General features: G+C 44.6%; 2 long non-coding RNA genes across 2 annotated transcripts; one reads left to right on the top strand and one right to left on the bottom strand.

Moving 5' to 3' along the window:
* Nucleotides 1–23,201: 23,201 nt before the first annotated feature.
* Nucleotides 23,202–49,698, bottom strand: LOC144827807 (uncharacterized). Its single transcript, XR_013610388.1, has 2 exons — nucleotides 49,622–49,698; nucleotides 23,202–25,795 (listed from the first exon to the last, which is right to left on the bottom strand). It is a non-coding gene; the product is annotated as an uncharacterized LOC144827807 (long non-coding RNA).
* Nucleotides 49,699–49,763: 65 nt separating this feature from the next.
* Nucleotides 49,764–130,450, top strand: LOC144827806 (uncharacterized). Its single transcript, XR_013610387.1, has 2 exons — nucleotides 49,764–49,900; nucleotides 130,378–130,450. It is a non-coding gene; the product is annotated as an uncharacterized LOC144827806 (long non-coding RNA).
* Nucleotides 130,451–144,179: the final 13,729 nt, after the last annotated feature.

Raw genomic sequence — 144,179 nt, 5'->3', positions numbered from 1 at the left:
GAAAAAAATGCCACCAGATAGTTTTCTCATGGTTAAAATGAAGAAAGAATCCCGTGAAATGAAAAAAGTGAAGAGATAAATATCACAACCTACCACACATTATTAACTGGCTAGTAGCGATCGTGGAAAAAACAAGCAAAGTGTGTGTTGCGGTCATACACAGTAAAAAGAGAAAGGTTGTCATTCCTGCAGACTCACCTAATTCTAACAAAAGAATGTAGTTTTAGCCAGTAATCAATCGTTGTAATTGTTAAAAAAGGGAACTCCCAGTTATCACATATCTGTGGAACAAAGCCACATTTGTATCAAAAAGTAACAAAAACCAAAGAGTGTCCTCTTTTATAAAATTAAAATAATAATAAGAGTAAAACTCACTTGTGCTACGATGTACTATAAGGTAAGGTGTGTGGCCTCTCCTAGTGGATTTGTCCCAATCACTTTATCAACATAGGACATAGTAAAGGTAAAACCAAAATCTCAATATCTCTATCCACAGGGTTAATGCATAATTTCTTGTACCTGGTGCCCAATCCGCACTTCACAATAAAGCACATACAAATGAGTATTGAGCCAAGCATCAATCCTTACATCAATTAAAAGAGGAACAGGGAGATCATCGTAAAATAGAGACTATAGTCCTGTAAATGCGTAGCAGTCAATGTCAATACATTTCGTAACGTGACGTTAGAAATCAGTCAAAAACATTAGTGTCAACATTCTTTAGCGGTATCACCACTATAACATCCACTATCTATACATCACATTATTGCCCCTCATAATCGGGTTAGAGTCATAAGGAATCCCATTGTGTTTTACATAAATGGTGTCGCCACTATAACATCCACTAACTGTGCAAAACATTATTGCCCCGTGATATCGTATTGGAGTCATAAGAACTCCCGTCATATTCAAAAAGAGGATCTCCCATTTAACATAAAAACTATAAATAAAGTCACACGCTTACCAATATCAGCAATGTGCTCCGCATGTCCGTGTTAGTTGGTGTCTAGCAACTGCGCCATCTTACACGTGAACTATTTATACTAGTGAATCTTTACCACTTAGAAAGAGGACTCACGCTTTCATCAAAAACAGCCGCCATCTTGGAACGGGCTATCAACAACAATTACATTAAACCATCGTGGACTTGTGATAGTTATATATTTATCACAATTAGAGAGTGAGAAATGTGTTTATGAACTAAGGTTATATCTCTCATGTGCAGGAAATGAAAAGAAAATTTAAGAAAAATGCGAGGTGGAAGTATCAAAGGAAAAGGTAGCTGAAGTGCCGTCTGTTAGAATAATAAAGTTTCCATAATATTAGTAACCTATGCCATTTGGCTATCGATAATACTACCTGTCAAGAAATTACAACTGCACAATTATAACTCTAAACGTGTCATTAAGAACCGACAACATTAAAAGTACAATAATGTTCCAAAAGAGATCAGAGTAGATATAACAGCATCAGTCTGTTGCGTACATTCATAAACACAACAAATATGTTATAGGTCGTGATGCCTTCACGAATACCAATTTTCATCGGTCATCAAGAGTATAAGCGAATGCAATCTCATTTAAAACCAAGGGGCTGACTTTGCATGAGCTGTAAGCAGAAGGGACAAAAACAGTAACTGTGTGTCCTATTATAGATTGATAGCTAGTTGTGTCCGTACAGAAAAATTTGATCAATGACATAATTTCAATATATACTGAAACTCTATTGATATCTAAATTGTATATGGATATCACTCTGACCAATGACATCTGTCACTGATCATCATAAAACCCTTTTGAGCATCCAAAAAGCTGTTATATCATCTTTCAATGTATAAATAGTCAGTTCAATAACAAGGGTATATGAAGTAAAAAAGGGGGTCCATTTATCAGAAAATCAATTACCTAAAAAGTATTGAAGCTCTTTATCAATGTTGAGGCCCCTGTCAACCGCATGACCTTGCATGATCCATCGGGCTTCTTTCTGTCTTAATCTCAATTCCCAGTTTCTGCCTCTAGCATCCGGTAAGACAGTTTCGCTCCCATGGAAAGAGAAAGACAAATGTGTCCCCTGTGATTCGCATTCTGACGCATGTACAGCTATCGGATATCCCATGTCCCTGTTCTTCAGGGCCCTAAAGTGTTCAGCAATGCGCTCTTTTAATTTCCTATTTGTGCTCCCTATGTAGATTTTATTGCATTTACAGATCAATGCTTACACCACATAAGTTGTATTGCAATCTATTGTAACTCTATACTGCACTCAAATAGTGCTCACCCAAGATCACAAGTCAATGCTATACCATTTGGAGAATTTTACAGGGCACAACGCAACTGTAGTGAAGAGTTAGACTTTCAGCCACGCGTGAGAGACATAGAAAACAGATTTTTATCAAGAGGATATGGACCTGATATTGTCACTAGAGCCAGAGAAAGAGTATTGAAACTGGACAGAAAGGTCACTTTACAGTCAAATAAAAGAACCAGCAAAGAATGTAGAAAACCAGTTAGGATGGTTACCAACTATCATCCATGGTCAGCCAAGATATATTACATCTTGAAGAAATATTGGTTCATGCTTACATCAGATCCTGTGTTGCGAACGCATGTGGAAAATCACCCTTCGATTACATACCGAAGGGGTCAAACAATTAAAAACATGATTAGCCCTAGCTACCCGAGAGAGCAGAAACAAATGCCAACATGGTTACACACACTCAATAAGGGCTCTTTTAAGTGTGGTGACTGTAGCATGTGCAAGCTAATGCAACACGGTATACGGAATTTTAGCTATAATGGGTCCAGTAATTTTCAAATTAAGACACATAAATTGCAATACAACTTATGTGGTGTATGCATTGATCTGTAAATGCAATTAAAATCTACATAGGGAGCACAATTAGGAAATTAAAAGAGCGCATTGCTGAACACTTTAGGGCCCTGAAGAACAGGGACATGAGATATCCAATAGCGGTACATGCTTCAGAATGCGAATCACAGGGGACACATTGATCTTTCTCTTTCCATGGGATCGAAACTGTTTTACGGGATGACAGAGGCGGAAACCGGGAATTGAGATTAAGACAAAAAGAAGCCCGATGGATCATTCAAGTTCATGCGGTTGACAGGGGCCTCAACATTGATAATGAACTTCAATACTTTTTAGGTAATGGATTTTCTGATAAATGGACCCCCTTTTTGACTTCATATCACTTGTTGTTGAACTGACTATTGATACATTGATAAGATGATATAACAGCTTTTTGGATGCTCAAAATGGTTTTATGATGATCAGTGACAGATGTCATTGGTCAGAGTGATATCCATGTACACTTTAGATCAATAGGGTTTCAGTATATATTGAAATTATGTCATTGATCAAATTTTTTTGTACGGACACAACTAGGTATCAATCTATAATAGGACACACAGTTACTGTTTTTGTCCCTTCTGCTTACAGCTCATGCAAAGTCAGCCCCTTGGTTTTAAATGAGATTGCATTCGCTTATACTCTTGATAACCGATGAAAATTGGCATTCGTGAAGGCATCACGACTTATAACATATTTGTTGTGTTTATGAATGTACACAACAGACTGATGCTGTTATATGTACTCTGATTTCCTTTGAAACATTATTGTACTTTTAATGTTGTTGGTTCTTAATTACACGTTTAGAGTGATAATTGTGCAATTGTAATTTCTTGACACATAGTATTATCGATATTATGTAAACCAAATCTAAATGGCATAGGTTACTAATACTATGGAAACTTTATTATTCTAACAGAAGGCACTTCGCCGGCCTTTTCCTTTGATACTTCCACCTCGCGTTTTTCTTAAATTTTCTTTTCATTTCCTGTACATGAGGGATATAACCTTAGTTCATAAACACATTTCTCACTCTCTAATTGTGATAAATATATAACTATCACAAGTCTGCGATGTTTTAATGTAATTGTTGTTGATAGCCCGTTCCAAGATGGCGGCTGTTTTTGATGAAAGCGTGAGTCCTATTTCTAAGTGGTAAAGATTAACTAATATAAATAGTTCACGTGTAAGATGGCGCGGTTGCTAGACGCCAACTAACACGGACATGCGGCGCACATTGCTGATATTGGTAAGCGCGTGACTTTATTTATAGTTTTTATGTTAAATGGGAGATCTTCTTTTTGAATATGACGGGACTCCAATACGATATCACGGGGCAATAATGTTTTGCACAGTTAGTGGATGTTATAGTGGCAACACCATTTGTGTAAAACACAACGGGATTCCTTATGACTCTAACCTGATTACGAGGGGCAATAATGCGATGTATAGATAGTGGATGTTATAGTGGTGATACCGCTAAAGAATGTTGATACTAATGTTTTTGACTGATTTCTAACGTCACGTTACGAAATGTAATGACATTGACTGCTACGCATTTACAGGACTATAGTCTCTATTTTACGATGATCTCCCTGTTCCGCTTTTAATTGATGTAAGGATTGATGCTTAGCTTGATACTCATTTGTATGTACTTTATTGTGAAGTGCGGATTGGGCACCAGGTACAAGAAATTATGCATTAAACCTGTGGATAGAGATATTGAGATTTTGTTTTGACCTTTACTAGGTCCTATGTTGATAAAGAGATTGGGACAAGTCCACTAGGAGAGGCCACACACCTTACCTTATAGTACATTGTAGCACAAGTGAGTTTTACTCTTATTATTATTTTTATCTGTATAAAAGAGGACACGCTTTGGTTTTTGTTACTTTTTGATACAAATGTGGCTTTGTTCGACAGATACGTGATAACTGGGAGTACCCTCTTTTAACAATTACAACAATTAATTACTGGCTAAAACTACATTCTTTTGTTAGAATTAGGTGAGTCTGCAGGAATGACAGCCTTTCTCTTTTTACTGTGCATGCCCGCAACACACACTTTGCTTGTCTTTTCCACGATCGCTACTAGCCAGTTAATAATGTGTGGTAGGTTGTGATATTTATGTCTTCACTGTTTTCATTTCACGGGATTCTTTCTTCATTTTAACCATGAGAAAATTATCTGGTGGCGTTTTTTCTATTATGACACACAAAATAATAACTTGGTTTCGAATCTGCATGACCTTATTTGCTTCACCGTTGGTGTTTTAGAGATTATCGCTGGTGGCTTGCTGTGGTTTTTCTTAAGCGGTACAAAAGGGGGTGGTGATGGACAGAGCATCTGAACCAATCAAACACCGTTCTTTAGCCCACTCTGCCACCCCAGTTCAGACATGGCTTTATGCAAATCAGTCTGACCCTGTGCCTCATGGGAACAGTCCAGCCCGAACTGCCAAGCCATGCCTTCCCTGGACCGGAAACAAGCTTCCGAGGACCGGTTTCTGGCATTACAGCCTTCTTCAGCCTGGTTTTTCTTAAAGCACTTTGTTTTTTTGATTTGGACTTGGTAAATAGATTAATTTATGTTAAGACCCATTTGGATTCATGTTGTGGTATATTAATTATGTGTATTATAACATTCTAGCCCTGATGAAGTCTGTGGTTTACACCACGAAAGACGAAACACGTGTTGGCTAGGATCATGTGTGAAGAACAACAGTGAAAAATAAATGGAGAACAAAAGAAGATCGTCCCGACTTTGATTTACTAAGGACAATTACTCTTGTGAGATTTAGCTCAGGATATACTCAAGTACAGATCCTGCTTAAGAATATCAGCTGGGAGGACTAGATCCTCCTGTTACAGAGTGCTATAAAAGTCAGTAAATAGCCCAATTATACCCTCTGGACTATTGACTATCTGATCTTGGCAGCCCTTGATAGCATTAATACCACGCTGTACTACTTTATGCTTTGCTCTGAGGGCCAACCTCTTCCCTACACTGTCGCTATATTCATAGCACTCAGCCTTGTGTGATTGATACTTCCCAGCGGCCCCTCTAGCAAGTATGCTGTTCATCCTTGCTTTAACAGTTGTTATCTTTAGAAGACCCTCATGTTCCATTCGCCCCTCTACTAACCCCTTAATGCTCATCCTTTGAATGGGGCACCTCCAAGCTGATTAATTCCTAGTGTAATTCCTCAATCTTATTACTTTTGCCTCTGGATATTAAGGCTAATGCAAAGTGTTTTGTCCCTAATCCCAGCTTTCAAGGCATCCCATACCACCCTTGATGGAGCGCTGCCCCTATTTATATTTAAAAAATCATTCAACCACCTGTTTATGTGACTGACATAGACATAATTTCATACCAGCACTGTATCAAAGGGCCATGAGCATCAACGTCTGGCCCCTTGGGCATAACCTAGGTCCTAGACCAAGGGTTTTTGATCAGAGAATACTCTTGGGTATTTCAACACACCAGTCCCACATACAGGAGTGGATGAAACCAGAAAATTGTCCAAATTAACAGATTTTATATGGGGAAAGTAAAAATATGTGAACCCCATATTTGGAATCTTTAGTGCCAACCAAACATCTATAAGCCTGTGCAGTTCCATATGTTGTTTTATAGCTCAGTAGACTTTGGGCCTCCTCCCGCTGGAGGGGTGTACCTTGTCCATATGACAATTAGGATCTCCACATAGAGCCATAAGTGTCGGCCAAGATACTAATTCTATTGCCAGATTGTCCATGACAGTTACCGCATCTAAACTGGACCCATTGACTGAGCAGATGGTGAAATTAAATCCTTCTATTTGACATTCAACTAAAACCCATTTGTCTAGCTTGTCTGAAGCAAACCTGTTGATAATTTAAAAACCTGCTTTAGCTAGTAACTCTATCCCCCTCACAGTGCTCCCTGCATGGTATGAACTAAGATGAATCCCAGAGTGCATAACAGATATTTCTTATCTACTGATATATGTGTTTCCTGAAGACAGATGATATCTGCCCTCAATATCCTCAGCCACCCTAACCCGTTTACCCCTATCATTTCGGCCTTGCACATTCACTGACACAATATGCAACCCATCCATTTATGCTTGCCGTGATCCCACCCAACAAATGTTTTGTTTTACGTTTAGCCCCAAGTAGGGCCCCTCTGGGTCCCCTCACAAGTGCTAGGGCCTTGGTTTCCCTATTCTGCTCCCTAATATTGTTTTTTAAAAAACATTTTCAGAACAGGGGACTAAGGGCTAGATGTAGGTAACTGGGAAATACCGATTCCTAAATACCGAATTGTACCGATTTGGTATTTAGGAATCGGTATTTCAGATGTAGGTAAGAATTCGGTAAAAAATACCGAATTCCTAATATTCGTTATTACCGAATCGATAATTTAGATTCGGTAATAACGAATACCTACCCATTCATTCCTTTGGGCTTGGAAGCCCATAGGAATGAATGTGAAGACATTCTGTATTACCGATTCGGTATTACCGAATCAGTAATACCGGGAGCTATTTCAAGGGTAACAGGGTGTCCAACGGGCACCCTGTTGCACCCCTGAAATGTGCATGTGTGTACATGTGGCACACATGCATGCCCCAAGGGCATGGATGTGTGCCACATGGCACACTTCAAAAAGCAAAAAAGTGCTTTTTGAAAGGAAATCGCTATTTACCACCAACTTGAATTTGGTGGTAAATAGTGATTCCTTAAGGCTGAGGTGCACTGTTTTAAGTGCCACCTACATTGCATTTAAGGAATCGGTATTACCGTTTCCTTAAATGCAAGGCCATAAGGAATCGGTATTTACCGATTCCTTAATACCGAATCCTCCCTACATCTCAAATGCCTAAATACCGGTCGGTAACGGTGAAATTTAACGAATTTCACCGTTACCGACCGGTATTGGGCCACCTAAATATGGCCCTACGTCCTCAAGTCCTTTAATTTCCTAACTATTCTTTTGCATCTCTCGTGTAGTTACCCTAAGATTGTGGGTAACATAAAGAGGAACAGAGGCCTAAGTATTCAAAACATGTAGGTTGACAGCAGGCCCGGACTGGTGAGTCCGGGCACCGGGCAATCCCCCGGTCGGCTGGAGGGTTTTGGGGGCCGGTTTCAGAAAAGGGGGCCGGTTTTGTGTCCGGGGGCCGATTTTGCCCCGGGCCCGACAGCGTGCGTCACTCACTTTCAGGTCTCGCACAAGCACAACTGTCTGACTCTAATGCAGCAGGCCTGCACACGAACACTCCCCCCCAGCGCCGCCAAGCAAGCACTGCATCTGCATGCAAGCATGCAACCACTGCCGGGTGAGGGTCCGAGTCCGACCGTCACCGGAAGTAAACACATGACAATAGACAAATGGATTATGGAGGAGGAGGGGGGAGGTGCCTGTGCGCAGCGCGCAGAATTATGCCTGCCCCCTCCTCTGCGCGCCTCTCTAGGGTGCGGCACTAATTCTCCTCCTTCCGCATGCGCATTGGCAATTTACTGCGCGTGACGAGTCACGAGAGGAGACAGAGCAGTCCAGTCGGTGGGGTGCGCACGGAGTCGGAGTCCCGCCAGGCCCATAAATTAATTTTATTCGAGAGTGGGTGGCTGGCGACTGGCTACTACCGCCGGCGCCGCCTAGCCCGACCCCCCTGTGTCTCTGCCACAGTGCCTGCCTGTGTGCCACCGTCCGGGACCGTGACCGACACGGACCAACAGCAGTCAAAGACACTGGACGGCAGCCAGGCCTGAGTGAGGTGAGTGACTGAGTCAGTTTAATTTCATTTTCTGCCCGGCCCCCGAGAAAGTAAAGAAGCAAGCAGCATAGCTGCCAAGGTTTCAGATTGTTATAATGTGTGACATTTTAAAAATTTCAGTGTAAAGATGAGTGACACTTTTTGGCCGTGAACAACATCAAGCAATAAAGACAAGGGAAACGTATAAATAAAAGCAATTATACCCCTCTCAGCAATTAGAACATACAAGAGTCACATCATATGCCACATGCTGTATTATTCCAAAAGAAAATAAGTTCATCAAACAAATTAGCTGACCGAGCGATCCATCCAGCGTGCCGCCCACCTGCTGAGCCCCGCGGGCCGCAGTCACCATCAAACCAGCTGCAGCAGCCTGTTCCTATACAGGCTCTACTGACTTAGTTCGGCATGCTACGAAGTTAAGGTAGTTGACAGGCACCACAGTGCCTGACACATTCACCCGACCCCAAAAGAGTTAGTGGATGCGACTACTAACATAGCCTAAAACTGTCAGTGAGGTGCAGTTCCCCACTGTAAGGGCAAGCAGACGGCAGCTCAGAACAGGATCGAGACTGTCACCGTGCTTGCTGCTGAAGCACATTTTTGTAGCATGACCTCGTCACGATAAACAACTTAAATAACACTGCGCTTTAAAGTAGAACTGTAATAGAACTTTACATACAGGTCACCAGTGTGGTTCATCGGAATATACCGATGCCGGTGACCATGGCAGACATGTATGTAAGACAATACAAACATGAAGGTCACGTGGCAGAGTGCTGCCCCAACTGGGGATTATACATTATACAAGAACATCATACAAATATGCAAAACGATCGCCGCTGACTGGGTCTGCTCTAACGCTCTCTTTCACTCTCTTAAACCTTATTTATACATGCAGGATTCGAAATTGAGGCCTAGGAGATTACCTCACTGAGGCGAGCCTGAGCCTACAGCAATTGGTTGGCCGTGGCCACACCGACTTGTGGACTTCCTCAGTAACGCCCGGCCGCAGTCTGGCTCACCTTTATGTGCCTCCGGTCTGCTAAGGAACCATTAGGGGTGGGTGCGGTAGTGGAACCACTACTTTGGTGCGAGCACAGCAGCTCTGAATGGCCCTAATTGTTAGAAGACTGTACTCACTACAGTACTGCGTGATGTCAGGCTGCAGGCTGTCTGAGTCAGAGCAGCGCCACGGGAATTTCATGAGACGGAAATATAATATCATTGCAGGCATTAACCTACCAGCACCCCATAGCTCAGTGGGAGCATACCAAGGCTGCAAGCAAGAGCACAGGCGCACAGGCCACGGCTGAGATGCCATTGCCATCTGCCACATGCCAGTTAGGCAGTGCTTCATCTTAGACACTATGGAGAATGCATCATATGCGTGACAACACATTTCAGTGCAGTGATGCGGAGCACCACACTGAAATGCGTTTGCGTCACGCCTGATGCGTGATACTTGGCAGGACTGAAAAAACTTGCTTCTCCAGCGCAGCCAGCGCTACGTGACCAGGCCCTGGTGGCAGCAGTGGACGTGACTGACACTGACTGTTGTACCTGCACTGCCAAGGTTTCAGATTGCTTATGTGTGACATTTTCATAATTTTGGTGTAATTATGAGTGACATTCATTCAACATCTATGAGTGACACTTTCTCGCGAGCAAAAATAAAGCAATGAAGGCAAAGGAAACATATAAATATCAGAAATCAAACCCATTTGAGCAATGAGGAACTCTAGGAGATTTTAAAACATGCTGCAAAACACCAGAAACATAGCTGCCAGAAACATAGCTGCCAGGTTTGCAGACTACTTAAGTGTGACATTTTGGTGGCTGTCTGATCTTAACATAACGAGTGCCTGTCAGTGTCAGGCTGGCCTTAGCACAGTGACAGACACTCATCCCGTGTTAGAAAAGGGAGGGGGGGTGCCACTCTACACATTTTTATATAAACTATAAATCACAAATGACCTACATGTGAACATCTCTCTACAGACAGGCCAAAGCTTGGATAGCGTAAACACCTTAATTTGACCAATTGTGGGAAGCTCTCTGTGCCTTCAGCCTCCCAGCTCTCTATCATGTCCCATAATAGTCACTCACAAGCTTTAACTAGCTCAGACACCTATAACCAACCGAGTGCACTGTAGTAGATTCATATCGGTTTCATGAAAACACTGCAGAAACAACATCGTATGGAAAATGCAAATACTTTTAGGGAAAGTAAAATAAAGTCAAAATTGTTTTAACGGTTTGGATTTTCTTATAATGTGTCACCCTGGGTCACAGTACCCAGGTGAAACATAGGTAAAAAAATTACCAAGCCCAAATCTATGTATCTTTTCTTCTGTCACACCAACCCCAATGCCGGGGCTGTCTCAAACGTCACGTGGGAGTCTTGTTTTTGCCAATGATGGCAGGTTTGCACAGCAGCTTCGGGATAGCCGGTTCCGGCATAGGTGATCTGTCTGAGAATCTGTCATGGACGAGATAGCTCTGTGTACTCTGCCATACACATACACAAAGGCCTAGCCCTACGGGGTGCGTAGGTAATGTGAGCACGAGCAGGATAAACAAATATCACAGAATTTAAACAATAATCTAACAAATCTTACATGTTGGAGTGCAACAACATACAGTAAAATGTGTCGTTATTATTAAATCAGGTTACCTAGGGGCCGATTGCTGCTGGTGGAGTTTCGTTCGGGAGCTGAGCAGCTGGTTGCAAACATGACGGTCACAGCGTTTGACCAGCTCTCCAGAATCTAGAGGGCGGAGAATACCCATGACCCTCATTACTTTTCTAAATACGTGCCTCAAGTATGAAACAAGCTAAGCGTGAAAGAAGTGGGGCTTCGGATTATCTAGTCTCTGGATGCTTTCCTTCCTCATATGCCGGTTGTACCCCCAGGGCACGATGCATAATACTGCCCCCGGGACCCTATGTATAATACTGCCCCTGGTGTAAAGTACAACCAGTACTTGGGTCAGTGCTATTTAAAGTGTGGTCTGAAGTGACGCCAACATCGACGTATAAGCCACAGAACCAGCTGTCCCCAGATCTTTGTAACGACCCACAGGCGTTACTCTTCTGGACAAACTATTGGCTTTGCAGGGATTAAAACTCATGGCCTTTCAGAGGAGGTCCCGCAATAATATATAAGTAAATAGACAACCTACATAAGTTCAAGTCAAAATATGTTTGTATAAGGTAGAGACAATTGTGGATTTTCAAGTTTTTTCACGCAACTTTGAGCAAATGTTCAGGTCTTTTGTGGTATTTCATATGACTAAAAATTCAGTTGTGTTCAAATCTTGGAGGTAATCGTGTGATCACGCATTTGTTTGTACTTTGAGGAGCAAAGGAAAGTGAGGCTGACAAACGTAATGTCAAAAAAGCTGTCTCTTCCTTTGGATCTGCTGCAGTTTATAACAAATTTTGAAATGCTGACTCAGAGGTGTCCAAGTTTGGTCCAGGAAGGCTGGATCCTTGGCTGGTGTTGGAATGAGCACAGACTGTGTAATGTGTTCCATTTCACTTTCAGACTCTGTGGATGTGCATTTATCTCATGTCCATAACCTTAAAACGTCTGTTTGACTATGTACCTTTTGGGGGTTGGTCTCACTTTTACTTTGTTCTCTCTGATTCACTACTTGTGTCTATTTTTGGTGCTCTCTGAAAGAATGCCTATGAATACATATGACTGGGTGGGTAACCTGATGTTCTTTAAGGTCATCATCTACTGTTTACTGTGCTTTGAAAGTTGAAACAATTTAAATATGTAATGAAAAATATGCTGTAAAATTCACCATTTTGGTCTGTCGTTTTTCAAAACCCCCCTAGTGGCCGTCGGGCTCGCTCGCTGCGCTCGCTCGCTGCGCTCGCTCGCTACGCGCTGGACGGGGGCTGGTCTGCTACGTGCCGGACGGGGGCTGGTTTTGATAAATTTGCCAGGGCTGCTTTCAGTTCCCAGTCCGGCCCTGGTTGACAGAAGCCTTTATTGAGCAAGCAATAAAAAATACAGGAATAGAGATGGCCCCTAACAGAATGTGCCACAAGGTTCCATGATGTTGTGATACTGCAGCATGGCAGGGTAGCACCAAAACCATATGTCCTTTCCCTTCCCTTCCACCCCAACATTGTTTTTCAGATCCATTTGTAGCTATGTCCCTCCATTATGAGACAAAATCATTTTAAAGTCGAACGGTTCACTACTTGCTGCCTATGTTCCTGTCCTATCCTCTCTTGAATTGGTGCTCACTACACACCCACCCACCACTTCGCCCTTTTTTTTGTCCTAGCCAGCCCAAAAATTACAATCCCTTCTCGGCATGTGGCATATTTTACCCACAGTTTCTGCCTAAGTGACTTACTTTTCATGGGTTCCATTACTGTTGCATCTCATTCCTCCATTAACCATGCGACTTAGTCTTCTAGTACATCATATGTCTGACACCCAACAAGTCCATAGCCAAACCTTTACCTAGCCCAAGCCCTGCAATACTTATAACTTACCTTACGCAACATTTCCTTGCCATATTACCACCGAAAAATGTTTTTGTACAATAATATTTGGATTGGAGTATCTAGTCTGGGACAAAGCGTGGAATTCAGAAGGAAATATGATACGATCAGGGCCACTGGAACTTATGATGACATGTTATCAGTTATCCGAAAAAAACATGCTGCACCGCCACAATTAATCCATTAACGTTGTACATATACAGTCAAGTAAATTGTGCAGCATACATTCAATGTGCCATATCAATACTAATATTATTTATATTTCACAGCTGATTCATTTATTTTTATTGACAGTCACACCCATTAAGTTTCTGTTGCAAGTGTCACCTCTTGAAATCCCTTTAACTTTTCATCATTTTTAGAAAAATAATCTGTTTATAATTACGGTGATGCTCATGGATAAATTCATACCACGAACCGCTGTTATTGCATAAGGTGAAGTATTTATGAAATCTGGGTTCTGTGACCAAGAATCACACCCAAAAAAATTCCAGTGGCCCAAGGTGACCAACAAGGTTGTGTTACTGTGCAATTGGATATAAACAAGTGTTTGCATTAAGTGCTACAATTTATTTTATTTTATTTGGATCATCAAACTAATCCTGCTAGAGGACCTGCCTCGGAGGTTCACTCTCAGTGGGAGACAGCCCTTTGGCTGCGCCTCCAGAAAAGGAACGTAATTGCGGCAGGGTACCATCTGCTGGAGGTCCTCGAGGAGGAGGTGACAGTCAACATTGCCTTGGGCAGCCAGCAGGTGGGCAACAGAGCCACCCCATTGCAACACCATCACCATCTGGCCCATAACTCACTTCTGGGTTTTCCTGAGGGCCATCTTAATGCTGTTGGTGGTGGCTCAGTGCTAACTGGGAAGACATCACAGGAAAAAGAAGGTTCTTCTTACTGCGAATGATGCTGGTGAGCTGAACTAGCCAAAGCATTATTTATGATGTGTCACAGGCAACTAGAGTAAAAGGAAACCCAGAGTGAGTGAAAATCGAAGACGGAAACCACCATGACCAAACACAACAATATCTACCATCATAGTTTTGAGTTATTTACTAAAGTAAGCATAAAAAAGTCCTAAAATGTCAGGAGTCAGGACTCAGGCGAAGGTTACCTCAGTAGAATCCATAGGGCATCGGTTGTATAAAACTATTGTTGTAATTATGTCTATGCACTATGATGTGATTTTCATGCCTGAGTAGGAGGGGTGGATTGGGCAATGTGTACATTTTGGTAAACACCTCCTGTAACAGTTGGTGCCAGTTTAACTTCATCTGCCCCTCCAAGTAGATTAACACACACCTCAACCGATCACTCACATCCTGGAGGAAGAGGGTTAAGGGTTTCATGAATGGATGGGTAAGGGGAATTGAGTAAAGGTGAGAGATAAACAAACACAAGATTCATCAAGTTGAAGAGCACATCACATCTGCCTGGAAGGAAGATGACAGTTCAGTTACTAAATGCATACTAAATGCAAACAGTCTTTTACGCCCCAACACACCTCCATGGACACACCCTTGATCAGATCTGGTCTCTCAATTGCCCAGTCTCCTCACTGTCCATTTCCCCTTGCACTTGGTCCGATCACTTTCTCATTTCATTTTCCCTACTCCTTAGCCCAGCTCTCAAGCCTTCTCTCCCAAAAAACACCTGGGCGCGCTCCTGGAACCGCGTGGATATAGCCTCCTTGTCTGCCACACTCTCTGCCTCCAGCCCGGATCTCCATGGTCTGTCGTCCTCCGGTCAAGCCGATTCCATCAACTCATGGCTCCTCTCAGGCTGCAACTCAGTCGCCCCTTTAAAGCGGGTGCCATCCAGGCGCACCAACGATGCAAATCGCTGGTTTAATGAGGAACTGAAGGCTCTTAAACTCAAAGTCCGCCGTGCGGAACGCTCCTGGAGGCGACACTATTGCCCAAACCTTAGGAACCAGTATACTTCCCTACTGGCCTGCTACAAAAAATCTATTTTAGACACCAAAAAGGCCTACTTTTCCTCTAAAATCTTAACAGCTGAAAACCAGCCTAGAGAAATCTTTGCCATTGTGCCTGACCTCGCATACTCTGACCGGGCCACCCTCAAACCCTCTCCCTCCCAGCACCTATGTGATTCTCTCAATTCTTTTTTTCTAGATAAAATTTCCAACATAAAAGCAAATATTCCCCCCCCCCTTCCTTTGTTGACCCCCAGTTTCCCCCAGCTGTAGCACATCTCGATTCTTTCCCTCTTCTCACTGAAGAATCTTTTCTTTCCCTTTTACCTTTGGTTAAGTCGGGTTCGCCCTTAGACCCCTGTCCCGCTCACATCCTCAAACAGATCTTTTTCGCTTGTGCATCGCCCCCTCTCACCCTTCTCAACAGCTCACTAGCACAGGGCACCGTTATTCCACCTCTCAAATCAGCCATCATTTTGCCCATCCTCAATAAAAAAACGGCGCCGACCCCTCAGCACTGATCAGTTACCGCCCCATTTCTCTTCTGCCATTTTTGGCAAAGGTTCTGGAGCGCCATGTAACAAGCACGCTCAGTGCCTTCGTAGAGGAGAACAGGATATTAGCCCCCCGACAGGCTGGGTTCCGCCCCGCACACTCCACGGAGTCCGTAGTGCTATCGGTCCTTGACAACCTCAGAGAGGGTATGGACACAAACCACCCCCAGGCCCTGGTACTCCTAGATCTCTCCGCCGCCTTTGACACGGTTGATCATGCCATCTTACTCTCCCGTGTCAGAGCGGCGGGGATCGGAGGCTCTGCCTTGGTCTGGCTGTCCTCCTTTCTGAGAGACCGCTCCCAGGCAGTGCGCTTGGGTGATTTCTCGGCGGACTTCCGTGCGGTCCAATGCGGGGTCCCACAGGGCTCTTCTCTCTCTCCCCTGTTATTTAATTTGTATATTGCCCCCCTTATTTTTGCCCTTCAACAGCAGGAGGTCTCCGTCTACAATTATGCGGACGACCTCCAGCTCATTTTTTCTTTATCCACATCCCCGGAGTCCATGTCCAATTTTCAGTCTACCATGACGTTCATCCAGGACTGGATGAATTTCAACCACCTGAAATTAAACCCCGACAAAACGGAGTTGGTGTTGACAGGCGGTCTCTCCAGTCCTTGGTCTTCTCTCTTCTGGCCCCCCTCCCTAGGTCCTCCCCCCACCCCGTCTCCCTCTGTAAAAACACTCGGTTTCAAATTGAATGATCAACTCTCCCTTCACTCCCAAATCAGCTCGGTGGTGTCCTTGTCTTTCCTTTCTCTCCGCACCATCCGTAAAGTTTCCCATTTTTTTTCACTTTCTGCCCTAAAACTCATAGTACTGGCGATGGTCATCTCCCGCCTGGACTACGGCAATGCCCTTTACTGCAGCATGCCCGCCTACAGCGTGCGACATCTCCAACTAGTCCAGAACCAGGCGGCCCGCCTGGTATTCAACCTTTCTAAATCCCATCAGGTCACTCCCCTCCTCAAGTCCCTACACTGGCTCCCCATTCGTGAACGAGCCCTGTTCAAACTGGGATGCATTACCTTCAATGCCCGTTCCGGCTCAGCTCCTGCCTTCATCTCCTCAGAAATCCAACCTTATGCCCCGGCCAGGGAGCTATGCTCATCTGCCCAACTACTGCTCGTAGTTCCCCGATTCAAACGAAAAAAATGGGGCAGCTCCAAATTCTCTACACTTGAACCTGTATTTTGGAATTCTCTTCCGGCTCACCTCAGATCCTGTGCCCAGTACACCCTTTTCCGCAAGGCACTGAAGATTTTTCTTTTCACACAAGCCTTTTCCCCATAAATTCCTTCCCTGTCTTCCCGCCCTTCCTATCCCTCAGGATCCTAGTACCTTATAGCGCCAAGAAACCGCCAGGTGCACACTGCGCTTAAGAAATATTTTAAACTCAAACTCAAACTCTTTTAGCCCTCAGAATCCCAAGTTATCTCATCGATTTGTCACCTATGCTTATAAAACACAAAATAGGGAAGACCCACACAGCTAAAAAAAACAGTTACAGTTAAGAAAAAAGAGAAGAAAAATGGTACTGTGTACAAAAGGACGGTGCATTATCATTCTTCTAGCATTGTGTGGCTTGGGTGCAGGTCTCATAGGCTCGAGGTATGTTTAACACATACACTTACATTGGCCCATTGTTAATGCACGAGTGGCTGCCATGACTCCCCTTTACACCATTTCTTTCCATTCTAGGCTTCTACCTCGCACTCACAAACGGACATACCACGTTGAACATGATCTATGATTTAATTTACCCTTTCATGACATTAATTGATCAGCACTTGGTAAGCTGGCCTAATAGGAGAATTCGATTTTTTAAATATTTTTTTATCATGAAGCACTGACACCTGGGTGCTTTAATTCAACCTTGGGTCCTAACCGGTTTTGTCATCAAGCACTGACACCTGGGCGCTTTAACTCAACCTTGGGTCCTAACTGGTTTTGTCGGCCTTTTTGCTCTTTCTCTTCAATTTTCACTCTCAAACACCACTTCCCTTTTTCTCCCTTCATCGCACTTTCTCCACTCAGAAGTTTTTCGCATTTCTTCACGTCGGAGCTATTCACATATCCCCTTCCTTCCTTTCTTCCTGCCTTCCTTTTTCCCTGTCTGCTCTCACGTTTACTCTCTCTCTATAGTTACACATCAATGACTGTGATTTTCTGGTTTGCGTAATTCTAAAATGCATATATATTGTATGCCATTACAGCCCTGAAGAAGCCCATGTTTGGGCGAAACACATTGCCTGTTTCCAAGCGCATTGAAATAAAGACACACAAAGACCTCAACCAACAACTACCAATTGTCTTTCTACTGTGTGTATATTACATTGCTCTACTTGTTACTAATTGATATTGCCTCTCATCCACCTTCTGTGCTGAACTCCAAAGCTTGAGTTCTCAGGAGCATTCTTCCTTCTTACTGATGAAATGTCCTGTGAAATGCAAAAATAATAGACAACTATTGGAGAGTCAAATTAAACAATAAGCATCATGATACCTAGGGACCTAGGCATCCTTCTGGACAACAAACTAACCATGACCACACAGGTCAACTCCATCTCCTACTTCTTCATCCTCTGCATGCTTTGTAAGATATTCAAATGGCTACCCAGAAGTTCAAGATGCATCATCACCCAGGCTCTTATCTCCGGCCGACTGGACTATGGTAACGCTCTCTATGTAGAGATCATTCTCACCTCCTCTGACTACTTCAGACCATACAGAAGACCTCAGTCAGACTCGTCCTGGATCTCCCTAGATCAGAGGTCTTCAAACGTTTGGATGCCAAGAACCCCTGTTAAAATTTTCAGGAGTAAGGACCCCCTCCTGGCAAAAATGTCTAAACCTCTAAACAGGGCTACTGGCATTATGAGTACCTATTTATGCAGCAGGTTTGACTAAATTGTGTGGTAAGAAAATGTAAATAACACTTTGTGATGCCGCATATTTTGGTAAAGTATTGCTTCATTATTTTATCATTCTTACACACAGTAACACTGAGGAAAGATTTCACCTCGTCAATACCAGTTTATAACCAAAATACCGCAATAAACAACTGAACGATGTCTAGTCAACCTTTGTGAAGGGCCTTCACTTCTCATAAATACATGTTGCCACATTAAATGCTCACCTGGCCCTAGCCAGAAGCAGCAAGGATCCCTTTAAACCCTGGCAGTCTTGAGCAGAGTTGAGCTGTTTACCCACGCCTCTTTCCTTTCACCCCCTCCCTTCCATCCCTCTCTCCTCTCCCAACCCCAGATCCCTCTCTCACTTTGCCGGCCACTTTCTTTCACCCCTGTTTACAATTTCTGAGCTCTCCCTATTCAACCTCTCACTTCACGTTTAATCACCTCTTGCCATTCTGTCTATTTACTGCCCTCATCTCCAACAGTCTTTTGCATTTATCTCATGGCCTCTCACTCACCTGAAGTCTCTCCCTTCAATGTTTGTCTATTTGTATCTTACACCGCTCCAGTCTCCCCATTCATCTTTCACATCTCCCCTTTGTTCTTTCGTACCTTCTTGAAACAACGTCCCTCTCCCTTGTTATATCAGCACCCAACTCTCTTCCCCTATCGCTGCTGTCCCTCACCCATGTTGCATCAAATTCTCTTTTTATGTTACAGATCATCTCTCAGCCATCTTCTCTCACAGTTTGTAGTAACCCTCCTCTATGCCCTCACCTTTCACTCACAATCACCTCTACTCTTGCGTTTCTGCACATGTTTGGGCGAAACACATTGCCTGTTTCCAAGCGCATTGAAATAAAAGACACACAAAGACCTCAACCAACAACTACCAATTGTCTTTCTACTGTGTGTATATTACATTGCTCCACTTGTTACTAATTGATATTGCCTCTCATACACCTTCTGTGCTGAACTACCAAGCTTGAGTTCTCTGGAACATTCTTGCTTCTTACTGATGAAATGTCCTGTGAAATGCAAAAATAATAGACAACTATTGGAGAGTCAAATTAAACAATAAGCATCATGATACGTAGGGACCTAGGCATCATTCTGGACAACAAACTAACCATGACCACACAGGTCAACTCCATCTCCTCCTTCTTCATCCTCTGCATGCTTTGTAAGATATTCAAATGGCTACCCAGAAGTTCAAGATGCATCATCACCCAGGCTCTTATCTCCGGCTGACTGGACTATGGTAACGCTCTCTATGTAGAGATCATTCTCACCTCCTCTGACTACTTCAGACCATACAGAAGACCTCAGCCAGACTCGTCCTGGATCTCCCTAGATCAGAGGTCTTCAAACGTTTGGATGCCAAGAACCCCCTGTTAGAATTTTCAGGAGTAAGGACCCCCTCCTGGCAAAAATGTCTAAACCTATAAACAGGGCTACTGGCATTATGAGTACCTAATTATGCAGCAGGTTTGTCTAAATTGTGTAGTAAGAAAATGTAAATAACACTTTGTGAAGCCGCATATTTTGGTACAGTATTGCTTCATTATTTTATCATTCTTACACACAGTAACACTGAGGAAAGATTTCACCTCGTCAGTACCAGTTTATAACCAAAATACCGCAATAAACAACTGAACGATGTCTAGTCAACCTTTGTGAAGGGCCTTCACTCCGCATAAATACATGTTGCCACATTAAACGCTCACCTGGCCCTAGCCAGAAGCAGCAAGGATCCCTTAAAACCCTGGCAGTCTTGTGCAGAGTTGAGCTGTTTACCCACGCCTCTTTCCTTTCACCCCCTCCCTTCCATCCCTCTCTCCTCTCCCAACCCCAGATCCCTCTCTCACTTTGCCGTCCACTTTCTTTCACCCTGTTTACAATTTCTGAGCTCTCCCTATTCAACCTCTCACTTCACGTTTAATCACCTCTTGCCATTCTGTCTATTTACTGCCCTCATCTCCAACAGTCTTTTGCATTTATCTCATGGCCTCTCACTCACCTGAAGTCTCTCCCTTCAAAGTTTGTCTATTTGTATCTTACACCTCTCCAGTCTCCCCATTCATCTTTCACATCTCCCCTTTGTTCTTTTGTACCTTCTTGAAACAACGTCCCTCTTCCTTGTTATATCAGCACCCACCTCTCTTCCCCTATCGCTGCTGTCCCTCACCCATGTTGCATCAAATTCTCTTTTTATGTTACAGATCATCTCTCAGCCATCTTCTCTCACAGTTTGTAGTAACCCTCCTCTATGCCCTCACCTTTCACTCACAATCACCTCTACTCTTGCGTTTCTGCACATCCTTCGGAATTTCACATCTCTCCTCATCCCTGACCTCTTAAATGGAATTCTCTTGTTCCCTTGCTGTCCTCTACCATCCCGTCTCCTCTCACCCTCTCATCTCTCCTCACCGAGCATACGGGCCGGTTTATAGTATAAACCGACCTGTATGCTCCTCTCGGCCTGTGCCAATCTTCTTATTGTTCCTTAATTCAGGAAGGCACGCACTGTCAGTCTCGCTGTTTTGGTGGAGGCCGCACAGTTTTGGAACTTGCACCCTCCTTTGCTTCACTCCACCAACAATCTATTATCCTTTAGGGAGTTAAAAAACATAGCTCTATGCCCTGTAGCTTACCTGGATGTATGTCGTTAGCACGCATGCTTTTACAACACATGCCTTTACCCCGCAACTTTTACAACGCAAGTCGTTACAACGACTTACGTTGGGGGGCGCTGGATAGTGAATAGTTTAATTTACTATTCCAACTCCAGTCCCTTTGGATAGTAGGGAAGGTGTTGGATAGTAAATTAAACTATTCCCTATCCTAGAGCGCCCCCCAGCACAAGTCGTTGTAACAACTTGCGTTGTAAAAGTTGCGTGGTAATGGTAGTTAGTTGTAAAAGTTGCGTTGTAAACGCTGTTCCCCAGCTTACCCCATTTAGCTGGTTCTCCTTCTCCTTCTGTGTGTTTCTCATTTGCCAGTTTAGGCATCATATGTTTATTAGCCCTAGGGCACCTTTTGGTAACAGTAGCACACCACATATGGAAATAATAATAGGCAGAAGTGTGACCAGGAATGTGCTACCCCTTTCTATTACTCCATGACCCCCTTGGGGGTCATGGAGTAAGGGGTGTAAGGGGTGAACCCACATGTCCCCTTACCTCAAGGATCTAAACTGGCTCCCTGCACAGAAAATATGCAGGTTTAAGCCCCCACCTATGTATAAAAGGCCTTACACAACTGTGGACCTGCCTACTTGAACCATTGCCTGAACTGGCATCAGCCCACCAGACACCGTTTCTCCAACCCTCCCCCCACATCCAATGTAGGTGATGTAGACGTAGCAGCAAAGACATGGGACAAGCTATCCTTTCATCTACAGACCTCCCCATCTCTTTCAGAGTTCCGAAAGTTCCAGAAGTCCCAGAACACCTGGCTATTCAACTGGACACTGCCCGTGCTTGGATACCCTCTCAGGTGACAAGAAGCGCTGTACAAATTTACTGATTGATTTATGATGCATAAAGAGCAGGAGGGCGGCGGATAGGCTGGTGCAATAGTGTGCTAGTAACTAAGAAGTGAGAAGATTCAATCTTGTACCACCAATCCCAGTCATCTACCTTCATGTACCCAGCTGATCACACTAACAATAACAAAATTTTGCTGTGACCAGTCAAGCAGACCAGAAGTAAACCACTTGATTAGAGTTTTCCATTTGAGCCACTAGTCTTCATTTTCCTAATCAATGCCTTAGGGAAAGACCTCTTTGAGTCCCCTTGTTTCACATTGAAGCAAATAGGCAACGGTCCTTCTGGCTGTTGCCAACAGTACTTTAAGGTTTCACCCAAAAGAGATACTCCTGTGTACTGGTAAACAAGAAAATGAAAAGAATCTGAGATTAGTTTCATTTCTGTAAATAAACTGACTGGTCTCAGAAGAAACTAGAAATGACGATAATGTAATGAATGTGGAAGTATTTATCCCAGAACAAACGTGAAAGGCCAGCTTTGATGCAGAACGATCCCCCCAAATACTACTTTATCAAGTTTAGTGTAGCTGACACTCCCAGCCAACACAACATGAATCATTTATTTGGCAATACTCACTGGTGCAAGTAAGGTACCTGTCCCAAGTGTGGTGTCAATTACTGATGTGCCTGTCTGCAGTACCCTATGTAGGGCAGTCTTTTAAATCTTCACTGGCATCCCAGCAAGGGAATTAAACAAAGGATATGGATGGGAGACATCTTGTTATTTAATCTATCTATCTATCTATCTATCTATCTATCTATCTATCTATCTATCTATCTATCTATCTATCTATCTATCTATCTATCTATCTTTATCCAGTCCTCCAATGTAAAGTCTGTTGTATTAGTAGTCTTGAAACTCAGGGGGTGAGGGTGGGGAGGGTAATCACTAGCCAAAATTAAGATGAAAGACCAATTGCCCTCTTCCTCGGTTGTTTCAAGAGCACTATAATCCTTTGAAATGAACTGTTTGTTAATTTCACTCATCACCAATCTCTCCACGGTTTGAGGCTAGAGACTCATCATTCCTAATTTTGACAACTGTACAAGCTGCAATAAAAACACACTCAAAAGACACCTGGCCATTTGACACATAAGATACTTTATTGCCAGGCTGCTGAGCTCTGGCTACTGAGCCTCCCCCCCCTACCACCAGGGCAATGGGTCTTGATCCAGGCACCCCTCTGTTGGGTCATCCAGATAGTCTTGAACTATTTTGTGAATTGTCATTGGTGCTGTCACTTGCTGTGCCTGCATTGCCTATGCCTTAGCACTTCACTTAAGTCCTGCTGAATAAAACCAACCGATTCCAGAGGTTGGCAGTGAACTTGAAGCAGTTGTTGGTGTGGAATCTGGAATAGCTGGCAATGGTGCTAGCTGCAGAGACTGGAGACTGCGAGCCAACAGCACCGACTTGTGTGGAGGTTGAAGGTTATACTTCAATACTTCTGCCCCGGCCTCAAATTTGTTGTTGTTCTTCTGCTTGATAACTCACTTTACTTATGATTCAATTCTTGTAAACTATGACATCCATTTCAGTGAAAGTAATAAAAGTGGGCAGTATGTTTGTGTATCTTGGATCCAGTATCATGGCACAGATGTAGTCTCTGTAGGACACAATTCATTTTTGCACCCTTAGATCAGTGTTCAAGCGAATGATTAAGCTATCCACCAAAAAACGGCTTCTTCCTTGACATTGGTGAACATTTGTACAGGGCCTCTAAATGAATGACTGAAGTGAGTGCATATTCTTTTGCTGGCGAGCAGTACATTGCTGACTACCTCTTCTTTCTTAAGAACATCCTGTACAATTAGGCTGCTGTAGTACTCCAAAAACAGGACTCTGAAATATCTATCATCAGCAATGGCTGTGACTATATTACTGCCATTGGCAGAGACAAAAAATCCAATTGTGAAACCTCTGTATTTAAGCCATTCGTAGAACCTGGTATTAAAATCTTTGAAGATGTTGGTAGCTGTACACAATTTCTCCATGGTGAACCTCTCAACTGTTGCATGCTGCTGAATGCCCTGAAGAGCATCTTTAGTGGTGAGACCAGCAGCTAGCCTTTGCCTAACTTCCTAGATAGAGATCCAGTGTGCAGTGATGCACATGTAATTTGTTGCTTGACAACTAGCCCACACGTTTTCGTGAGGTGGATGGACGGAACAGCACCCTGCTTCATTGCATTGCCAATCAATTGCAGCACTTCATAATGCAGCTCTGACACAGCCACCGTGGCAAAATAGGTCTGTCTGGGAACCTTCCATTTTGAGGAGATGACCTTTACAAATTCAAGAAAGCCTGCTCCCTCTACAGTGGAAGACAGGAGGAGATCAAACACTGACATTTTAGCCAACTTCCCATTGTAGAAACGGGCTTTTCGATCGTTCCGGTGGTACAGCTAATATTTCTTAAACAAAGCCTTAATTCTAGGCTGTTTTTGTTGTGGTACTACTTGCAGAGGTGACCTACAGGCACCAGCAGGTAGGTTGTGTGAGCATTATGTGGTACAAGATTCTGTATCCTACTGTGCCTTGTGCCATGCATGGGTTACTGCCAGTGAGGATTGTACACTGCAAGGGAGGTTTATAGGTCTGCCTATGATGCTCTTGGCATCGTCTTCTTTTTCCTCTTAACCACTTTCTTCTATCACTTCAGCTAGTGGTTATCTCTCACTACCAGCAGCTATGTTTTTAATGTGTGCTTTTCCCACACGATTGAGTGGTGTTTTTCAAGTGTGACAGTTGGCCTCTGGTACCGCAGTGCCCACCTGGCTTACCACCACGAGCTTTCGTGTGGCAAATGGAGCATATTTTGATGTTTCCTCATGATGGCTATGTGTAAAGAAGTCCAAACTGGGTAGGAAAGCTTTCTTTTTTTGTGCCAAAGTTTGAAGAACTGGTGGTAAAGTTAGGTGGTCTGTTATTAGCCTTGTTGTAGGGTGTGCTGCAACTGTTTAGAGGTGGTGGTGGCGTCTGCAGGTTTCTAAGGTCTTTTCCAAATTTGACAGCCGACAGTGTTGGTGGAACCTCATGCCTCTGATCATGTTGAATAATGGTGAGCTGTACCTCCACTGTTCAACTCTCCTCACATATGATCATTGGCTAGTCATCATCATCACTACTTTCCTCACTTGCAAGGCTTTCAGGAACCTTCCTTTCCCTTGTCTCTCAAGCTTGACTGGGGTCCAATATATGTCAAGATCATCAGAATGGGGGCTTGGAGAAGATCTTTCTTGGAGATCTGGTGCTGACTGCAGCTCCTGTTGTTGACTTTCCTGCAATGGTTTGGTTCGCTGATGAGACAATTCTATTTCAGAATCACTGCAGCACTGAGAGGCATGGCCTTTGGTTTTTGTGGTGGTGGTACCATTGCTGCAGGAGTGATCCTATCAGCCTCTTTCTACCCAGAGGAGGGTTCAGCAGATACATCATCATTCCTGAAAAAGGATGAGGGCTTGATACCAGTGATGGCAACTGGCTTCCTCTCCTCTTCACTGACCACTTTTTTGGCAGGAACCTCCTTCTTTGTGGCTATCTTCCAAGCACTAACATTTGGCACTTAGGGCTAGGAGCCAAAGAACTTAGCAGAGGAGGACTCAGGTGTCTCTGTCAGCAAATTCCTTTTCCGACTTCTCTCAGTATCAGTACTGTGTGTGATGTCTTTTACACCTACAAGCAAAGAAACAAAAAATTCAGAAAAACGTGGCTGTCAAAATCTAGCCAAAGTCATCATCATTATCTCAAATGCTTAACAGTGGAGTACCCAAAACATCTATAAGCCACTTTAACTATGACAACATTACACAGAAAATATTACTCTGTGTCCACCCAGAGCTATTGGACTACCTATAGGAGCAAGGGGTGCAAGGGAAAAAAATGGTTAGCAAATAAATTAATTATTCGCTGGTGCCCCACAAAGGCCAATGGAAACTCTATGTGAGGCAGGCAAAAGTCAAAATAAATATATAATTGTTGTCACCCCACCAGGGAACATGGGGACGCTATGGGAGGCAGGCAAACAAAAGTGAAAAAAATACATCAAATAATTGCTGGTGTCACCACCATGGACGATGGAGACTCTGTGAGAGGTATTGGAGTAGGCAAAAATCATAATATGAGCTAAAAAGACAAAACTGTACTACAATCAGCCACAAGAATTAATAAATATAACAGGAAAAAAGAAAAAAGTAATACAAATATATTAGGCCTCTTCTATCAATGTTCCTAGAAAAGGGCTTTTAAAAGTGGCATAAACTGATTGAAACACATACTGACTGCACAAAATGGTGGAAGCTAGTTCATCCACCGCATGTGCACTGAAGAAGGAGGCATGGAAACCAGTGGCAAGATGGCTGCCAATCAAACACTAACTGGTTCCACAAAATGGTGGTCCCAAAGAAGGAGACATAGAAAACTTGGATAACATGGCCACCACACATGCACACACACACACACACACACACACACACACACAAACACAAACACACACACACACACACACACACACACACACACACACACACCCACACACACACACACACACACACACACACACACACACACTCACACACACACGCACACACTCACACACACACACACACACACATATAAACTAGCTACAGTAGCATGGACAGCAAAGGAGGATGCATGAAGAATAAAGACCACATGACAGCCTATAGCAAATACACACACTGGCTACACAAAATGGTCACCACCGCATAGCCTGCAAAGAAGGAGGCTTGGAGAACAAAGAAAGACAGTTGCCCTGTCCTGCCTGGAGTAACTCCCCCCGATAAAACATCTTATAGCACTGCAAAGCTATTATTTACTCAATGTGTCTGGGTCGACATATACAATGGCCCTTTACTCGCAAAGATTAAATCAGAAATGCAAAAAATGAAAATAAAATTCAATTTAAAAATCCTCCAACCACAATATGAACCATTGCCACGCATACACTCACAAAATATGGTGGGCAAGAAGAAGGTAGCTAAGAACAATAGATGTCTCTGGCTACTTGGGCCTGGACTCCAGGAGCTATCCCAACCTTAGCCACCAACAGGCACACGCAGACACAAATTAGGATCCATTTTACATTTAATCCAAGGCAATACACCACAACCCCCAAAGGTTTTTTAAAAACAAACACACAGCACATCATCAATGAGAATATGAAACATACATCACAAATACACCCAGGCCTAATGCAGGGTAGACTAGGCCCCAAACAATAAAACAACATCAAAGCAAAATGGTAAACAAATCAGTACAAAATTCACAAACCCCACAAATGAAAATGGAGAAAAGTATATTTAACCCTAGGTCTTCATCATCAAAAAAGTACAAACATTTCCCCTTGAAAAAGATATTCCACGTGCCCCCCTACTCCAGTCCAAACTGTTGGCTACCAACCAACAAAATAAAAATAAAATAAAAAAGAACACAAAATAATGGCGCATACCCATTCTCAAATAAGGAACGATTTCCGAAGTGTTGCATTGAATATACTCGACTTTAAAAAAAAACTTAAGATCCCAGTGGTATGGATGCCGTAGAAATTACAAATAGAAAGAGAGAGTGGTGCTTTACTTTCAGAATCCACATCCAACGTGATGAAGGGCTAGGCAAAGTTGAGGGAGCAGTCTTCAGGATAGGAAGAGTAATTTGCTACTGTATGTACACTAGCCACCAAGTTTCTATGAAACTCCCTGCACATTAAATTCCTTTTTTTAATGCACTTTGTGCTAAATAAATACCTAAAGGGTCCATTCTAGTAAAATATCAACTCAAAAATGCATTTCAAGTATCTATCTGGCCACTCGAGTAAAAAATCGATTGGAAATGATGACTACGTTTTCTGAGGAGTTTGCGCTCCCTCCTTGTTACAGTGCTTCTCGCTCACAGTCCGATTCTTCACAAATCAAGATAATTAGTTATGCTATGGCAGTAAAATTGGTAACTATGTGTCACAGGAGTAGTGCACATTTACTGAATTACTCTAATTATGACAGAAATTACACCCATGCCTAGTTATTACCTCTTCTAATCTTTGTCTTTTCTTCTCTCTGTCTTGTGACAAGTAGGCAACTCTCTCTTCTTTCCTTCTTAACTTGAAGCTCCTTTCTATTCACCTTCTCTGTCTCCATCTAAATTTAATTGGCAAAGCCACCATTCTGTAGTTCCGGCCTTTGTTCCTGATCCTTCTTGTTGAGGTTGAAATCTATCTGTCTGCTCTATAAAGTGCCTAAAGCCAACTGAATCAATAGAGTCTATAATATCCAGACTCTCTCTCGGTGTATGCTCTTTTATGCTCTTCTACCTGCTCATGTAATTACATTTCTCTCATCTGACTTCCATTTATCTAGCGTCTCTCTTGAAATTTCTTCTGTGAGGAGTTATGCTGCAGATTCTAAAACCACCATATATGTCCTACACCATCATTTTCTGGGAAGAGTCCTCTGCTTCTATGCTTTCAATGTTTTGGGGAAGTGTATTCAGAGGTTATTTTATTTCCCTAAGTTGTTTTTGCAACCGCTTTTGAACGTCTTTCACCATAATAAATGCCGAGATTACACCAGCAATCTGATTTTAGATTATTCTTTTTCACTTTGCTCCTTTTTATGGTCAAGAATGCACAGGGCCCTGCCCTTTCTGTTTTTTAGCCTCCAAGGCTTGTATCTTACTAGCCTGTCTACCCCATTGTTCTCGAAACACATGTACTTCTTTGTGCAGATCTGCATGGATCTCTTCAAGGTTGCAGAACAGATTGAACCTTTTGTGAGTTAGTACTTGCAAAATCCTTGTTTCTAAGGTGAGCTCCCACATCAGTGTTTAACTTCTGAGTGCCAATTGTAGGGCAGTTCAACCTGAGTTAACAGTAGCAAACTATGGGCCAGATGTAGGTGGCTAAATATCGTTGAATTTCTGCGTTACCGACCGGTATTTAGCCATGTGCGATGTAGGTGAATTTAAACCTACATGCAAAATAAGAAATCGCTAAATAGCGATTCCCTTATTTTGCTCTTGCATTTAAGGAATCGGAAATACCGATTCCTTAAATGCAATGTACATAGCACTGAAAACAGTGCACTTCAGCCTTAAAGAATCACTATTTATCACCAACTTCAAGATTGTGGTAAGTAGTGATTTCCTTACAAAAAGCACTTTTCTGCTTTTTATATTGTGCCATGTGGCACACATCCATGCCCTTAGGGCATGGATGTGCGCCACATGTGCACACATGCACATTTCAGGGGTGCAACAGGGTGTCCTTCCCTTGAAATAGCTCCCTCTATTAACGATTCGGTAATACCGAAACGCTAATAGTGAATCTCTTCCCATTCATTCCTATCGGCCTCCTAGCCCATACGAATGAATGGCTAGGCATTCCTTAATAATTATTAAGGAATGTTAAGGAATCTCCAATATTTTGGCGATTCCTACCTACATTCCATTTAGCGAGTCTTCAATAGCCATTTGCTATTAAGGACTCGCTAAATGGAAGTTACCTACATCTGGCCCTATGTTTATAAACTATCAGTAGAATCTTTCTTGAGATTTAATATAGTATCTAGATGACTATTAATACTTATATTTTCATTACCGAATCCTATCTTGAAGATCATTCAGTGCATCATTACTGTTCACATAAATATTATTTAATTTAATATGAGCATCAAATAAAGATGATTGAAAATGATTAACCCTGCTTTTGGTCAATTACTATGCTAATTTGAGTTGTCTTCACTAATATTAATAAGTTTTGGCTTTCATTTCTTATATATTCTCAATATTTGGATTCATAGTTTGTGTCTGTGTTTTAAAACTTGTATTCTCTCATTTTGACTCTGTACTTTCTTCATCCAAAGAGCAAACCTCCATGCTTTGTCAAGGAATGGATTATGACAAGCCCCGTAGAGTCCTCTTTGTGTTTGAGGCACGGATGACTCCTCCCAGTAGCCACTGTACCAACCTGCACAGAAAACTACGAGCCAGATGTACAAAGCCCCTGTTGTTTAGTCACAAACACTCAGAATCGGAGTTTACAAACTGAAAAGGTGCTCTTAGCAATTTACTAATCCCATTTTCAAAGTCAGTAACGTTTTACCACCTTCTACAACTGGTTTAGGAATATATAAGGAATTGATATTTAGAAGGGGTGTGTTTTAGGCATCCCGTTTACATTGCAATTCATATCCATATGTTTCTATAGTTTGGGACCAAAACAGGAATATAGCATGTTACTACGCATGCTATCACATTGCGTTCCTTTACAGTGCAGTTGTTACAACGACCGCGTTGTTAAAACACGATACCGTTACAACGCAAGTCATTAGATCGACTTGCTGTCGGGGGCATGCTGGACTTAGGAACTGTATAATTTACTATTCCAACTCCAGCTTGTGCAACAGCAGGGAAGGTGTTGGTATTGTAAATTATACTATTCCTGATGTTAGAGTGCCCCCTACAGCAAGTCGATCTTATGACATGCGTTGTAAAGGCATCGCATTCTAACAACGCGGTCCTTGTAACAACCGTGTTGTAAAGGAACTGCGATGTGCGATGTGATGACTGCGTTGTAAATGCTGTTGCCCCCAAAATAGTGTTCATAAATCATAGAAAAGTTACGACCTAAGCTGCACGGTAACCCCTTTGCAAAATGGAAGGGTTCCCTTGGGGGTCCCCTTTGTGAAAGTGACAACAGTTTGTTTGAGAGTAGTTAGTGGTCGGTCCACGGGACCACTGCAAACTCTCAAACAAACAATAAAAAAGTAACTTTTCTTTTTAATCACAGCTCATTTTCCTTTACAGAAAATAACCCGCATTTAAAAAAAAAGTTTACTTTCCTGATATATGATTGCAGACATGGTGGTCTGTTGACCCTAACAGGCAACTATCCAAGTAAAGACATCCGGTGGTAGTAGATCATAATTTGCGACCTATCACCATATTCATGAGGTTAGTCAGACTCCAACCCACCATGATTTGAATTTTTTAGGAACCAACCTATCTGACTCTTTAAAATCTTAACAGGTTGCAAAAGTACAAGTTGCAATCTGAGATCAGTATTTTGTGACAAGCTATTCGTACATTTTACCCTATATGTGAAAGATATGTGAGACCCTTTAAGAGGGTTCCCATTAAGAAGAAAACCCCAAAAGAATACAAACACTTTCATTGCAATCTTGTAGCTCTTGCTTGAAGATACCAGTTAATATTAAGGAAATCAGCATGGCACCAAAATCTGCTTGACACTAAAAGCAAAAAATAGCGAAACACGAATTCCAGGTAGAATTCCGAAGAAGATCAAACTCTTAGAAGGAAAATCTGGGGCAAAAATTGTTGCAAGAGAGTGAAAATTGCAATCAATTTAATGCAACTAATGAATTGCAAAGGATGATCCTTTGTGATTACCTCCCTTATATATAAATAATAATAATAATAAATAAATAAATAAACAAATAAATATATATATATGATTCAAACAGAAACTGACATCACAGGAAAATACTTCATCTTAGATTCGGAGCCTCAAACAACATCCTACGGACAAACCACAATCTTGGTACGGGCTGGTTATAAGACTTGCCCATGCCTCTTTTCAGAAAGTCATGATGTTTTTTGTAAATGAAGAAGCTCAAGCTTCTCTTCCTTTATTCTCATCTGTATTCCAGAGTGCCGCTATCGACTCGTGAGCCTTGGTGCTCCAGGCACTTGGCATGAACGCTCAGCTGTACACTGAGAGGGACATTGAGTAACATGCTGGCCAGCAGCTTGATGAGCTCTTCTTCCCTCTTTGAACGTTCACAGTCTTCTGTAGGTTGTCAACACTACTTTCAGCACAAATTTATTAGTATGCCCCCTCCTATGCTACTAATTTATGAGGGTGTCATTGAAAAAATCGTCAAAGTAACAAGACAGCATGAACTAAAGAAGTATTTTACCAGGAGAGGGATCAGAAATCGAAAGAGACCTTGAAACCTTTGAGAATAAAAAGTTTCTTGAACTTCATGTTCTTGCTGTCTTTGTACCATACCTGGAGGATGTTCCAATGGAAGCCACTGATAAGGATCAGAACATTTGGCTTCAGTTGGTACTAATGAAAATTAGAATTAATCTTCCAAGAACTAAGCAGAAAAATTGATTTGATGAGCTATCCTAAATATCCCCAAAAATTGTGGATGTAATTTTACTGTCAATGAGTAGACAGGATGAAAGCAAGAAGACCTTCAAACTGTTCTATTAGTAGCAAAAGAAGTAGAAAGTGATTTCAAAGTTTTACCACATTGTATCTGAAGGATCTTCCTCCCTGCCTAGCCTTCTTCACGGGCAGAACTGCTCCCCGTAGGGCAGATGTCTTCAAACGTTTAATGCTGAGACCCCTTGTCAAAATATTTTAGGCGTAAGGACCCCCTCCTCACAAAACTTTCTAGAACCTGGTACTCCTCATCATCGACAACTATTGACAACCATAAACACCCCCAATTTCCCAAAGCAAATCATTTTTACAGTGGGGAAATAAGATTAAACAGTGTTTAGCAAACCAAAGGTCAGTGAGCCTGGGGGTGTGGTCAGAGGTGTAGCTAAAAACAAAGGGCCTCATATATGAGGAATTGACATAGGGCAGCACAGTAAGTCTCTTGCTGTGCTGCCCTGTGCCAATGTGAAAGGGCAGGAAGGCACTGTGTTTATGAAACAGGGGGCATTCCTTTACTTTCCCCTTATGTTGGTGCGCAAATTGCTGCCTAGCGCCAACATTTTCTTTTTCTAAGAGAGCTGCAGAATGCATCACATATGGTAAGAGGATAAAACGAAGAAAAATCAAAACATTTCTCTTTGTTAAACGCCTCCACTGGGGAGACGTAAGGTTTTGGCACTGCCCCAGGTTTACGTGATTTTGCAAATCTGGGGCAGCATCAAAATCCATAGGTGTTGTATGGAAACTCCCATGCAATGCCTATAGAACGCCTCCTTGATGCAGAGTAAGGCAATGCACTGACTTGCGCTGGTTTGTCTTACTCCATATCTATGAGCAGTCGCGGCCAGTGCAGGTAAGCGCGGTGGGGAAGTGGAGCGGGGCAGGGCAGGGGGAAGTCAACAGAATAGGTTTTATTTATTTAATTTTACCTATTCTGTCGTCTGTCATCATCTCTCGCCTCCCACCCCGCCCCGCCCCACAGCGCTTACCTGCAGCGGGCTCCCCTGTCTATGAAGCCATGCAAAGCTATGCAAGTTGACTTTACGCTGTCTGATAGGTATGGTTAAGACGCTGGCGCCACTGAAGTGTCAAAAAAAGTGATGCTGTGGTGGCGCTAGCCTGTCATAAATAAGCCCTCATATATTCTGTACATTTTTTAAGTCTTTCACCATCTCGTAGCTACATATAAAATAGTGTTCAGCTTAAATGAAGAATTTATTTAAAAAGTTGTTACTCAGTGGGAAAGGCACTGTAGTACATTATAAAACCTCTATTAGTTAAAGCACTACGGAGGTCTGTGTGTAACCAGAGAGCCACATAATTAAATCTTGGTTGGTGCGGTGGAGAATAGTGACTTGTGTATTTTTAGTGTTACAAGGTCACAGCCTTTGACACAAAGCACTGTTAATATGTAAGTCATTAATTTATACTTGCATTACACACAGTATAACATAGACTGATACAAAATATGCAAATAGTTTTACAATAAAATGGCACTTCCAAAATACCAGAACATATGTAATGCAATTGTTTTTACATAACTATCCCTTCAATACCTCCATAGGGGGTACTAAGGGCTGTCTAAATAAAATTATGATTAAAAGCACGCACTTCACAGCCTAGTTGTTGACTGTGATAGGGCCAGGTTACTCTCTACAACGTTACCCTGGAACTTCTGGTAAATGAATATTTCTTACCTGCTGAGAAGTGTAGAAGAGAGAAACTACTCATCCAAACAAAACTAACAACTTTAAAGAACCATGACTCTGAAGAATCACACACTAAGAATTTCAATTTAGTGGGTTTATTACAAAGCCAAAAATAACTGGATGTGCAGACGCCTCAAGACGAGGTTGTAAAAGTACATTGGAACCAATACAAATCTGAATCTACGGGCAAGAATAAAACGCTCAGCATGAAAAGAATGACAAATTCCAGAACCAGAATGCAGTCAACGATTGACATCAAGATCAGTCTTCATTTGGCATTGGTGAGTAAAAAGCATTAGTATAACCCTACCCAACTACTACTGTGACATCCCTACTTAGCATTCCCCAGGCAAGATCAGGAAAAGGTTTCAGCATGTGAAGACTTCCTAAGACGTGCACTCACGTTGTATGGGTCAAGTAGCCAATGCTACAGAGCTCATTCTAAGATGCTCTTTCCTTCTCCATCGATCTCACCTCCTCTTCTGACTCAACCCCCGGGGCACTGTCCCTAATTCAAAGTACAAAACACGCCCACTGCCTGCATCTGGATCACCTCATCTTGCTGGGCACTTCTCAGAGGTGATTTTCCATTTAGGTTTGATACTCCCAGGTCCTGGCTCGATGACCTTGATTCCCAGGCTTCCTTCAGTGAGAAAGAACACAGACTCCCAATTATTAGCATTCTTTGCATAAAAGTATCTTCTCCTCCCTTAGCCTAACTCCTAGAACAAAAGGCGTTATTCTAACTAACAAAGACGACTTTCTCCACCTGCAACAGAAACTTGAGAACAGAACAAATCCAACGAGCACGTGAATTTTAGCTTTTCCCCTCATTATGAGAGCTGTCAGGGAGAATACATTTCAGGCCTTCAGAAATTGGACAACACAAGATTAAGCACATGGGCCCTACACATGTATATAAATGAACATTTTTATTAAGCAATTCTAAATCACCATCTTACATAAACACACCAAATGCACAAATCATGGTGAGCAGCCTATGATTTCTACACATTTAAACTCGAGTTGCCCCATCTGTGTACAACTTTAATCCAGTGTACGCTTAATCTATGCATTACATAGGGCCAGGTCACCCTCCCCCCCGCTGCCGAACAGCTCCACCAGCTGAGTGCCGCTCCTGCTCTGGTGCTCCTGTGCACGAGTTCGCGCTCACAGCCTCCTGCTGATCACCATCGTGCCTGGGCCAGACCTTGGTATTTGTCTCCTGCTGCGTAATTCTCCTGCCATTTATGTGTGTTTCCTTGGGCATTTTCTTAGCCATTCGGCTCTGATCGGCCCCCACGCCCTCTTGCCCTATTTTTCTCCTTCTTTTTCCGCCGTTCCCCTGAGGCCACGCCCCCTCGCCGCCCCGCTCCCTCCTCCCAGCTGCTCCTCCCTCCCTTCCTTCCCTCAAATGTTGACCACCGCCCGGACGTGCAGCAGACGCGTGCAGCGGGCGTGCCGAATGCGTGCCGAAGGCAAACCCGTCTGCGCCCGTCCTTGCCTGGCCCGTGCCCAGTGCCAGGACCCCTGGACCCCGCTCCCGCTGCGGCGCCAGACTCCAATATGACGCCAACACCCTCCACGCTCTCAACACCGCGCGAGACCACCACTGCTTCCAGGCCGCCCCGAAACGCACCCACGGACCCTTCTCCTGCCACACTTGCAACCTCACATGCGACAGAACCACCAAACCTCTTAGGACCGGACCCAGCCACCTACACTGCATCCTCCTGAACACCCGCTCCACGCGCAAACACACCGTCGAGCTCTGGGACCTGCTCGACACCGCCGCACCAGACGTTGCCTTCCTGACCTAGACTTGGTGGAACGATGCCTCAGCACCTGACATCGCCATTGCCATCCCGGATGGCTACAAAATCTCCCGCAGAGACCGCACCAACGGGACTAGAGGAGGAATAGCCATTGTTTACAAGCCCACCCTCCAGGTCCACACCCTCGCAGACGAATCCCTCAACTCCGCCGAACACCTCCACTTCCGGCTACACACCGACCCCAACACCACCCTCAGAGGTACACTCATCTACAGACCTCCTGGACCCCGAACCGTCTTCAGCAACTCCATCGTCGACCTCGCTAGCACCCACTCAATCGCCTCCACGGACTACATCCTCCTCGGGGACCTGAACTACCACCTCGAGAACAACAACGACGCCAACTCTGCCACCCTGGTCACCAACCTCGGTCTCCGACAACTCATCACCGAACCCACCCACGCTGCCGGCCACACGCTCGACCCTGTCTTCTCCACAATCTCCCACATCACCTTCAACCACACCACCGAACTCCAATGGACTGACCACCGCTGCATCCACTTCACCTTCAAGAAACCAACCACGCACCACCGCACCCAACTGCTGCTGCGCCGCTGCAGAAGCAAAATCACCGAAGACAAGCTGACCTCCACCCTCGCCCAGAAGCCACCCACCGACACAGACGCTGCCGCCCGAAGCTTCAGTCAGTGGATCAACGACTGCGCCAACACCCTCGCCCCGGTCAATAAGCCCCCCAGCAACCACCACTGCAAGAAAGCCGCCTTGTTCACCGAGGAATTCTAGACCTCCAAACGTAACTGCTGGAAGCTAGAGAAGAAATGGCTCCACGACCGCACACCAGACAGCCACGCAGCCCACAAGGATGCCATCCGCAGAGATCGTCCTTCAAAACCCGACTAGACAACAACGCACACGAACTCTCCAACCCCAGCGCCAACACCAATGACATCCCGCCCTCGCAAGATCTGTGTGACTCACTGGCCACCTTTTTCCATCGCAAGATCGCCGACATCCATGACAGCCTCAACGCCTCACCCGCCCCGACCGCAACAGACCCCACCCCGATCGTCACCCGCTGAAACCAGCTGACCACCTGGTCCCACGTCAATGACGAAGAAACACACAAGGTCATGAGCTCCATCCACTCTGGATCTCTGTCAGACCCCTGCCCACACCACGTGTTGAACAAAGCTCGCGCTACCATCGCGCCCCAACTACGGAAGGTCATCAACATCTCCTTCGACACAGCGACGTTCCCGGAAAGCTGGAAGCACGCAGAAATTAACGCCCTCCTCAAGACGCCCAAGGCGGACCCCAAAGACCTCAAGAACTTCCGCCCCATCACCCTGCTCCCCTTCCTGGCAAAAGTAATCGAGAAAATCATCAACATGCAGCTGACCTGTCACCTCGAGGACAACAACAACCTAGACCCATCCCAGTCCGGGTTCAGATGAAATCACAGCACCGAGACAGCCCTCATCGCCGCCACAGACGACATCAGGCGCCAACTAGACAACGGCGAAACCTCAGCCCTCATCCTCCTGGGCCTGTCAGCCGCCTTCGACACGGTCTGCCACCGCACACTAATGACAAGCCTCCAAGAAGCCGGAATCCAGAAGAAGGCCCTGGACTGGACCACATCCTTCCTCTCCGGCAGAACCCAGAGAGTCCGTCTCCCGCCCTTCTGATCCGAAGCCACTGACATCATCTGCGGCGTATCCCAGGGCTCATCCCTCAGCCCGACCCTGTTCAATGTCTACATGGCCCCTCTCGCTCAAGTGGCCCGCCAGCATTACCTGAACATCATCTCCTACGCCGACGACACCCAACTCATCCTCTCCCTCACCAAAGACCCGCACACCACCAAAACCAACCTCCACGAGGGAATGAAGACTGTCGCTGAGTGGATGAGGAACAGTCGCCTGAAACTGAACTCGGACAAGACGGAAGTCCTCATCCTCGGACCCACCCCCTCTGCCTGGGACGACTCCTGGTGGCCGACCACACTGGGAACAGCACCAACACCCACTGACCACGCATGCAATCTAGGATTCATCCTCGACTCCTCCCCCTCCATATCAAGACAGGTCAACGCCATCTCCTCCTCCTGCTACAACACCCTCCTCATGCTCCACAGAATCTACAAATGGATCCCGACCGAAACCAGAAGAACCGTGACCCAAGCCCTCGTCAGCAGCAGACTGGACTACGGCAACGCACTCTATGCAGGAATCCCGGCCAAACACCTACAACAACTGCAACGCATCCTGAACGCCTCCGCCCGCCGGATGCATGACATTACAACGCATGCTTTTACATCGCATGCTTTTACAACGCGACTTTTACGACGCATACCATTACAACGTATAGTGGTTTGGGGCGCTGGATAGTGAATAGTTTAATTTACTATTCCAACTCCAGTCACCGTGGATAGTAGGGAAGGTGTTGGACAGTAAATTAAAACTATTCCCTATCCTAGAGCGCCCCCCCAGCGCAATGCGTTGTAATGGGTTGCGTTGTAAAAGTTGTGTCGTAAAGGCACTGCGTGGTAAAAGTTGCGTTGTAAAGGTTGTTTACCCCGCCCGCCTGATCCTCAACATCTCTCGATGTAGCCACATCACCCCCCACCTTAGAGACCTGCATTGGCTCCCCGTCAACAAGAGGATCACTTTCAAGCTCCTCACCCACGCACAAAAAGCACTCCACAACACCGGACCAGCCTACCTGAACAGCAGACTCAGCTTCTACACCCCCGCCCGCCAGCTCCGCTCCGCCAGCCTCACCCTCGCTGCTGTCCCGCGCATCCAACAAACCACCTCCGGCGGCAGATCCTTCTCCTTCCTCATCGCCAAAACCTGGAACACTCTCCCCACCCAGCTGCGACAGACTGAGGATCTTCTCACCTTCAAGAAGCTCCTCAAGACTTGGCTCTTTGAGCAGTAGCAGCTCCCCATCCCCCCTCTGCGCCTTGAGGCCCTCACGGGTAAGTATTGCGCTTTACAAGTTACTGATTGATTGATTGATTGATTGATTATAAATCAGCAACTTCATAATCAATTACAAACACACGCTAAGGGTTACATTATTCAAAACATAACTGCCACGTTTCTTCCTTCACATGGCACGTAATAATTCTATTAATTTCACTTCCACATGTTATCGAGTACATTCTAATGAACAAATGTAGGTGCAGACTACTCACGATTATGATGCACCCCTACAAAATGAAAGAGCACCATTGCGCTCCATCAACTGTTTACAGTAAGACTAAAAAAAACAAATCTTTGTCATCACAAAGATTGGAGTGAATCTATCAATTAAAGCCAGAACCAGCTCCCAAGCACCTTTTACACTTGCAGAATAGCACAGATCTGCATTTCATTCAGGCAAGCAGGCACCTTGGCACCAAGGTTTTTCACAGCACAGAAGACTCAATTAATGAAACTTCAGCTGAAGCATTTGATTGAAATTAGGCCTCCTGGGACAGTTGTCTTTTTCCAAAACGAAAGCAAACATTTTGGATTGAAGGCATAAGTGGAGCTTGGGAAAGCATGCCCCTTTTTCAGGACCCCATGAACCCCCCTTGAGGTCGAGCCCCAAGATTGAAGACCTCTTCTATAGGGTGCTTGAAAATCTGATAACTCAGCCAGAATTGTAGGGAGAAATCAGCTATCAGATGGAGGGACCTTGATTTTGAAGGGCTCTGTGTGAGATGCACTATAGCTTGAAATTGATCCACTGCATGACTGGGAGCAAATGGAGGTTGGCGAGGGCCTGACTTGCAGACTGAATATGAATATTTAGCAGGGTCCTTGTGGCCGCGTTCTCCATCACCTGAAGTTTATCAATCACAGCTTTTAGGGCTCCCAAGTAGAAGGAATTTTCATAGTCCAGGCAGGGAATAATAAAAACTTGGACTACTTGTCTCCTGGAAAAAGGGGGATTAGGTGTAGAATTTTCCACAGCATTCTGAGGATCCCGTAGAAAAAGGCTGAGAGTTTAGTTGCTTGGGTCTCCATGGAAAAGGTTGTGTTGATCCATACCCCCAAACATTTAACAACCATTTTGGGGGCAGAGGGGGGGCATAGACAGTTGGGACACCCAAGGGCTTGTGAGTGTTTGCACTGTTCCCTAATATCATCAGCTCAGTTTTGTTTCCATTGAGCTTGAGCAGGACGTGTCCTTCCAGCTAGCTACCCTCTCGAGACTAGGCCCAAGGGAGGGAGCAGCATGTTTGTAATCTGGGGTAAGGAAGTACACCAACTGAGTGTTTTCCGCATAGAACACTAATGTGATCCCAAAAGGCCGTACAATGTTGGCCATAGGCCGCATTTATAGGTTGAACAATGTGGGACTCAGGGATGACCATTGTAAATCTAAATGTGGGATACTTGTAAAGCGCACTGTTACTCTATCCGAGTGTCCTGGCGCTGTAGACCGCTGGGGAACCCGTCCTGGTTTTCCCTGTGAGATGGTCCCTTTCTGGGTATCTCCAGGCTGAAACCAGGCATCCCCGGTGTCTGTGGGGGGCCGTTGTAGAGATGAGGCAAGCTTAATGCCCAGAGTTACCGAGTGTGTTCCCTGGTTAGAGTAGGCACTGAGGCGAGAATTATCGAGTCCGTTGACCCTGGTCCAAGACCCTGCCGCGTCGGGAATTGAACCCTGGTCCCGGGCCGTGCTCTGCTTACTGGTCTGCCGCCTCTAACCAGTGAGCCACACCTCTCCACTCTGAGAGACACCGCATCTCAAATGGAATATGTCTATGGTGCATGCTTTATCAAAGACCTGAAAAGATCTATCCCCAGAAACGAACTGAGCTATTTAAGGGCTAGGCCTGACACTCCTGCACTCGAATCCCTTTTATTTGATTATGATTCAATATGTCGAAGGTAGCACTTAGGTCCAGGAGGATGATGGCTACAGTACCTCCTAGATCCAATTTCATTTTTGCCTCCTTCAAGACCGCTAAAAGGGCAGTTTCAGTGCTATGATTGGGCCGTAACCTGTGTGGGTAGGATGCAGGATGTTGTTGGTTTCTATGAAGTCTGACAGGTGCGAGTTTACATATGTTTCCAGCACCTTACTCCATCCTAGGAGTAGAAAGTAGGTTGAACAGTCTCAGTGCTCCATGGGTCGAGGTTGGGTTTCTTTAATATAGCTTTCACTATAGCATGTGAGGAAAATGTCATCTATTTTTGTGGGGGAAAAAAGAGCAAGGTCATTGCATCTTGCGTTAGAGGGGTCGGGCATGGGTTCATTTGAAGAGGACTCTAATAGTAACTTGGTAATTCTGAACATTTTGTGGGAATAGTAAGCTACCCCCAGGATTTTGGTTTCATAATAGGAGGCCTGAGCAGAGTTGATTTCAGAGTGGTAGTGCCTCACCATCTCTCTGTATTTTACTTTATCAGGCTCTGCAAAAAAAAATACTCCATTGTCTTTCTGCTATTTTACATTTTTTAAGGTGAGGGGTATACAAGGGAGCACATTTATCTTTGTATTTCCTGGTTTGGGTGGATATAGGAATGATCAGGTCCAGAAAATGTTTGATCCATGGAGAAATCTTGGCGTGCGCATCTTGAGGGTCAGGCCCCAGCTCTGGTTAGACTGAACCGAGGACAGATGCCCATTCATCCTGATTCAGCTTAGACCAGCTGTGGTCTCTCCAGGTGAGAAGTTTGGGGGGTGGGGAGGAGAACGGTAAGGATATGTCAAGGTGAATGGGAACAAGAAATGGTCCGACCAGGTAATGAGTACTGAATCCTGCACTTTTAAATGAGGATGGTTTGCAAAACTGGGGAGAAGTACATGACCTTTTCCATTGGTGGGGCTGTGTACTATTAAGTATTAGTTAACTGACTAGCAGCAAGGTCATTGTAAGAATCCTACAGATTGGTGCATTGTGGGCTCTTCTAGATGCATATTGACATTGCCTAACACAGTAAACTGGGGTCTATTTACCACCAGGCTGGCAATCAAGTCCGGGACAGTCTGGATAGATTGCCCAGAGGATGCTGGAGGTCGGTAAATAAGTGCACAGGAAAAGGTAAGTGTGGGGGCTGAGGAAATAGTGAATGTGAAACTTTCACATACCGGCAGCTGTAGGGGTACATCTAAACACTTCAGAGATTCCTTAAGTAATATTATGATCCCCTGCCCTTTCTATCCTCCGTATCTCTGCAGCAGATATAGTAATCTGGGGGCAGGGCCTGCTGGATATCTGGCCCGGATTCATCGTGAAGCCAGGTTTCTGTCAGTAAAATCACATCTGGCTTTTTGTCCTCTAAGTGTGTAAGCATTTCCAGTTTATAACGCGGTAGGGACCTACAGTTGATAAGTTACATTTTCCACTCAGGGGTTTCCTTAATATGGTTACTGAGTATGGGGATAGAGGGAGGAATGTATGAGCAAAAGTAACATATCAGTTCCCCCATGGCAAGGTTTAATGAATGCGGGCAATTAACTGGGCTAACCGTCTGTGGGAGGGATGGGTGGAAACAGAATCGAGAAGGCTTGATATGTTTCTTAATTTTTGCATATTTTAATAGTTGGGCTTGGTGTACATGGGCAATTTAGTGTTCCGAGTCCTTGTTTTCTCCACTTGGGTATATCTTCATTTTTCTTCTTTCTTCCTGGGTGGTCTTCGTCAGGCAGTTGTCCAGAGGAGGCTGGTAAGTAATTTTTTTTTGGGGTGGGTTGGGATTGGGACAGTATCCTTCACCACAACTGGAGTGAATGAAAAATGGGAATGGCTCACACACTCTATTTTAAAGAATAGGGGTGAGGGGTGAAAGAATAATTTTATAAGGGTATATCCTTTCTCTCCCTTTTTTCACACACACACTCTTCCTCTTTCTCAAAGTAAATGGGAGGAAAAATCACTCCAATGAAATGAGGAAAGACCAAGGCATATACTAGACCGACAAGGAATAAACAACTAAAAGAGTGACCGCTTATATTCGGTTTCCTTAAAACTATAGCCTCAATGATTTTGTACTATGCGGTTTCACTCATGCTATTTTGTTTTATAACCCAATTTATTGATTTTATAAGAGCCAACAAGAAAACAGTACCAGCTGTTCGCACATATGGCCGCACAGGACAAATAAGAGAAGACATTACGCCTACATAGAGGAACTGATAGCCAATGCAGAAATAATGACTGTTGTGCACCCACCCCAAACTTTGAGCACACATTGAAGGAATTAGTCTTCCACCACCCCAACCCATTTGCACCACATTCTATGGAATTTCTTCGGGCAGCCTCTTGCCTCATACAGGGGGCACTCCTCGGCGGCGCACCAGTCCACCCCTCTATGCCAGAGTGCCATGGTAGGGGCAGTGGAGTTCATCCAATTGGCTGCTATGTCTCTTTTGGCCCGCATCAATGCTGTGTTGAGAAAGAGTTTTCCAGCTCTGGATCCATCCAGCCCCTCAGTGATACCCAGCAGGACATTTAATGGATTAAGAGGAACCTCCCAGCATAGAACCTCAGTGAGTTCCCCAGTTACTGACTCCCATTAGCATGCAATAATGGAACAACACCATACCATGTGATAAAAATCAGATTGTGTGTGGCTGCAGCATGGTGCATCAGGTCAGAGCCCAGCGCGATGGAGACGCAGCGGCGTAAGGTAGGCAGTGTGAAGACAGTATATTTGAACTGGGCGTAGCCTTGCTGAGGCAGCGACTGTTTTGGGAGCCATCGATGCGTCCTTCCAATCTGCGATATCCGGGGTACAAGCCAACCCTCTCATCTATCCCTGAGATGTGACAGTGTGGTAGGTGTGTTATTGATAAGGTAACGATAAATACAGGAGATTCCCCTCTTCCCTGGATTGCTGGTGGGCTGTATTAATGTAGGGAGGTGTCATCTGAGCAGAGGGCATGTCGTAGTTGCAAATATCTGTAGAACTGGGAGGTGTGGAGGGAGTAACGAGTTTGTAAGTCTTGAAAGGTGAGCACATGACTCCCACCCCAGACGTCACCAAATAAAGAGATACCAATGATGTCCCATGCTCCAAAGTCTGAGAGGTTGACAACCTCCCGGAGCCGAGCACTGCACCACAATGGGGTATGTTGGGTCAGTTTATCCGACCACTGGGTATGACGTAAGGAAGCTTGCCAGGCCAAATGCACCCCACGGGTGACCTTGGGTAAAGTTTGAGGGATGGGGCTCCCATAAAGCATTCCTTGGATTTTAGACAGGCCCAGGAGATGTAGTACCAAGCGGTATGCCGGGTCAGACCAGCCACCGTTAAACCAGTCATGGACATGAGGAGCTGAGTCGCTAAATAATAAAGATAGAGATTCGTCATCCCCAGACCACCGTCAAAGGTGGGATCCAGCACTGGGCAAGGGCAAGATGAGGCCTATGGCCCCGCCACAAGAACTTGGCGGCTATGCTGTCCAGTTCACGGAACCACGACCGCGTGAAGGAAAGGTGGGTATTCTGAAGCATGTAAAGGAACCTGTGCAAAACCATCATTTTTAATAGAGCTATACTGCCCACAGGGTTCAGTGGCAGAGTTTGCCATTTAAGGAGGTCCGCCCGGGCTTTCTTCACCAGTCGGGTGAAGTTGAGAGACCAAGCGAGCTCAGGGACGAGGGCCACCCAAATTCCCAGATACTTGAAGGACTGGCGACGAAGCGATATCGACGACTGCCCATCAAAGCACTCTCTTGACGAGTGAAAGGGAACCAAGACAAATTTAGCCGAGTTCAGCAGGATCCCAGAGGCCTGCTCGAAGAGACTCAGAGCTCGAAGGTATCGGGACCCTGACTGAGCAGGATCAGCTAGAAACAACAGAGCATCGTCAGTGTAGAGGGGGATCTTATCTTCTCCTAAGCCAGGCCATCTCCAACCCGTGAGGAGCCGATCAGACCGTATAAGACAAGCAAGGGGCTCCATCGCCAGCACGAGCAAGAGGGGTGAGAGGAGGCATTCTTGCCTCGTGCCTCTTTTATTGGGGAAGGGCCTCGAGAGGGCTCCGTCGACTAGTACTTGGGCCCTGGGTCTGCTATAAAGTGTCTTAACCAGGCCGCGGAAGGGGGGCCCAAAACCCATCTCTTTTATTACCTCCTCAAGATAGCGCCAGTCCACTGAGTCGAATGCTTTCTCGAAATCTACGAGAAGGGGGGACAATGCAAGGTGGAGGCATCTGAGGAAAAGCTGGGTTCCCCGCGAGGGCATAGATCCGCACTGGTCGGGGTGGACCAGTTTGGCCAAATATGGCCGTATGTGATTGGCTAGGACCGAGGGGAATATTTTGCGCTCCGAGTTGAGAAGGGAGATAGGGCGGTAATCAGGACAGTGCCTCGAGGGGGCCTGAGTTTTCTGAATCACCATGATAGTGGCCATATCCGTCCCGAGATGGAATGATCCCTGGTCAAACGCCTCCTGATACATCTGCAAGAGGTGGGGGATCAGTGTGTCACGATAGGTCACATAGAACTCTTGAGGGAGTCCGTCCAGCCCTGGTGTCTTGGCCGCAGCCATACGTGATATGGTATCATTGATCTCCTCTGGGGTGACTGGGAGGTCCAGCACCTCTGCCTCAGACTCATTAGGTCACGGAAAGGAGAGTCGTTCGTGCCGGTGGAGCTCCAGGAGCAAGAGAGTAGGAGGTTGTGCGGCATAGAGAGTCAGGTAATAAGTGGCAAAGCATTGGGCCACAGCGGCGGTGGCACGCTGGGTCACTCCGTCTGAGTCGATCACCTCTGGGATGATCCGGTTGGCCATTGGGTAAGTAGCCAGATGATGAAGGAGTTTCCAATTTTTGTCTCCCCAGCCATATACTTGTGCCACGGAGGACCTCCCCAACAGTTTGGCCGCCTCCATGGAGGATTGCTTGATCTCATCTCTCAGAAACATCGGTCTCCTGTCCTGGGCCTCCGATCTCTCCTCCGGGGGCTGAGCATCGATCAATCACTCATGCTATTATCCCCAATTTGATCAACTAATGGTCTTCAGTCACATCCTGGATTCGATTCCTGGCCCATGTCAGTACAAAAATGCACAAAAAAAGACAATACAACTTAAACAAACAATTTTTCAACCCTTCCAGCCGTGACCCTCACACAACCACACTTAGGGATATCAATGCAGCGTGAATAAACAACTTTTGGTGTCCCTTCCCCTTACTTTCCTCAGGATTCTGAACTTTTCCCATTTAAGGATCCCGACCCCACTTTTCCCCAGTCTACCTCTCCTCGTACCCGTCCAGGTCACTCACTGCTGGTGCCGCAACTCTCCTGATTTGCGGCAGTGAATAGGCCTCTCCTGTGGGTGTCCACCACTCCTCGTTCCAGTACACTGGAGTCTCTTCGCCGGCTTCGGTGTCTCCGGTTCAGGTGTCTCCCTTCGGTTTCTTGGATTCCTCCTGCGGTATTCCTCTTGGGCTCTCCTCCAAGGCATCTTCTGGCTTTCCCCAGCTCCACTCTTCATTTCCAGGGTCGCGCCGTCTTCCGTGGGTGACGTCCTTTTCTCCTGCGTACTGCGCCCCTGATTGGTCCATCGTTTGGGTGGGTCCACCTTCCTCCTGCACGGGAGAGTCTGTGGTGAGTTTAACCCTTTGCTCTCTTTCTTTCCAGCTACGAGATGACCACAGCTTATCACCGCAGGAGAACGGGTTCCGAGAGGTAAGTAAATGGGTTCTGGGGTACATGCATCTGACTCTTCCTCACACCCTCCTAAGGATGCAAAGCTGAGAGGCCGAATACCTGAGCACCTCGGGTTTAGCAGGAGTAGGGTTCCTGGTCCTGTTCAGGCACGGATGGGTGCAAATTGGTTTGCATGTGGTGCGCCTGCAGTGCACTTGCTGCGCGCATCTAATGCGCGACCATGCCCTAGGCTCCATTTTATGATGCAGGGTAAAAAGGAAAGCTAGAATGCCAACCTATATGGCTTCTCTCTGCATCCAAGTCCCCTCTACTGCTGTCAATACTGCCGTGCAGAAAGTTAGAACAGTGCTCCTCCCAGGACATAAAACAGACTAAAGTGCAAAGTGCAACCGAGAAGGTAGCAGCTGAGAAGTGATTTAAAATGGTAAGAGCAGCGTATTCCCCGATTCAACTTCAAGAGATATGGGGTAGATGGTGGGTATTGACGAATATGACGGTAGATATGCTTCAAATTGATGATGAGACATAGGAAGGTATATGCTAGAGAGGGTGTGAAATGGATGGAATGTTTTTATGTTTTGTTGGTGTTGGTGTACATGTGCACATTAAAATCAATAAAATGTGTTTATGAAAAAAGAATGAGTTCTCAACTTGCCACCTGCAACAAGATAGCATTAGTTTTAGGGAAGGCAATACTCGCCAATCACCTAAACTACCACGAGCAACAGGAACCAAAATAGGCTCTACAAGCCTTTACCATGAGCACTACGTAGCACCATTACCATGAGAGTGCCGAAAAATGCAACTTTCACTAGTAGGAAAAAACTCCTGCACTGGTCACTGAGTCACCTCGAATCTTCTTTAATTTAACCTTTTTAAAAGGCAAATACTTAGAATCCATGTTATTACTTGAATATGCATTTCGCCGTTCTGTGAGACATACTATAGATAGAAAGTTATCAGTGGCAGCCGACACAAATCAATAATGGTGAGCGGGTGAAGGTGGCGCGGGAGGAGAGATGCAAGGGAGGTGAATAAAAAAGAAATAAAACTTACCAGAGTATGCTTCACGCCTCGGTCTTCCTCTGCTTCCTGATCCTAGCAGTCACTGGGACAGCATCAGAAGCTCCCTGTGGAACCCCGCACTGCTGTCATGTCTCATGAGAGCAGCGTGTGGATTGTCCTGAGCGAGCTTGTTTAGTGCTCGCCATGCACAGGAAGTCTGTGCTGTTTCTCCAATCTGGCTGTGCAATACAGCTGGGTTGGAGAAACCTAACTGTGTATGTATGTTTGACCGGCCTAAGATGGCCGGCCAAACAGACATGCACAGGTAGAAGTGTACAATCAGGGCCGGACTGGCCATAGCGGGCACCGGGCAATCCCCCGGTGGGCCGCTAGGGTGGGGGCCGGTTTTGTGCCCCTGGTGGCCGTTTTTGTTACAGGGCAGTTTTTGCAGCATATCGGCCCTGTACCAAAATCGGCCGAAAACTGGCCGCGGCAAAGAGTTTGGCGCCCCCTCCAACAACCCCCCGTCCACCCCTACCCCCCTGAGTGGTGAGGGGGGCCGGCAGAGATTTTGCCAGGGCCGGTTGTGGTTCCCAGTCCGGCCCTTTGTACGTCACTCCGCCGCATCGGCCATGGCCCGGCCGGGCCCCTCCCCACACATGCTGGCTCAGCCAGCAGCTGAGAAATAAAATGATAATAAAATATTGTTTTATTTTTCAGCTGCTGGCTCTGAGCCAGTGGGGTGATGCTCCTCCACCATTGCAGAGGAGCCACCGCTGGAAGCTATAAAAGCTATAAAATTAGATGGTGGTCAAGGGCCAAGAAAAAGATTTGGCAATATGTTTGAAGTTAACAGAAAGTGGTTTTGTCTAGGAAGCCTTTGGAACTAACACTCCCATTGCAGGCATAATATTCATTTCTTTGAAGTGGTGTCTGGTGTGTGCGTCATATGGTTATAAATACATTACATTTCCTGCTTTGAAACCAAGATTTTGCTAAACTAGCAATGAAAGAATTAAAAACGTGACTAATCCAGATTTTACTATTTATTAATGTTATTTATGTAACTTCCTTCACATCCGCTTAAAACAGTGAAAGCTCTTTCAACAGTTTCATGTTAAGCGTGTAAGATGTTGGGTGAAACAAATGTGTCCCATAAATATGACATTTCATATTTACACTTTCTATATTTCAGAACAGGCGTCTCTTACACAGCCACCATAGAAAACGAATCATTTCTGATTCTGAACAGATCTTCGTAGGGATGGTGAGTTTGGCTAACATTTTCTGCCTGCTCCTTTGGTCGCTGTCATACTTGATGTTTAATTTAGCATTTTGCCAATTTCCAGACCACATTTTGAATTCTCAACTATGGTAGAATATGTTTCACCAACATAGAGGCTTTTCCACCATGAAAGAAACTACTATGGTGGTAAACATTCTGTGGCCTTTTCTGCCACTGCCAGTGGCAAATGGGGAATTTCCACTTATTTAGACTTGGAGTGTACCCTCGACGTGAGGGCACATTGTCAGTAACTACATGCTTAGTATCCCTAAAAGGCACTTTGTGAAAGTCTTCTGGCATTTACATGACAGACGTTCACAGAGCTAACGCTGCCATACTGATATGTTCCATTCACCTTTGATAGGGCGGGAGCATTGCCCACCTTTCCAGTGGAGCAGTGTAAGGTATAGTCTTTCTTCTATGTTTTTTATAATGCATTTGTATTCTGCTTCACGCTCCATTATTCCGTCAGCTGTCACACTCTATTGTTTCACCAGCTGATTCCCTGCAGGGGTGTGTATCTTCAAACATGTGTATGTTTGAAGGTGCATCCCTCGTGGGGGATCTGCCAGTTAGAGCCACAGTTGTAGTTAGTGTCAGTAAGCTGTTGGATTAGCTGCAAGCCGGTAGCACTCCCGTGTTGATGCTCTTATAATTCTGGAATTAAACTTCTTATGGATTACTTCCTGTTTCTGCCTGACATCATTTTGGATAACGTCATTTTCTTTACATTTGGCGACGGGATTTATTAAAAAAAGAAGAAATTGAGCATTTTCACCAAAATCTTGGAACGTTACTCTGGTCGAGAAGGATCTGAGTCCAAAGATTAATTTGTTCTACTGTGCACAACTTAAAGGAAAACGTGTGATTATTTCGTACCTTTTCAAATGAAGAAAAACAGAGGAGAATTCACCCGACAGTGCATTTTTGAGTGTTTCCGTGAGTTTAGACGGAGCTCAAGATTAGGGAAACAACGCGAGATTTGAACGTGATGACATCATCACGCAACAGTGTAATTCATTTCAGAAGCTGATTTTGAAAGGAAGAACACAATGCGCATATTTTAACTCGTTTACACTTGAAAGCTGTTGCGCAAGTTTTCAAATGAGAGGATTTTGTTTATAAAGCGTCTTTACAAGAATAAGAAACTACAGAATGGTATGTACAAATTTTAATTTACGAGTTAACAAGGAAGCATACATTAATTGGGAAGCGGTTTTGCTTTGAGGAGACTAGAGATACATTCAATTGATATCTTACGGTCTGTTTAACTTAATTACTCCGAGGAGAGTAAAAATACATTAAGAGGCACATTTTCTGCATAAAATTGAAAGAATATTTTTGTGAACGTACAATATATTAGTCAATTTGGAAGAGAAGAAGAGGGATTTGAAGGAGGAAGGTCTAAAGGAATATCGATTTAAGCCTCGTTACATTTTCACTTATTTTCACAAAGATGGCTAATAATCAACAAATGATTGTACTGAACAATTTCTTACCTGTCAATGGCAAACCAGTGGAAAACATGGTTTCGTAGCTTCGAGAATTATTTAATAGCAGTTGATGCAGAGGAATATGCTCCAAAGAGGAAGCTAGCTCTTCTTTACAGTCACGTAGGAAGGGCTGGTAGACAAATATATGATACTCACCCAATGCAATTCCACCTCCAGGGAGAGGTGAGGGCTGGAATGTGTACACAGACGCTGTGTAAAGACTAAACAGGAAATTCCTGGAACAGCCAAACGTCATTCTTCAGCGTTTTAATTTTAGGAAAAGAAAGCAAAACATTGAAGAAAGTGTAGAAGACTTTATTTCAGTTTTGAGGAACATGTCATCTGAGTGCAACTTTGGGGGTGATCTGGACATCTACATCAGAGATCAATTCGTTTATGGCTGTTGTCATAAAAAAATTCAAGAAAGAATTTTGAGTTGCAGGGATCCAACGTTAGCTGAAGTGATTGACATGGCTAAAAGTATCGAAAGGAGCATTGTTTCTTCAAAAAGTATTGTGGTTGAAAATGTTTCATCTGTTAATTTTGTACAGAATGATGTATCTGTTAAGGCTGTAGCCTTTAAAAACAGATTTAGTAGACCTCAACAAAAAAGAATTAACACATTCTGTTTTAGGTGCGGGTCAAGAACACACCTCAGTAACAGTCCCATATGTTTGGCATTAGGTAAGAGGTGTACAAACTGTCAAAGGATTGGCCATTTTAGTAGTGTGTGTAAGTCTAAGCGCATTGTTCACGTTAGGAATGTAGCAACACATGAGGCAGAAGCTCAGGATGATGTTGTGCCAGGGTTTGATGTGGTTCCCTTAGAGTCTAGTATGCAAAATATGAATATTAACACTATAGAATTACCTTCAGATTCAAATGAGGAAAAAGAAATTTTGGCAATTGACTCATGTGAAAGTTTGATTGATGGGGGCGTGGCTGAGCACGCAATGGCGGAGGTCGCAACAGGGTAGAGCTCCGCACTGAGCTCCCCTTCCCTGGGCCGATTCTCCGCCAAAATTGCTTGCAGCCGGCCGAAATTGTAAGCGGACCTTCCAGGCACAGTGTTCGGCATTCTCGCCAACTTTGACCACGAAGACCCGAAGCGGCGAGCACCGGCCTCCCCTAAGGCCCACCTGCGGACTCTAGCGCTTCCTGCACGGCAGGCGCATTCACGCGAGGCCGCGGATCGGGCCCAGCAGGCAGGCCGCATACAGATTGCGCGCCCGAACGGACACAGCCAACCGGCCGGCCGGCGCCAGCCTACGGAGAGCCTATAGCAGTCCTGTGCCCCTCTCCTCCACGATACCAACCACCAACGGAGAGCCCGACGCTAAAAGACAAGCTGCTGTTGCCCGGGCGGAGGACGCGGCTGTCTGGCCCTCTGACGCAGCGACCAAGGACGGAGCAGCTCCTGGACCGACGACACACCGGCGGAACGGTAGGGCCGGATGGTGGACCCCCCTCTGAACCTTGCCTGAGGGTAGGGCCTAACTGGTGGGACCCCCTTACTGAGAACTCGAGCTGCTGCGGCGAGTGCTCCTGGAGACATGTTGCTAGCACGGGCATATGGCGTGGAGTGCTCGCTCGTCACCCGCTGGCATTGCTGACCCATCTCTTGCTTCCCACCCAGCCTGCGGCGGCGCTGCTCGGTCAGAAGTACTGACTGGCCCCCGGGCGCAAGTGGCAAATTGGCCGCTCCTCGCGCTGAAGATCTGCGGAGTCCCTCTCTGCACCGGACCCTCCTGCGCGCCATCCACGGCCCTGACTGCCACCTACCCGACGACGCACGGCGGGCAGGACCGCGAGTCGGACCTGATGCCTGGGACTTCGGCTGAGACCCACTGACGATGTTGCCCTGCCTCCTAGCCTCCCTGCCTTTTCACACGCAGGCCCGGAGAGACTGCATACTGTTTTGGCCCGAGTGCCCTGCCACAGCCCAAGCAACGCGGAGGCCCTGCGCTGGAGAGAAACGGGGTCCTGCCTGGCGGCCCTCACTAGCCGCGCCGACGGTGGGTACTACTGCTCCGCCACACCTACAGACCGGGAACGCGCAGTGCAGATGGCGCGAGTTGGCAGTTGGCGTTGGACCTGGGGATACCGAGGGCGGACCTATTGATTGAAGCCGTAGCCTGCATAGCCAGTTGGTTGCTACGTTCCCCAACAACTGCGTGGATTGTACTGTCCATTGGGCGACCCCGCACATGTCCGGAGGGGTACGAACTCGTACTGGGACTGGCGGAGCCCCACCGAAGGGTAAATCAGAAAAATCAAAGGGCAAGATGGCGGCCGATCAAGTAGCCGCGAGATTGGACAGTGTACTGGCAGCCATGGAATGCATGGAGCAATCTCTCCAGCTAACAAGAACATCGTTGGAGTCCAAAATAGACAGCGTCGCCATCGATCTCACTCATCTACGAGACGACCACAAGAAGCTGGCTGATCGAACTAAATCGTTGGAGGGGACAGTCAGGGACCTTGAACCCGCAGTCACCCAGACGGATAAACAGGTACAAGACCTCCTGAGCAGAGTTGAATTCCTGGAGGACCGAGCTGAGGATGCGGAAGGGAGGGCGAGACGCAACAACATCAGACTCGTGGGAGTTCCGGAAAAATGGGAAGGGAATCATCCTGCCCAACATGTGGAGGAATGGCTCAGAAACCTACTGCCTGAAGGCACGCTTTCGCCGTACTTTGTGGTGGAGAGGGCACACCGAGTTCCCACGAGACCCCGCGCCACGGGCGCCAACCCACGGCCACTCCTTTTCCGGATATTGAACTACAGAGACAGGGACACGGTGTTGCGGGAAACTAGACGGCTTGGAGAAATCCGCATAGACAATGCTACCATAATGTTCTTTCCGGACTACACCGTTCAAGTGCAACGTCAAAGACACGACTTCTTGGAAGTGAAACGACGTCTCCGCACCGCTGGCCTGAAATATTCGCTTCTCTTTCCTGTGAAATTGAGAGTGGTGGCACGGGACAAAACCTATTTCTTCGACACCCCCGAGGAAGTCAGCGAGTGGCTTGACAGCGGCACGGACACGACGCCCAGGCAAGGGAGCGAGACGCAGCCGCGCACAAGAGGGCCGCGCCGCCGCCGTAGGCACAGAGGCCAACAAACTCGCCGCCCGGAGGACGTGTCAAGACACTCCCCACCAGCGGATCAAATACTCCAAGAACAGCGGGACGCACTCCGGAGGGTCACGCAGCTGAGCAATTCGCCCTCGTCCGACGCTATACTAGAAGACGGTCCACAGACGATCCCCAGCGATGATGATGCCATCTATGGCCTGCCAGACTCCCAGGCATCGGTGGAACTGCCTGACGTCACACCACAAACGGCGGACATGCTACATTAAAGACATTTCAACATCGAGACCGGACCCTGCCGAGCTGCAGGGGATGGAACTGAAGACGCGATGACTGTTGGGCACTATGGCTACTAACTGCCACACTAGAAGATACACCCTGCTCTGGTACTAGATGGAGAGACCTTCCTATAGTGAGTATGCCTCCTGGACTAGTAGACACAGAACAGGTAAGGAGGTGGTGCAGATGTGCTCTATCACACTTTCCCTCCCCGTCACACTTCCGTGATTCCTGCCCTTCCCGTCTCAGGACTGGTCCCTGCTGGCCGGGTGGGGACTGGGGAATGCTTGCACTCCTCCTACATTGTTGGCCCAGCGGGGGTCCGAGCGCTACGGAGACAACAATGGTTCTCCAGACACTGAATCTACGCACAAGACAACCTTGACATAGGGCCCAGGGAAGGGCCATCATCCCTCATTCTATACTTTTGTTCATTACACTGCAAATACTGTGATCAGCACATGACACCCCCTAGACTTGATTGTTGAACTTTTACCCTCTTGGTGTGTTTGGACGGCGACATGTTCCGTGGCCGACCTTATGGTATTTGTTGTAGTTTTACATTGTTTGAATATTCTGTATTTTTCCCCACCCTTGCCCTCGGAAGCTTACCCCCCCTGTTCCTTAATGAATGGGTACCAGAGGTTGGAGTGAGTGAGGGGGGAGGGCTGGGAGATCCAGGGGGTTGCGCACCTGAGGGGTGGAGGGCGGCTGGGGTGGACGCCTCCTGTCTACACTGCGATTATGGCTGAAATCAAGATCTGCACCTGGAACGTTAGGGGCATGCACACGCCGTCGAGGCGCTATCAAATTTATTCCTACTTGAGACGTCACAAGTTTCAGGTGGCGTTACTACAAGAAACCCACTTAAACACACCAGAAATACTTGCGCTGCGCCGCAGATGGCGTGGACAACTTTACGCTACTGGGTATTCATCCTTTGCTAGAGGGACCCTCATATGGGTTCGGCCAGGCACCCCGTGGGTGGTTATGGACACACAGATTGACACAGAGGGCAGATACGTGATAGTTAGGGGCAGACTAGACGGGCGCCCAATTGTAATCGCCTCTATATACTCCCCAAACATTGAACAGGGTAAATTCTTAGATAGCCTCTCCCTGAAGCTGGCGCCTTGGCATGGGGTCCCGTGGATACTTGGGGGTGACTACAACAACGTCCTAGATGTTAATCTGGATAGATCCACCGCGCCCACGGCCACAGCACTGACACATACCACCACGAAAGCACTCCTCACCTGGGCCATGCAATGGGACCTCCGCGACGTTTGGAGAGCTCGCAACCCCACTACGCGGACGTACTCCTACTGGTCTGGGGCCCACGCGCTACATGTCAGGTTAGACAGGTACATGATCTCTACTGAACTTCTCCCGCTGGTCACAGATACCCAGTATATGGGCCGAACACACTCGTACCACAACCCACATACACTAGCGATAGCCTGGGAGAACCCACACCCACCTGTCCCCACATGGCGCCTGCAACCAGACCTCTTACTAGACTCTCCCTTTCGCGAATCCCTACTCGCACAAACAGCCCAATACTTTGAATTTAATGCTAACACAGCGTCCTCCCCCCAGATTGAGTGGGACGCCTTCAAGGTAGTGACCCGGGGAATCTGCTTAGGCACACAGGGACACATTAAGAGACAACTGGAAGCCGAACTGACGCGTATCGAGACGGAATTGCTAGCCCTTGAGAAAGCAACAGGGGGGGACGCAGACGCCAGACTGACAGAGGCCAGGACGGACCATGATCGACACCTGGAACGATTGCGCACCATTAACTTTGCGGCACATTCTGCCCGAATGCATCGCCAGGGTGACAGGCCTGGTAAATTGCTGACCTGGCTGATCGCGCAGGAGGCCCGCTCGTCTCCCATCTCGGCAATACGGGCGGAAGGGGGTGACTTACTCTACACCCAACGCCACATACATGAGGCGTTCACCAGTCATTACTCGGGACTGTATCGTTCCCGACTGCGCGCCTCGATGACTGACATAATTGAATATCTCCTACCGATACCTCTGCCCGCGTTAACAGCAACACAGCGAGATGACCTAAGGGGGTCCTTAGACCCAGAGGAACTCCGAGACGCCATATACCACCTTTCGAATGGCAAGTCTCCGGGGCCAGATGGCTTACCGGCCGAATTTTACAAGGCTGCTTCGGACATCCTTATTCCCCAGCTGGCGAAGATGTACACGGCAGCGACGGACGATTTCCGCCTGCCCCCGACTCTTAACGAGGCCACTCTGGTGTCCCTGCTTAAGCCTGGCAAGGACAGTGAGCTGATGGGATCCTTCCGCCCCCTAGCCCTCCTGAACACGGACTATAAAATACTCACCTCCTCGCTCGCTCGCACGCAGACTGGCCCCTTTCGTGCCCACGCTGGTACATCGAGACCAGAACGGGTTTGTACCGACACAACATACCTCCCACAATATCCGTCGGTTTTTCCGACTTCAGGAATATGCTCCACGACAATGGCCACGCGCTGGTTGTCTAGTGCTAGATTTGGAAAAGGCGTTTGATTCTGTGGAATGGCCCTACCTCCGAGCGGTCATGGATAAATTCAAACTAGGCGACGACTTTCTGACCATGGTAGGCCTCTTGTACCGAGAGCCCACAGTTAGAGTCCGCACTGGTGCTCTCCTTTCTGACCCGATCCCTGTGCGGAGAGGCACCAGGCAGGGCTGCCCACTATCGCCCCTGCTATTTTCACTAGCGGTGGAACCCCTGGCCGAAATTCTTAGATCCCATGGGGAGAGATGGGGAATTCCGATGGCAGATGGCCTACATGTGGTGTCGCTATATGCCGACGACCTTCTCCTTTATGTAAAAGACCTTAGTGATGTTCCAGAGTCCCTTACTGGCATCTTTGACACTTTTGAGGCGATGTCGGGCTTGAGAGTTAACTGGGCTAAATCGGGAGCCTACTCCTTTGATCCAAACACACCGGAGAATGAGATAACTATCAGCGGTGTGACCCTACAGTGGTATCCCATGACGTTCCGGTACCTGGGGATACATATCTACCGGGAACCCGCAGATATCCTAGACGGGAATCTGCTGCGGGCGGTCGCATCCATCCGCTCGCAGATTGGATTCTGGAAAACGCTGCCGCTGAATGTCCCCAGTCGTGTAGCCCTGATGAAAATGATCGTGCTGCCGCGCCTTCTGTACTACTTTGCAAATATTCCCACATACGTCCCTAATCGGGTATTTCGGGACCTAGAGGCATTATCGCGGGACCTACTTTGGAACAAGGGCCGCCCACGCATCGCGCTGGCGAAACTATACATGCCAACTGAAGCAGGAGGCCTGGCTGTCCCCCATCTGGAGCTGTACTACCTGGCAGCGCAAATGCAGTGGGTGTCGGGATGGCTGGGAGGGAGGGACCTGGGAGACACGGCCACAGATGTTATGATCTGGACTCAGTTGCAGATCCAGGTACTCTTCCACCCCCTGACCAAAACACCACGTCTGTTGTAGCTGCATCTCGCGACGGCGCGCAGGTGATTCCTCCGCTGTTTGCGACTGACACGGGCGACCACACCATATGCTCCGGTGCTCCCCTTACTGGGCACCCCGACTGCGACGGGGGCACTCACAGCCGCACAGCTTGATAGCTGGACCGCAGCAGGAGTGGAAACACTGGGGGACCTTTACTCCGACGGCGCTCTCCTCCCCTTCGCCACCCTTGCCGACGACACATCTTTACCGGCCGGACAGTTCCTATTACACGCGACCCTCACATACACGCTGACCACGGCCTGTGGCGACGTCGCTGATGAATTACCCACCCATAACTTCCTACAATACCTACACGTCATGAGTAATGGCACACACATAATTCACTGGCTAGCACAGGCTCTCCTTCTCCACACGCATCCTGCCACGGCGCAATTGAGGGGAAAATGGGCAACTGACAGAGGACGGGACTGGACAGATAAGGAGTGGGCAATGATTTTAGCTGGTCCGATTAATGTCCCCCGCAACCCCCGCTTTTAAATTATACAACTATACATACTGCACCGTGCTTACCTCACCCCGGACAAGATTAACAGGTACTTCTCAGTCGGGGACGCGGCCTGCAACCGCTGTTCCCAAATTGGAGCGGACCTTTTGCACATGCTCTGGCATTGTCCTACCCTTCAACAGTATTGGGACGGGGTGACCACGATGCTGACGCATTGCACAGACGAACGAGTACCGAAAACGTGGGAGGCCTGCTTGCTGGGGTTGTACAAACGCACACGCCTTAATAAGGTTCAGGCCCGGTACTGGGACCTTGGACTCATCACGGCAAAACGGCTACTCACCAAGCGGTGGAAAGCCGATGCGCCTCCGCACATCCGGCACTGGAGCCTTTCACTGGCGAACTGGGCCCGGGCGGAGGGCACAGCGCTCCGACGCGAGGAAACAGCTGGCCTACGAAAATTCCCAATTGCACAACACTGGGACACTATCCTCCAGTCCTTCCAGCAGAAATGTATAGAACAAGGGATCACATGACAGACTATAGACCACCCCACCATCCCCGCGCAGCGTTGAACAACACGAGCTGTGCTCACTTCTAGGGAGGCTTTTCCGTGTACCTATTCCCTTCCTCCCAGGTCCTGCTGTGATACTGAGATATAACTACTGCTACAACGCTCACTGCTCCCCTAGGGATCCTAAGACACAATTGCTACACGCTATGTGCGCGTCTGCCCTGTATTGCCGAGCACGCAGTCTTCTCCACACCAGAGCCCCCACACACGCTACCACAGATGGGGGTCTTCCTGCCGCCTACGAGCGGAACGATAGTACCCGGAAGTGGCTGCCCTCACAGATCTGACGCGCAAACGAGCCCCCTCCTTCTGCCCACCCCACTACTTTGCTACTTACATACAGGAGATACCTCCCCCCTCACCACATGGCCGTCTCTATCACGCTCCCCCTCATCCTTACGCACGCGCTTCCCTTGTTACCGTTACCACTGTTTTCTTGACCTTTTGGAACCTCCAACCCCCAGATCACAATCTTCCAAGCTGCCTATCATACGCATCACGCCTAGGGGTCCTAAAGGCCGCATGTCAGGGCTACAGCTTGACTATTCAGCTTCGACGCTGAGTGCCTAGCACCACCGACAGGCTGACCGTATTATCTACCCTCCACTCACCGCCACGCTTGCGGCACTGTGCTACAACATCTCTCCCTCATGCAATCTCGCGCCCTTCTAGGGAGCGAGATGTCTTACTACCCTCCACGTGCCTCGCAAGTGTTTTGGTGATCCATGGCTTACATACGGTCGCTGATGTGTACTCCCAATACACTGAGTTCTTCCTTACATCGGATATGAACATAAACAAGAAAATGAAGGCTTGCAGAGTTTCAGTCGTTCTCTCTCGCACTGTATCCTTTCCTTGCTGAATGCATGCGGGGTTATGAATGACAAAATCACACATTACAACGCCGCCGGGCCTTCGGGTTGTCGGACATATGGCTGTGTTATTCCTTTTCTTAACATGCAAGCACTGCTACTTTGAAGATGTGTGGCTGGCCCGGATGGGTTGTCAGCGGAACGCTGTGTACTGTATGTTTCCAATAATAAAGGTCTTTTAAAAAAAAAAAAAAAGTGAAAGTTTGATTGATATTGAACATGCAACGGAGCCAACTTGTGAAGTGTTTGTTGGAAAACATTCACTTGACATGATGGCTGATTCAGGCGCCCCTGTCTAAGCGCATTGTTCACGTTAGGAATGTAGCAACACATGAGGCTGAAGCTCAGGATGATGTTGTGTCAGGGTTTGATGTGGTTCCCTTAGAGTCTAGTATGCAACATATGAATATTAACACTATAGAATTACCTTCAGATTCAAATGAGGAAAAATAAATTTTGGCAATTGACTCATGTGAAAGTTTGATTGATAATGAACATGCGAGGGAGCCAACTTGTGAAGTGTTTGTTGGAAAACATTCACTTGACATGATGGCTGATTCTTCTAACATAGAGGAACGGATTGTGGCGACTGAGACTGAAGCAGCTGCCGCCTCACTTAAGGTTGACCTACAGGCTGCCAGGTTGTTGATATCCAATGGAAGCTGGAAGATATGGAAAATAGAATGAGACGCAACAACCTACGGGTTCTGGGGGTTCCGGAGGGGGTCGAGGGGTCAGATATCAGGTCCTATATGATCACCCTATTTAAAAATGCATTTCCAGGGTTGACAGATTGGAACTGGTCATCTGAGATCCAGAGAGCCCATCGGACCCCGTTCAAAATTCGCCCGGGTGCAGCAAGCGACAAGCCAAGGGCAGTCCTAATTTTTCTTGGAAACTATGTCCTTAGACAAATTATCTCGGATAAGGCTAGACCTGACGCAAAAAGAACTAGCGAGGGCTTATCCTTCTTTGTTAGACCGGACTTTTGCCATGCAACGGTTGAGAGGCGATGGCGACTTCGGCAGCTGATTAAGCCCTTCCAGGATAAGCATATGCAGGTCTATCTAGTAAATCCAGCACAGCTTAAGGTAGTGAGGGAGGGAAAGACTCAATACTTTTCATCCGAGGTGAAAGCAAAGGAGTTTCTGGACTCAGTGTAAGCAATAAAAATCGAGGGGCGGGGGGGAAAGGAAAAGAAAAAATATACTTAAAAAAAAAGGGAAAAAGAAAAAATGAGGTGGGACATAAAGATGGAATAATATGATTTTTTTTTTTCTCTTCTCTCTGTTCAAAACGTTATTATCTATTGAGCTCGATGAAGGGGTTGGGGGTTCAGGGGGGAGGGCAAGTTATTCAAGTGGTCTTGTTGTTTAAAGTACAGTTGCACCTCGCTCCACGCTGCTGCACCATTCCATCAACGCACAGACCTAGGTCTGAGCGCTTCTAAAGGGAGAGGGAGAGGGAGGGGAGAGAGGGCGGGTCGGGTCACAAGGGTGGGAGAAGGAGTCACGGGTGGTGGGGGGTGGGGTGGGGTAAGCATCAAAAATAAAAAATTGAGAATGGGTGGCAAAAAAATTATGTGGTACAATCTTTACAAAATGACCAATGTTAGCAAACAATTCCAGGTACTAAGAACTGGCAGAGAATTGAAGAATAAAGATGTCAAGCCTTAACATATATTCAATCAACATAGGGGGGTTGAATGACTGGCGGAAAAGAGCGAGATTGGCAGAGTTTGTCAAATCCGAGCCTATCGATATCTTGTGTATGCAGGAAACCCATCTTCCTTGGGCAAAAAGAAAGCTGTTAAGGGCCGGTGGCCTTGAGATACTATCGTGTTCCTCTCAGTCTTCAACAATAAGGGGAGTGGTAATCCTGGGTAAAACAATTCTGGGGGGGGCTAAACGTGCTAAATCGGATCCCTTGGGAAGATGGGCAATAGCGGAACTAGCCTGTGGTCTAACAGTCTGTGGGATCTACGGATCAAACCAGGATGACCCGGCAGTATTCCAAATACTGGAGGGGGAACTGTCAACCTGGCCAGAGCCTATTTTGGTTTGTGGTGATTTTAACATCTCATTAGATTTGACAAAAAACGTACCGTATACTGGTAGAAAGCCAAAAGTCTTCAGGGCATTATTATCAATGATGCAATCACATGGCTTAATCGATATCTGGGGGACAAAATACCCGGACGATCCAGGCTTCACTTATTTCTCAAGCCCCCATCAAAAGTATTTTAAACTAGATTACTTTTTAATATCAGCGGGTGAAATTGGGAAGGTTAATATCATGAAGCTCCCTAAGGTCCTTTCGGACCATAGCCCATTGGTAATTAGATACAATGGTATAGGTGTGGCTAGAAAGAGAAGGGCCTGGACATTTAACCAAAAATTACTGGCCGATACTCTATTTGTGGAACACCTACGAATATGGGCTCGCGAGTTTTTTGACGCAAATCAATATAGTGCCTCAAGGAACTCGGTCTGGGATTGCTTCAAGGCAGCATTAAGAGGGGAAGTCATCAGCTATACCTCCCAGGCAAGGAATAAACAACAGGATGGTAGGACTAAACTCCTAGCCAACTTGGTTAGGGCAGAAGAGCAGCACTGCCTTGACCTGTCACATGGGAGAGAGGGAAGTGAGAGTCAAACCAAAATCTGCCTGATCAAAGCAGAATTACAGAAACAGATGGCAGAAAATGCTTCAGTAGAGTATTGGACTTTCAGGAAGAAAATGTATGAGACAGGGGAACAGGCTGGGAGGGCACTGGCTTTAAGAATCAGGCAAGACAGTGTCAAAAATACAATAACTAGCATACATCATGAGGGACAGGATTTTACTGAATCACAAGATATTGTGGCAGTATTCGCAAAATTTTATCAGGAACTATATAGGGAAGAAACAGGGGATGTAGGGCTCGATGGCTTGGATGGTTGCCACCCGGACCCAGGTTCGAAGCTGGGGCCAGATGATGCAGCTAACTTGGAGTGTAATATAACAACTGAAGAGGTACGGGAAGCATTATCTAATTTGGCCGCAGGTAAAGCTAACGGCCCTGATAGCATCCCCTTAGAGCTTTACAAATGCTTGTCGGCAGAAGTCACCCCATTACTGCTAGATCTGTTCAATCGAATCATCTGTACGGGTAAAATCCCTGAGACATGGAGGGACACTAATTTAGTCGTCTTTCATAAAAAGGGTAAGCCAAAAGAGAGCACTGGATCATATAGGCCGATCTCTCTCATAAACTCGGATAATAAGATATATGCAAAAATTTTGGCCACAAGGATGGGGAGGATCATCGGTGGACTGGTCTCCCCCTGGCAGCATGGGTTCATTCCAGGTCGTGGTACCACGGACCATATCAGAAGAGCTATATCGTTGTTTGAGGCCCATGCTGAGGGGGGGAGGGGAGTAGCCATGATCCTCCTCGATGCAGAAAAAGCATTTGACCGCGTCAGATGGCAATATCTCTGGGATGTACTCCGGGAGAGAGGGTTCGGTCCTAAGATTTTGATGGCTATTAAGGCCATGTATTGTGACCCGGTGGCCCGTATCCAGATGATGGGACAAAGTTCTGATAGAATAATGATAAGCAGGGGTACCCGGCAGGGGTGTCCCTGTTCACCTATTCTATTTGCTTTATACATCGACCCGTTGGTTAGGCAGATATTGGGGAATAACAGCATCAAGCCCGTAATAACCAACGGGTTCGAGAGCAAAATTTTAGCATACGCCGATGACTTGGCAATCTTCACTTCAGATCCTGCAGAGACCATGCGAATTTTAGTCGAGATCACTAAGCAATTTGGATATCACTCTGGGTATCGCTTAAATGAGGCTAAAACGCAGGTGATATGCTCCAAGAATATAGTAAAAATGGATCAGAGATATGTCAACTCTGCCACTTATCTCGGAGTAATTATTAATGCAGATATAGGGTCGATCGTACAAGATCATTTTAACCCACTCCTCAAAAAAATTTAGGTAGACCTAAAGCCTATGGATCTGCTGCATCTATCCCTTATAGGTAGGACAAATGTCTTAAAAATGACGATGCTACCCAAACTTCTGTATTTATATAGATCCATTCCCTATTTAATCGAGGAGGGAGTCTTAAAAAAGACAGAGACTATTTTCAATAGTTTCTTGTGGCAATATGGAAAGATAAGGAGGGCAGCTAAATATATGACTCTCCCTCAGGAACATGGAGGTCTGGGAGTCCCAAATATAAGATTTTATCATTGGGCTTGCTTATTGACACAGATGTCTGTTTTATTCGAACCTACACTCAGGGAGAGACACACGCTGGATTCGACTTCTGATTTATACATCCTCCCCTCAATATACGAGCTATTAATGGGGAAGGAAGCCGTTGGTGCTTTACTAAGAAAAACTGGGCGTAGATTTAAAAAAAAAAACTAGGCTCAAGGTTCCTCTTAGTGCATGGGATCTCTGGAAAAAACTACAAAAATCCCTACAGATCCCTACAGTCAACATATACACACCGCTGTGGAGGTCAGGGTTCTTTCCGAACTTGAGTGTTGATGGGGCTTGGAAAATGTGGGAACAACAGGGCATTCAGACAGTGGGGGATATATCATGCAATGGTAAGATCATGACTCTAGATGCCATCCAACAGAAATATGATCTGCCATGTGGTTACAGCTTTAAGTACCTTCAGATCTCGCGAGCGTTCAAGGCGGTTGTGCCGGCTTCTGCTTGGGGCGCTCGTAGCTCTATACGCGAATATCTATTGAGGGGCGGTGTTAGGATCAGGGTTATTTATCAAGAGTTAATTGAAAAGGTGCCGGATGATTTGGAGAAACACGAGGCAGCATGGGCAGCTAAGCTACAAGATCCAGATGTAGATTTAGATAAAGCGCTATCTCTGGATAAGCAGGTGCTCAGGTCCTCCAATCTGAAGGCACAACATTTTAAAACTCTTTTTAATCTATATTATACTCCCTCTAAATTACATGATTGGGGATTGAGGATGGATAGTAATTGCCCGAGATGCCAACAGGGTCCGGCGGACCTGCTACATATGTTCTACTCCTGTGACAAACTTACTCTAATCATAACGGAGATTGAGAAATTCTTAGAGGGGCTGCTAGGCTCTAAGATCAGTCTATCCCCAACAGTTATGATTCTCGGAATCGATAGTAGGTTGGGTCTTAGTAGCAGAGAAAATGAGGCTTTTATCTTTTTGGCTGTGGCGGTTTTTACGGATCCTGCTTTCGGCTGCATGGAAGGATCCTTCCGCACCAACTTTTTCAATGTGGCTGGCCAGGCTTTTCGCAATTCATAATATAGAATCTACGCTCTATTTACATAAGGGTAGGAAATTGCGAGAGTTTGGATACAAAATGTGGGCCCCGCTGAATGCTTGGAGGGAGGGCAGAGTATCTTAAACTCCTCGATTCAGATGGGCTAGTCGGCTATAACAATTCGGTCTTGATAGTGATCTTAAGGGGTCAGTAGGCTTAAGAGCAACGAGGTGTTAATCTTTTATCTTTTCTACATATTTATATATTTATGTACGATGCCGCTTATCTATACTGTTTGTAGTAACGATCCTGACCTATGAGTTTGAACAGATTTGATCTCCTTTATGAATTTTACTGTATCAATCATTGTATAACAATGTGTGCTTTTGTGTCTTTTTGTCTTTTTCTTTTATACCACTCAAATTCTCAATAAAAAAATTAAAAAAATTAAAAAATTAAAAAATGACATGATGGCTGATTCAGGCGCCCCTGTCACAATTATTTCTGACGTTACATTTGACAAATTGTGGGCATCTTCAATTAAACTTTCAAATGTTGATATTATCCCTAAGGCATAGGGAGATAAGAGAATTGATATGCTTGGCTATTTCATGTTAGACATAATTTGTTTAGGGAGAAAAACGTATACAAAAGTCTATGTCGCTATTAAAGGGAAAAATATTGTGGGTTGGCAAGATTTGGCCAAGATGAGCTTGAAACTGGTCCCAGGTTCTAAGAATCCAGTTCAATTGAATGATATTGAGATCTCACTAATAGATGAGGACAGTAACTCTATTGTTAATAGCATTATTGAACAGTTTCCAGAAGTTTTTAATTCAAAAGTTGGAAAAATTAAAAAATGTGAACATCTCATTAAATTGAAACCTGGCGCAATTCCAGTTTCACATAAACTGAGATCTACTCCACTTAGTGTTAGGGAAGATTTAAAGAAATTATTAGAAAATATGGTTGCAGATAAAATAATTGAGCCTACGGACTCATCGCAATGGGTCAGTCCGATCGTGATTGTACGAAGAAAGGACTCAAGTATTCGCCTTTGTGCGGACCTTAGGTCCCTGAATAAGAATATACTTGTTGATTGTCATCCCATTCCCAAAATCCAAGATCTCCTTGTTGGTATTGATGGCTCCAAATTATTTACACTGTTGGATTTGCGTAGCGCTTACCATCAGATTCCCTTATCTTCCCAGTCAACTGATTTGACAACATTTATAACACCCTTTGGGGCCTACAAATACTTGAGGTTACCGTTTGGGTTGGCGTCAGCCGCAAGCGTCTTCCAAAAATGTATGGATTCTTTGCTTGGCAAGATTAATAACGTTCAGGCTTATCAAGATGACGTTTTAATCTTTTCAAAGAATGTAGAGGAGCATGTTAAAACTTTGAAAGAAGTTCTGTCATGTTTCAAGAATATAGGTATCACTTTAGGTAAGGACAAATGTAAGTTTTTTAAAACAGAAGTGGATTACCTTGGTCACTGCCTTTCTTCGAGTGGCATAAAACCTAAATTTTCCCTTACAAAGGCTATATCTGATGTTCCAGTACCGGTTAATAAAGATTCATTAAAATCTTTCCTAGGCATGACAGAGTACTATTCTAGATTCATTTTAGGGGACTCGCAAATTGTGCAACCTTTAAGGGAATCTATTAAAAAAATATATTAAGTTTGAGTGGTCTGATATTGTAGATAAGGTTTTTAATACAGTTAAGAATGCAATTCCTAATTCTCCAGTTTTGTCATCTTTCACCCCAGGAGTTACGTGCACAATTTCAGTTGATGCAAGTCAGCTTGGTCTAGGTGCTGTATTGTGTCAACATATGGGTTCAAATGAGCGTACAATAGGTTTTGCATCTAGGTCCCTTTCCTCTGCAGAGAGGAATTATTTGACTATTGAAAGAGAATCATTGGCTTGTTCGTGGGCCGTGGAAAAATTTAAGAGCTATATTTGGGGTACATACTTCATCTTACTGACTGATCACAAACCTTTACTTAACTTATTGAATGGTATTGGAAATGGTAAAGCTTCTGCACGTCTTGTGCGCTTACTGTCAAGGTTACATGAATTCAATTTTACAATCCGGCATATTTCTGGGGGTCTCAATATTAGAGCGGATTGTCTTTCTAGGTTGCCTCTTCAAGAGAACTACGTAGAGACAAAATTTAGCGATGTTGAATGTGTAGTGGCATCAATTGATGATTCAAGAAAAGTTTTTTCATTTTTAACACAAGAAATTTGGTTGAAAGCGTATGAAAATGATGAGGTGTTATAAGCTGTGAGAAACATGATTATTAATGGGTGGCCTAAGGAACGTTCATTACCTGCTTCACTTAAGTCATATGCTCAGGTCTCTCAAGAACTTTCGATTGTAAAGGATGTGTTAATGCGTGGAGACCAATGCATTCCACCTTCTTCTACTCGTAGAAGGTTGGTAGAATGCGCACATGAAGGTCATTTAGGTATAGGTAGCACTTCTAGACAGCTTAAAGAATATTTCTGGTGGCCCACTTTAGACAAGGATGTTACTTTATTTATAGATACATGTGATTTTTGTTTATTGTCAGATAAACACTGGAGGATTGGTAAACTTCCTCTTCACACTGTAACTATTCCACAGGAAGCATGGGCAAAAATTGCTCTGGATTTTGCTGGTCCGTTTGATTTACTACCAAGTAATGAACGTTTTATAGTGGCTTTGATTGATTACCACTCCAAATGGGTAGATTTGGATTTCTGTGACTCACCAACTTCTTCTGCTGTTATTACATTTTTAGACAGAGTGTTTCTTGCTGAAGGCTTTCCAAGAGAAGTAGTCACAGATAATGGCTCACATTTTTGTTCTTTGGCCATGCAAGAGTACTTCAAAAAGTATGACATCAAGCATTTGAGGGTGGCCCTCTATTCTCCTGCTTCCAACGGCCTTATCAAAATAATGAATAGGTTTTTAAAAGAGGGCGTTCAGACAGATTTGGCAAGCAATTGTGCAGTTAAAGATTTTTTAAGAAAGAAAGTATGGTCATATTTAATCACTCCACATTCGATGACAGGGATTTCACCCTTTAGACTTTTAAAAAAGAGGAATCCTAATGGTGTAATTTGTCCCAACTGGTTAAAAGATTTGAGAAAAGACACTTCTTCTTGCATTTCATGTCAGGATAAAAACACTTTGAAGGAGAATGTTTTGAAAAAACAGAATATACAAAAGAAATATATTTTTTTTAAGTTCAAATCGTTTTTATTGGTCAGCAAATTTAAACAAAAAGAATACAAGCAATAGTACATATATACGTGGTTCTTTCAGGATGAGATACAATAAAGTAAGTAAGGAGACAAAGTAAATTAAATTAATACAAAGTTAATACAAAATATTAAATACGAAATACGAAATACAAAATAAGGAAAAATAAGGTAAGTGAAATCACAATAAGGTTCCACATAGCTCGTTAAAAATAGATGAACAATTATACTTATAATGCCGACATATGAGTTGAGATTGAATATCATCGTTCCAAGTAATAACAGTACTTGATTCCCGAGCAGTTTCATCAATGAGAGTGCCAGCACAGAGAACAACATATCGAGCCCATGCGGGTAAGGTAATGAATAAACAATGATTCGTTACGTGTTGTGTTTCATTAACTGTGGTCTTATGTGTATATTTGTGACACTACAAGGTAGCTCTAACCCCATCATCAACATCTTAGTAATGGGGCGTTGAACCTGGTCTACCGGTAGTAGGTTCCAGATTGGTTTATCTCTGGTACATATGAGATGGTAACTGTATGTAGGGTCAACGAGTATTGAATAACTATGGCGGATCAAAGGAGAAGGAGTTAGCGTCAAGAGCAGTCCAAAGTTTTTTGCTAGATGCGCGCCATGGGGAAGACTGCAGCGCAGAGTTATCTGTTCCTCTAATGCAAGACAGCCAATCTTTCCACATAGCAAAAGAGACCTCTGAAGCGCTCTTCCATTAGCACAAAACAACTTTGCACGCTAGTGTAAGCAGTAGATCGAGTAGCTGTCGATCATGATCTCTTGATAATGTCGGGTCAATGGCCCCCAGAAGTATGTAGATAAATTTTCTCTTTGGCTTAATCTTAAATATGTGCTCAATGTAGTCAAAGACGCTAGACCAATATTTTTGAAGTAAAGGGCAGTGGAAAAGCATGTGTGGTAGGTCTCCGTCGGCATGGGAGCAATTCCAGCAAGTGGGGGTGTCTCTTAGATTAAGTGTAAACAGTTTTTGGGGGGTCCAGAAGACTTTGTTGATTATCATGTATTTTGTTTGCGAAAGGATCGGGGACACCTTGTGTGTGAGGGCTGAGGCATGAATCTTATCCCAGTCAAGGTCTATGCCTGTAGTGTTGGGTACCTCTTCCCATTTGACCTCATTACGTCTTTGCGGTTTGCTTAGAGCCGGTGAGAGCATTTTGTATATCTTAGCAACGAAGTGGCCTGTACTCTGAAGTCGTGGGAGTAATGACTTTAACCCGGGGTCTGAGTGTGAGAACGAGCGTGTGGACAATGTTGATTTAAGTTTTAAAAATGCATAGAAGTCAACTGGCTGGAGGGAATGTGTGGCCTGAATTGCGGAGAACGGGAGTGGGAGGTGGCCATCATATAGATCCGAGATCAAATTAATGCCTTTAACTGACCAGTGTTCCCAAAAGGGAGAAGTTCCATTGATCTTGATGTGTGGATTGTGCCATAGGGATGAGGAAGTCGTTTTTTTCACCTGTGGACCAGCATTATGGGCCTGGTCTAGTGTAAGAAGTGCTCTTCCGGTGTTGAGCAAAATATATTTGGAGTGTGTAAGGTGATTCAGGTCCATGGTAAGTATCGCCGGTAGGGGAGCTTTGCCTATGATGGAGCTCTCTATAGCAATCCACAGAGGTGTATAACTAGCACCCTCACTGAACCAACATGCCCCTTGTTGGCACAGAAAAGCAGTTTGATATCTCCTAAAGTTGGGTAGGCCCAGACCACCTTTTAACTTGGGGAGTTGTAGTTTTTTCATCGATATTCTGGGTCTCTTCCCCTGCCATAGGAAGGTACTGATTAACTTCTCTATTTTTTGCAGGAACTCCTCAGAGAAAGTCATGGGGAGCATGCTTGCCATGTAGTTAATTAGGGGAGTAACCATCATTTTCAGTGTCTCCGCTCTTCCCCACCACGATAAGTACTTGGGAGACCATCACTCCAAAAGCTTATTTACTTTTTTTAGCAGTTGTTCCTCATGAATTTTTAATGTCATAATTAAATCCTTTTCAAAATCTAGGCCCAGATATTTGAAACTTTTCGATTGCCAAGTGAGGCCGGAGTCACCTAATATGTCTTTACCACTCGCACTGTTTAGGAGCTTGACCTCAGTCTTGTCCTTGTTTAAGGAGTAGCCAGACACGTCAGAGAACTCCTCAATCGTGGACAAAAGAGCAGGTATCGCTTTATCAGCCTGTTCACTTAGTACTAACACGTCGTCTGCGTAAGCTGTGAGCTTTATAGTGCAGTCGCCGAATGGGATTCCTGGGATATTATCATTATTCCTAATTTGATACAGGAAGGGCTCAATAGCTAAGAGGAATAAGGAGGGAGATAGCTGGCATCCTTGTCTAGTTCCCTGTTCTAGTTTAAACGGTGAAGAGAAAGCTCCACCCGCTCTTACTCGTGCAGTAGGGCAGGCATATAGTGACATTACCATTTTAGTGAAAAAAGGGCCCAGTTCAAATTTGTGAAGGACTGCTTCCAAATAAGTCCAGTCCACTTTATCAAACGCTTTCTCTGCGCCGAGTGATATCGCAGTAGTGGGAGTGGATAGAAATTTTGCCTTTTCAATGACGTGGGCTAGGATTCTAGTATTATCGCTTGACAGCCTGTTTTTTAGGAATCCCGCCTGTGATGGATGGATCAGGGACGGGAGGACTTTCTGGATGCGTTGTGCTAGTATCGAGGCCAAGAGCTTACAATCTAGGCTTATTAGTGATATGGGTCTATAGTTCTTTGGGAGCTTAGAGTCTTTCCCCTCTTTTTGCATCACCACAATTATTGCCTCAGCTAATGTCCCCTTTACCTCACCGGTTTCGCCAATCTCATGAAACATATTTAAAATTGGTGATGTAAGCGTTTCAGCAAAACATTTATAAAACCTTGCCGTGAATCCATCAGGGCCGGGGGCCTTCCCACATTTAAGCGATTTGATTGCACGTGTGACCTCCGTCTCTGATATTGGTTCATTTAGTGTCTCTCGTTCCATCAAAGTAAGTGTTGGTAGTTCACACTTAGATAGATAGTTCACCACTCCTTCCCTTCTCACAGTATTTTTTTTGGCATATAATTTCTCATAAAAGGCCTTGAACAATTCCGCAATTCTAGTGGGGTCTGAATTAGGAACACCTTTGTTGTCTATCAGGGAGTTGATTGTGTTTTTTTGTATTTTAAATTTAAGGTAGGCAGCTAAGCCTTTCCCTGCCTTATTTGATTCGCAAATTTTAAACCGTTTCTTCCTATCCAGCCAGATCCCCGCTCTTTCACTTATTCATTTGTTGTAGGCATATTTCTGTTTCGTCAAGCTATTTAGTGACACAGCAGATCTATTTTTCAGGTATTCACATTGGAGTCTTGAGACGTCTTTTTCTACTTTCAGGAGTGTGGCATTATGGTTCTTGTTTATTGCAGACGATATTTTTATGATGAGTCCCCTTATGTTACTTTTTAGAGCTTCCCATCTGATGGAGTCGGTGGTCTCGCCCTCCTTATTAATCACTAAATAATCTTTGATGGCAGTTTCTATGGTGTCCCTGTGTCTTTCATCATTTAAGATTGCGTCATTAAGGCGCCATATTGATTGTCGGAGTGTTGGTTTAACATTTGATATGGTTAATGAGATGCATGAGTGGTCTGACACGAGTCTAGGTTCGATGCTTGTGTCTTCGATTCTAGCTATAGCGTTTCCAGAAATGAACAGGTAGTCGATTCGTGAGAACGAGTCATGTGGTGGGGAGTAGAATGAGTAGTCTCTGCCATCGGGATGTTGTAGACGCCATGAGTCTATCATGTTAAATCTGCTGCACATTCTAGTGAAGTCTTTATGTGCCTTGCTGGGGCGGAAGCTACATTTAGAATCCCTATCTAAGGTAAGGTCAGACGGGAGGTTGAAGTCAACTGCCAGTATATGGACAGCTGAGTCTGGAATTGTTTCTATTTGTTTTGTGAGGTCTGACCAGAAAGATGGTTTGTGTGAGTTAGGTGCATATACCGCTGTAATGTAGATTTCAGTGTCATCCTTGATCAATTTCGCTGAAACCCATCTGCCTTTCGTGTCCGTTGAGGAGGAAACAATTTCTACATTGGCCTTTTTTGCTATCAACATTACCACCCCGTTCTTTTTAGCTATTGCCTCCGAGCCCACCAGTTCGTTGTAGAATTTGTTGCGGAGAGTATGAAAGTGTTTAGCCTCTAGTTTCGTTTCTTGCAGCAGAGCTATGTCACCTCTTTGTCTACGGAGGTAATCTAATATTTTCTGTCGTTTAACAGGATGGTTTAAGCCCTTCACGTTCAGTGAAAGTATTTTAAGGTTGCCTATTATCGTTGTCCCTACGGGAGTGTCAACAGTGGTAGCCATCATTGGTCATAGATGAACCATATACCAGGATTGATAAAAGCTATATTGTGATGAGTCATTCCCATGGTTGAAGCCCATAGTAGGCGTGTGGTGATGAGCATGTTTTTTGTTGCTGTAACCACATTACCATTAATTCCGGTAATACATCTGAGCATTAGTGATAGGTGTGCACCTTGTGGGTAAGACCTCTGCAAGAAATCGTAAGTGTTGGTGTAAGTGTAGGTAAGAGCAATAGTAGCGTCTAGAAACACAATAAGTTGCCAAACAGGAAATACAAGAAAAAACAGAACAAAATATGCTAATCCCCTCCCCAACCCTTGGATCCCCCCCTCCCTACCCCTCGCCCTCTCCCCCATTCCACCCCTCCCACCCCAATTGTAGAAACAGAACATGGCGACTCGGGAAAGACCGCGAGGCCGCCTCCAAGCTTTTATACATGTCTAGGTAATGTTAGAGCTGTAAATGCTTTCAGAGCAGCAGTGCAACATATCAGTAGTATGGCATACATAGAGGTAAGTAAACTCATAAAACTTTGTAAAAACAGCGTAAAACCTCATCGTCAAACTCTTCAGTAACCTCAACAGTGATTACATATTGAGAACAATAAGAGCATTAAGTCCATCGGTAGCAAGATCGAATGGAACGATCAGACTAAACCATGAACTGTCCGGTTGTAAGTAACAAATAGACAACCTAGATATCATAACTTGTGTCAAGGTGGTGAACATTCATAGTACGTAATCATTTGGGCTTAAAGTGGAGTAACAGTGTATGAAGGCCATATCAATACTTATTAAATGACAGCAGGTAATGACCGAAACCATAACATAACAATGCAGGGCAAATATAGCATGAGCTTGAAATCTGGGCGATACTCAACGTCAGGTTGGGCTTGTTAGAAACACTTGGAATTTGATCACCGTGGTCTCTTGTATCACTTGTATCCGGATGCCGTTGCACCCACTAGTTCAGGAGGGGATACTTCCATATGACCTTCTCCTTGGTTGTGTATCAAGCGTCTTAGTTTTTGTGGGTCAGAGAAAACATGGGTCACACCTTGTATCGTTACTTTAAATTTTGCTGGTCCGACAAACCCATATTGATGGCCAAGTGATTTTAGTTGCGGTCTCATTGCAAGAAATGCTTTCCTGATGTCCATAGTTTCCTTACTGAAGTCTTGCGAAATGTAAATTTTGTGACCCTTCCATAAGACATGGTTATGTTTGCGGACAAATGTGAGAATTTGTTCAACATGTTGAAATCTCAGTGGTTTACATACTATTGCTCTTGGGCCCTTCTGATCTTTCATTATTCTTCCCGGGACCCTATGCGCCCTGTCAAACTCCAATGGCTGAGCGAAGGTGAAGTTTGTGGCCCGTGTGAACCATTGTTCAAGGAAAGTTATACAAGATTCGTGGGAGTCTTCTGATTTTTCTGGTAAGCCAAAAATTCTCAGGTTCCCTCTCCTATTTCTATCCTCCAACTCCGCAACTTTCCTCGAGAGGTGGTCAGAACACAGGGTGAGGTTTTTGATAGCTCCACAGGTTTTGGTCTCCGAATCTTCCAGCTTGCTTATCCTAGTCTCGGATTCCGCCAGCCTTGAGTTAATGTCTCTAATGTCTTGTCTGACTGCAACCACCTCCTCTTTGGTGGATTTGGCCAGGTCTTTGACTTCCTCCAATCTATTCAAGATAGTCTCTATAGCATCACTAAATTCTTTTTTCCCTTTAAACGGTGAGACTGAAGCTGGCGGTTCAGACTTCAGCCGTTTGGAGTTTTCCCATTTTATTCGTCGCCCATTTTTAAAGCGGCTTACAGAGGGTGTCACTAATAGTGTACTTCCTAACGTATAGTCAGGTCACAGATCCCCTTACACTTGTCAAGCGCGTCACCGTTGAGTGTCGCACTAATAGACTTAAGTTCTGTAAGAATGTCGCAGGTCGCGTTTTAGGCGCTGTGTTTAAGGGACTATTAACTGATTCTTGTACACGGGGTAAGCAGATGAAGAGAAATGAAGCTCGAAGAAGTTAGCGCTACACGAGGGCAAAACTATGTTAGTGTATGAGGCTACGGCTCAGCTGCACATCTCGGTCTCACGAGGTGTACAATTCCCTGTGTTCCTAGCGTTTCATATCAGCACATTTGAAACCCTGCAGTACTCATTTTATGCTCGAGAAGGAAGATAAGTCGAGAGATGTGTCGCCAGAAGGTCAGTTCTTGTGTTCAATCTTGAGGCTGATGGCCGCCATTTTGTGAGAGCGTCTTGTAGATTCGTGCTTAGAATCAGATTTGCGCGCCATTCGTGAAGTACACAGAACCACTTTATCATACATTGGCCCTTCTGTTAGCGGAGTCTGGAAGGAATATTAAGTTCACTGAGTAGTTAACATGCAAACATGCCCTGTATGGTTATCTCCCCCATGACGATCCTCTGCATCGTCTGATCGCGCAACGTGACCTTAGGGCTGCGCTGAGCTGAGCTGATTTCTGCAGTATGACCGTGTCTCGTAGGCGAGTTTACAGGGTAAAATTCCGACAGTCTTTAGATCAATATTTAACCATTCGGGTCAGTGTGTGGTCAGTTTCAGCATACAGGTTCAGGCTCAACCGGTATTATGGTGCTCGGTAGGAGTTTGTGCACGAGCGCCTCTTGAGGCCCTTCTCCCAGCTGGGTGACAATGGCCTGGGTGTCAATAGCCTGCAACTGATGGTCGGCCACAAATTATCCCCAAGGTCAACAACTGAGCGAGGGCGCTGGCTAAGAGCGTAGCATTGGTGGGTTAAACGCTCAAGCCGCCATTTTATAAAACGCCGTTTTTGCGCCTTTCATTCAACAAACAAGATTCATTCCACAGTGCCCGTGGTCATATACTTGCTGTTTTCGTGGATATAGGGACTTTATCCTCCATGTGTATCAAGGGGGTCAGAAATGCCGGATGTTCGTGGTTTTCACCGCTCCGCCCCGGGAGTCACGCCGCAAGTCTAGCCGCCGCCGAGCTCCGTCCTCCCCGTGCTCGCCAGCGGTGAAGATGAAAAGTATGTTTTCTTCACTCACGAGTGTTGAAAACGGACCAAACTTTCTCCGTGCCCGGGCGAGACACTCCGCTTCTCGCTTCTTCCCTCAGAACCGGCAATTTCTCTAAATTTACAGCTCTGGCAACTATTAGGTGTTTTGTGCTCGGAGGAGTAACGGATCATGCCGCCATCTTCCCGGCGTCCAAGCCACGCCCCATCCAAAAGAAATATTTTGATGCTTCTTCTCGTTTTGTAATAAAAGACTTTCAGGTTGGGGATAGGGTTTTGTTTAAGAATCCAAATAAGCTTATGAAAGGTATGTCTAAGTTTTCGTCTCCCATTCAAGTTGTAAAAGTTTCTAAAGGGTCAGTTTTCCTTGAAGGGAGAGGATGGTGGAATAAGTGAGCTGTTGTGAAAATTTCTAATGACCAAGCTAAAAGAATTCTCTTATACAAACCTGATTCTACTCTTCATGAATGTTCACATTTCCCTTTAGGAACCCCTTCTGACAATGTTTTGTACAATGCTTCTTTTCCTATTTTTTCTTCTACTTTGTCTGCAGGTACGGATTTGCATTCTACACCTGTTACTGTTCAGAGTTGCTCTTCTACAAGTGAAATGTGTGAACCTACTAGGGCTCATCGCAATTGCTCTGTTCCTTTAAGGTTTAAAGATTTTTATATGTCATAGGTTAATCTTATGTTTTTCAATTTTGTTTATATTATAGGAAGGGAGATGATGTAAGGTATACTCTTTCTTCTACGTTTTGTAATGCATTTGTATTCTGCTTCACGCTCCATTATTCCGTCAGCTGTCACGCTCTATTGTTTCACCAGCTGATTCCCTGCAGGGGAGTGTATCTTCAAACATGTGTATGTTTGAAGGTGCATCCCTCGTGGGGGATCTGCCAGTTAGAGCCACAGTGTAGTTAGTGTCAGTAAGCTGTTGGATTAGCTGCGGTAGCACTCCCGTGTTGATGCTCTTATAAATCTGGAATTAAACTTCTTATGGATTACTTCCTGTTTCTGCCAGACATCATTTTGGATAACATCATCTTCTTTACAAGTAGCCACCAGCAGTGATTAATTTGGGCCAGTCTTTGCTTGTTCTTGATACCAGCACTTATTTCTAAATACTGTCACTTATTTATGACTGTCAACCACAAGGTATCTGTTTCTGAGGAGAGCTCATCAACAAAGTTATCAATATACATTGAAAAATCAAAAAAACAAGTAGTTGGATGCCATCCTTATAGTTTGCGGTGATGTGGAATAGTCCAAAATGTCGCACATGTATTGTGTGTTTGTTAGAATTTGACAGTGCTGGCAGTGACAGTGGGTAGTGCCAACCACAGTGGCGGCCACCTGAGTGATAACCAGAGGCATGGTATTTAGATTTCTACAAATTAAGCACTGATCAAAACTATGTGGTTGACCTTATGCTGGAGATGGAGGTGTCCCCATTTTGGAGACGCCTGTCATGGAGGAAGCTCCTGATGGGAAGGTTCAACCGCCGAGGGTGCGAAAGGAGAACTAATGGTCTTTAGAATATCCTCGGTTAGCACCTTCATTTAAATAAGGGATTTAATCTTGTGCCCAGGCAACAGCCAACATTCTCCATGGTAAGCTTGAGTGACTCAAGTTGGTTTGAACCTGAATCACCTGAATTCCTTTTCTCAAATTGTGGTTCAAGCTCTAGATGATTTGATCCCCAATTGTGCCTTCCCACTTTGAATGTACAATGACAGAAGATATTTGATGGGATGGCTGTAAATTTAAAGGTGGACTCACCATAAATGAAATTATATAATGATGTAGTACATTATACAAAGTTAAATACATTATTATGAGCCTGTGCTGCAGGATAACAGAACATCTTCCTGTTTTTAAACAAGTACCTAATACTATCTTGGCACATTCTCCTCTTTTGGGAAATATGCAGATTCAAATAATCACTGCCATATTAGCCCAATGGCAGGGATAAATATTCTGACAGGTTCTAAAGCAGATGAAACTCTTCAAGTAGACAATTTAATACTTCATCAACAAAATCAGAGGTTCAAGTGTAAATCAGGTCTTATCTATTGAAATTCAATGGGGGTTACATTGGGGTTTATGATTTAATATGTGAGTTGGTACATGAGACTTTTGAACCATAAGTCACAAAACCAAAAAAAAAGGAAACTGTCTCTGACTATATGAGTCAATAAGTGGGGCATATTAAGAATATTGTATTGTAATTTCATTTATATAGCGCTTACTGCCCCATATGAGGGGTTGAAGCGCTTTTTCAGCAAGTAGCACGCTACTCCGGAACCCTTAAAGCATTTGTGGTGAATTAGTATAGTGAAAATATGAAAGTAATGTGAGTAGTGGATATGTTGGTTATTTGGATTGAGAAGGATAGTGGAGGGACAGAAGAGGAAAAAAGGTTATAGAGTGCTTGCTTGCTACCCTTAATGGGGTGTTGAAGCACTTTTTCGACGAGTAGCACCCTACTTCGGAACCCATAAAGGATTAGTGGTGAATTAGTTTAGTGAAAATATGAGTGGTGGATATGTTAGTCAGTTATTTGGATTGAGAATGATAGTAGAGGGATAGAGAAGGTAAAAAGGTTTGCATTTATGTAGCACTTGCTACCCCTGATGGGGGGTTGAAGTGTTTTTTCGGCAAGTAGCACGCTACTCTGGAACCCATACAGTGTTAGTGGTGAATTAGTATAGTGAAATATGCAAGTAATTTGAGTGGTGGATATGGTAGTCAGTTATTTAGATTGAGAAGTATAGCGAAGGGGTAGTAGAGTGAAAAAGGTTTGCATTTATATATCACTTGCTACACCTGATGAGGTGTAGAAGTGCTTTTTCGGCGAGTAGCACTCTACTCCGGAACCCATAAAGGATTAGTGGTGCATTAGTATAATGAAATATCAAATGAATTTGAGCGGTGGACATGTTAGTCTGTTATTTGGATAGAAAATGGTAGTGGAGGGATAGAAGGAAAGGATTTCGAATTTTTTTTTTTTTTGGAGCTCATAGCAGTAGGAGGAGGCTTGGGATGAGTAAAAGGGAGGTGGAGGGGGATGAGTAAAAAGGAGGTGGAAAGGGAGGAGACTGAGGGAGGGTTTTAGAAAGGCTCATTTTGGGAGATCTGAATAGTAAAATTATGTAGTTGTCTGTGGTTACTATGAGTCAAAAGAATCTCCTGTTGAATTGAATTGGCAACAATAACACATTTTCTCCCCTCTGCGCTGCTATGCTGAGAAAAAGAACCAACGGACAATTGAGAATTATGGACACGGCCCTTTCAAAATTAATATAAATACATGTGTTAAAAAATTCTTTAAAGAATAAAACATGCATAGAAGAACTAGCAGCATGGGTTAAATAAAAACAACATAGTACCTCATGCCCTTATGGCATGTTCAAAAAAGAACCTAAATGTAAACTAACTTCATCATCAGGTGATTGCAGGGCAAATGTAAATGCAACTCTAGACTGCCTGATATTATAGCATTTTTTTTAAATAATGGAATTCAAAACAACCTGGTATACATTTCATAAAATTTACATAAAATGCAGCAACGTTTGACCTGTTTTACTATCACATGGAAATTGAATAGTAGCGAGGTTTGACTGTTAACTGAGCGGGAAGAACAGCAAATATTTAACAGTGTCAGCTCTAAAACAGAATAATAAAGAGCATTCACACCGCCCGTAGCTGCCAAAGATAGATAGAAGGGCAGTTGGGAGCTCGCATGGGTAGGTATGACATGATCTGTGTTTTCCTTTACATTTTCTATAAGCGAAATTCCTTCTCAGAATCATTAAAGGCAGATGCTAGTTTTTTCTTATTTAATACTGGGACATATATCTGGCTCCACAACAGCCTTCTGCATATCACTGATACCCAATTCATTTTTAACATATACCAGCCATGGAATTTGCGGGCCGTTATCACAAGAAAGGCGTCAAATATGTTGTCTCCAGTTAGGGACGCCTTCTCATTCTTACAAATTGACAACCAGAGCATTAATGATCTAACTGTAATATAATCAATATTGTGGTGCAAATTAAGTAAGCTCTTAGTGGCAAATAAATTGAGAAGTAGACATTGGAACTGCCTGGAGCCATCTACAGTATCTATTTTCTTCATATTGTATAGCCTCGCAGTTAGCAATCCCCCAAAATTCAGCTTCATAAGCTGCAATGGGGACACATAGTGATTTATATACCTGTAGCAGAGATGCCAATTGTCCTCCTCCCTGAGGTTGAGGAAGACTATAAAAAGAGCCAATTGCCTGGGACAATTGCATTCAGAATAGAAAGGGCATAATGTAGGCAAGGGTCTGACTGAGCAGTAAAATGCAGCCATAAGGGTCTAGCGGAACTCTTACCTTGCTGAGTTCATGCCACTCAACCTGCTGCACTAATAGTAAATATGCCCCTGGCTTAAGGAATGTCTTTTATAGCCTCCCATCCCTTCTCGGGAAGGATATAGCTAATTTGGTGTGAAGATGGGTTCTTAGCAGGGGAGGCTCCTCGATTGGAGCAGAGGAACATCGCCCCCCCCAAGCCCCAGAGATTAAAAAATAATATGGTAATTGATTAACATTTTATTTTTTATTGTCCCGTCCTGAACGGACCGTCAGAATAGAGTGGGCCTGCTGAGTGAGGAGTGGTGGGTAGAAGGCTGCCTTTGCACTTGTTTAAAGTGTGCTTGTGTCTTTAGCCGGCCATCTTGAGACAGGCAGCCACACATGCGCACTTTAATACTCTCAACCCAGCTGTCTTAAGCAAGTTAGGTTGAGAGCAAGTGCAGGCATCCAGTGCCCTCGGAAGCAATGAGAGAGGCCGCTCCTACCAATCAGGGCACTGCTCACCTGCTGGTTAACGGCACGTTAGCAGGCCTGGACTGGCCGCAGTTGCAGCAGACGAAGTCTGAGTGAGGAGGGTGTTGTCAGGATCCGGTAAGTACTTTTATTTTTTAATTTTGTTTGCCCACACCTCCCACCCTCCTCAGTAGATGCCAGCCGCCACTGGTTCTTAAGTACCAGACATGAACAAGAAACGTTATAAGTGAGCATGGAGGACGACAGACCTGAAGTACATTGCAGACAGTTAAAGTTCATTTGAAAAAATATGGCAGTGGATGGGGTGTTGTTTGTTGGTGACCTTTGGATCTCCTATGAAGAAATAAACAGCTTATGTGAGATGGATAATTGAGGTATGGGTTACCCACTTTGAGACTCTGCACTCATGAAGATACTACTCATAAAATTCCTTTGTGAAAAGCAAACAAAAGTTTACCTTAGTGAATCAGTCCGAGAGTAATCAAATGTGCACCAGAATGCACATGTTCATTTGGTAAGTGGTGAGATGCACACCAGAGTATATGCTCAATGGATGAGAAGCAAAATGTACAGCAGGGTACCGGGGTTCACTTGAGTACTGATGTGTATGCCACACTACTTGCATTTAATTTAGGAGTAGTAAAATGTCCACCTAAGTAGATGTGTACACATGTTTTAGAGAGTCGCATGTCCAAGCACATGAGTTCAATTGATGAGTTGTGGGGCAAACAACAGGAAAAATGATGACTGGTGAAAAATAAACCAGTGTATCGATGTTCGATTAATAACTAGTGAGATATATGCCACAGAATGTATTCGATAGATGAGCCCTGAGATATATGCCCTATATGTTCAGTAGCTGAGTAGTGACATGTATGCCAGAGTACAAACAATTAAGTAGTTAATGGAACAATCTTGAATACAGTGTTCTATATTTCTTTTTAAATTGCCACATTTGGGATAGCTATAGTCATCTTTAGCTCCATAAATGACCACGTCATCAATTTATCAAAAACGCACAATTAGGAGTATGCAGAGAGGGAGTTGGCTCTGAGTCAGCCCTCTTATGTCTTAATGTGTTGTTCATTGCTTGCTATTGCTATTGCTTAGGTGAGCAGTTCATCAAGTCCATGATATTTCAGTCATGGTTAAATTGTCCCATGGTTTTGCCATTATATTGTGGTAATGAGGCATTAAGGTGGCCTTTTTGTTAGACTTCAGAAGCAACATAATGTGTACCCTATAATTGAGAGCCAGTGGGTTTTCTGTGAGGTATTCAAAGAAGACGTGATGCAATTTTAATTTCTGATGTATTTCCTCTATGGTAAAAAAAGACCTGCATAAAGTAAAGTGGCAGACGTGAGATGCAAATAAAGGTGACTACTGGCCCCGTTGTCATCTTCAGGGGATTTTGTTTCTATTCTTTCCCTTTCAAGATGGCAGCCAGCCATCTCAGAGCAGTACATTAAAAAAAATAAGGTATGCACAAGATCCTGTGCAATGGGGAAGGAGTAAATTGCAAAAACGGTTCACAATTCAGTCCTGTAATACACAAAAATCATAAGAAAACGGAACAAAAAAAAAACAGGGAGCAGGAAAAGAGGAAAGTTTGTGACTTTCGGAGTGGAGGCAAATGCACAAAATTTAGCACCATGGCAGAAGTGTGCATTACTGGGCCCTATCAAAAAGAAAATAACTTGTAAAAAGTTAATAAAGGAATAAAAAATACAACGTGGTAGGGACAGGAAAGAGAGAAACAAAAGCAAGGTCATTCCCTTAAATGTATAAGTCCAAAGAAAAAGGCCCCTCAAAATCAGCAGTAGATGGATACATGTCATCCAATTAGAAAATAAAATATGATAAAGTTGAAAACCTACAAAGCGGCACAAACAAAAATAGGAAAGAAAGACATAAATTAATGAACAAGGAACTGATATAGACAAAAAAGTCATCCAGTCACGAGCAAGCAGCTGCCCCTAAACCCTAAGGACTGGTCCTAGAATGTTTGTTTCCGGTCCAGGGAGGACCTGGCCTGGCAGTTCGGGATGGAGTGCTCCCATTGGGTGCAGGGTCAAGAGTGATTTGCATATGTCTGGGTCGAAACAAGAATGGGATGGGGAGCAAAAAAACGATGGATTTAGTCCCAGATCTCTGTCCTGGGGTGAGGGTTTGACATTGTTCAGCATTCCTTCCATCACTTATTCTTTTTGCATGTGTCACCTTACAGTTTGGGCAGGACTGTTTGCATGGGAGCAGGCTCAAGACTGATTTGCATATGGCTGGGTCCAAACTCAAATGGCATGGCGAGTAAAAAAAAGCGATGGATTTAGGCCCATATCTCTGTACTGGGAGTGAGTATTTGACATTGTTCAGCATTCCTTCCATCACTTGTTCTTTTTACATTTGTCATCCTAAATGGGACGGGTATGCCCTGACGTGGGTGCTGTGCTCGCCGTGCCACCTGAGTCAATCTATCCTGGCTGATAAGGGGTGATACCCTGAAACCGGTCCTAGGATGCTTGTTTCTGATCAGGGAGGTCCTGGCATGGCAGTTTGGGCAGGGCTATTCCCATGGGGAGCAAGATCAAGACTGATATGCGTATGGCTGGGTCCAAACTGGAATGGCATGGTGAACAAAAAAAAACGGATATAGGCCCAGATATCTGTACTGGGGTGAGTGTTTGGCATTGTTCTGAATTTCTGTCTATCACTTGCTTGCTCTTTGTGCACTTTCTAAAAGTGGGATTTCTAAATCAGTAATGTTGAATTTAACTTTACCAGTAAATAGGATTTATCATTAACATTCCAAAGATATGAAACACGAAGCAGCTACTCATTTCTAATCAGGAATTACAGCTTTAAAGTGTTTTAAGGAATTCCCAATGCTAGCCTGTGAGAGACGTAGGCCTCACAGTAGTGATAAACTAATTTAGTTGTTTGTCACTAGCAGGGCATTTAAAACTTAAAAGTACATGTCCTACCTTTTAGTTACACAGCATCCTGCCCTTAGGGCTACCTAGGGTCTACCTTAGGGGTGACTAATGTTTAATAAAAGGGAAGTTTAAGGTCGGCAAGTGGTTTTAAATGCCAGGTCGGCATAGCTGTAAACCGCACACACAGGCCCTGCAATGGCATGCCTCAGACAGGTCTGAAAGGCTACTTTTTTTTTTTTTTTTTTTTTTTTTTCAGAGTTTTATATAGCGCGAACTAGAACCGAACTGAATCAGTTATCAGAGCGCTTTACATAGCACCAGTTACGTTACATGAGGACACACCTTCATTTTAGGCACGGGGAGATTAAGTGATTTGCCCAGAATCACAGGGGGTTTTACTTGTGTGGGTGTGACAATCATTATTGCAGACCCACTTGTAAAATGTAATTTGCAAGCCCTGGGTATATGGTATACTACTTTACAAGGGACATACAAAGAAATTAGAGATGCTAAACAGGTGTAGACTAATCATACCATGTTTAGAGAAGAGAACACATGCACTTTAGCACTATTCAGCAGTGGTAAAGTGCTCAGAGTCCTAGGCCAACAAAAACGAGGTTAGAAAAATAGGAGGAGAAAGGCAAAAGGTTTAGAGTGACCCTTTAGAGAGGGCCATTTTCCAATAAGCCATCTCTGTCAAGATGAAGGGGAGGAGCTGTTACCTACCACACTTGCACATCACAAAGATTCTGCGTGAGCGCACTCACAATGGGTTTCACACCTGTCTTTTGTGCACCCAGACAAGCTGGAGCCATCGCAGGAAGAAGGACATTTCAGACACCACTGTAGGGGTGGGACTCTAGAAGCCTCTCCCACTTCCAACAGGGCACCAGGTATAAGTAGTGGACCCCCAACATCACCCCTTCAGATCACTTCTGGACCCGTGGACTCTGCCAGGAAGAAGAACTGTCCCACTGTGAAGTCTGCCCTACTGCCCAAACTCTGCTTTGCTGACCAAGGACTGCTTTGCTGCCCAAGGTCTGCTGTTGCTGCACCAGGACACTTCTTCTGCTGTGATGTGCCCTGCTGAATCCAGCCTGCCTGCGTGGACCTAGAACTCTCCAAGGGTCAGTTAGCTGGCTCCCTGTTTACAGCCAAAGGGACATAACTAGATTCTTCGATGTTGATACATCTTCACACATCTCGACGAAGTGTGACCCAACCAACCATCGACTCTGGCCCAGTGTGACACAGCTCATCCTAGATGTCGATGCATCTCTGTGCAAGTCTTTGCAATTCCTTGTGGCTTCTTCAATGCTGACGCAGTCTGACAACGGCTCAGCGCAACACGTTTGCCCCTTCACCAAAGCATTTCAGCGCTAGTCTCTGCAAGCCACACCTGCTTCCTCAACGACGAACTAGGACCTCACATCTCAGCTCCTCTTCAACGACTCTTTGATGCTGCACCACGCAGCTCCACGCAAGGCCTTCACATCTCGATGCTCAGGCAACAAGGTACTTTTCAATGGATTTAAAGCAGTCTTGTATCCAGTTCACACTCAATCGTGGTCGGCCTAAACTTGTGACTTGGACCCAGTCTACTGCGGCCAGATATATACGGTTGGTGCTTTTTGCTTCTGAATGTTTGATGCTTGATTTCTACAAAACCTTAAAAATGACAAATCTACGGCTCTACTAATTTGAAGATGCAACTTGTCTTTCATGTGTTTTTAGTAGTTTGTAATGAAAATCATGTGTGTGGTCTGTATATTTCTTCTTTTTTAACATTTCAAAAACTGGTTTGCACTTTAACGGACTTGATTGTACAAATAGAGTAAATTAAATTGTAATTTCATTTTTGTCATTTTTGTGTCACATAATTTATTACATTTGTTTATAAAAATTTCTTGTTGGAGGGCCCTTTTGGGTACAGGTGTAGTTATAATGACTTATTGTTTCTATGTTCAATTCATTTTATTATTCCTTTATTGAACCAATGACTGTTCTAATGCTGGTGTCACCTGACATATGCATTGCATTTATAGTGGGATTGTGTTACACTTATATGTATAAAATGTACGCATAAAACTACACTGTGCTACAACAACATTTAATAAAGATGGTTAAAAAAAGAGTTTGGCAACTGTCATGCTGTTGCATCTCTGAGTTGTATATACTTTGACCCATTTAGAGCACAAGCAGACAATCACAAGAACATATTTAAGCCCATTATAAGCAGTTATTTCAATGACGTCTGCTTCAAGTCTAGTAAATGTGCCCCATGTTTTGCCAATGTGATTCGTAATGACTATGTTTCTCTTTCCCTGATTATGTCTCTGGCAAATGACACATTTCTGACAAAGGTCTTCTGCAGCACTTCCGAATTTTGTATTGAACCAGTTCTTTTGCAAAATCCTGCTCACTGAATCCCTCCCTATGTGAGGTTGGCCACGCAAATAGCCAGCCATGCAGTGTAGCATGGGAGTACATATTTATATTCAGGAGATATTCCATACATCATTAAAGTTCTTTTTGCAACCAGCTAATTCCCATTTCTGTCTTTCATCTTCTTGTACCTCCTTCTGGAGATTCTTCAATTCTCTTAATGTGGTCTGGATTGTGTTTGACAGAGTATAGTTTATATAATTTCCATTTTCCAGCAGTACTTGCACTAGGTTTATTGTGTTCTGCACTATGATTTGCTCATTACATCTCACAGATGCATTATCAAGAGCAAAATATTTTGCCACTTGATCAGCATATTTGTTTTCCATTGTAACTATGTTGTCACCAGCTTTATGGGTTGTTCACCTGATCACTGCAATTTCTTTAGGTTGTTGTATTGCTTTAAAAAGTTCAAGAATATAAGAACCAGTCCTGATGGGAGTACTAGAAGATTACATATAAACTCTTAGTGTCGGAAATCATATACCTATCCAAATCTGTATGGGCTGTTTGGTAAATCATCACATTCAGTTCATCTGCAAGGCAGCCAACCCTTGTCAGTGGAATCACCTCTGCCACTTGTGCTGACATTATGTTAGGCATCATAACTGCCTAACGTAACTTCAGACAAGAACCGTCTACAAACAAAGTCAGAACAGCCATTTCAAGAGGAACATCTTTGATATCTGCTCTTGGCTTGGTACTATATTCTGTAGAATTTACAGAATCTTGTTCTGGATTCTCATCATCATAATTTACATTGCTGTCTGAAAATGTTAGCAGTAGTGCAGGATTTAGAGAATCCACCTCCTGATCCTGATGTTTTCTGCTGACAATATGATTTGCTCATACCTTGTGAGGTAGCTGTTTGTCAGAAACTGTGTTCTGGTATGTGTCAACAAAATTTCAACTGAAGGAGAAACAAAAACAATTACACTCCTTTCACCTTGTTCAGTGGTGATGCAGAGCTGCAGCTACTGGATCTAACGCAGCAGAAAAGTAAGAAACAAACATCATCACACCTCCATGTTTTGGGTAAATGTGGGAGGAGGGCACCAACTCTTCTCATGACAGAAACGGAAAATTCCTTATCATAATCGGGCATTCTAATGGCAGGTACACTACATACATTTCCTCTTAATTCTTAGAAGGGTTTCATGCAGCTGTCATCAAATGGTACCAAATCCTTGATATATAACTGTGGGTCAGCCTTATTAAAGGCTTAGCAGTCAGGGATGAGTATTGAATCCACTGACGACAGTAGCCGACAATTCCAACCAACATTCTCACCTCATGCTGGGTCTTTGGAGAATTCATCTACATGGTTGCAGAAACATGTTCCTTTGCAACTTTCCTTACTCATTTGTCTATGTGATAAATCAGTTCTTTTTTATAGTACTGCATCTTTGTAGGTGAGACCGTCTGACTTTTGTAAGATGATTCAAGGGTGTAATTGTATCTAGTTTAAAGACTTCTTTTGTTCTTGATGCTACAAGTAGGTCATCAATGTATTGGACCAAGAGTGAATTACAGGATAGTTCTAAATTTTCGAAATCTTTCTTTAAATTTGACTAAAAATTGAGAGACTTACAGCATACCCTTGTGACATTAAACACCAAACAAGAACTTTATTTTGGAAGCAGATTGTCAAAAGATATTGCAGAAGAATGGGGGAAAATGCTTGGCATGAGTCAATGACTATATAACATTCTGCATCCACAGGAATCTGAAACAACATTACAGCAGGATTTGGTACCACAGGACAACATGGAATCACTCTCTGGTTAAGGTCCAGCACTATCTTCCACTTACTGCGAGGTTTTTTTAATGCCCATGGCAGGAGAGCTGCAAGGACTGCTAAGCACCTCTGGTAGAATACGTCGTTTTTATCATTTTTTTCTATGACTGGCTTCATTCCCTTCTCTTCTTCTTTTGAAAGTTTATTTGGGCTAATACTAAGATAAACAGCACTAGATTTGACTAGTTTAGCACTTTTTGTGGTCTGGGTTAACTTGCTGTACTATGGCCCAGTATCTGCATCATCCATTCCTGATTCCGAAATCTTGCAAGGGGTGCAATCCATTTATTTCAGAATTTGCAGGCTGCACATGATCTGAATCAGAACCCATCATGGGATTTCTGCTGTTTCTCTGAATGTACTTCATAGGTGCACTGATCAACTTCTCTTTAATATTTTTCTACTTCACAACAAAACAGTCACGGCAATATTTCGCATACTTCAAGCTCCTGTCATTTCTATTAGTTCACCAGCACATCACACTCTGCTGAATATAAGAAATAAGTCCTGGGTGCAAACCCAAAATGAAAGTTGATACAAATCCACTAATACCTTCCTTCTCGGGTTCTTCAACTCTGCTGTGCTTGTTAGAAATCTATATACGGCTCTCATAATAAGCATCAATTGACTCTCATGCTCCTGTGTAGCTTTCATTATCTTTGCCAAATTCACTTTCTTCTCTGGTGCTTTCATTTTCATTTTCTTTTTTATCAGCAACTACCTCTGCCGAAGTATTGTTACGTAGAACCCTGGCTGATTTGTCAGTCGGCCATGTAATCTATGAACCTACTTGCCCCACTTGGCAGGTTCATCTCTCAGTTATGGAACATTTATCGTAAAGGGATTGCGATCATCCCTAGTGCAAAGCACATGCATATAATTCCTCCATGCATTTTTCTTAAAATAAATGATGACACTGCCTCTGGTACTGAATCCCTAATGACTAACTTTGCCTTCATTCCTGCCTCCAGATTTTTCGCTTTAGTAGTAACCTTTTTCTCCATATTTTTCTGTATTTCTTCAAATTTTTCCAGTCTGTAGGTTTCTCAACTAAATCTTTAATGAAGTCACTAAGCCAATCTCCATTATCTCTGCTTCACTCACGTCCATTTTATAATTTCTCTGTATATTCCCCATCCTGCTTATATTGACTTCATATTTATCAGTTAATTCCAAAAGTTCATTATAACCTAATTCGCACACCTTGTTGCATCTCTGATCAAGTTTCTCATTTCATTCACATTGTGTAACATTAGTCTGTCTATATCAAGCATTAGCTGTAAAAGGTCTTCAAATTCAATCTGTAAGATTTGTTTGTTTGTTGGTTTCAACTTTATTTCGGCTAATATAGCCATAAAAGCAGGAAGTACAAAAAAAAGCACATTTACAGACAAATATATATAGTACCCTTATACCAACAAATAGTCACATGATCAGATTACAGTGAATAGAGTGGGGCAAACAAACAATTGATCCATGTCAATAATTTTACAAATACCACATTAAAATCAAGATCTCACTTTATAATTTAAATAAAAGAATTATTATAAATGATTTAAAAGCCAGAATTTAAAACCTTTAAAACCCACATTTAGAAGATAAGATCAGTGCATTCTATGGTAACTTATGCAGGGTGGTTAAGACTACGGACCCCATTATTACGTTACAGCTTGTGGCCAAGCTGTTTTCTAATTAGGTACACGTTAAATAAAAACTTACTTATGCAAACCACTGCCAGTTGTGAGGTATTAAACTTAATTATACGCTCTGCCTCTTTGTAGGACCTAACGCCCATATTTTTACAGAGGGGTCTAATCCAACGGTCCCTAGGTGACTTATAGACCGGACAAAAAAACATTAAATGGACGTCGTCTTCTTTTGCCTTTAGAGAGCAGAGGATACAAAGGCCACTATCATTTTTACCCCCCCCCACCTACAGGTATTTGCATTCGTCTGGAGCACCCCATATCTAAATTGCAAGTATAACGTTTTTGCTAATGGTGGTCCTATCTCGTCCATGAATGGTTCAAATGCAGCATTATCCTTTACAATCAGGAATTTCTGGGTCAATATGCCAATGGATGAACTATGGAGTAGCTCACCATTGACATAAGACCAGAAGGTGGACTTTAGGAGCTTTTTACACGGGGTGTCATATTCTGAGGTTCTTCCCAATATTGGGACAACCCTAACCTGATACACCAAAAGGAAATATGTTTTAACCATGCAATTTTCTTATACTCATCAATCTGAATAATTTCTATTAATCCACTTTTATAGTTACACAGCTCCGGGGTTGTCCATAGCCTTACCCAATACAACAATGGCCTTAAGATTGCTTGGTAATCTGTCCGTTTGAGATCAATATCCAGGAACACTGGGACTAGGGGAGTTCTAGTTGGTATTTTGAGCAACCTACGTATAAAGTGATTTTCTTCCAGTTTAAAGTTGCTTTTACAACAATGCCCCCAAATCTCAGCGCCATAAAGTGCCGCTGATTGGGCCTTTGCCTTAAATACTTCAAGTGCCGGCGTGATAGCTTTAGAATAACTTGCGCCGTGCACTTTTAGGATGGGCATCGAGTTTTGTTTGAAGGACAATCTACTTTTTACCAGGTGCCCCTTCCATGAAAGGGTACTATCCAACATAATACCTAGATAGTTGAAACTCCCCACATACTCCAGTTTTTGATTATTTAAGGCCAAATTCTTCCTTAAGGACTTTTGTGGGTTTATGGACATGTATTTTGTTTTAGATGAATTTATTTCTAACCCCTTCTCTACACAGTAACCATAGAATGAATTCACCAGATTTTGGAGACCCTTCGGACTCTGTGAGATGAGGATTGTATCATCGGCAAAAAGTAGTGCCGTGATCGCCTCATCTCCTAGCTTCGGGGAGTCATGGTCACAGTCCCTTAGATATGTAGGTATATCATTAACATATAATGAGAAGAGCATATGCGCCAGCACACAGCCTTGGCGCACGCCTCGACTCACAGGTATGGGCTTTGAAACTTCACCTCCCTTTCCCCATCTGACTTTGGCGTAGTTCCCTGTGTGTAGTCTAATGAGTTCTTTGAGTAGCTCACCAGGGACCCCCATATTTCTTACTGTGGTCCACAAGAGATTACGTGGGACGAGGTTGAAGGCGGCCCTCAAATCTATAAATGCCACGTACAAACTGCCCTTTCTTATATTAATGTACTTCCAGCGGATGCACGTGAACCTAAATACTTGATCCACCGTACTGGTTTTTGATCTAAACCCTGCCTGGTATTTGGTCAATATCTGAGTCCCCTCTATCCATTCTAAAAGTCTATTTAAAATGTGTCTGGCAAAAACCTTCTGTAAAAGATCAATTAAACTAATTGGGCGATAATTGCCCGGATCATAACAATCCCCCTTTTTAAAAATTGTTACGATTTCTGCCCCTTTCCAACTATTGGGGATTGGCGTTCCTGCCACTATAGAGTTACATAAAAAGTTGATATAAGGCCCCCATACTTCCACATCGTGCTTCAATAAGTCGCCGTGGATCTTATCAGGTCCTGGGGCTTTGCCTGCTTTGATGGCCTGTAGTGCCTGCATGGTCTCCTCTATGCTGAATCGTAAGGGAACAATGCTGAATGCTAAGTTGCTCTCTTGGTCTTGTATGGGCAACCCCTCTTCATCGTGTGAATAAAGTTTAGTAAAATGGTCACACCATGTTTTTTCGTCTAGGTAGAGGTCATTAGATGATCTACCCTTTCTATTCCCCTTCGATATTAAACTCCAAAAGGTACCCAGATCTCTCAATTTAGCTGCAGTTAGTAGATCATCCCATAATGCGTCATCCCACGCTTTTTTCGCCTGAGTCAGGATTTTATTATATGCATGCCTGCTATCTCTTATGCACTGGAAATTCTTGGTTTTAACAGCCTGAATCAAGTGGGACTTGGCTAGACGACATTCTTTATTGTACCAAGGATAAGCTAACTCTAAGTGACTTTCATTTGAGTTCTTATCCCTTTTGCAAATTGTACTCAAAAAGGGAGTTAGAGCATCTACCAGTTGATAGTGTAGGTCTAAAACACCCTGGGTGCCCAATAAGGGCTCCTGACAAGATGCAATGGTGTCGGAAAAAGTATTATAAATATTTAACATCGTGGCATCTTTAGCCAGGATGTAGGGCCATCTCAGAGCACGCCTATTGTTTGATACCTGAAGTTCCCCAAAAGAACTATTTAATGCGACCTCTTCAGCTGATTTAGATATAAAAGGCTGAGGATTTAGCCATAGTTGAAGTGGAAGATGGTCACTCTCTGTCCTAATATCTATTTTAAAGTCAATAATTAAATACCATAGACTCAGAGAGACCAAAATAAAGTCTATATGTGACTTACAGTTGCCTTTACAAAAAGTTGGGGCTGCTAGTCTATCAGACTGTAAGCGGCCATTACATGCCCTTAAGTCGTGACCCACGGTCAGCTGTAGAATTTGAATTGCTGCTACGGTACTTTTAACTGACCCAGTAGAATCCAAAATCGGGATATCATTTGCCATGTCCTGTTCATCGAGTAGGTTATCGAGGCCCAACACTGGTTCATATTTACAGTTGAAGTCCCCTCCCCCTACCACTAACGCATTTGGTCCTAGTATATCTAAAAAGGAGTCCAGTAGCTCTACTACCTTAGATTCCTTATTGGATGGATGTGGTCTACTGTATATGTTTATTAGGTATACAGATTCTTTTTTCCTTGTCACCATCTTTAGTCCCAATAAATCAGGGGAAGGAATGGACAATGGAGTAACTTCTGTTTCTAAATTAACTCTTACCCAGATCACCAGGCCCCCCGACGCTCTCCCTCTTACTGAGGGAATTGCATCACAATGAAAAGTTTTATACCGGAGCCTATGCGGAGTTTCTAAGGCCCAAGTCTCCTGGAGGAGGATGACATCATAATCCTCAATGTAGGTGCACCAAACTATATACCATAGATTCCTAGCTAAGCCTGCTATATTCCATGATATTAATCTTGCGGGTAAATTTTCCTTGAGACTGAGTGGGACTGCATCCAACAATATATCTTGCATAGGTGTACTATCTAGAGGAATAGTTATAATACTTTTTCCTTCCATTGGAATGTTTCCAGTAATGTTTCCCTCAAGCGCGGTACCACTGATACAGCATAAACTGCCATTGCTATCCCCGGCACAATTAGAAATCTGATCACTCACCGCTGCCATTAAGGCAGAGCCAGGTCTAGGGCTATCATCATAATTCAATGTGGGCGCCAATCAATCAATCAATCAATCATGCCATTTGTATAGCGCACTACTCACCCGGGAGGGTCTCAAGGCGCTTGGGGGGAGGGGTATGCTACTGCTCGAACAGCCAGGTCTTGCGTTGTTTCCTGAAGGCGAGATGGTCCTGGGTCAGCCGAAGGTGGATGGGAAGGGAGTTCCAAGTCTTGGCAGCCAGGTAAGAGAAGGATCTTCCTCCGGCGATGGCTCTTCGGATGCGTGGTACGGCTGCGAGGGCGAGGCTGGTGGACCGTAGCTGGCGGGTGGGCGTGTAGAAGGTCAGGCGGTCGTTGAGGTACTTGGGGCCCAGGTCGTGGAGAGACTTGTGTGCGTGGGTGAGGAGCCGGAACGTGATCCTCTTGTCGACGGGGAGCCAGTGCAGGTTCCTCAGGTGACTGGAGATGTGCCTGCGTCGGGGGACATCCAGGATGAGTCGGGCGGAGGCGTTGTGGATGCGCTGGAGTCTTTTCTGTAGCTTGGCTGTGGTTCCGGCGTAGAGGGCGTTTCCGTAGTCCAGTCGGCTGGTGACGAGTGCCTGGGTGACAGTCTTCCTGGTCTCGGTCGGGATCCAGCGGAAGATCTTGCGAAGCATACGCAGGGTGTTGAAGCACGATAAGGAGATGGCGTTGACTTGTCTGGTCATCGAGAGGGAGGGGTCCAGGATGAAGCCCAGGTTGCGTGCGTGGTCGGTTGGCTTGGGTGCGGTGCCCAGGGCTGGGGGCCACCAGGAGTCGTCCCAGGCGGAGGGCGAAGATCCCAGGATGAGGACTTCTGTCTTGTCCGAGTTCAGTTTCAGGCGGCTGTCCTTCATCCACTCGGCGACGTCTTTCATCCCTTCGTGTAGGCAGGTTCTGGCGGTGTCGGGTCTCTGGTGAGGGAGAGGATCAGCTGGGTGTCGTCGTCGTAAGAGATGATGTTGAGGTTGTGCTGGCGTGCGATGGCTGCGAGAGGTTTCATGTAGATGTTGAAGAGGGTGGGGCTGAGTGAAGATCCTTGCGGGACGCCGCAGATGACTTCGGTGGCCTCGGAGCGAAACGGGGGGAGGCGGACTCTTTTTGTTCTTCCGGCGAGAAACGAGATGATCCACTCCAGTGCCTTCTCTTGGATACCGATGTTGCTGAGGCGCTGGACTAGGGTGCGGTGGCAGACCGTGTCGAACGCAGCGGAGAGGTCCAGGAGGATGAGGGCCACTGTTTCCCCCTTGTCGAGCAGGGTCCGGATGTCGTCGGTGGCTGCGATGAGGGTGGTCTCGGTGCTGTGGTTGGCTCTGAAGCCGGACTGCGAGGGGTCGAGGGATCCGTTCGTCTCGAGGAAGGCGGTCAGCTGTCTGTTGACGATCTTCTCGATGACTTTAGCAGGAAAAGGGAGGAGCGAGATGGGGCAGAAGTTTTTGAGATCGGTGGGGTCCGCTGTAGGTTTCTTCAGGAGGGCGCTGATCTCGGCGTGCTTCCAGCTCTCCGGGAAGGTGGCGGTGTTGAAGGAGGCGTTGATGATGTTCCGGAGTTGGGGTGCGATGGTGGAGTCGGCCTTGTTGAAGACGTGGTGTGGGCAGGGGTCGGTCGGTGATCCGGAGTGGATGGTGTTCATCGTGCGGGCTGTGTCTTCGGTGGTCACCGTGGTCCAGGTGCGAAGGGTGGCGGTGGGGGGCGTTGGTTCGACGGTTGGGTGCGTGGGTGGGGCGCCGAAGCTGTTGTGGATGTCGGCGATCTTGCGGTGGAAGAACAAGGCGAGGGAGTCGCAGAGGTCTTGTGACGGAGTGATGTCATTGGTGCCGGTGCTGGGGTTGGAGAACTCCTTGACGATAGTGAAGAGCTCTTTGCTGTCGTGGGCGTTGTTGTCCAGTCGTTCCTTCAGGGATTTCTTCTTGGTGGTGCGGATGAGCTGGTGGTGCTTGCGGGTAGTGTGTTTGAGGGCGGTCATGTTGTCGGTGGTCCGGTCGAGGAGCCAGGCTTTCTCGAGGGTGCGGCAGGTCTTCTTGGAGTCCTTGAGGTCGTCGGTGAACCAGGATGCCTTCTTGCTTCTGGGTCTGCTGGGAGGGCTCTTTAGTGGCGCGAGGTCGTCGGCGCAGGCGGTCAGCCACTGTGTGAAGTTGCGGGCTGCTTCGTTGGGGTCCGTTGTGTTGGCGGGTGGGCTCTGGCTGAGGGAGGTGGTGAGCTGGTCTGCGGTGATCTTGCTCCAATTCCTGTGAGGCACCTGTTGCGGGTGGTGGTGGGTCGTGGATCTTTTGAAGCTGAAGTGGACGCAGCTGTGGTCGGTCCAGTGGAGTCCGGTGGCGTGGCTGAAGGTGATGTACTTGCTGGAAGAGAAGACGGGATCAAGCGTGTGGCCGGCGTAGTGGGTGGGGGTGTTGACCAGTTGCTTGAGTCCGAGGTTGGCGAGGTTTTCCAGCAGGGCGGTGGTGTTGCGGTCCTTGTTGTTCTCCAGGTGGAAGTTGAGGTCCCCGAGGAGGATGTAGTCGGTGGAGGGGAGGGCGTGCGGGCTGATGAAGTCTGTGATGTCTTCGCTGAATTGTGTGCGTGGTCCCGGGGGTCTGTAGACGAGGGTGCCTCTGAGGGTCGTCTTAGGGTTGGTTTGAATCTGGAAGTGGAGATGTTCGGCTGCGGCGAAGTAGTCGTTGGCGTCGGTCGTGATGCGGATGGTGTTCCTGTGGACGATGGCGATGCCACCTCCGGTCTGGTTGATGCGGTCCCTCCTGATGATCTTGTACCCGTCCGGGATGGCGATGGCGATGTCGGGTGCAGAGGAGGCGTTCATCCAGGTTTCCGTGAGGAAGGCGACGTCCGGTGATGTAGCGTCGAGGAGGTTCCAGAATTCCACGGCGTGCCTGTGGACGGAGCGGGTGTTGATCAGGATGCACTTGAGGTGGTTGCTGCTGATGTTTATCTTGGCGGGTGCGGGGCAGGTTCGGAAGCAGGTGAACTTGCAGGTGCAGCAGGTGAAGGGTCCGTGGGTGCGTCTCGGGGTGGCTTGGCAGCAGGCGTGGGTCTGGCCGGCATTGAGTGCGTTGAGAGTGGCGGCGTCGTAGGTCAGTCGGGTCGTCTTGCCTCGGCGGGGAGGGCCAGGGGTCCTGGCGCTGGGCGCGGGCCAGGCGCGGATGGGCGCAGACGGGCTTACCTTTGGCGCACCTTCGGCGCTCCCGCTGCGCGCGTCCGCTGCGCAGTCGCTCTGGGGGCGTCATAAGTAAGGAGCCGGGAGGGAGGAGCAGCTGGGTGGCGGGAGCGGGGCGGCGAATAGAATCACAGGGGGGCGGGGCCGCAGGGAGGCAGCGGCGGGAAATTCCAAGAAGCAGCGGGCAGCGGGAAATTCCCAGGAGCAGCCGGAAATTCCCAGGAGCAGCGGGAAATTCCCAGGAGCAGCGGGCAGCGAGCGAAGGAATCTGCAGGCAGGAGGCGGCTAGGCAGGCAGGAGCGGCAGCAGTGAGTGGGGCGACCAAGCCCTGTGGAGGGCTGAGCGGTCACTGTCCGTGATTGCTCAAACTCTAGGTTATTCATATTTAGCTTCCCAACCTGAGTATTTGAAGTTACCCCCAAGCCAAGACTGCCAACCGACAAGAGTCAATCATTCTGATCCAAGGTACTCAATGCATGATATTTATTATGAGTTGGGATCTCGAACGTTGGACATGTGCTGGAATTTAGAGGCCTGCTTGTGGTATTATGCTGAGGAACCTTGGCTAAATGGCTATAGAAATATCCCAAAGGATGCACACCCACACTATTCTCACCCAGTTTCAAGGATGCTGCTCTAAGTAGCACAGTCGCAACGTGTTGAGGGTGTCTAAAATTGATAATAATACATTCACCCCTACAAGTTTTCCTGGCATTACCAATCCAGGGTACCCGTCTAGTTGTTAGTATCTGGTCTGAATAGTTTATCGGAAACCCACAGTTCTGATTCAGCCAGGAAACAGTTTTGTGTTTAAGCGAATCGTGTGATTCCTGGCGGAAGTTGGGCGGTGTAGAGTCCAAGGGTGGGACATTGGAAAGTACGACAACATATGGTTCACAATCTGGTGGGAGATTAGTTGGGCGCATTTTCCTCGGTGGGACTGGTGACCCCACTATGCCTGTTGGGACCACTTTAATCTGTGTAGTTTGGCCGTCCGATCGGCTCGTCTCCCTGACTTTAGCTGTACTTACCCTCCCCACCAATGGCTTCTGTACAACATTATCAGGTAGATCGTCCCTTTCCCTTAATTTCAAGCTCTCATCACTAGTTATCCGGGTTAGAAGACCTCCCAATCTAGACACTTCAGCTGTCAGGAGATCTATTTTTGCCACTAGAGGCTTAACAGCAATTTCTAATTTAGCCTCAGGCATCTTGGCTATATGGTCTAAAAGGTCAGAATTCATGTTGGTGCCACTGTTAACAGTCATGGTCTCCTTGTGACCAACGGTTCTCCTCTGCACTGTTTCAGGTATTTTCCTGTGGTGTGTTCCGCCCCGCTTAGTCTGTGTTTTCCTACATTTCCTTACTGCTCTCTTAACTGGAGAGCACCGTAGTGAAGCATCCATGGAATCATCTGGTAAATCCTGGTCTGGTACGTCCTGATCTACAACAGATATTGCCGGAATTTCCACTAATGGGACATCAGTAATAGCATCAGTAATAGGAGGAGAGGCCAAAATCGAACCACTACTGGCACCAGGGGGTGTAGTAATTATCACTGGCGGATTTTCCCGACCCAGTGATTTTCTTCTATCATTATTAATCTTACTCACCATTTTGACTAAATAATTGTCCATAGTTGATTTGTTCTTAGCCATTAGTATTAACTAAATGTTAACCCCAAAAACGTTAGTACCGTTAGAATCATGGCTAGTTGGTTTTGACCCCCTCCGCTGCAATTCCGCTCGATGAAGAACCCCACCAGGGGTTTTAGCAGCACGCCGGACAATTGTGCGATGCGGGACCCCTGTAAGATTCCAAAATCCATCTAACCTCTTTTTAAGAAGTTCAGTAGATTCAGGAGAGGCAGGTGCAGTAATAGGCACAGAAGTAGGGACAATAGTGGAAACAGTAGAGATATTACTCCTATTAGTAGGCAAAGACATTGATGTATTGTCAGGGGGGGAATTGAACTCACTGATATCCCTGCACTTGTCATTGCAAGAACTATCAGTCCTTGTGTACTCATACTCGGTTCACCGGAACACCCATCTCAGGTACTATGTTTGAACCCACTTGTACTTGAATTAACAGAGGAGGCCTAAAATTCATAATTTAAAAAGTTATCCTACTCATGTGAATAGTGTCTTTGTCTTGTTTCTTCTTTTTTGTTATTCTGTTATTTCAGTGATGCAGAAGAAACTCTTCACTCCATCTACCATATCCTCTTTCCAAAATCTCTCCTCATTATTTCACTTGTTTTCTAGCCACCGCTTTAATAAACCCTTATACTGTTTCTTCCTTTTCTTTCTCTTTTTCTCTGTGGCCATTCAGTCCCATTTATTCTATATTTCAATCTGTGTAAGTCTAGGTAGTGGCTTCTGCTCACTCATTGTCTTATTCAGTAAATCTAGCTTTCTAATGTTAAATGTACAGTCTAATCGAACAGCAAGTCCTTGTCACCAAAGCCATACTTATACCAATCTTGAATCCAGGTAGACATATAAAAGCCTAACACCCATCAGCATTTTATATACAGGCACTGACAAATTCACTAAGCCCATCTCCTTTATCTCCGAAGGAATCTTCTGTCCCTCCATAGCATGTACAATAAGAGCCTTAGGCTTTTTCAACAGATCACCCAGTATTTTCATTAAAAAATATTCCAAAAACCACACAAAACAAGAGAGCGAACAACATAAAATCATAGCACAACTTTGCCAAAAGTCAGCCAATCACAATGTGACTTTGACAGCAACCACCAAATGACAGTGTGACTCTGTGATGACATCTCTCAAATCCTAGTGTGACTCTTCAGCAGGGTAAGCAATAGATGCATAGTGTCATATTGCCTTACCACCTAAGCACTATCCCAATAAATGAGTATTGATTCAGCCCCTCCTACTCTAATGTCATCTGAAGATTGCAGAGCAAACTAGCTGCAAAAAAGGTGAACTATTGTGAATAAATGCAATGCAGCGAAAAGGCACAAGAATCCTGGAAGGTTGAAACATTACTGATCCCATGTTAGAGAGTCTTATTTGTGAACATCATGAACAAACATGACTTACGTGCAGCAGAAATAATAAACAGTGAATGTGCTTCACACATACTTCATATATACTCTTCTACTTCATCCTCTAGATCCTGATGGACCTCTTTTATATAATTGAGTTTTAACCTTCCCTTTTCCAGACAACTTATCATCCCCTGGAAATTTCTTAATCAGTTGTACTGAGGACAAGGATGGTTTAGACAAAGTAAGACAAAAAGTTGGAGGTGAACTTATTAGTCAAATGAAAGAGGCTAATGAAATGAGGCAGAGTGCTTGTACCTGTGCCAAAGACCAGTTAGGCTCTAAACTGGGCGCTTGCCGATATTGTATACTACTCAGTGATCTGCACACCTACTTTGGTCAAATATTTCAGTGATCATAATAAAAAAAAGAACATTAAAACGGTGATCCGCACACCTGTGTGGATCACTGCATTTAATGTGTCATGATAAGTTACCACCATAAATCTTCATCCTTATTGCGGCACACTACACTATTCCTCATTAGCGTTATACATCTCGGTTGTTCGCACACTATTGCTAACAGTGTTTTTTTTTTGTAAAACAAAGAAGGATGCACATTAGTGGGTATATATTTTGCTCGAGATAGATGGCATAAATGCTCTAGTGCTGTTTTCTACCTACACTAGGAGATCCCATTTTGGAATGGAGACAATGGAAGAATGGGTTTCAAGAGTATATAGAAACATTAGGGGTGATGCACATACTGACAAACTTAAACTGGCTCTCTTGAAACATTGTTTAGGTGCTGAGGGTAGGCCAGCAACCACACGTGATATGGATGATGAAGCAGAAGAAGAGATAGATGTATACGAATCCGCTATTTTCAGTCCCCACTGATGTTCTTGAGCAAAGGGCCAATCTATCCCACCCTCCTTACTAGCAAAATGTCATCATATTCGGATAAATAAAAGTCTGTATGACATGTCAGCCAGTGAAATACCTTATTTTTGAGGTGCGCATAAGATTATTCACTAGTGCTCTGGAGGGGGGGGGGCGGGAACCAGTTAAAATAGCTACATAAGTGCAGCAATCGGGGGGGAGGTTCAGGCGAGACTTAAGCTGGGAGTGGGAAGCCTGTACTTTGGTGTTAGTCCCCTGATGGTGCACCCCATTCACAGCCCCTGGGCAGTAAGTCTGCCCCCTTGGCCCTCCTGCCCCTCCTACTCCCAGCTGTGAAGAACAAAGATCGCCTGGAGCACGTGGTGGTTGCCAGGTCTCTTCACTATCCAGTGGCTTTTGGGAAACTACTGGAGGGTTGTTGCTACAATCAGTATTGGGTGACGGTGGTTGTACAAGGACATGCTGACCTGGTAGAACATTTCCAGATGAAATCAACTGGCTATTGATAAGTTCCAGGGAACTAATCTTATCCACCAAGAGGGAGATACATGCATGCACCATTGACATGAATCTGTCCAATATGCCTTCCCAGTCGATAGATGAGGGTACCCCATTCTCAGCAATGGATTTAGTCAGGTCCAATCCTGTCTGCAGCAGGAAATGATTCACAGGCTCTTCCTATTCAATACTTTGCTTGTGTCCGGTTTGGCATGACCCCCTTGCTTCATTTTGCATTTCTTTTAGCCTGAGATTCACTGTCACTCTGGTGCGTGGTGCTAGAATTCCAAAAAGATGTATTGACAGGCAGGGTAATGACCTGACCCGCAGCTGCATCAGGCGACAGACCCGAAGTGCTTGGTGTAACTGTGGTGGTAAGGCCTACAGATGGACCTGCTGGGAATACTAACGGGCAACCGGGGCAGCCCCAAAGACCTGAGTGAGTCGCCTCTCAGCCAGTTCTATCTCTTTGGAGACAACGTTAACTGTGGGTGCCAAGTAGAGTCCAGTGTTGTACCACCCAGGGAATCGGTGGGGACAATAACTATATCCTCTGGGAATTTCCTTTTGTCCATTTTTAATCCCAGATGTTTGAAAAACACAAGCGAGTATAAATTAGAAAGAAAACAAAGGGGGAGGCTAGGCTCACCAAAACCAACAACTAAGAGAGGTGGATGAATAATCGGGTCAAAGTATTGCCTCAGTGATCCCAGGTGGCCGACCTCAGGGCCAAGAGACTGGGCACAACCCAGCCTCATCTGGCTGCAGACGGGCGCAGAAAGGCACGTTCTTGGCCCGCGCATGTGCCCGCGCAGGTCCTATGCTGCAGGATGCTGCAAGCACTTAAGAGCATGAATAACTGTCCTGAGGCCCCGCCTGGCCTCGGTGCACACTGGGGGATGAAGTCCCACCCTAGCGCCTGGACCAGTAAACAGTGCGGGCAGAGTGTAGGCAGGGAACAGCTGACTGAAGAACCCACGCTGCAGGATGCTGCAAGTGCCTAAGAGCAGGAATTACTGTCCTGATGCCCTGCCTGGCCTCGGTGCACACTCAGGGATGAAGTCCCACCCCGGCACCTGGACCAATAAACAATGCGGGCCGAGTGCGGGCAGGGAACTGCTGAATAAAGAACCCATGCTGCTGGATGCTGCAGGTGCTTAAGAGCGTGAATCACTGTCCTAAGTTCCCACCTGGCCTCCGTGCACCCTGGGGGACGAAGTTCCACACCAGCACCTTGACTGGTAAACAATGAGGGTGGAGTGCGGCAGGGAACAGTTGACTGAAGAACTTAAAATACAACTTTACTATTAAAGAGGATATTAAATTACAATTAGACACCAAGCATGATATTTCTACCTGCTCTCAACCAAAAGTTACCACTAGTTAAATGTAGAAAGGGAACCCATGTTCTCCTATAGGAGAGGTAAGCCTCATAGTAGTGAAAACACATTTGTGAGTTTTTCACTACCAGGACATGTAAAACTTAAAATTACATGTCCAACTGTTACAGAATACACTGGAACATATAAAGATTTAAGTCTTTAATCCAAGGTTGTGGCACAGCAACAAACAGCATCTGGCTGGCAGACAGGAACAGTGCAACTGACCTGCTGCCTAGCAGCAGTGGAGGTTCTGAGTAGAACCAAAGTACTACTGAAAGATGCACAGTGTTTAAAGAAACATTACCAATATAAATATGTGCAGTGAGAATGTAACACATCTCCCTCTTTTAATAAAACAAAAATAAAAGAAATAAGGAAGAGAATAAGTGATCTGGAAAGAAGGCAAGATATTTAGGTTACATAATCAGCAAACTTAATAGGTGGAGATCTAGAGCGAAAAGACATCTTTACTCTTGAAGCAACATCACCGTTAGAATTAGACTGCGCATCAGGAACAGTAGAATTATGCAAAAAAGAATGATTGGAAAAATGTTGCAAAGAGGGACACTTAGCAACACGTTTGATGTTCCAAAACGTACCATCTTGAGTAAGTAAACTATTACTAAAAACTTTTACAACTTTCAAAGGTTTACCAAATTTGTTTGAACACTTGGTGATGAAACCAGGTTTCCTAATCCTGACCCAATCACCAATAGAGAAATTAGGATTTTTTACATTCCACTTTTTATCATACCATTCTTTAACCTTAGCTTGTTTGCACTCTACTCTTTCTACAACATCTTTAATCAGATCATCAGAAAAAGATTTATTAGAACATTTGTCCTTAAACCACCATGGGCAAATGGTAGAAGCTGGGTCACGTCCTTTTAGTAAACGGAAAGGACTAACTTCTGTTGTAGAATGTGGAGTTATCCTGTATAACCAAAGTTTTTCTCTTAACAAATTTCTCCAAACCGAACCCATCTTGATGACATCAGAAACAAATCCCTTCAATACCCTGTTGAAACGTTCAACTAAACCATTCTCATGAGGTTCATAAACAGAAACAGTACAATGTTTAATGTTCTGTAATTTGAGAAAATTCTCCATTTCCAAAGAGGTAAGTTGCACCCCATTATCTGTTACAAGAACAGAAGGACACCCTTCTCTAGAAAATACTTCCTTGAAAAAGTCTATCACCATGTTAGTGGAAACTGAAGAAACAAACTTGACTTCCGGCCATTTGGAATGATAATCAAGCAACACAAGAGCATAACGGGAATCAAGCGGAAGACACATAAAAGGACCAGAAATATCGAAGGCAAGTTTCTTCCAAGGTTCATTCGGCCACACAGAAGTTTTTAATGGAGGAACATTTACCCTCAACATCTTCTCACTTCCCATACACACCTCACATTCTCTGACCTTGCGATCTGCCATTCTATCAATACCAGGCCACCAAAAGTAGTTTCTTATGAGACGCTTCATAGCAGACATTCCAGGATGCATTTTATGAGCAATATCTAAAATCACTTTCTGCATTTCAAAAGGCAGCACACACTTCCCAGACTTGAAAACCAAACCATTTTCCAATGCCAAGTCATCCAACACAGAAAACATGGGTAAAATACTATCCGAAATGTCCTTTTTATCAGGCCAACCCTCGAGAATATACTTCTTGATGGTCTGTAAAGTGACATCATGATCATCAGCAAAGTTCCAAGACTGTTCAGAAATATCCTCAAACAAACCTGCAATAACATCTTGTAAACAAGTAACCACCTCTTTCTCCAGAGAAATTCCATCACTACTTGATTTACAAGGCATGCGAGACATAAAATCTGCAATGACATTCTTTTTCCCTGGAAAAAACTCTGCTGTGAAACAATATTCCTGCAATCTTGAAGTCAACCAAGCTATACGAGCAGTAGAACTCCATCCACCCCCGTAGACAAAATATTTACCAACGGTTTATGGTCAGTTCTCAAAAGAAACTTACTACCCCATATATAATTTTGAAAATGTTCTATGGCCCAGACACATGCCAAAAGTTCTTTTTCTATTACAGCATATCTTCTTTCAGTTTCATTAAGGCTACGTGAAGCAAAACAAACATTCCACTCCTCCTTGCCCGAAATCTGAGACAACACAGAACCCAAACCATACCTACTAGCATCCACTGTGATTATACACATTTTGTTCAAACAAAACGGTCTAAGGGTGGGAGCTTGCAGAATATCAGACTTAATGAGATCAAAAGCTTTTTGTTGATCTTGTTCCCAAACAAACACAGCATTATGTCTGAGAATCTTTCTTAAAGGTTCCATTTTGGAAGCAAAATTATACACACATTTGCTATAGTATTTACACATACCTGCAAAAGAGAGTAATTGTTCTCTATTTTCAGGAGCAGGAGCATTAGTGATACCATCAACATTTGATTTTTTTGGTACCACCCCATCTCCAGACAATGTGTGACCCAAGTACTCTACAGAGTGTTGAAACATTTTACATTTGCTGAGTTTCAAAGTAAGACCATTTTCTCTCAATTTTCCACAAACACACTTTAAATGTTGCAAATGATCATTATTATTAGCTGAAAAAATCAGAATGTCATCCTGGAAACATCTAACAAAGTTATCTAAATCTCTAAAAATATTGAACATGACTCTTTGAAATACTGATACCGCCGATGCTAAGCCAAACGGCATTCGAGTGTACTGAAATAATCCTTGAGGAGTGATAAAAGCTGTTAGGCATCTGGGGCCAGATGTAGGTAGCCAAATACCGGTCGGTAACGGCCGAATTCGGCCGTTACCGACCGGTATTTGGCTATTGAGATGTAGGGGAACGGAAACAGGGCAAATCGGTAATTTTACCGATTCGGTAAATATACCGGTCGGTAAATTTACCGACCGGTATATTTACCGAATCGGTAAAATTGATATGTAGGTGGGACTCTTCTGAGTCCCACAAGGCCTACAAAATCGGTATTTTACCATCAAAATCAATTTGATGGTAAAATACCGATTCAGGTGTGCATGCACATGTGTGCATGCACACCTGTGCCATATGACAGGCAGACCTGCCCTTAGGGCAGGTATGCCTGCCACATGGCCCCCGAACCTTTTTTGGGGGTGCTAGAGGGTGTCAAAGTGACACCCCCTGCACCCTTGTCAAAATCGGTATTTACCGAATCGGTAAATACTGACCGGTAATGCCCCATTCATTCCTATGGGCTTCAAAGCCCATAGGAATGAATGGAGCATTACCGGTCGGTATTTACCGATTCGGTAAATACAAATATTTACCGAATCGGTAAAAAACACGTCTGGATGGACCTACATGTCCACCCTTCATATTTACCGATTCTTAATTACCGAATCGGTAAAATTCGGTTATTAAGAATCGGTAAATATTTTTTACCTACATCTGGCCCTTTGAGTCATCAGTAAGAGGTACCTGATGGTAGGCTGACCTCAGGTCTAGATTGGAAAATACTTTTGCCCCCTCCAACATCGACACCACCTCATTTATGTTTGGAAGCGGATGACAATCCATAATGATACCTGCATTAAGAGCCCGAAGGTCCACACACATTCTTAAACTTTTATCAGGTTTCCTCACTAAAACAATAGGAGAAACCCATTCTGCCGATTCAATAGGCTCTATAATGCTCTCAGTCACTAAATCATTTAACATTTTTTTAAGTTCCTCTCTAACATTTATAGGTACACCTCTTAGTATTTGTTTTATAGGAACCACACCATTCTTAAGTTTAATTCTATGTGAATAGTCCTTGATTTTACCCAAAGTATCCGAGAAAACATCTTTGAACTCTTCTTTTACTAACATTTGTAACTTATACGAGTCTTCCTCTTTTAACACAGCAATATTCTCTAGCTCAACATTACTATCCAACATTACTGGCTCTATAGCACGGGGATTTAGAGTAATTCCAAACTTCCACTGGTCTCTCCATCCTAAAACATTAATACCTTTTATGGCTATATATAATTTGACACTCAAACATTTAGTTTTAAAGGTAAGATCCACTACGAAAAAACCTAACATATCAATTTTATCTTTATTGAAACTCATAGCTACAATGTCGGATGGAAGAATGTTCTTGATATTAAGAACAGAACTGAGTCGTAAATCAAAATACTCCTTTGTAATAATAGTCCACGGAGAACCCGAATCAGCTATGAGTTCTAATTTGATATTTAAGACTTCAACTTCACATACAGGTTTTTTAATGCAAATGCAATCAGTGGGATCATTTACATTTGAGATATACTCCATCAAACATACAACAAAACCCTTCTTGTCGTCACAGTGATTCCCACCGCATTCACATTTAGTAACTTTTGGAATCTCTTCCATAACAGAAGCTACCTTTGCTTGAGGATTTGGAATACATTTCTTAACATCTCTACACCTGTTTGAAAAATGTCCTGACCTACCACACTTCCTACAGTCTCTGTTGATTGCGGGGCATCCCCCATATGAAGCCAAATGTGTTCTACTACCACATCTAAAACATATGAACGATTTGTCAAATTTCCTGACATTTCCTTGAAGATTTATCCTGTTAGAATTGAAATTATAATTTGGATGAGCATTTCTATTTGTAGCTGATTCTGTGCGTTTTACCACACATACTTCATCTACCAAATCTGCCTTTTGTTCAGTGTGTCTCTTAATAGTACTCATCCACTTTTCAGATTGTTCTAATGATTTTGCAATTGCTATGGCTTCATCTAATTTAGGATCACCTAATTCCCACAAGCGTTCCTGTGTTTTTTTATTTTTAACATGAACAATAATTTGGTCTCTTAACATCTCATCACACATAATACCAAAATTACAATGTATGGATAGTGACCTTAGAGAAGTAATAAATTCATCACACGATTCTGTTTCCAGTTGTGCTCTGGTATAAAATTTATACCTATTTAAAGCAATATTTGTCACAGGTTTAAATCTCTTCTCTAATCTTAATAAGGCTTCCTTATAGACATTAGAGCCCTCACCCTCCCCTGCAGAAGGTGGAATTTGCGGAAGAGCCCTAAACACCAATTGGCCTTCAGACCCTAAACAATGTAATAAAATACTTTTTTTTCTTTCTGCACCCATACGTTCACCATCGATAGCCTTCATGTAATTAATGAATTCTTCCTTCCAGCGTGTCCATGGTAAGGGTGGATCTCCTTTATGTTGTAAAAATTTCTCAGGTGGATCAAATTGCATAGCCATAAGTTCAAAGTAATAAATGTATTACAAATAAAACAAAAGAATTATAAATAAAAATATGCAATTATATATATTAGAATGGAAATCCTGTAATAAAATATATATTTATAAGTATGTGATGATGAATTGTTAGTGAACTGTTAATGAGTAAGGTTTACTTGTATTCAAGTCCTTCAACGTCGAATCAATTCATCTGTAAAAGGTCTACCTTGTATATGATGTGGAATGATGAGTATTCTGAGTTAAGCAACTCCTTTTTATAGAACCGCTGCTGTTGCAATATCGTAAACACAGTAAAAATAAAAGTAAATACCAAAACGGCTCACTCGGTGACTGGTTGTTATGGGAACTAGTCAACTAAAATGGCCGCCATGTTTTCCAATGACGTAGCGCATCATACGTAACGTGACGTGAGTAACGTCATAGCGTCAATCCACAGTCCAAAGAACTTCTCTTATTGTTAGAAGAAGTCGCGAGCAGAAAGCCTCCAGGTTCTTTCTCGAGGAGTGCAGGAAAACGTCACGATGTCGGGTAAGGCTCGCCCGTGCAGCACCAGCCACAGATTAAAGATAAACACTTTTTAGGATTTGCGAAAATAAAATAAAATTCTTCTTCTCCCGACCCAAATGAGTTAGAAATCTCGGGTTTCCAGGAAATGAAAGCAAAATAGGTTTTGAAAGATTAAATGTCCTCATAGATGATCAGAAACTTCAGGTTAATCCATAGAATGCCAAAAATTCCTCAAAATGTCGCAATTCACTCCACACCTATGCCACAGTGATGTTGGTGGAGTCTTCAATGTCCTTGGTTGACCCTCGTCGCCAAAATTATGTTACAGAATACACTGGAACATATAAAGATTTAAGTCTTTAATCCAAGGTTGTGGCACAGCAACAAACAGCATCTGGCTGGCAGACAGGAACAGTGCAACTGACCTGGTGCCTAGCAGCAGTGGAGGTTCTGAGTAGAACCAAAGTACTAATTAAAGATGCACAGTGTTTAAAGAAACATTACCAATATAAATATGTACAGTGAGAATGTAACACCAACTTTTAAAATACAATGTGTCATGCCCTAGAGGCTGTTTAGGGCTTATCATAAGGGTGACCTATATGTAATAAAAAGGGAGATTTAGACTTGGCAGGGGGTTTATTGCCAAGTTAAATTGGCAGTTTAACACTGCCTACAGGTTGCAATGGCAGGCCAGGGGCATGGTGTAAGAGGCTACTTAAGTGGGTGTCACAATAAGCGCTGCAGGCCTACTTGTAGTATTTAATTTCCCAGCCCTTTATGGTGTACCACTTTAAAAGAGACCTTTAAGTAAATTAAATATGCTAATCAGGTGTAAGCTAATTTTACCATGCCTTAGGGAGTGAGCACAAGCAGTGGTAAAGTACACAGAGTCCTAAGGCTAAGAAAAATGAATTCATCATCACAGGAGGGGATAAGGCAAAATGTTTGGGGGAAGACCACCCTAAGGCTGAACGGTCTATCACCTCTGATGTGCTCTTGTGGCAGTCTGTTGGGCTGAGCCCGGTTAATTTGAGTCTTATGACATAAACCAATGCATTCCTCATGCTGCAAGTCAGGCTTCAGGAACTTCCGTTGTGACCACATCATACAATCTCCGAAGGCTTGCGCCACCGGTCCTGGTTGACCTCCCAATGGCCTAACCCAGCACCAACATCAGCATTTGCTTCTGGGAGGAAACCTTGTTAAAACTATCCTATCAGGACAAAACGTGGGTCTGAGCTATATCTCTAAACCAGGACTGATGCTGAAGACAATTGCTTGATCTACAAGAAGGACATGAATATAAGGTCAGCAAAGAAGGTTAGCTTCTGTGAGTAATTCTCAAACCCACAAACAGTAATGCAGCTCTTTCATTTACATTAATGAGTGGTTGTTGTCAGAATTAATTAAATTTGCTATATATTGGTACAATTGCAAAAGTCCATATACCATGAATAAATACAATCAAGTAATAGCTGATCAATATGTGAATGCCGCTTGCAACAGCCAGTGGCCAAAGGGAATGGACCCTTTTCCCTGCACTCTGCAGAGGTCATAATAGTTCTGAGAGACAGCTAAAGCTGCCTCTAGTTGGACCTAAAAAGAAATGAGAGTTACAAAAATTGTATGGTGGTTTTGCAGCAATTATGCTATTTTAGAGAAGCATCAGAATTCCACATACTTTACAGTGGGTTGCTACCTCAAAATTAATAAGGAGCAATAAGGGCATTGGTGCTGTTGTCTGCAAATATCCAGTACTGGTTTTCCTTTCTGCAGGGCTAGTTGGTTAATATTCAGTTTTTTTTTGTGCAAGCACTGCACTAGTCCATAGAAGGGTGATATGTACATCCTAAGTGAACTAATTTGTGCCCAGAAAAACAAAGTCAGACATTTCCATCAAATGTGTATCTGATTCTAAATATAAACTAAACAAAAGTATTGCCAGATAAATTTGCCCAGTTGTTCCCAAAACTTTTAGAACCGCAACCCTCTTTTTTACGAATGACAAACTTTCGTGACCCACCTACCTTTAATTGACATGATGAGGGGTGATTATTGATTGTCATAAAGCATGATGTAGAAGCATATTGTCATTTACAGACAGCACATCTGCCAATGAAATGGCCACTAACTTTGCACAGACATATAGTTGTACTAATAAAACTATATAGCACTCTAATGATTATGGGCCTTATTACGGATACGGCCGTCTTGAGACCACCGTACCATCGCACTGCCACAAGATCTCTACCACCGCCAGGATTCTGGATTCTGATGGGGTGGCAGTTTGGAAAATGGCGATCTCTCTTAATGCCAACCTTTTCATGGCGGGTACTCTGCCATTAAAAGGTCAGTGGAAAGGCAGGGAAGGGGCCCCCAAAAGGGGCCCTATGTCAAATTTGGCCATCGGGCATGTGCATGGTAGCACATGTTGTGTCGCCCTCTGTTTGCACTGTTGTGCGTGAACTGTGTGCCATGCACGACATGGTGCAAGGTACACAGTGCACTGACGTGCAAGCGGCACTGCCACTGCACCGGCATATGCTTCAGACTCTTTCTATAAGCCAAAGCATGCCAGGCCGTGGCACCGCTGACACCGCCACCAGCCTAGCGGTGTTATCGTAATGCGGCTTTCAACATGCTTGGCGTTTGGGAACCGCTGCAGCGGTGGTCTGGCAGTTGGACCACCAAACTCAGAATCAGGCTCTAAGTGTGGAAATCGAGTTCCTGTGAATATGCATCATTTGTACATCACCAAGTAAAGTGTCTTGATTTGTTTTGATCCTAGTAAAATCTGTTTCCAGCACACTTCAGAATTACAGAAATATGTGCTACATTACAGATTTCCTAACTGCTGACGGCATACAATTATTTTACGGGTATTTTCATTTTGTTGTGTGGTGCAAAAAAATGACACCCTACATCGTTTCCTTTCACACTTCCTGTACTCCAGCAAGATTGTCACATAATTCACTATACAAACTCCTCTCAGTTTGCAGTCATAAAAAGAAAAGTAAACCCCAATCCCGTTGTAAAAGAATAAGCAGCAATTTGTCAGAAGCCATAACCTGACATTTTACCTATGTCTTTGAAGCACTGGCAAATGTGACCAGATAAACACTACAGTTTAAATCATTTTTATTTATTGCTTGGACCTTCCAGACCCCCAAAAAATAGGCTCGCCACCTGGCCCACAGTTAGAGAAGCGCTGCCCTACACAGTTGCTTAGCTGTTTGGTGAACTATTTCATGAACATACAAAATAAATGATGACACTACTGAATTCACAAAATTCTCCATAATAAAAATGAAATAGAACATTCCTTGACCTGGTTTTTGATTTGCCTAAGGAGCCTTCAACTGATACAGATCCTAGTGATATAAGATGCTGAAATGCCTTCTCTTTTAGAACTGAGTAAATTTCCCAAGCACGGTGGCAATTTAGTTAAACGCTATTCAAGGGTGCTAAAGCGTATTAAGAAACATAAAGACTACATAAAGTATACGGGTGAGCAACTGTTGAGTTTCCACCCTTCTGTTAATGCCGCTTGCATGCATAGTATCTTACCGGGAAATGGGGCGTTGAAGTGCAGAATGTGTCATTTCAATCCTGCCTTAGCCCTGACGAATACCAAAGGTCGGGACCAATTAATGGGGTTTTTAGTCAACTGTCGCTCATTCAAAAAACATAGCCTAGACATCTATGATGTCCTCACCAATTATCAGGTAGATTTGATGTTCTTAACGGAGACGTGGTTAGACGAAACATCGGCTCCTGAAATTTTGGAGGCCCTCCCACCAGCATATAGTCTGCTGAGAATTGACAGAGGGGTCCAAAGAGGAGGGGGTATTGCAATGGTATACAATACTAAGCTTGAGTGCTCATTGGAGCAAGTAAAAATTAGTAATCGCGAAGCTGGTCTTTTTTCTATTAAAATCTCCCCTGAGTATACTATCATGGGCTATCTTATTTACCGCCCCCCAGCGGGCTCTACAACGTTCGCTGATAGCCTATTAGAATCGGTGACTCAACCGGCCTTACGCTATAACAAATTCCTCATACTAGGTGATCTCAACCTACACTTCGAGGATGCAAAATGCGTAGAGGCACAATCTATGATCTTCTCTCTGAAATCCCTGATGCTCACTCTCTCGGTTGAGATGCCAACTCATCAGGCGGGTCATCTTTTAGATCCCATATTCTCGAACTGGAATGGAATCAGGGTGCTTCCCCCTATCAGAATCCCGTGGTCTGACCATTATCTTATTCCATTTACAATAACGGGCAGACCCAGAAGGGATATATCTAAGCAACCTATTGTACTCAAACGTAGGAAATGGAATACATTCAGTCAGGAGACATTTGAATCCATGCTTATGTTGGGGAAACCTCCACTCAGTAAAACCTTCAAGGAAGCACGGAAGGAGTATGAGGAATGAGTATCAAAGGCGTTAGATAAGGTGGCCCCATGGACCCTTAAAGCTCCAGCACGCAGGACTAAGTCCGCCCCCTGGTACAATGAGGAACTGCATATAGCTAAAGCCAAATGTAAAAAACTGGAACGTCTGTGACGTAAAGAGTACGATGACGTTCTAAAAGAGTCATACAAGTATAGCCTGAAGGAGTACCATGGGTGGATTAATAAGGCGAAACGATTATTCTTTAAAGAGAGGATTGAATCTGCTGAAAACTCCTCTAAGGAGCTCTTTTCCATCTATAAGGAGCTCACGGCACTCACTAGGACTGAGACCAAAGACCAAGTCCCACTGAAATCTGCGAATCCATCGCTGATCATTTTGTAAACAAGGTAGAGCGGATATACGTATCTTTTCAGCAAGGGACAACTGAAGAAGTATTGGTTAGGGATATTGGCAAAGAGCCAACTAGGAACGCAAGTCAGAATTTACGGTACCCCCGAGGGAGGAATTGATAAAGATAATTATGAGCATCCAGTCAGGTTCTCCTACGGATGTTGCTCCCCCTAAAATTCTTAGGAACCATGTTCACCTCCTATGGAGTTATATAGGCAATCTGGCCCATCTTTCCTTCCAAGACAGACAAGTGCCTGAGGAATGGAAACTTGCACAGGTGGTCCCGATCAAAAAGTAGGCTAACCTGAGCATCTCTCACTTGGACAATCTCAGGCCCATCTCCCTCTTACCATTCAGTGCCAAAGTGGTGGAAAAATTGGTCACCAATCAGTTGGTTAAATTTGTGGAAGATAACCATCTTTTACACCCCTCCCAATCTGGTTTTAGGGCGAAACATTCGACTGAAACCGCCCTTCTTTTCTCCACTGAACTGCTTCGACAGAAAGTGGATGAAGGACAGACTGCCGCCCTGATATTGCTGGATTTAAGTGCGGCATTTGATACCGTATCGCACTCTCGACTGCTTGCCCGTCTGAGTGAAAGAGGAGTTGCTGGCCCGGCGCATGAATGGATGGCTCCTTCCTGGCGGGAAGAACATTTCAAATACACTGCCCCCCTTCAGATCCACGCCTCGAACTCTAAATCAAGGGGTCCCGCAGGGTTCCATTTTAAGTCCTGTACTGTTCAATCTGTATATGGAACCCCTGGCCAGGTTGGTGGAATCTTTTGGGGTGGATATCGTATCATATGCGGATGATAAGCAACTGGTGGTTACTCTATCCCACAACCCAGTTGAGACGGCAGCTAATTTCTCCGCGTGCCTTGTGGCACTGGCAGATTGGATGAAGTGTAACTGCCTTCGCCTTAACGGTAATAAGACTGAACTGCTTGTGGTTGGTTCCTGTCCTTCAATCTGGTCATCAGCCTGGTGGCCCACCGACCTGGGTCCTACACCTATTCCCTCTGATTCTGTGAAGAATTTGGGTGTTCTGTTGGACTCCAATCTCACATACGCCCAACACATAGGTAAGATGGCGGGGATATGTTATGGCATATTGAAGGTCCTGCGCAAAATCCTGGATCTCCTACCTATTAGAGACAGGAAAACTCTGGTCCACACATTGGTTATGTCCCATCTTGACTATGGGAATGCCTTGCTCTGTGGCCTCAGTAAAAGGGGAATGACCCAGTTGCAATGTGTTCAAAACGCGGCGGCCAGGCTTGTTCTGAAGCTGCCGAGGAGGTAGTCAGGTAAACATGCGCTTCAGAGCCTGCACTGGCTTCCCATGCGGGAACGCATCAGGTTTAAGATCATGTGCATTAGTCACCCCATTGCCAATGGCAGAGGCCCGGTCTATCTCCACAAGTTGCTAACTATCTACCGTCCGAGGCGTCTTTTGAGATCCATGGGCAGTATGCAGTTTTCGATACCTCGCATATATAAAGCCCAGATGGGAGGGCGATCCTTTAGATTCCTGGCCAGCAAACAATGGTATGAACTCCCTGTGGAGCTGCGGATGGAGCCATCAGAAACCAGGTTTCGGCAGAAATTGAAGACCTATTTATTTCCTGAAGATTAGCACATACTTAGGCCTCTCTTCCCCTGTCCCCTCCCCTCTCCGTGGTCTTACCTCGATTCCTTAACTGTGATGGATCGCATCCTAGCGCGGAGACTCACTGTTTTTGTGTATTCAGGCGCTTAATAAATGTTATTTATTATTTTTTTATTATTAAATTACTAGAATGACAAAAACATGACACAGCTCATAAGACACCATTAAAAGGACCGATGGATACATTCCTGTTGAACAAATTGTAAGTTTTCAATACAAAAGTCAGTGTAATCATTCTCATATTCATATATGCTCTTTTGAATGGAGATGTCCACAGCACCAACAGATGAAATAGCATACTGGAATGAAGCTGGCATGCCCGCTACTCCTTCAGACATGATGATGCCTCAAGTGCAATTCTTCAACAAGGTGACATGGACCACTGTCCATGCAATATATCATCTATTTAAAAGGGCAATGGACATGTCTTCTGGTTGGCATCTCAATATCCTCTGCTGATTTTATTCTTCAACACCATCCGCCGGTACCGTTTTCCATTAGTGAGCTACACCTAATTTCCATTAACAAGATGTACTCATATCACGGTAAGTACCAATGCATTGACCGAAAGAACAGTTGGTGGAAATCAAGCACATGTTCATCAGAATTCTCTTGATGCTTTCAAGCAAGAGATGGGTAGAAGCATTGTTTTCCACAATGATCTGAAGGATACATTTCTTGCTAAATTTTCCCAGAGAGGATGAAAATCAGTTTGATTCAATATATTATTTAAGCCTTGTCAGCTAATCCTTTCATGGCAGCATATGAATAAAACATGAATATGTGAATATGATGAAAAACATTCTGGTTGGGGCCACAGATCAGTGTTATGATGTGGATCCTTAACATTGATGACAGGATATCAATAGTTGTTCATGTTGAGTTCTTAATATCTTGGGTACCATAATACCAAAGTTTTCAATACTGATTGTAATTATATACTTTTTCTTTTTTAATCATAATATCAATGTATTAAATATATATTACTTTATTATTGTTGTTTGGTAATATAGATTTCATGGATTTTTGGTTTATAATGTGTAATGTAGTTTACTATTTTTTAGATATATTCATTTTTTGGGAATTTTGTGCTTTATTATTGTGGTTTTTAAATGTTCTTTAACTTAATTTGTTTTTTATTTGAATTAAAATTGTAATGTTTTTGGGTTATTGAGTTTTGGGTTGTTGGGTTTTATAGGGGTTTGGAGTGTGTAGTATTATATATTTATTAACAATATACATGTTATTTTATATTTCATAAAAAAAAATTTAAACCTTGATTTCTAAGTGTAATGCTATTTATTTTGGATGATGTTGGGTATTATATGGGTTTTGGGTGGGGAGTGTTTTAAAAAATATTTTTAAGAAAAATTTTAAATAATATTTTGTATTTTTTATTGAATATTTAAATATATTTAGTATTGGTTCATGTGCTATTGTGTTTTTTTTAAGGTTTTTGGGTGGGCAGTTTCAAAATATTTGTGTTAATGTTTGGTTGGTAGAATTATTAACATTTCTTTTCAGTTTTGTACTAAAAATAATCCATTTTAAAAATGGGTTTCTTTTTTTAATGTATTTTATTTATGGGAAAATATTAATTGATTCAAATTTAAATTAATTTTTGCAAAACAATTGTGGTAAAGTAAAGTACATGTCAAATATTATTACCTTCATGAATTGTTTTGATATATAATTCTTTTTTAGGTTTGATTGTCTGGCTGTCCCTCGAGAGTCTAGTGCTTTCCCGTATCTTTGGAGTGGGAAAAGTAAACATGACTTTTCCCTTCCCTGAATTTTGTTTTAGTTGGAATTTTGTTTTAGTTGGACTCTGGCCCCCAGTATCAAATGGTATACCAATGTCGCATAGTTTGAAATGGTAATCGTACATTTGGATCCTCCCCTCCAGAGTGCAATGCTTTCACCAATGTTGCTTAGTTTGGAGTGGAAAATTAAATATGCCTCCACATTCCAACTCTTTCCCAGTTTTGTTATGTTTAGAGTTGGTAGAGTGAATCTGATCCCCCACACACAAATATCTTTACATTTTTAAAATTTTTAATAAAACTATTTTTATTAGACATATTGTAGAGAATTCCAATGACAGCATGACAATCATCGTTTGTAAAATCATAATTGTCGAAACCACATCTTCTGCTACAGTCATGTGAAATAGTACGCCCATTCTCTTCCCTCTCATCCCAACCCACCCATTCACAGACCTGTTCACGGAGTCACATATCATAATACAATCACATACTTTCATCGGAGTCAGAGTCTTCAGACTGCGGGGGTTCACAGATACCACCTCTGTATGTGTTCCACTTTCCCCATATCTTCTCCCATGTTCTTGGGCAGCCCCTATATATATATATATATATATATACACTGAACTTTCTGCCACCATTGCCAAGTCCATATCCCTACACCACTGAGTGAGAGTGGGACTAACTCTGGAGCCCCAGCGTTGTGCGATATTCCTCTTTGCTACAGTCATTCCTAACGTCGCCCAGTCCTGGGTCGTCTTGTTTAAGTCCGTTGGGTCCCAAATGTTAAGGAGGCAGCATCGTGGGCTTGCAGGACAGTGATTTGTGTAACCTGAGAGAGTGTCCTCGTGATCGCCATCCAATATCTCACAATCACGGGGCAACTCCAGATCCATGGTAGAAGGATCCTGTTTCCCCGCATACCCTAAGACAGAGCGGCGAATCCGCCCTTCCTATTTTGTGTAGAAGTGCCCTAGTATAGTATGTACGGTGCAGTATTTTTAGCTTCACTAGCCTGAGCCTCGATGGAATAGCAGCCTCCTTAGGGGAAGCTAGCGCCTCTCTCCATTCTGCCTCGTCGATCTCTCCTAGCTCGCACTCCCATATAGTCTTCAGGGTCCCTGTGGAGTCTGCTCTGTTGTTCAGTATTTTCTTGTATGTCAGTGATATCGCTTTTCTCTGGAGGTGATCTGTTAGGAGTCTATACTCCAGTGGGGAGGAGTCCTCCGGGTTTGTGTCTGGTGGTATCAGGGACTGCAATGCGTGAGTAATCTGCATGTATCGAAACCTCTCTGTCTCAGCCAGGCCGTATGTGTCCTGTAGGTGAGCGAAGGTGACCACCCCGCCCCTCTGCCATAGGTCGCCGACCATTGAGATTCCTTTTGAGTCCCAGTTACGGAACCCCTTTGTATTGCCTAGCATTCCCAGTTTTTTTAGTGTCCCACAGCGGCATAGCCTTCGTGACCATTCCTTCCCAACCAAGTGCTCGCTGAGCATCAAACCATATACGTACTGTGTGTAATGTCGGACCCGTGATTGTGTGTTTCTTCTTTTTATTGTATAGGGCACTCATTATCCCCGCCGGTTCTAAAAGATGCCTATCAAGTCTAAACGCCGGGTCGTCCTGTGGAACGTGCAGCCAGTGATTAATCGTGACCATCTGGGAAGCCCAGTAATATGCCTTGACATCCGGCAGGGCAATCCCACCGTCGTACCAACCCTTAATAAGTTTTTGGAGCGCTATTCGAGGTGCTTTACCGTCCCAAAGTAGCGTGACCTCTGCATTAATTGCTCCAACATAGGTCTGAGGGATAGGGAACGGCATATTCTGTAGCGCGTACAAAAATCGTGGGAGGGCCACCATTTAAAAAGGGGCCACACGTCCCAGCCGTGTTAACGGCAATGTGCATCAATGTTTAACATCCTTTTTAAATCGCCGCAGGGGTTGAGTTAAGTTTATTTCCTTGAATTGCGCATGATCATGCGTCACACATATCCCCAGATACTTAAATCCGGCTGTGACTATTTGCAGCTCGCAGCCACTCTGTAGCTGTGGCGGGGGTCCCCGCAGGACGTACAACAGTGATTTGTCCAAGTTGATGGTCTATCCAGACTGACGCCCATACGCAGCGCATATCTCTAATAAGCGGTCAATGGAGTTCTTTGGGGACGTCAAGTATAGGAGAATGTTATCTGCATATAGAGAGATACGATCCTCCCAATCTATCGCCCACTTTATTCCCTGTATTATGAGGTCCTGCCTTATCTACACCGCCAGCGGCTCCAACACTATCGCAAAAAGGAGGGGGGGACAGTGGGCAGCCCTCCGTGTCCCTCTTCTCAGTGGAAATTCTTTCGACATATATCCATTCACGACCACCTGTGCCACTGGGCTCGTGTACAACAGGCGGACCCATGTACAGAACTTTGGCCCGAAGCCCAATACGCTGTAGGACCGCGAAAATAAAGGGCCACTCCACCAAGTCGAACGCCATTCTTGCGTCTAGAGAAAGGACCGCTGCATCCTATGTTATGGTTGCCCTGCATTCTATTACTCCGAACAGTCTTCTCAAGTTAAGCGCCGTATTGCGGTGCGGCATAAACCCCGACTGGTCAGCATGTACAAGGTCTGACAAGAGCGGCTGTAGCCTATTGGCCAGGGTTTTTGCAAGTATTTTCGCCTCCGCATTAAGGAGAGATATTGGTCTGTAGGGTGCACATTCATTCGCCGGTTTACCGGCCTTATGGATTCCCACTATGATGGCCAGACGCTGATCTCCCGGTAAGATTCCACTTGCGAAGCTGTCGGTAAACATCGCCAGTACGTGCTTGACTCCTACCTTATAAAATTCGATCGGGATCCCGTTGGGTCCCAACGCTTTCCTCGTATGAAGCGCTCTTATGGCCTGCGTAAGCTCCTCTGGCGTGATATCCTCCTCTAAGGCAGTCATCACGTCTGCGTCTAGCGTGGATTACTGAATGTCATGCAAAAAAAACAAATTCTCTTCTACCGTCGTGACGGCGACTGGTGTATATATCGTTTTGTAATGTTGCGCAAGCGCTTCTGAGATCTGTTGTGGCGTGGACACTAAGTCGCCGTTCCTAGTTCGTATTTGTGCTATCCAGTTACTAGCCCTCTCTTTTTTCCCCAACCACACCAGCAATCGGCCTGCTTTATCTCCCTGATCATATATGTTGAGTTGAGTGCTAGTTAGTCTGGTAGAGGCCTCTTCTTGTATATATGCTCTATATGCCTGCTGGGCCATGTGTAATGCGTGGGCTGTCTCCTCCGTAGTATTATATGCGTGCACCTCCTCCGCCCATGCGACCCCGGACTCTAGGTCATCAGTGTGTTGCTGGTGTTCTCTCTTTTTACCCGTGATGAGTGAAATGGCGCCACCCCGGAGCACTGTCTTATAGGCCTCCCATAGTGTAGTTGGTGAGGGAACCAAGTGCTGATTTTCTTCAAGTCAAGTTTAAATTTGTATAGCGCACTACTCACCCAGAGGGTCTCAAGGCGCTTGAGGGAGGGGGGGAACTTTACTTATCGAATATCCAAGTTTTAAGTTGTTTTCTGAAAGGAGAGGTGGTTCTGTGTAAGGCGGAGGTGGGTGGGGAGAGAATTCCAGGTCTTGGCCGCTAAGTAGGAGAAGCATCTTCCCTCCATGGTGGATCTTTGGATGCGTGGGATTGCGGCAAGGGCTTGATTGGACGATCGTAGTTGGCGGGTGGGGGTGTAAAAGGACAGGCGCGTGTTGAGGTATTCGGGTCCTAGGTCGTAGAGAGCTTTGTGTGCGTGGGTGAGGAGGCGGAACGTTATTCTCTTGTTGACGGGGAGCCAGTGGAGGTCTTTCAGGTGACCGGAAATGTGAGCTTGGCGGGGGATGTCTAGGATGAGTCTGGCTGAGGCGTTTTGGATGCGTTGGAGTTTTTTCTGTAGTTTGGCTGTGGTTCCGGCGTAAAGGGTGTTTCCGTAGTCCAGACAGCTTGTAACCAGTGCATGGGTGACCGTCTTTCTTGTTTCGGTGGGGATCCAACTGAAGATTTTTTTGAGCATACGTAGGATGTTGAAGCATGATGATGAGACGGCGTTGACTTGTCTGGTCATCGAGAGGGAAGAGTCCAGGATGAAGCCCAGGTTACGTGCGTGGTCCGTTGGTATGGGTGCGGTTCCTAGGGCCGGTGGCCACCATGAGTCGTCCCAGGCGGAGGGGGATGATCCTAAGATGAGGACTTCCGTTTTGTCCGAGTTCAGTTTTAAACGGCTGTTCTTCATCCACTCGGCTACTTCTTTCATCCCTTCGTGTAGGTTGGTTTTGGCGGTGTTTGGGTCTTTAGTGAGGGAGAGGATCAGCTGGGTGTCATCTGCATAGGAGATAATGTTGAGGTTGTGTTGGCGCGCGATGGATGCGAGGGGACTCATGTATACGTTGAAGAGGGTGGGGCTGAGTGAAGATCCTTGTGGTACGCCGCAGATGACTTCGGTGGCTTCTGATCTAAAAGGGGGAGGCGGACTCTCTGGGTTCTTCCGGCGAGGAACGAGATGATCCAGTTCAATGCTTTTCCTTGTATTCCGATGTTGCTGAGGCGTTGTATAAGGGTGCTATGACAGACTGTGTCGAAGGCTGCGGAGAGGTCAAGTAGGATGAGGGCAGCTGTTTCTTCGTTGTCCAGTAGAGTTCGAATGTCGTCTGTTGCTGCGATGAGGGCAGTCTCGGTGCTGTGTTTGGCTCGGAAGCCGGACTGTGAAGGGTCGAGAGATTTGTTGGATTCGAGGAAGGCGGCGAGTTGACTGTTGACGGCTTTCTCAATGACTTTGGCAGGGAATGGGAGGAGCGAAATGGGGCGGTAGTTCTTAAGTTCAGTGGGGTCTGCTGTGGGTTTCTTCAAGAGGGCACTGAGTTCGGCATGTTTCCAGCTTTCCGGGAAGGTAGCGGAGTTGAGGGAGCAGTTGATGACGTCTCGGAGATGGGGTGCGATAATGGAGTCTGCTTTGTTGAAAATGTAGTTGGGACATGGGTCGGTTGGTGATCCTGAGTGGATGGTGTTCATCAGGCGGATGGTGTCTTCGGTGGTGATTGGGTTCCAGGCGCAAAGGTTGTTGGAGGGGGGTTTTAGTTCAGAGGTGGGTGGGGTGGACTGGTCTCCAAAGTTGTTATGTATGTCAGCGATTTTGTTGTGGAAGAACGAGGCTAGAGAGTCGCAGAGGTCTTGGGAGGGAGTGATGTCGTTGGTGCCGGCGGTGGGGATGGTAAACTCTTTGACGATGTTGAATAGTTCCTTGTTGTTGTGGGCGTTGTTGTCGAGTCGATCCTTGAATTCTGATTTCTTGGTGGATCGGATCAGTTGGTGGTGTTTGCGGGTGGCGTCCTTGAAGGTGGCCTGGTTGTCAGAGGTTGGGTTTTTTCGGCAGGCTTTTTCGAGGGTGCGACAGATCTTCTTGGATTTCTTAAGGTTATCATTAAACCAGGGGGCTTTTTTGCTGCCTTGTTTGATTTGATGGTTTTTCAAGGGTGCTAATTCGTCAGCACTATGGATGATCCATTGTGTGAGGTTGGAGGCTGCTTGGTTTGGGTCCGATGATTTTGCGGGAGGGTTTTGGTGAAGCGATGTGAAGAGCTGGTCGGTGGTAATTTTGTTCCAGTTTCTCCGGGGAATTGGTTGTGGGTAGCTGTGGGTCGTGGTCTTTTTGTAGTTGAAGTGAACGCAGCTGTGGTCCGTCCAATGGAGAGCTGTGGTGTGATTAAAGGAGTTGTGCTTGCTGGAGGTGAAGATTGGGTCGAGCGTGTGGCCGGTATAGTGGATGGGGGTGTCAACAAGTTGTTTGAGTCCGAGATTGGCGAGGTTGTCCAGAAGGGTGGTGGTGTTGCTGTCGTTGTTCTTTTCCAGGTGGAAGTTGAGGTCTCCCAGTAGAATGTAGTCCTCGTAGGGGAGGGCGTGAGGGCTGATGAAGTCAGTGATGTCTTCGCTGAATTGTGTGCGGGGTCCGGGTGGTCTATAGATGAGGGTGCCTCTTAGTGTGGTTTTAGGGTCGGTGTGAATCTGGAAGTGAAAGTGTACGGCGGTTGTGAGGTTGTCGTCGGAATTGGACGTAATGTGGATGGTGTTTTTATGGACGATGGCGATGCCTCCTCCTGGTTGGTTGATGCGGTCCTTTCGGATGATCTTGTAGCCGTCCGGGATGTCATGGCGATGTCGGGCGTTGATGAGGCGTTCATCCAGGTTTCTGTGAGAAAGGCAACGTCCGGCGATGTGGTGTCTAGGAGGTTCCAAAGTTCAATGGCGTGTCTGTGGACCGAGCGGGTGTTGAGCAGGATGCACTTCAGATGGTTAGTGTCGGAGCTCTGTTTGGAGACTGTGGATTTGGTGTGGGTCCTGATGCAGTCGAACTTGCAGGCGTGGCAGGTGAAAGATCCATGGGTGTATCCTGGAGCGGCTTGGTAGCAGTTTGGGAGTCGGCCGGGGTTAAGTGCTGAGAGGGTTGCGGCGTCGTACGTTATGCGGGTGGAGTGGAATTTGCGGGGGCCAGGGGGTCTGGCGCTGGGCGCGATCCAGGCGCGGACGGGCGTAGACGGGCTTACCTTTAGCGCGCCTTCGGCGCGCATGGGGCGCGACTGCTGCGCGTGGGCGCTGCGCGTAGGTGTATCAGTCATAAGTGGAAAGTGGAGGGGGGCGGAGCGAGGGAGGAGCAGCTGGGAGGCGGGAGCGGGGTGGAGAGCCGGGCTGGGAGGCACAACAATAAACAACAAAATGGCAGCAAGCCAAAAGTGAAACAGGACGAGATTGGGGCAAAATTGCTATTAAATGGGCAGTGGCACCGGCACAATCAGGCACAAATAATTAAGGCAGGCAAAGCGAGCAGTGCACAGTTCAATAATTATTTAAAAGCAGTCTGGCAGTAAAGCGCTACGAAAACCATATAATCAGGCACAGTAAATAGCAGTCAGCAGTGCGCAAATGAAATCAAAGGCAATGAGCAGTCTGGCAGAAAGCACTACGATACCAAAGAATGAATGAGCAGGGAGCAGCGTGAGGAGCGACCGCTTCTGAGAAGTCAGGACGGTCACAGCGTTTCAGAGATCGGGTAGAGCCTTAAGTTTCAGTGGGAGGGAGGAGCAGCTGGGAGGCGGGAGCGGGGTGGAGAGCCGGGCTGGGAGGCACAACAATAAACAACAAAATGGCAGCAAGCCAAAAGTGAAACAGGACGAGATTGGGGCAAAATCGCTATTAAATGGGCAGTGGCACCGGCACAATCAGGCACAAATAATTAAGGCAGGCAAAGCGAGCAGTGCACAGTTCAATAATTATTTAAAAGCAGTCTGGCAGTAAAGCGCTACGAAAACGATATAATCAGGCACAGTAAATAGCAGTCAGCAGTGCGCAAATGAAATCAAAGGCAATGAGCAGTCTGGCAGAAAGCGCTACGATACCAAAGAATGAATGAGCAGGGAGCAGCGTGAGGAGCGACCGCTTCTGAGAAGTCAGGACGGTCACAGCGTTTCAGAGATCGGGTAGAGCCTTAAGTTTGCTTTGTGTATGCTTTGTGATTTGCAGGAGTGTTTTACGTAATCTACGGTCCTGAAGTGTTTTACGTAATCTACGGTCCTGAAGGTATCCGGGTCTAATTGGAAATGGCGACGAGTCTGCGGGGTAAATGGTGCCTATGTGATGAGGACTGGCGAGTGGTCCGATATACCTCTAGGCAGGTGTCTAACGTCTGTCATCCCCAACATTCCGGTGGCTAGTTTGAAAATGTAATCAATTCTAGAGAGACTATTGTGGGCCCCAGAGTGGAATGTGAACTGCCTGTCCGTTGGGTAACTGGTCCGCCATGTGTCCATCAGCCCTAGCGCCTCTACAAAGTCCTGTAATCTATGGGATGGCCCACCCGCGTCTCTGGGAGTTTGCCTATCCAGTGTAGAGTCCATAACTGAGTTGAAGTCCCCCCAACAATCAGCTCCCCACGAGGAAGTGTCAACCGGAATTTACCCAGGTCTACAAATCTTTACATTTTTAAACATTTAAAATATGTTCATATGTCTGAAGATTTTTATGTAAATATTTTACATCTTTAACATTAAAAAATAATTTCTTTGTTAACATTCAAATGTTTTTAAATCTAAAGTTTAGACTAATTTTCATTGATTGTAAGGTAAAGTAGATATATTTTAAAGATGAATTACATGCTAAATGTATTTCAATTGTGTAAAATATATATTTTGAAAAGTACTGCAACTTTTTAAACTCTAAAAATAATTTCAAATAATTACAGTTATATTTTTTATTTATTTTGCACATTTTTATTATTGATGTAGATTTTGTATATTTGTATTATAAGAATTGTAAGAGTCAGTATTATTCTAATCCATATTTTAGTTTTCAGATAATTTTTAACTGTAGATATTTTTGTAGGTCAATATTTTGGACTCAATATTTTTGTCATTTTAATTGTAAGTATATTATGCAATTAACATTAGTGCAAGTCGATATTATTGTTATCAATATGCAGTTGTACAATCAGTCTTACATAAAGTGATGTGTGTAAACGTCCAGCACAGATGATATAAATTGCTGAAGTTCGCCATGTTTTTCCACCGCAAGATCGCCGATATACATGACAGCTTCGGCGCCCAGACCACGCACCCAACCACCGAACCAACGCCCCCTTTCACCATCCTCTGCGCCTGGACCCCCGTCAACACTGAAGACATCACCCACGTGATGAACATCATCCACTCCGGCTCCCCAGCTGACCCCTGCCCACACCACGTCTTCAACAAGGCCGACTCCATCATCGCACCCCATCTCCGGAACATCATTAACAACTCCTTTGCGTCCGCCCCTTTCCGGGGGGCTGGAAACACGCAGAGATCAGCGCCCTACTGAAGAAACCCACTGCCGACCCCATGGACCTCAAGAACTTCCGCCCCATCTCGCTCCTCCCCTTCCCCGCAAAAGTCAGCGAGAAGACCGTCAACATACAGCTGACCACGTTTGTCGGGGCAAACGTGGCTTCTGGCACCTCTAAAACTGGTCTAGGTGACTCTTCTCTCGACTGTGGGTTTTTTTTTTGTCCCCCCCCCACTGTCCGTTGATTAACGCTGCTTGGTCTGCTCTCCTCCATTGATCTACCCAAGGCTGTGGTCCCCCCTATCCTTTATGGGTATTGCATAGCAGCAACATTGCTCCTCTAGGGTTATCATCTTGCGGCGCATTTTTGGGAGTGAATGAACAACGCTGAGTGTCAAAACCATATCAGTCGGGCGACGGCACTACCAGTTTACCTGTGACCCTGTAGTTCATACCCCTCTCCCAGTGCAGCTAGGTGATTTACTAAGGGCAAAATGAGGACAAAAAAATAAATAAATAAATGAAAAAAACATACAGCTGACCACTTTCCTCGAAACGAACGGCTCCCTCGACTCGTCGCAGTCCGGTTTCCGAGCGAACCACAACACCGAAACCACCCTCATCGCAGCAATCGATGACATCAGGACCATGCTTGACAACGGGGAAACTGCCGCCCTCATCCTCCTCGACCTATCGGCCACATTCGATACAGTCTGCCACCACACCCCAACGACCCGCCTCCACCACGCCGGGATCCAAGAAAAGGCCCTGGACTGGATCACCTCCTTCCTCTCTGACAGAACTCAAAGAGTCCGTCTCCCACCCTTCCGCGCCGCGTCCACCAAGATCATCTGCGGCGTACTCCAAGGCTCCTCGCTCAGCCCTACCCTCTTCAATATCTACATGAGCCCCCTCGCGGCCATCGCACGCAAACACGGCCTCAACTTCATCTCCTACGCAGACGACACCCAGCTAATTTTCCCTCACCAACGACCCCGCCACCGCCAAAGCAAGCCTCCAGGAAGGAATGAAGGACATCGCGGAATGGATGAAGCTCAGCCGTCTGAAACTGAACTCAGACAAGACGGAGGTCCTCATCCTCGGACCATCCCCCTCCGCCTGGGACGACTCCTGGTGGCCCGCGGCTCTGGGCACCGCCCCCAATCCCACAGACCACGCACGCAACCTGGGAGTCATCCTTGACTCCTCCCTCACGATGACCAAGCAAGTCAACGCCGTTACTTCTTCCTGCTTCAACACCCTTCGAATTCTCTTCCGCTGGATCCCCACCAGAACCAGGAAGGCTGTCACCCAGGCCCTGGTTACCAGCCGACTGGACTACGGGAACGCCCTCTACGCTGGAACCACAGTCAAACTACAGAAAAGACTACAGTGCATACAGAACGCATCAGCACGACTCATCCTGGACATCCCCCGACACAGCCACATCTCCTCCCACCTGAGAGACCTGCACTGGCTCCCCGTAAACAAGAGGATCACATTCAGGCTCCTTACCCACGCACACAAAGCTCCCCCCCCAGCTCCTTGAGACCCTCACGGGTGAGTAGCGCGCTCTATAAATGTTCTTGATTGATTAATTGGTTGATTGATTGATTGAAGGGAAGAACTTGGATATATGAATAAGTTCACGAAACTTTAATAGGGGTAAGGTTCAGTTGATCACTGAAGAGTCAGGTGGGATAAAAGGCAGCAGATGGTTAAAGAGCAAATGAATTCATATGAAATATTATTGTCATGTTTATTTCTCTGAATGTTTCTCTAAGTTATAAATGGGGGATTATGAGTTTTCCTAAATGTTGCTAGTCTGCCCTATCGGTGCTTATTTGCTGGATGATAAACTGATGAGAAGAATTGCTTCTGAATTTTTCCCATGGAGCATTGGAGCTATTGATGATTGTTTACAGCACAGTGCATTGGAAGGATCAAGAATTGGATAGCTAAACATGCATGGTCTCTGCCGCATTTCAATGTTTGTCTCCCGTAGGGTCCATCCTATCATCTTTATTTCTGTTGTGCAAACTCACATTAACCCTGAACCTGTGTCCTGTTTCAAGTGTCTCTCTTATTTCCAGAGGAGATCTCTGGTAATGTTGAGGTGGTATCTGCCAGGAAAAAATTAAAAAGAACAATAAGATTTCTCTTGCTGTCCTGGTCTACTTATTCCTTTCTCTTTCAATACAACACCTTTTCCTATTTGCAATATTTTGGTCAGACGTGCATGAGGTGGGTTAATGAAATCGTTAATTACTGATAAACTTCAATACCCTGTACCAGGTACCCCTCAGTCCACTCAACATAATTTGAGGTGGCCTCGCCCCAAGACAGGCACTTACCACACTAGTCTCATTTCTTTCTCCATGATTCCAAAGACGTAAGGCTCCTCCCTCTTTTCCTCCTGCGAGTAAGATAGTCCAGTGGAGCTACAAAACTCAAGGTGGGGGGGAACACAGGGGCTCTGACTTAAAAGACAGGGACCTGATGTGAGATAATACAGTTTACTGGTAAGTACCTCTTCACAGGCCATAATAAACAGACGTTTTGCACAACTTTCTGATGCTATAGGGATTTTAAAAAACAGTGATTTCTGCATTGCTATCTTAACAGCAATTGATTTGAAATGATCATACACTGAATCCATTATATCCAGCATATAGTGATTGACATATACATAGTGGAACAGCCATGTGTCTGCTCTACATATTTCCTGATTGGTGACCCCACCAACCTCTGCCCTAGATGTTAAAACATATTCTCAAGGACTTATCGCTGAGTTGTCGGCATTTTGGTGCCCCAAAAGTGGCAAAATATTCATCATCCCATTCTCAAGCTGGTCCAAACTGCTGAAATTGCCTGTTTTCCAGTGATAGCTTCCGTAAAAAACATTGCCACGGATGAGGGCGACAACTAACGCTAATGATATGCAGAGTAGGCGTTCCTGTGCAAAAAAACATGAAAACACCACTTCGCGATATTCTCAACGATCAGCCAGATCGGCGAAGCGATCCAAAAACAGGCGATAAGGCGCGTTAGCAGCAAGGAGTGAACACCTGCCTTTTAATGGTGTTAATCAGGACGACAACCTGCAGTATGAAAGGGAGCCCAGCCCAGAGCCACATCGGCAGACCAACACATGTCATGGAGCTACTGATCATGCAGCTCAGAGACCCAAGAGGCCCAAAACACCCACCGCTACCACCCCTAGGCCAACACAGTGGACAACCAACATCCCTCCACAGACAAAGCTGCTGACTGTGCTGCACCTGTTGGCCTTTGGTACCTTCCAACCAACAACCACCAGAGTCGGAGGAGTCTCACAGCCAGCCCAATCAAAGTTCAGCACAACTGTCTTGGATGCCATCATCAGCTTGGTACCCCAGCACCTTCACTTCCCCCACAGAGCGCAGGAACAGCTGGAGACCAAGCAAGGCTTCTACGGCATAGCTGGATTCCCGCACATGTCCTACTTGTGCCCCCTGATGACACTGCACACAATTACCGAAACAGAAACCACACCCATTCCATCAATGTGCAGGCAATAGTGGACCACTGGGGACTCTTCACCAACGTCCTCGCCAACTACCCAGGCAGTGTGCATGATTCCTACATTTTTCGACAGTACATCATTAACCAGCGCTTTGAGGATGACACCTACGGAAATGCACTGCTCATTGGTAAGTACCAAATGAACACACCTCAATCCACAATCATGCAACTCACAACTGTGGGAATGCACATGGTACAACATCATACACAACATGCCAAACAACATGCCCACCTACCAGACACAACAACACAAGGAACTGTGGTAACAGGGGCCAGCCATGTAGACAAACCATCCACGTCACGGCACCTCTGCCACACAATAGCAGGATGTGGTGAAAGGTGGGAACCAAGTATGTGCGAAGGAGGCGAGTGACCCATGAATTAGAATGAACACAATGCCAAGTGAGGCAGTGATATGCTGGACAGACTCAACTATGCAGAGTACAGACATGTCCATGTGGACATATACTACTGGTGTATGTGGTATCATAGACAGTGGACGCAACCATGTTACCTCAGTGGGGTAGACCTTGGACATGTAGCTATGTCATCCCTTCCTGTAAGCGTAATCGGAGTTGGCTGGGCCAGCGTCGGAGTGGAAATTAATAGCCCGGGCTCAGGGCGTGGTTAACTTCCGGGATGGCCACCAAAGCAACTACTGCGTGTGTCTCTGTGTCTGCCATATCCTCACCATAAGCCTACACACACTTGGCCGACCACCCTCAACGGCCAAGATCACAGTGTCATTGTCGGGCTTGTGGACATGCGCAGACAGTCATGACAATGGTGTGTCTTAGGAGTGCAAGTGATGCAACCGTGCAGTGCACACAAGTACATAGGCTCTGGGGGAGTGAGGAGCAGCTGTGAGGCAACGTAATACACATGGATGCAGCTCATTTGCCACATGCGAGACATGTCAAACATGAATCCCAAAATCCCACACATCAATATACTAATACGCCTCCCAACACAGAATGCAGAACCACCGATCAAGGATATGCACTCTGCCCGTGGATGATGACATCCCTCCGAGCCCAGATAACCCAGGCCCAGAGGCAGTATAATGCGGCCCACAAACACACCAGGGGCATTGTGGAGCGCTCATTTGGCGTGTTGAAGCCACGTTTCAGGTGCCTGGACATTACAGGTGGAAGACCCATTTAGAGCCCGCAAATAGTGTGCAAGATGATCATTGCATTTTGTGTGTTGCACAACATATGTGTACGCACCAATGCCCCATGGATCCATGTGCCAGATGCACCAGACGATAATGATGAGGCAGGTGGACCACACCCCAGTGCAGTAGCAGCAGGAATAGCCCAAAGGCACACTATCATTAACAATTTTTCCACATGAGCACATCACATTGGGACTGTCCTTAGCAATCATGGGACAGGACAAAATGACCACAGGAAAAGCATGTTCAAATAAGTTTATTCCAAGACACATTCCCTGTGTGCATGTCACTCCTCTGCATTAGCACATCACTCTGACAAGTGTAAGTGCAACATTTAGTGCTGACAATTTCATCAATGGCAATTAGATGGTGGCAGTGTCACCTGAGTTATCGGGATACTGTTTTCCTGCTAGACTGAACCGCGTCTTCCTCTTCTTCTTCTTGCCCTTCCCTGACTCCAAAGTCCTTAGCTGGTACTCCGTGGGGCTTGTGGGGTTCTGGTTGTCCTCTGTAGTTGCTCTGGCTACCTGCATCGTACTTCACAGTTGTTTGTGTTCTGTTTGTGTTTTTTGTTGCCGTTTTAATACTGATTTTTGCAGCCTGACTTGTGGGAATTGCAGGCCTGGCGCTGCTTATCGCTGACTTTTTTATTACAGTTGGGCCCAACACAACTTTTTTTGCGTTCGGGTTTGTATTTGTATGGCCATCTTGGTAATGTTATCGTGGACATTTGATGCATTATGGGGACACTATCGCATGTTACAGCAGTGTTGAGAATGTGACGTTGACACAAAGGTATTTTCCCACGATAGACGGCTATATGTGAAATTGCGTTAACCTATTTTGGCGATGATTATCGCACGTTCTTGAGAATATACCCCCTAGGGTACTGGCCTTGAATCTGGAATGAAGGAGTCTCCCCAAAGAACTTATTTGCCTGCAAAAGTGGCTGTCAGAACCATAAGATGATACCTTCTTCACTATTATTATTTTTGGAGTTCTATGTAGCGCGAACAAGACCCGAAGGTATCAGAGCGCTTTACACGAGCACCAGTTACGTTACAGACGAACACATTAATGTGTGTTAGGCCCAGGGAGATTAAGTGATTTGTCCAGAATCACAGAATGTTGAGCGTCCCTGCCGAGACTCGAACCGGGTCCCCCCCTCCAAGGTCGACCGCCCTAGCCACGGTTGACCGCCCTAGCCGTTAGGCCACATTCTCTCCCCCGTTCCAAAATATACATACAATGCATTTGATACACGTAACACTTTAGTGTGCTGTAGATAGATTAACAGGGTTCTCTTAACATCTAATATAGAAGGTTTTTATTGTTGTTCCTCTGCTCTGCCTCAACGACTGGTAGAATTATTTCCTGTTGTGAATAATATTTTGAGTTTATTTTAAGAACAAACTTGGGTTGAGGTTAAAGGACTACTCTATCTATTTTATAAGACTTCCAGATATGAATGTGAAATGACTAGTGACCCAACCTTCGAACAGATGTAATTGCTAATCAATAAGGTTGTTTTTGCAGATAACTAATTATCCTATTCTCTGTCCTCAGGGTCACTCATACGTTGTGAGAGGGTTGCAAAAAAGCTCATTTGGAGTCTGAATAAATGACTTTTTTATCTGCAGATATTGCACTGTTGGCTGGAATTTTTGTATCTCTCAATCTTTGGTAAGTTACCACCGAAAATACTATTTCTTTCTAACTCCTTGAGTATCCAACGCAGGTCTAGGGTGGCCAGAACCCTGCCAGATGTTCATGGTATCCACGTAGGACACTGTTACATACACAGAATCTCAATAGAACTCATTTACATATTCCATGGTATTCTGGGAGTCTGAATTGGGCGCCCTCTTGACATAAATCATGTTTAAAAGCAGTCAGAGTATAAAGACTGCATGATCAAAGAGTGCACGCATCACACCAGCAAAGATAAAGACAGAAACTGCATTAACTCTGCCTCTTTGTTTAACTGGCATGCATTAGCTCCAATTTCCTACCACCCTTCAAACTTGAGATGCCAGGCGAAGTAAGACTGGTGTTAAGTAGCATCCTCTCCCTCCTGGATCTAAAAGATTCATGATGGAAGTCCTGTTGCCATGGCATTGCCTATGTTAAAGGAGAGGGAGAGTTGCAGCAGGAAGTCATAATAATACAAGTTTATATCATTATCTCCTGTGCTGTATGATATATACATCAATTTCAATTATTTGTTTGCTCCCAAAGTAAACAGCGCTTAACGTCGCAGATGATTGTCTGTGGTTTGTGATCTGCATAAAATACACTGTGGTTCTCACGGACAGTTTCTTTTATTTATGAGAGCGAGATGGCTTAGTGCATTTTTACATTTTTGCTCGCCACTGACATCTGCCATGAGCCAAGGATAACTAGTTTAAACCCTGCAAGAAAGATTCAGCCTTCCATCCTCTTGAGTGCTATGATACTGGGTAATTACAACATCTGTTTTTTTACAGTGTGTAGAAACATCAAATATATGGCATGAAAGACTGTATACAAAACACATTTCAATAATATATAGAGTATATTACCTCCCTCAAAGTCATATTGTGTATTTTATTTCTTCAAGTGCGTTCTGCCATCAGAATGTACCTGTAGTAAGAGAAAAGTGTGACTAGTAACTACTAGCTAGTAATAGTTTATCACAAGGAATTAGTAACGTCACAATGGAGCCAATTCTTGGCTATTGCATGCAGTGAGCGCTCGCCTTCCTCCTGAGAGTATGAGGCAAGATGAAGGACAGATGCCTAAGCACAGTGTTTATGCACCATAAGGAGGGTTGGGAACACACCCTTGCTCCTGGTGGCACCTATACAGGCATGTGAATGCATAGACGTATGTATATGTAAGCAACCATCTCAGACTCAGAGAAAAGTCAGGCACCTTCTCTTGGACATGCCTCTTCTCCATTACTCGTCTTGAGCAGGAGGAGAGGTGAGTGAAGGCAAAAGTGCTGAGGAAAATGCAATGCAGTAATGCGGCTGTACAATTCAAACAGGTTCCTAGCCAGGCCTTATGATTAGCACTTTACTTTTAATGAGCCTAACCTTTCTCTCTATTGATGCTGTAATGTGCCTAAACAAGAAGGTATTAGACTGTCTCTGCTATATAGATATCACTAAGATGTCTGAATTCTTTGGAAACCCCCAAGGGGTATGTGGGAGAGCTATCGGAAAAAAGCTTTTCATCTGAAGTTATAAACTAAATGTAAATTGATATTTGTATAGCGCACTACTCACCCGCAAGGGTCTCAAGGCGCTTGTACGAATACCGCTGTGGAACCCATCCTGGCTTTCCCTGTGAGGTGTCCACTCCTGGGCACCCCCAAGGTGGAGGCCAGGCATCCTTAGCGTTGTGGGGGCCGTTGTGGAGATTAAGCAAGCTATTGCCCAGAGTTGCAGAGTGGGACTCCATGATTGGAATAGGCACCGAGGCGAGAATTATCAGGTCCGTGGAATTTTGAACCCAAGACCCGCTGAAGCGGGGAATTGAACCCTGGTCCCGGGCTAGACCTCTGCATCAGGGTCTGCCACTCTAACCATTGAGCCACACTTCTCCACTAAGGACCACATGTGCATAGATTTACATTTATGAGTATCTCATAGTGAATGTTTGCGATCCACTATTAGGAAATCAGAAACGGGTATGTACAACAGTGTGTTTAACACTGTTAGCGATTCCCAGTGGGTTCGCAATTGACATACCTCATTAATATTTATGAGGTAGGTCACAATTTGTGACCAATTGGGAATCGCTAAAAACACAGGGATGGAGGCTTGCCGAGGACAGCGTACCACCATGTCTCTGTTTGCCTTTAAATAAAGCAACGTATTATTAAAATGCAGCCTGTTTTCTTCAAAGGAAAACGGGATGTGTTTCAAAAAGAAAAATCAAACGTTTGAGTTTCATTTTTAGGTCGAGTATTCAAGACTTCTTGTATATACTTTAGTGTATACTTATCTGTGTTTGCACTTTATGGGCTCTAGAGATCAGCCGTAGGACTTGTCTGCTTCCGCTTAGGGACTTTTTTTCTGTTCAACTGCTTCTATTGGTGGAGAAGTGTGGCTCACTGGTTAGAGGAGGCAAACCCTGAAGCAGAGGTCAGACCCGGGACCAGGTTTCAATTCCCGATGCAGCAGGGTCTTGAGCCCAAATATCCACGGACTCGATAATTCTCGTTTCGGTGCCTACTCGAATCACGGGTTCACACTCTGCAACTCTGGGCATTAGCTTGCTTAATCTCCACTACGGCCCCCCCGCGGCGGGATGCCTGGCTTTCACCTTGGGGATGCCCAGTACGGGTATCTCACAGGGAAAAAAGCCAGGATGGGTTCCCAAGGCAAGCGCCGAGATGCCTACGGGTAATCGAGCGCTATATAAGAACGCATAATAATAATAATAATAATAATTTAACTGTCTTGACAGCAAACGACCAGTAGAGGCCAATAAAATACCAGAATTGCTTCCTGCTTGTTCAATACCCTCTATTTAACTGTCTTGATAGAAAACTACCAGTAGAGGTCAGTAAAATACCAGAATTACTTTCTGCTGAGGGACTTTAAAAAAAAAATTAATTCTGGCAACTGGCTCTATTTAACTTACTTGATAGATGACGACCAGCAGAGGTCAGTAAAATACCAGAATAACTTTAGCATTCTCTAGATTCCAGTCCATAGAAATTGTCTTCCACGAGCACCTGTAGACAATAATATTTTTTTCAAATCTTGTATTTTCAGTGATATGATCACCGAAGGCCTTGATTTTATATTAAAAACAGAGTTTTGAACTATACCATTTCCTGCTGAAATACAATATTTCCCTCAATGTGTTCCCATACCTGGCGTGTCACACAGTTTGGTGCTTACTTTGCCCCTTGTTAAAGAACAGTAGATGTTTTAGCACCCAGGCTAATGTGCTGCATAGCTAAATACATATAAGTTCCCAAAGGCAAGACCGATTGCATTGCAAATGCTTGTTTAAGAGTAGGCAGTGGTCCGTGGGACAGCTGTGTGCCCTTTAAAAATGTTATTACATGCATTCACAAAGACGAAGGGGTCCCCTGGGAACCTCTGCTCATGTGCGAATGGGTTACCACCAAATTGTATTTGGTGGTAAACAGCAAACGTTTTGCTACCGCATTTCGGTCGCAAAACATTCTTACATGCCGCTGCGAGTCACTATTAGGGAGGGACAACCTAAGAATTCCCCTTCCTAATACTGAATCGCAAACCTATTCTGCGATTCAGTATCAGATTATCGAATCTCAAAATAGGGGTTTGTACATAGAAAATGGCTTTTTTGCTGTCACAAATGGCCTGATTCTGTGAATCCTGCAGTTTCCCTACTCTTACTTGGGACTGGAATGCAATTGCGGGGGTAAAATGTGAGATATCTACCAGAGCCAGTAAATACCATTAGTCCTGGGGAGGTATTTACAGGATGTGGCACGTACCTCCTCTTGTCAGAGTGTGTGGTGAAAAATAAGGGATTTTTTTCAAGAGATTTTTTTTTTCAAGAATCAATGTTTACCATAACAATTTCCCCACGTAGCGGAATTTCCCTACACGTATCCCCTGGAACCCTTTGCCAGGTTTGATCTGCAGCTATTCAATGCCGTCCCTCAAAACATTACAATACTGTGTCCCAGTTCCAACTGAGTAATATATTTCCTATTCTTTACTCTTATAATGCACTGGGCAGCAGCCCCAAATTGGTGAGGATCGTAATGAATATCCCATGAAAGTGAAATACAAGTTCAGCTTGTAATGCCGATATTGTGATGGTCTCACTGGGAAAGTAGACACTCCGGGTCCGATTCACAGAACTAACTTAAGACAAAATCCTAAACTTACTACTTTTAGTATTCACAGAAGGCATTTAGTAGGAGTAAAGTTAGGATTTTGTCTTAAGTTTGTCTTAAGTCTGTCTTAAGTCTGTCTCAAGTTTGTCTTAAGTCTGTCTTAAGTCTGTCTTAAGTCTATCTTAAGTCTGTCTTAAGTCTGTCTTAAGTTTGTCTTAAGTCAAACTTAAGACAACATTCTAACTTAAGTCTGTCTTAAGTCTGTCTTAAGTTTGTCTTAAGTCTGTCTTAAGTCTGTCTTAAGTTTGTCTCAAGTCAAACTTAAGACACAATCCTAACTTTACTACTACTAAATGCCTTCTGTGAATACCAAAAGTAGTAAGTTTAGGATTTTGTCTTAAGTTAGTTCTGTGAATCGACCCCTCTGAGTCACACAGCCTAACATGAAGTCATCTGCTTTATGCAGGTGTTAGTACTGCAGTACTGAAATCCTGAACATTAAGGACAGCGAGTCCTTGCTTGGGGGACAAGTGCTAGGTTTTTCTGGGAACTCAGTCACATAAAGCAATTTGATGGGTCCCAACGCACACCCACCAGAACGTAAGTCATGTACTGTCCTCCTATCACCTCTTACGACATCAAGCCTCAGGCCGCTGCCTCTGTAGTCAATGGAAACATAGAGGCGGGCATGGAAACAAAAGGTCAGTTGCCACTCTCACTATTTTTTGCACTGAGCTAAAGAGTACAATAATATTGACACACGCTAAGCATGATTCAGTAGTTGATGCAACATGTAAGGAGAAGTGTCTAGACTTTTTGGTGATTAGATGCTCAAAAGGCAAGCCCATCTGTCCCCGTCAGCATCTGTTCCAGCAAGTGACAGCCATGAAACCTATTACAACGCAGGCATGAGGCGTTACTACTCATCGGATGAGCTACACCATCTTAAAACTCAAGGTAGCTGCATTAACATGCTTGTGGTGGCCAATCGTTCTGGCCTCCTGTCTTGGCGACGCTGTTTTGTTTCTCTGGCTATCGAACCACAAATTCCTGGCGATACGTTCACAGTAGAGTTGAGCAGCAGGGAGATTTGCCTAACTCTCATCCTAATTATTTTAATAAATCTAAATTAATTTCCACTTATTGCACAAGCATGTGATTCTGAGTGTGACATTCTTTTTATGACAGAAACTTGGTTGGATGAGTCCTCGTTGCTAAACATTGAGATGGTATTTGAATATTTTTTCTTGTGTTTATTTGGACAGAGCTGGTAGGAAAATGTAGGTGGGGAGGGGTGACTACCTGCAATCAGGATTTTACTTGTACAACTTTTATCATGGCAGATCTGAAAGGGGCGGAAGCTATGGGAATTTGTAACATAGTTTCACCGCAAGAGTCAGTTGCCCCTAGGCTATGCTGGTGATTTTTTCAACTCTTTAAAAGAGGCTTTTTGCCCATCTGACCTTCCAATATGAAATTTCTCCCTGCTTGGGGATTTAACTTACATATGTATAATTGAATAATTCTAATGATATCCTTGCTGCCTCGATGCAAAAGAAACTTGCCTCAGGGCCAACACATCTAGACGGACACACTGTTAACCTTTTTGTTCCTATACGTGAAATAACACTTAGAGACCCTGGGGCTGTCTTTGGTCTGATCCCTCTGTTGTCCCTTTTAAGTGGTTTGAGGGGGAAGGAGCCTGTCACTTACAGGCAAGAAACCTTTGATAAGTCCCAGTTTTTCGCGCATGAGTAAAATCAAACCTGCTGTACGGATTGATCATCTCTCCAAGTCCGTCCCTAATCTTTCAAGTGATGTAGATTCAGTGAATAATTGACTACAATCAGCCTCTGATAAGCTGGTCCTCCTTGATATCTTGGTCCAACTGCAAACGTGGCCCTTCAGCCCCTTGGTTCTCTTCATCCCTGGCTGATGAAAAAAAAGGCAGTAAGAGTCTGGAAAGAGTTTGGCGGAGGCACTATGCACCTGATGATAAGGCCATCTATAAGAAGGAACTGAAAATTATCATGGGGCAACAAAAATGTCACAAATCGCTCACTTTGACAGAAGAATCATCCAATGACACTAATAAACCAAGGGAGTTACAAATATCCTATGGTATGCAGCCTGGACGGACATCGCTGCACCTCCAGATTTGTGCAACACTCTCTAAGTTTATTTTGACGAAAGATTTAAAAAATTCAGATCAATTTATAGATGATGACGAAGTTGCTTTCACATATGGCTGTCCCTCTTATTGTAGTGCTCGCTCGTGGTTTCATGCTATCTCTCTCCATCAGATTCAGAAAAGGCTATTTTGTAGTGTAAGTTGGGCTCCCAGGCTCACCCGTGCCCACCTTTAGTTTTGCCATTAGCAGTTATGTTCATCAACACTGGTTTCAACCAAATTTTCAATACCTCACTAGCTACTGCTTCTGTTCCAGTAATCAACCTTTATCCCGCATTTTTTTTCCCCGCATACTTTTAGGCCGCATACTATTAATCCGCAATTTCATTCATCCCGCAAACCATCATCACGCATTTTTTTTACAACGCATGTGCTTTTATCGCGCATGCCTTTACAACGAAATACGTTGTAAAGACATGTATGGTAAATGCATTTGCGTTGTAAACGATGATGATGTCGAGAGAGGTAAGGGGGTTTGGGTTAATTTTAAGGGTGGGGGTCGTGCTGGGGTAGTGATTGTGTAGTGTAGTGTTGTGTTAGTGTAGTGTTGAGCTGTGGTGGTTGTTTAGTGTAGGGTCGTGCTGGGGGAAGTGTAATAGTGGTTAGGGTAGTGTTGTAGTGTTTGTGTAGTATAGGGTCATGCTGGGGGTAGTGTTTTAGGGTTTAGGATAGTGTTGTAGTGTTTGCGTAGTGTAGGGTCATGCTGGGGGTAGTGTTTTAGGGTTTAGGGTAGTGTTGTAGTGTTTGCGTAGTGTAGAGTCATGCTGGGGGTAGTGTTTTAGGGTTTAGGGTAGTGTTGTAGTGTTTGCGTAGTGTAGGGTCATGCTGGGGGTATTGTTTTAGGGTTTAGGGTAGTGTTGTAGTGTTTGCGTAGTGTAGGGTCATGCTGGGGGTAGTGTTTAGGGTTTAGGGTAGTGTTGTAGTGTTTGTGTAGTGTAGGGTCATGTTGGGTTGTAGTGGTTTAGGGTTTACGGTAGTGTTGTAGTGTTTGTGTGGTGTAGGGTCTTGCTGGGGTGTAGTGGTTTAGGGTTTGGGTAGTGTTGTAGTGTAGGGTCATGCTGGGGGTAGTGTTTTAGGATTTAGGGTAGTGTTGTAGTGTTTGTGTAGTGTAGGGCCATGCTGGGGTGTAGTGGTTTAGGGTTTAGGGTAGTGTTGTAGTGTTTGTGTAGTGTAGGGTCATGCTGGGGTGTAGTGGTTTAGGGTTTGGGTAGTGTTGTAGTGTAGGGTCATGCTGGGGGTAGTGTTTTAGGGTTTAGGGTAGTGTTGTAGTGTTAGTGTAGTGTAGAGTCATGCTGGGGTGTAGTGGTTTAGTGTAGTATTGTAGTGTTTGTGTAGAGTCATGCTGGGGGTAGTGTATTAAGGTACTGTTGTAGTGTTTGTGTAGGGAAGTAAAGTGCTTTATGGTAGTGTTGGGGGGTTGTGCTGGGTAGTGTAAATGTAGAAAAAGGACTGTGTGTCAAGGGTGGGTGGTGCAGGAGTACTACATTAGAGTGTAGGGTAGTGTAGGGTAGGGTAGTGTACTTTTACTTACCTTTACATCTTTTACAACGAGTATACCTTTAACATGCATGCCTTTACGTTGTAAAGCCATGCGTGCTAAAGGCATATTCGTTCTAAAAGTTTTCGTTCTTTTAATTTGCGGGCTAATAGTACATGCAGGATTATTTTTGCGGACTGATGGTATGCGGGCTGTTTGTCTGCGGGATATCGTCATATATTCTTCTGTTCCACCTAGTTGGAAGCAGGCCTAAATATGATCATTACTTTAAAAGAATCTACAGCTGACCCCGCTCAGCTGACTAACTTTAGACCTTTTTCTCTTTTGCCAGAAGATTTAAGATGCTGGAGAAGTTGACCAATTCTCAGCTCTCAGTTTGTTGAGAGCAATTTAAGCTATTCCATCCGACCAAGTGAGGACTATGTTCCCGACATAGCACTGAGACAGCACTGATGGAGGTGACTGATTACATAGATGTACATTAGATCAAGAGACAAATGTTGCCTTGGCTTGATACTGTTTCTCACCCAGTCCTCCTTCAGTGCCTTGAGAACATCAGGAATGGGGGTCAGGGTCTTGGATGAATTACTTTTTTCTTAGTTAATAGAGGCCAAGCTATGTGGATGACTCCATACTCCTTTGCTTTCAAGACTCTTAACCTGGGAATCATCTTTGGGCCCTACGCTTTGTATTATCTATGTGGCTCCCATTGCCCCCTTGTTGGAGTCCTTTGGTTTTAAGATAGTCTTCTATGCAGATGACAAACAGCTGCTCCTCTTATTTGAGAGTAGGCCATCTGAAGTTCAAGGTTCCTTTAAGAGCTGTTCGGTGCTAAACTGGATGCGTGCCAGCAATTTACAAAATTTACAATGCAAGTCAGGTAAGACCGAAATCTTGCTATTTGGAACTTTCCATTCCAGGTGGTGGGAGAACTGATGGCCAGATCCACTGCAGGTTTCCCTCCCACCAGCCACAGTGGCACAGAATTTGGGAGTGAAATTTGACTGGCATCTTTAGTTTCATCCGGGGGTGGCTACAGTGGGAGGTTCTTGTTTTGCGATGCTATGAGCTCTGAATACATTTCTCTTCTTGTTACGTCTAAACTGCTGTCCACGCCTTCATTATGTCAAGATTAGACTATGTGAATGTCCTGTATCTGGGTCTCCCTAATGATCTAGTCAAGCAGCTGCTCGTGGTACAGAATGACGCTGTGAGCTTAATGCTAAATATTCTCCAATATGCTTCAATCCCTCCTCGTTTTAGAATTTTACACTGGTTGCTGGTGAAGAAAAGAATTCTGTTCAAAACCATGGTACTAGCACATCATGCTTTTTTTGGAACAGATTCCCAGTACCTTTGGGATAGGATCATTAATTACTGACCATCTAGATCTCTTCGCTCCTCTGATGTGCATGGGCAGTAATTTCACAAGCTAGAAGCATAAGAAAGCATAGCTCCTCGTTTTCGTTCCTGCTCTGCTCAAGCTTCGATTTGGCCCCCGACCAGTCTTCATCGCACCAACAAAGAATTGCTGAAAATTACCCAAAACGTGGCTTTTTGCATTAGAATAACTCTTCAATGTCTGAAATTTGGTTGCAGGCTTTTAGTGCCAGGACACTCCTAGAAGTAGCTGAGTGCTATTTGAGTACCTCTCATTCATTAATTCATTGTTGTCTAATTAAATTCCATTGCGTCATGGTCCCTGCTTTACGGAACTTGCTTATTCCTCCCTGTTTGAGCACCCAGATCAAATTGTTAAAAGGGATCGACAGCGGGTTTTGGTGAGCTTCTGAAAACACAAAGAATTGTCCAGGGAATTGGTCTGAAGTAGCCAAACCCACAATCAGGGATTATTGCCTTAGACAGGTTCCTCCCTACATTGCTCTTTATCTAACATATGTAAACAATGTGCATGAAAGGAATCTGTTGTCTAGATTCAGACTGGTATCTCTTCGTTGGTTGATATTCTTCACCCCGGGTCAGTATTATTCAGAATCTTTTACGGTTTGCCCCTGTGATGAACATTCGAGTCAAACCATTTTACATTTTGTATTTTTTTGTCAATTTTATCTTCCATTTACCAGGAAATTTTTAATACCTCTCTTGCGCAGACACACATTTTCCAGGTGCAAAGTGGCTTTGTACTTTTTGCGGCAACTGAATGATCTTAATATTTGTTTTGCTGTTGGGAGATTTTTGAAGTGTATTCTAACAAAGAGAAGGAGCATGCTGTTTTAATTTTAATGTATTTTATCACTTTCTGTTTGGGATGCATTAGTATTGCTGCTAACATGTTTACCCACCTTGCTAACTCCTTTATAGGCCTGATTTTATTATTTATGTATTTTTGGATGATAATTGCTGCTATTGATGGCTGCAGTTGTTTTCTTTGTTGCATCATTAGAAAGTTCAGTTCAGAAATCTTTATTCGGCTATATTCCAAGCCATAAAAGAAAACATTATAAAAGACAAAGAATTTCTCATTTAGTAAAAAATAAACAATATAAACCATAATTTTTAAATGAAAGAGAAAAAAAACGAATTTACAGATGTCTAGGTGAAAAAAGCTCATGAGATTCATGTCACCGCCCTAAATACAACAATGATTATGTTAAGACAGAAAGAAGCCCCATTCTATTGCCAAAGGTCAGCATTTTAAGAACATTAATAAATATAAAGTGCAGTGGTAAGATATAATACACACTCATTTCCCAACAATATTTCTAAGTCAAACTGAAGTAGAGATATATCTATAAACCATTAAACTATTCGAAAATATTTGCTGCTACCTACGAACCCAAGCATTTTGCACTGTCAATTTAGTTCCGAGAAAAAGTACTGTATTTGTGAGCTGTTGTATCCTTTTTAAACGGAAAATGAGTTTGTATTTGCTGTAACAAGTTTGATTTAATATGATGTTTTTTTATCTATGTGTATCTTTTATGCCATGTCTTTGGAAGGCCGAATAAAGAAAGAATTGAGTAAGTCATGGTCCCATGAGATTTTGTACTCTCAGTGACCATCTTGGATCTAAAACTGCTGGACCATACTTTATTAGGGAATTTTGGTCTGAGGTTTACCTGGAGGAGTTCATTGTCTCAGGTACAGATCTTTAGTAACAGTCATCAGTGGTTCCTTCTTGTAAGGATGAGGTTTCTTCTTGGCAACACAGGTATCTTTTTCTCGGGAGGTAAGCCATCATCCTCAGGAGGTAAGCCATCAACCAACAGCTCACCGAATACCTGGAACACAACTACCTCCTCGATGCCTCAAAACCAGAATTCTGTGCCAACCACAACACTGAGACTGCGCTGATCACTGCCACAGAACCCTCCTTTACCGTGGAAAAATTGTGGCCCTGATCCTCCTTGACCCCTCTGCTGAATTTGACACCATCTCTCACCACACCTTCTTCGACAGACTCTCCATCACCGGCATACATAAAAACACCATGAAGTGGATCTCCTCCTTCCTGATAGGATGCACACACAGCATCCAAATGCCTCCCTTCGCCTCTGCACATAAGGACATTATATGCGCTGTACCACAAGGTGCACCCACAGTGGGCAAAGGCAGCCCAGGCAGATTTCTGTTTCCAATCACCAAAAGAGTTTCCTTTGGAGCTTGGAGGGAAGCAACCTGCCTAAGGTGGGTGAAGGGTGGCTCAGAGAGAATGATTTCTTCTAATTTCAGTTTCAATTTCATAATGCTGTGCAGGGGAGGAGATAGAAAATCAGGGGGTTGAGTCCTTGCTGTGTCAGAAAGATCTGGATCCTCTAAGACGGGGTCCTCTTGAACTTATGTTGACTGTTCCCAGTTGTGGGTGCATTAACAGGGAGGGCCTAAGGCTACTGCTAAACAAACAGGTACGCTGCATTTTGCTGTAGGTCTGTGTGCTTTGAGACTGCTGGCAGGTAGAGTGCTTTGCTTTGAGAGCCATAGGGTACTATTGCAGGAAGACCCCAGACCAGTAGGCAAACAGTGAAAGGACAGTACGTCAGCTACTAAGCTGGTAAGAGATGTCCAGGAGGCCACACAAGACCACACTTAGGGGCCTATTAGTATGTCAGGCGGATCGCAACCGCCCGCATGGCGGTAAACGTCCGCCCAACATTTTTGCCAATTCCCCCCGCCATATTACTATGGTGGGGGGACCCTGGAGGACGGAAAGACCGTCTGCTGGTTTTCCGCCTGGTCGATGAGTTGACCGTGTGGAAAAGTTGTTAATATAGTGTAGGTGTCTGGTAGACACCGCTATCCATATTAAGATGCATGCAGGGTTTTGCATTGCCGCCACGGAAAGGCAGGCAGTTCTCAACATTGGGGGGCCTGTAGTGGGCCCCTAGAGATTCTGGGAGGTGGGGGGTGCCCACCTGCATTTGACAGTACAATGTGGCAGGCACCCCTGGTGCCCTTCACGTTGTACATTCAAATGCACATCTTGCATTTCTGGCATTGTGGCGGGCGGTGCTTTAAGCACCGCCCGCCGCAATGTTAGAAATGCAGGATGCGCCCGCCAGTGTGTCGGACGCATCCTAATGGGATGTGCGGGACCGCTGCATGCTTTGCTGGTGGTCCCATTTCCCGGGGATATGGCGGGCGGACAAATTCTGCCCACCATGCTAATGACCCCCTTAGTGAATGGTGGATTCCGAGAGGAACAGAAAGAAGAAAATACCATCCAAAATGGCCCATCTAGGCCAGAGATATCCTAAAAGGTAGAGGGCCACCAACAATCCCACAGACTAGTGAGTCTTTGGACTTGTCTGCATGGGCTGATAAGCAGGAACTCATAGAGGATAGACTGGGAATATATGAAACCCCCCGTGTTTTGGATGGGCACTTAGAATAAGTCTACACTGGAACTTCAAGAGGGGTGGGAGAGCAAGGAAGTAGGCGGTTACACCTCTAGTACCAGTAATGAGAGTGCCAAGCTGTGAGGGAGCCAGCCGAAATTGCACAGGATTTGGGGGCTTCTGCACAAATCAGCTGATTGGTGTTTATTTAACCCAAGTTGGCAGTGACACCAGCTTGTGTGATCAACGCCTAGCAAGGTGTTTTAAAAAAATAAAACAAAAAGGCAAATAGTTACCAGCTGCTTTGACCACTAGTTCCATCATATCACCTGGAGACAAAAGAGAATCCCATGGGAAACTGCATGGAATGGAAATTCTGCATTTTCCCTGATGATGTCCGTTAGGGACACACATTTGCAAATTGTCTGGCTGGACATACAGGGCGGATAGGAGCAATGCAGCCCCTCTCAGGATTATATTTTTGGTATATTGCCACCCTACATCTCCTGGGCCTTGCTTTTAGGATGACAAATTAGTTTGTAGCCCATTGCAAGTACTCCTGGGACTGCCCCCCGTTTGGGAGAAATGTTATAAAATGTTCCTTTAAAAGGTGATCATCTTAAAGGAAGAAGCAAACAGAGGTCTACAGGTTATGAGCATTGTGTGTAGTAAACATTTCAGGCAGAGACTAGTGAAGGGATTCAAGGAAATTTTCTTCTAGAAAATGAAACGACATAGAAATACAAAGTCCCCACAATCCTCTTAAAACTTCTCATGCACATCCATATGCATATGTAGATAAAATGCCTAGGTTTAAATAGTTTAAAAATAGCTCAAAGGCTTGGATAAAGATGTTCGAAAACGATACAAAAATGTTTCTCAAATGTAGAGCAGTTTGTTAAAGAAATCCCCTATTTTTTGTTTGAAAGCCACAACTTGCTTTAGGTTTGCAACCCACCCTGAAGCTTGGGAAATAACACCTTCTACTGCAAAGTCATTGCCTGATCAGTGTGGTAGATCCTCTTTCACTCATGTAAACTTCCTCCTGCTATT

Source organism: Lissotriton helveticus, chromosome 4_1 (genome assembly GCF_964261635.1).
Source record: "Lissotriton helveticus chromosome 4_1, aLisHel1.1, whole genome shotgun sequence".
In the NCBI taxonomy this organism is placed as follows: Eukaryota; Metazoa; Chordata; class Amphibia; order Caudata; family Salamandridae; genus Lissotriton; species Lissotriton helveticus.
This window is presented reverse-complemented; position numbering and strand designations above follow the sequence as displayed.